General features: G+C 45.1%; 5 protein-coding genes and 1 long non-coding RNA gene across 20 annotated transcripts; 3 read left to right on the top strand and 3 right to left on the bottom strand.

Moving 5' to 3' along the window:
- Positions 1–5294: 5294 nt before the first annotated feature.
- Positions 5295–7656, top strand: LOC141949697 (thymosin beta-12-like). Of its 2 annotated transcripts, XM_074883584.1 has the most exons (3): positions 5295–5324; positions 6229–6336; positions 7325–7656. In XM_074883584.1, the coding sequence occupies exons 2-3, from the start codon at positions 6237–6239 to the stop codon at positions 7360–7362; spliced, it is 138 nt and encodes a 45-aa protein (XP_074739685.1). In that variant the 5' UTR covers positions 5295–5324; positions 6229–6236; the 3' UTR covers positions 7363–7656. The 2 variants fall into 2 exon arrangements, with proteins under 2 accessions (XP_074739685.1, XP_074739683.1); XM_074883582.1 differs by lacking the exon at positions 5295–5324 and having other exon boundaries at positions 6168–6336.
- A 14617-nt stretch (positions 7657–22273) lies between these two features.
- WNT8A (Wnt family member 8A) lies at positions 22274–25779 on the top strand. Its single transcript, XM_074883778.1, has 6 exons — positions 22274–22344; positions 22436–22469; positions 22683–22821; positions 23785–23910; positions 24034–24176; positions 25213–25779. Exons 1-6 carry the CDS (start codon positions 22274–22276, stop codon positions 25777–25779), a joined length of 1080 nt encoding a protein of 359 aa, XP_074739879.1.
- Positions 25780–35672: 9893 nt separating this feature from the next.
- Positions 35673–56046, bottom strand: NME5 (NME/NM23 family member 5). Of its 4 annotated transcripts, XM_074883431.1 has the most exons (7): positions 55965–56046; positions 53861–54029; positions 51674–51879; positions 51183–51283; positions 50043–50161; positions 39034–39142; positions 35673–36354 (listed from the first exon to the last, which is right to left on the bottom strand). In XM_074883431.1, the coding sequence occupies exons 2-6, from the start codon at positions 53987–53989 to the stop codon at positions 39050–39052; spliced, it is 648 nt and encodes a 215-aa protein (XP_074739532.1). In that variant the 5' UTR covers positions 53990–54029; positions 55965–56046; the 3' UTR covers positions 35673–36354; positions 39034–39049. The 4 variants fall into 4 exon arrangements, with proteins under 4 accessions (XP_074739532.1, XP_074739533.1, XP_074739531.1 ...); XM_074883432.1 differs by lacking the exons at positions 35673–36354; positions 39034–39142 and adding an exon at positions 45244–46973; XM_074883430.1 differs by lacking the exons at positions 35673–36354; positions 39034–39142 and adding an exon at positions 46995–47680.
- A 365-nt stretch (positions 56047–56411) lies between these two features.
- LOC141949606 (uncharacterized) lies at positions 56412–64912 on the bottom strand. Of its 3 annotated transcripts, XR_012630816.1 has the most exons (4): positions 63591–64912; positions 60454–62390; positions 59814–59947; positions 56412–57196 (listed from the first exon to the last, which is right to left on the bottom strand). It is a non-coding gene; the product is annotated as an uncharacterized LOC141949606 (long non-coding RNA). The 3 variants fall into 3 exon arrangements; XR_012630815.1 differs by having other exon boundaries at positions 56412–59947; XR_012630817.1 differs by having other exon boundaries at positions 56412–59947; positions 64442–64912.
- A 130-nt stretch (positions 64913–65042) lies between these two features.
- HNRNPAB (heterogeneous nuclear ribonucleoprotein A/B) lies at positions 65043–95693 on the top strand. Of its 8 annotated transcripts, none has more exons than XM_074883425.1 (9): positions 65043–65232; positions 65363–65663; positions 68775–68943; positions 69028–69186; positions 69601–69732; positions 71535–71643; positions 71737–71889; positions 71968–72052; positions 95243–95693. In XM_074883425.1, exons 2-8 carry the CDS (start codon positions 65401–65403, stop codon positions 72036–72038), a joined length of 1056 nt encoding a protein of 351 aa, XP_074739526.1. In that variant the 5' UTR covers positions 65043–65232; positions 65363–65400; the 3' UTR covers positions 72039–72052; positions 95243–95693. The 8 variants fall into 8 exon arrangements, with proteins under 8 accessions (XP_074739526.1, XP_074739524.1, XP_074739525.1 ...); XM_074883423.1 differs by lacking the exon at positions 95243–95693 and adding an exon at positions 90836–91545; XM_074883424.1 differs by lacking the exon at positions 95243–95693 and adding an exon at positions 72308–72632.
- PHYKPL (5-phosphohydroxy-L-lysine phospho-lyase) lies at positions 74697–83819 on the bottom strand. Of its 2 annotated transcripts, none has more exons than XM_074883420.1 (13): positions 83689–83819; positions 81802–81920; positions 80783–80942; positions 80107–80181; positions 79165–79273; positions 78957–79073; positions 78654–78736; positions 78122–78347; positions 77698–77852; positions 77113–77202; positions 76765–76895; positions 76286–76342; positions 74697–74881 (listed from the first exon to the last, which is right to left on the bottom strand). In XM_074883420.1, the coding sequence occupies exons 1-12, from the start codon at positions 83745–83747 to the stop codon at positions 76317–76319; spliced, it is 1350 nt and encodes a 449-aa protein (XP_074739521.1). In that variant the 5' UTR covers positions 83748–83819; the 3' UTR covers positions 74697–74881; positions 76286–76316. The 2 variants fall into 2 exon arrangements, with proteins under 2 accessions (XP_074739521.1, XP_074739522.1); XM_074883421.1 differs by having other exon boundaries at positions 79165–79252.
- Positions 95694–131017: the final 35324 nt, after the last annotated feature.

Below are 131017 nucleotides of genomic sequence, written 5' to 3'. Positions count from 1 at the left end.
AAAAGAAAATCTGAAATTAATATCAAGTTAGTAGATCTCTGGATTTTATTATCTTATCTTGGATTATCTATTTGCTGCACGCTGGGTGCCACAATTTAATCTTCATAAGGAATGGTGATTTTCCTTTTGTTTAAAGCAAAAAGAGTGAGAAATCCAACAGTGGGTTGTTTAATTCCAGAGCAGCCAGCTGCGCTGAGAAGAGCCACATTTGAGCACACTCCCAACATTCACCCAAGACTTCTCTGTCTTACTCTTTCTCTAAGAGCTGCTGATTGCAAGAGATGCTCTGTCCAGAGACAGAAAGGAGAGAGCTAGAAAAAAGACTGTTAGTAAAGACTGGAAGTCATGCTAAACTAGTGTTTCTAGACCAGCATTCATCATGAACTGTCATGTGCTCTATAGCATAATAACTAATGTGACTAATACATCACACGCTTCTTTCCCCACCCTGTCTTTGGGAGAGAAGCATGGGCATGGACATTTTTTATTAATTTTTTTTTCCTTTAATAATGCATGCATGTGTCGCTGCATTTTGCTAGAAAAGGCCAGGCCGAAGCCAAGCACTTTATGCTGGAAGACACACTTTTGGGTCAGTCCTCAAGAAAGTTTTGTTGCAAGAATCTCCATCTGGTTAAACTTTTCAAAATTCACCCCCATACCAAGTTTTATAAAACCAAAAAAGAGGGAGAGAGGAAATCTCCACTCCCACTAGCTTATGTTTTCTCTTTTTGCTCTTTGCTGCGATGGGACTCCTGGTATAGTCTGTCTAAACTTCAGAGCAATTTGGAAAACATGGTGGTGGAAAAAATAGCCCAAGCAGAAGGACTGTCTAGAACTAGCCTCTCCTCTCCCCTCATCCTCTGTACGCACCTACCCTTCAGGTTCAGTGGTCTCGATAAGGAAAATGGAATACCTTAGGTAATGCTAAAACATACAGTAGAAGACAAGTATCGAGTATTTACACCCTAGCAGTGCAGCATTACAGCAGACACTCTGCCAAAGAGAGATCATTGCCTTCCTTACACCCCCAGGATTCATTGTCTCTTAGCCTGGGAACCTGTCTCCGTTCCCAAACATGGATATTTTTTTTGGCAGCAAGACGGAACAAAAGGCACAAAGAGAACTAAGAAAACCCTTTCAGTGAAGCTGTAGTCTTTTTTTTTTTCTGTTCCCCTAAGGACGGGAAACCTTCTAAGGATAGCTTACAACACACCCAATCCTGCCACCTTACTGGAAGGTGCTCAATGCTCATAGGGACCTAAAGGAATTGGGGTGCTTGCAGATTCCAGCCCAGCTTTTGACCTTGAAAAATTAATCCTCTACCTTTAGCACCAAAAATACCACAACATTTTGAAAATGAAATCACTGTTATATTTGAGTGGGTGTGTTATTTCGAGACAGCACTAATGTGATTATAAAATCAGTTGTGTCAGCTTATTGGCTCGGCTACAGACACTGATCTGCTCGAGCGTCTGTTCCTCTAACCGGCTGCTCGCGTTAGGGTGCTTTGTCCCTCCTCAGCTCCGTATAGAAATAGATGCAATCTGATTCCCACTGTTGCACCAAAGAAACCCCTTCTTCTTCCAGTTGCCCACTAGTCGCCATGAAACTTGGCATTTCCAGAGCACCTCTTGTGCCAAACACGAGCACAGCATCCCCCCGGCCCGTGAAAGGCTGTAGCCCTTATAGATATCTGTATGTCCCTGCAGCCCCAGCCCCGCGCAGGCTGGGCTCGCTGCTTCCAAGTGACAACAGCCAAGGGAAAAAAACGAGCGGCAGCAGGCTTCAAACCTCCCAGCCTCACTCTTCAGACTCCCCTCCAAATTTTTCTTTGCACTTGAGCTCCCTATAAACATTTCCTCTCACCTATTACTGCATCCTGGTAGCAAGTATTTGTTTTCTCCTGTTTCTCTGTGGGTGTCTTGACAGACACTCGGTCGCTTGCGCTGCCAGGCACGGTTTAATGCTGTCAGTGGCGGGTGACTCACTGGTATCAGAGGTGTCAGTCCTGGCAGGTTTGACTCAGCCCTTCATCCTTTGGCAGCAGACTGGAAGAAAAAATGCAATTTCCATTGTATCTGAGGCAGCTTTTCAGACACAGCCATAGCAAAATGGCTTTACATGCTCTATGTGTATAGGATCTGTTAAGATGCTATAGCTTGCTTGCTCTACTGCCTTGCTGGTTTTTCTCACTTCTGTATGCTGGATCACCCAGCTGCCTCTCTGCACCCCACAGACCGCTGTGATTCATTGCTACCACAGTCATCCCAAGGCCAGGCAAATGCCATGTTCTCCTTACTGAAGGTGGTGACTCTGAAATGCTGCCATTAAAAACCTGTCAAATAACTGCTTTGCTGCTCATATAGCAAGAATATTTCAGTTCCCAGAGAAAGTAAAAGGCATCTGAGTAAAATACTACCTACCCATCTTTCCGTCCCATGACCAGCCTCAACGCACTGTGCAATGCCCTCAGGCCAAACTCCAAACTTTCCATATGAAAACTACCTATGGCTCTCTGTCCTGCACACAGTATGTAAACATGAGCCTTGAATCCAACATGAGCTGTGTTTGACCACAGTACTGTACTTACAGGCTACAGAAACTTGACAGGCCCTTTATGCAATTGTCAAGATGTTCATTATGGAGATGAGTATCTACTGATTTCAACTTTCTCATCGTTATGTTACATGGACTAACACTATTGCACCTTCCTCAGAAACCCTACCCAATATTAACCTGGTCATCTTCAGCCTAAAAATCTAAACAATGTATCCCAAACTGTTTTTAATACTAGGTCTGCCAATAAATCAGGCAATTAAAAAACAAAGTTTGCCCACCCTGTCTTAGCGTGTTTAGAAAAGCCTGAGCTCTGCTGTGGATGGTAGGGTCTGAGCTTGTGACTCTACACAGAAAGCCAGGAGAGAGATTCTTCTGCTTTGCTGTCCTGAACACTTCATTTACTCACTACATCTGAGAGAATTAAACTTAAACTTAAAAGTTTAAGAGGTTTTGCCCTTGTAATCTCTCTTCATAATAAGAATTTCAATTGTTACTTGTAAAAATGGACAAATATTTAAAAAACTGAAACTCATGAACTGCCTGAATTCATGAATCATTCATATTGTGTTTTAAAGTCTTTTCTGATCTTCTAAATCTGGTGTCCAGCCTAACAAGAAGTGGTTAATGTTCTCTCTTTAAACAGACACTGAGACTGTTCAGTGCCAAACCTGAGCTGCGGCTTACATCGAATATTCACCCAGTGGCCGCCTTCCTGTTTATTCCCAGGGGGTTTTTGGTCAAGAACACAGCTTTCTATTTTTGACAATTGATTGGACTAATGGGATGGAAGCAAGGGAACCGAGTCCTGACGCTAAATATGACTGGTATGCACACACACTGATTTTGCATGGACAGTCAGTGCAGACGCAGAGGTAACAGAGCCAGCCTGCACAAGTCAACTGAGCTTTTAGCATAACAAAACTGGAGCTATATTGCTGCCAGGACAATCTTAGGTCCAGAAGCAGCAGAGCCAGGTTTACACAGGGCTGAGCTCAGTGGGACCCAGACCATCTCTTTGGAGCTCCAGCTGAGCAACATTATGCAGGTTTTTCCACCACGACGGTACTCCATTCTCTTTTACTTCAAACACCGCAGACATGGGTACAGAGAAAAAGTGCTCTTAGACTGGTGTTTGCCAGGGCATGCAGCAACCCCTGCAATCTCTGAAGATACAGAAAACAGGAGGGATAAAGGAAAGAATCACTGAGTGGAAAGGAACCACTGTTTATGAATGCTGATGAGGAAAAATAATCATTTTTTCTGAATTTCACAGAATCTTTTAGGTTGGAAAAGACCTTTAATATCATCTAGTCCAACTGCAAGCCTCTTCATTATTTTAATTTAAACAATCATGGGAAGAAGAGGTCCTTAAAACACATTTAAACACATTAAAACCATTTTCTCCATGCACACATACCAGACTCAAACCCTCTCTACCTAAGCCTATTATGCCAACAGAAGGATCCACAGCACCTTCCCAGGGCTCTCAATCAGCTGTGAGAAATCTCTGTCTCCCTGAGCTCGCTGTCCAGGATCCCTTATAGCCAGCAGAGAAACCCAGATGCTCCTAGGGCACAATTAATTTATCCCAAGTTAGTTGCCTCCGTATTGACTATCATGGAGTCTAGACAAGTAATTCAGATGGAGACATCCAAAGTTACACAAGAGGAAATTCACGCCAGCATGTAGGAGGATGCGCACAGCCCTTCCCTCCCAAATTCAAGGGCTTTGAAAAAAGATTCCCCAAGGAATTTTGTGCTGCACAGCTGGAACCATGTCACAGCCATAGGGATGTCCACAGCTCTCAACAGCAGCAGCTCTATGAGGTGGCTATAGGTAGTGCCCACATCTAATACAAAATGTGTCTTGCAAATACAGGCACGGGCTAATAGCCATTTTAAAAGTCTTTCTGAATTCCATCACTTGGCACCTACAGTGCATTCTCCCTTCGCTGCAACTGAAGAGGTTCCCTGCGAGCCCAGCGTGGTCCAGGCCATCAGGATGGGCGAGTGCGGGGAACGGCCACGCGAGCGGGATGGGCAAACGCAGCTTCTTGCAGAGTGAAGCAGGAAGGTCGGCTGTGGGCAGCTGCCCGGGCAGGCTGGCAGAGCCAAGCACCGTCAGGCTGAGGGAGGCATCAGCAAGTGGGTCTGTAGCCACCAAAATGGGAACGAATGAAATATATGTTGCTCTTCCTTTCAGGACACATTCCTGGATGCCAGCACGGTGCTCAGGCCATGCCTATCTCAGATTTGGCCCTCGATTGCGGCAGTCGTACCACGGCTGTGCTTAGAGCCCCCCTGAGCACGTGCTTCTGCCAGCCTGGGCGGGTGGCGGATGATCCCCAGGAACATTGCTGATTTCGCCTAAAAACTCCCCACAAACTGCAGCACCAGCCCTTAAATGAACTTCAAACCTCACCATAACTCCAAACCTCAGCATTGTAAAAGAAGGGCAGGAAGGGAAACTTAAATATTATTGTCTTGGTAAGCGAGGAGAAAAAAAAAAAAAGGAAAAAAAATCAAGATGTATTTTGGCAGTTTTCCCTGTCAGTTTTCCCATTTCCCTCCCTCGTGCACTTTTTGCAACAGCAATCTGTCCTTTCCCTAAACACTGAGCAATCCCAGCACTAAACTAATCAATATTAATAGCGATGGGCTCGGGCGGGGGGAGGAGAGGAGAGGAGAGGAGGGATTACCCTGACCTTTTTCAACTCACACTGCCTCAGACGGCCACCAAGCAGCTGAGGAGAGAGCAGCCAGACGGTAATGCCATGTGGTTTTAGTAGCTTTTCATTTTTTAATTTTTTTTCCTGTGAATATTTACTTCTGTTGTCTCAGTGCAGATAGCAATGAAATTTGTTTGTCTTCAGGAAGGAAAAAATTGAATTATATCAGCCATCTCCGGGCCAAACCTTGCCTTGATGGGGAACTCCACTGAAATCAGGGGAATAACACCCAGGCTGGATTTTAACTTGAATTTCTATTAAAAACAGTAATTGGATTAGGGAAGTTTTGACAGGTGAAGTGTTGAATGCTGGTGTGCTTTGTGGATTTCTCTTATAATAGAGTATAATCAAACCCATTGAGCCTGTGACTGGGATATTGAGTGTGAGAGCAAACAAAGGGCTGGGTGAACCGGTCCTCTATTGTTAAGCACAAGTGTCCACAGCAGCTCATCCAGATACAGGGGTATGTATGCTCTCAGGACAGGATGCTCAGAATTAAAGACAAACTCTATTAATTAAAACAAAATCATAATTTAAGCTCTTTGTTCATATTGGATTTGGGGTTTATTGTAGACTTTCTGGTTAGCAGCATTTCTTAAAAGAGAGGTTTACGTTAGGAGGCACCATGGATTACTGGCAATTAATGCATTGTCTTTTCTTTACTGAGATATTCTCATTTCCATGTGCAAAATATGATTTTTAGAAATTCCGTCTGAGAAATCTAGATAAAATTCTATTTATGCCTTTCCTCTTTTGCTCTGAAAGAGCCAAGCCACGGGGAGAGGTCCCAGATTGAGGTGTTAGATTTGTGGGGGCTTTTTGAATAAACGTTTTTATGGTATTTTCATATTTTTTCTTCCGAGCAGAAAGTGCTTTGCAGATGGCTGATATCACAGCACTAGCTAATGAAACCACGGGTGTGTTTTTCCTTTCTTTGTCAGGACCCATCATGTCCGACAAACCAGATTTTGCAGAAATTGAAACATTTGACAAGACCAAGCTGAAGAAGACAGAAACCAGAGAGAAAAATCCATTGCCCACTAAAGAAAGTAAGTGTTTATGAGGCTATCTGAACTACGAGTAGCAAGGACACAATCTGTATTGCAGTTCATATGCAAAATGAATACTAATCATAGGATTACAGGCTCAAACTCATCCCTGACTTTAACTGGGGATAATACTAAGACTCCTACTCCATGCTGGGCTTCCGAGCACATGAGCAGTTATAATTGATGGTGCATTTTGTCTGAAAAATCCTTTCTGATGGGATTGCTCTTGCTTCTGCTAAAAGCAAGACCAGTTTTTCTGCTGGTTGCAGGTAACAAGATCAAAGTGTTTGTAATTACCACGTTACCAGCCTCTTTGGAGGCACAGACCCACGGGGGAACCCTTGCACATCTCTGGCAGGCCTGGCAGCATCCCCCCAAGGTGCCTGAGCTCTGGATTTAATGTTACCAGGCAGATGAGCTGCTGCCCCCCACTGTTACCTGCTGTCAGCCCTGGCCAGGAGAGCTCCAGGCACCTTCTCTGGGAATAAAGCTGTGAGAGGAACCCATCATCATCCTCATCTAACAGTCAATCTTCCTCATGCATGGTTTCACACACACACGCTGTGCACAGGCGGCCAGGTGAGGGTTATGATTCACATTCAACTTCAGATGTGAAAAAGGCTTTTTCTCTTCATTTGAACCAGAAATTGTGAGTGGTTTCCTTCAGAAGAATATCACTAACCGCTTTTGATATGTCAGTACTGATAGCCACGGACACGCACTGTCCCTCGATGTAAGATACCTGTTTTTTCCGTTTTATCATCCCTACTGATGCTAAAGCTGTAAAACAAGAGGAGGTTGGCACATCATGAACTGCACCCTACTAGCTATGCAGGTGTGGGAACAGGTTGACATTTCAAGGGTGGCCAAAGAAAGCAAGTGGGGACTTGTCATTTAAGGCTTTAAGAATGATGGTAGAAATCTGTATCCTGCAGAATCGTTATAATGTTTATTGATGATGTTTTTGTTTCCTCTGTTTTTCTGGCAGCTATCGAACAGGAAAAGCAAAGTGAAAGTACAGCCTGAGCATAAAATTGAAGATGTGACTGCTGCTTCTTCAGTGGGGTTTTGGCTTCTGAGTTGGGTTGGTTTTTTTGTCCCCCCATCCCGTGTCTGTTGCCTATTTATTTCAGCAAACATTTGCTCATTTAATGTTCCCTGGGGAAGAAGTTTGTTTTGTGTTTGTCAAACAAGATACTATGTATTTGTGTTTTTAAAACTGTAATTCCAAGTTCTGTATCAACCCCATTACTTGCCAAAAAAAAGCAATTTGCATTAAAATTGTTTTTCTAAACCTCACAATAAACAGGTTTCTTCTGATCAGCTGTCGTTGAGCCTTGCAGAAATAGGGTTTACACTGCAACTCTTACTAGCATCCCTCTCACTTTGGTTGCATTGCCATTTACACTGTGCTGGAGAGAACAGCCAGGTTGGGGAGAGTCATCCCAGGCACCCACAGGTCCCCCAGACTGGCACACAGCCCTGCAGACTCCCAGAGCCCCAGACACCCCCCTCCTCCTTTTGCAGCAGCCTGGAGACTTCAACTCCCTTTCCCTGTGTCACTCAAAAGAGCGTTTCAGGGGAACTCTGAGAGGCAAATTTTGTACACTAGTAGCTCCTAAGCTTTTAAACCCTCAGCTTGGCAGCAGGCATGAATAAGAGGGGAAGCTGCTGGCCTGCTTCAGTCCTGTCCAACAGTAGATTAGAGGTCTCAGAGGCAAGTACCCACTTACAAATTCCATGAAAAATTGATGGTTGGGCTGAGGAAATACTCAAATTAGCATCCCAGATGGGAGAAGGGCTGCAGCACCCCCTTCACAGCTTTTTTCTCTCTTTAGCCTGCCAAGATCCAATCACCCTTGGGACAACTGCAGCACATGTAGCCTTTAGCCCATCTAATATCAAGCAATATAGGAATGAGGGAAGGTGGGAGAAGGAAAGAAAATTTATTATTGCACTGCTTTTCTGGGATGAGAGAGAGACCTTCAGCAGCACAGGGGCGTAGGACACAAACCTTCAAAGCAATCAAGGACTCCCTAAATCTTCATTACTGGTGGTGCAATAACATCCTCACGGATCTGCGGAGAGCTCGGCAAAAATACTCTGGTACCAGCTCAGGGGACTCTCAATTACATGGTATCACGCTATCTCTGGAATTAATTTGCAATCATATTAGAAAAACAAGTGCTTACTCTGGGAAGATAAACTGCTGTCCCCGGAGCTTCTGTTTGATCCTACTTGCACTGTGAAATAAGAATAATTCTGTGTACTTCAGCAGGGTTACTCTGGGTTTATACCTGCATAAGGTGAGGCAGAAACTGTCCTACAGGCTTCAGAAAACAGAAATGAATGGTTGGGGTGGTGTTTAGAAAGCTCTCATTTACTTAAGGGCTGTTTGACACTTGACATCTAATGTAAATAGTCGGAACTGCAATTAAACAATAGCAGCATAGCCACAAAACGGGTGACTTTCAGTGGCAACAAAAAGCAAACAGAGATGGCAAAGAGATCAAGGGAAAACACATGGCATGCAGGACTAGTGACTTCAGTGAGAGCCTCATTAATGTCAGTGGTATTCAAAGGGCCAAGACTGCTGTTTCAACCACTACTCATCAGTTCAACATTGCTGCTGTTTTCATGACCGAGTGTTCTTGCACATTCTCCTTTGAGGACCTCATTCCCCTTGGCACCTGACTCTGAGGGGGGTTTTCAGGGTCTGCTGTATTTATTAATACGCATTTTTATTTAAAAGGTGAAGAATATGAAAGGTTGAGCAACAAGGAAAACAGTATTTTCTTTGTGACTCATGCCCTCCCCTCACCCCCACACGCTTCAGGGTCAAAGAGCCTTTGACATTATTTAAATATCTGCTTTGATGATGATTCCTTCATGGAGAAAGCATTCAGAGATAGCACTTAGAGCAACAACACCTACTGGAAACTCATATAATTAATACCGTTCAACCAGGTTACCCATCACTTTTCCAGAGGATGATTTTTAAGCACCGTATTGCACTCAGCGGGTAACCCCACAGACAAGACTTTCTCCTTGTTTTTGCCAGGAGACAGTGTTTTGTTCCACATGACGATGTCCCTCCTTCTCTGCCAGTTCAGAGCATCTGCCAACTCGCTCAGCACAATACACTGTAAATCACCAAAAACCTCTTTGGCATGACTGAGCCGGAGGCCGGTGTCTGTGCCTCCAAGTTCTCCCAGAAACTCAAGGTCTGGGCTGCGTCCTCAAGTCTGCACTTTGCAGGAGGAAGGGAAGGAAGGTCTGGCCAGACCAAAAAAATAACAGAGAGATTCTCCCCTCATGTTTGCACAGATACAAAGGATTAGCAGTGTGGCTCTAAGGAGTGATGTGAGAGATCAGAACATTGCCTACCAGATTTGTTCAAGCAGTTGGCTCGGGGCTGCTCCTGGTGCCACTGCAGGGCTCACTCTGTCCCCATGAAACCTCCTCCCAATTTAGCCACTTGAATTTAAAGCCTGACACCATAAACCCAAAGTCTCAGGGCTTTTATTCATGTCTCACCCCACTGGAAAAGCGATGTAGACAAGAAACACTTGAATCTAGTTCCCCACCCTTGGATCTGACTGCAAAAGCTATGCTACAGCAGAGTACACAGCAGATTCACACCAGGAAAAACTCCTGAGGGTCAAAGGCCAGAACTTCCCACCCTTCACCCACCTGCCCCAGGTGCAACAGACTTTAGGGCAGGGTGTGGAGATTGTTTCTTTCATCATTAGCAGTGAAGAGAGGCTTAAAGCTAAAGACATGTAGTTACAGTACCCCAATTTGAGAAGCGTCCCTCTCTGCTGCTGTGTGAAACCTCTTCAGCCAGGAACTGGATCATGGGATTAAAATTTGTCAAGAGCAGGGACAGGTCTGGCTCCATGTTATCTTAACCAAAGAGCATTACAGCCCTTATCTGTGGGGCAAGCTGGGAACACAGACCAGGAAGCTGCTCATCATTTAAGGCTGAGACAGTGAATTTTCATCATTCCAGTGATTATACTAAGGAAATATTTGTTCCTGCCATTGGAAGGGAGCTACAAGACAAGCCAAACCAAACACCTTGCCCACACCTAGGAAACACCTTCTGACTGTTAACCTGCTCCTGACCTTCACTCCCTGGCAGAGCATCCTCCAGCGCTGAGGCTCACTGACAGCCACCCACTCCAGGAGCTATGATCCTTCCCCAGCCTCTGTGCTGGTGGGCACCTGAGCTGCAGACAACTTCATCAGCAAACCCAACCAGCTCCAGGTGGGAAGCTTAAATATTTTTGCCAATTATCAACAGCCCTTTGCTGTTTGGATCCCTTACATAATGAGACGTTACCTTGCAACTCCTCCAAAGGAAAAACACCTTCCATGCTAATCCAGCTACAGAAAAAAAATCATTATATGCAAATAAACACCCGCTTTCTTGGCATCACCATGAAGCCAACCTTGCACCCTGCATCCCGGGGACAGGGCCAGCCCTCCTGGGATCCTGGCCAATTCCACCTGCCCCTGTGAGTCACCTCTAATTGCTCTGCACAGTCACAGCAAGCCCTGGCTAAGCAGAAGAAATCTGCATTCCTGTCATTATTATACAGAAGTTCGTTGATTTAATAAATCTTGTTAGGCAGGCATTTGATAACAGTGAAAGCCAGGGAGGACAAACCTAAACCTAGCTCTCCTAAGAAAAAGGCACGTGTGTGCTGGGTGTCAGTTGGAGTCCAGCTAAAACCCCATGGAGATCCTGCTGATCCCACAGGCCAAGTCCCAGAGCACATGTGGGGGTTTTTTCCAACTCTATCTGTGTGTTCTCTCTTATTTGGGTCATTAGCCCCATGGTTACTGAGGCATCTCACAACAAATGTTTAGGTTTGGTTCTGCAGCAATGAGGGCAATTGGCTTTGGCCAGGTTTACCACAACGAAAGCTGAGATGCCCACGCAAGGCCAAGGCTAGAGAAGTCTTGGCTTTGGAGAAACACCTTTGTGTGTTTCTGCTCTGCTGTTGGTGGTGCTCCTGACACAGCAGAGACCTCTCCTACCAAGCAAAGAACAGGGAAAGAAACAAGGGGGAGACGTGAGAGAACACAAGCTCAGCGGGATCAGGGATCTGAGCTGCAGTTGCGTGGGAAGGAGGAGGTTGGGGGGACGGGAGCACAGCCAGGGAGGTGCCCACAGCAGCAGAAACTCGAGGCAGAAGAAGCCAGGATGGGTTTCATGCCCCTGCCCAGCTCCCCCCTTGTTTTTCCAAAAACACAGGGTGAAAACAATAGTCTTTTAAAGAGCACTAACCTTCTGGTGCCAAGCTGGGGGAGCCTCCCACACCGCACACAGGCAAACAAAGCCGCTGTGTCCTCCCGGAGCCTGGGCACGGGCAGCCAGCCCCGGCTGCTCCACCTGCTCCCACCCAGCAGGTCCTTGGGCCCCGGCGAGCTCTGGCCGTCCCAACCTGATCCTGGGCACCGAGACGTGTCCCGGCAGTAAAACCTGCTCAGCCTTGAACGTGAAACGCAGCGCGGGGATGGTTGGGGCTGAGCCAGAGTATGTGGGAGCAGGTGTGTGCATGTGCGGGGGTGTTTCTCCAGCTCAAACCCAACGCCGCTCAAACTGACAGCAGGGTAAGCTCTCGTTTCATCTTCTGTGGCGGGTATCTGTGCCGGGAAAGGCGGCTCCGTGTGCTTTCTGTCTTGTCAGAAGAGCTGGCTTGGGAAGGAACAGTTGCTGGGGATGGTTCACGCACATCTTGTATGCTGTGCTGACAACAGCTCTTGACAACTCCTACCATCAATTGCAAATCTCCCAATGCTTCGTTTTTGCTTCAAGGCCCGGCTCCAGAACTCATTCAATCGATGGGGAATCAAGAAAATAGGGAGAAAAAGGGGGTTTCTAGCCAGTGTGGTCAGACACATGAAAATGGGGTCTTTTAGGGCTCCAGCAGTAAGCAGTGAACGAAAAAATGAGATTTTTCAAAATAAAACAACAATCTCGGGAATTTTAAGCTGGTCTTGTGAATTTAGAGGCCAACTTGGTATCGAAATTTTTGGATTTGGCAAAGATGCAACAAGCAGAGAGGAAAAAAATGATGTGTGACTCCAAGTGGGTGTTTTCAAACAGCATCTTGTTTGGGGAAAATAATCCCTCTTGGTCTGCTTTGTTTTCTCGTGATGCTGGAAATAATTCTCCTCTTCAGAGAGAAGAATTGGATTTTTCTTTTTCTGTCTCATCATGGGAGTTACTCCAGGTCATGCCTGACCATGGCTGCTCCCCCCATCCCTTCTAGCACTGGAGCCACCACCTCAAAGTGTTAAAGAAACACATGTGTGGGTCCTATATCACACATTTTGTTTAGAAATAAAGAAATCAGCCATGAGATGCCTTGGCTGAAGGCATACCCTCATGGGACTGAGCCCCAGGGCAGGGGATGGAGGCCGCAGGGATGCCCAGGGCAGCAGCATCGCTCCTGTGACCCTTCTCTCCAGAGAGCAGGAGTAGCAATAGCTAATAGTGCTGTAATAGCTCCATAATAGCTTTATAATAGCTCCAGCCTCCCCGTCACTCCTCCTGACTTGTACCATTTTATTTCTGTCCTGTCCAGGCTCCTATTTCAGTGGGAGCTGGGTAACCCGAGCCCATGGCGCTGCTTTGTGCCATCTCCAGCCATCACCCGCCACACATCAGCTCCATCACGGACCCCACCTGGTACCGGCAAGGGTGGTGAGGAGTGAGGGCATTCGGAGGGACAAGGTGTCAAACAACTTCTGTGCCAGCTGCAGTTCTCCCACGTTGGCAGACATCCCCATTAGCGTTAATGACTTTAGCAGCATTAGTCCAGATTGAGATGGGGGCAGCTAAAATGATATTAGCCTGGGTGCGGGAAGGCTGCGGGCGGCACTGGAGAACTGCTCTTGCCCACCCAACGCTCCCCACATCTTAGTCATGTAGCAAAGGGAGGTGTTTGCTCTATGGAGGGCTTCAGAGTGGGGAAAACCTGGAGGAAACTGCTCCCAGCGTGAGTGAGTAGGGATTTGCCATGACCGAACGGTAAACACGGTTCTGCCCAGACATACCCCAGCCCCGGGGCAGCCCCAGGGCAGCCCAGCATGGTGTGAAATGGCATGGCATAGTATGGCACAGCATGGCATGGTGCTCCCTCCCAGGGGTGTGCCACCCTGCTTGGGTCTGCACCTGGCATCACCTAACACACCCAGCTGAAAATCGGTTTTAATATACATCTGGCACCATTTTATTATCATGCTGCTTTAACATCCCAAGCGCAACGCACGCAGCCAGGGCTCCAATTTAATTTTACTTCTCTTTTAATGTGTTTTATGAATACCCAGGGAATTGGAAATGTCAGGACACCAGCGTGGCTGTATCGGCCGTGGGAATCTGCCTCCCTGTTCACAATAGATAATTGAAGACTATTTCAAATGGGAGCTGCCTCAACGTGAGCGTTGGCTCCTCACAGCTCTGACCCTGGCTGTACAAAGGACTAATAAAGCTTTAACTTACCTGCTTTTATAAACTTTAGTTCTGAAGCATTCAGTGGTGCACGGCTGAGGAGGAAATAAGAGAGTTTAACCTAAAATAGCACTCAGTATTCAGAACAGGCTAAAAAGTATAAATCCCAGAGCCGTGCTCAAATGGCAGGGATGCTATTTCTCTCTATAACACCAAGATAAATGCACCAACCAGCAATACCTGACGATGACTTTGGTCTCTGCTTCAGTGTGCACCAAATCCCTGAGGAGGGGTCCTGCTTAGGGGGACGGTGCCACACTCAGACCCCTCGGAAACTCAATTTGTTGAGCCTTGAGATTAACCCCCTGGCAACTGTTAACTTCTGCATAAACCAAGTAGGAACCAGAACACGGGTGGGAGCAGGGCTGGGTTTTCTCCCTGGCAGCGGGTGCCTCCAGCCAGACCTGCTGGTGTTCAGGACAGGCAGCACCCAGCTTACCCTGCGGTTAATATATATTAACAACGCCAACTGCGCCGAGGGGGATTTAAGGGAGGTGGGCTGCCAGTGAGGTGAATTGGATGGGATTTAGGGAACCTGTGCTCCAGGTCTCTCCCCTTGAGCAAGTCTTGTCATCTCATTACACTTCGGTTTCACCATGTGTGAATCAGGAGCGGTGATACCAACCACCTTTGTGCGCAAGAGAGGCCTGGGCAGCCTCCCTCCCATTCACACAGGCAGCAGAAGTCTGGTGCAATGCCGAGTCCCTGAGTATGGTCTCTGTTATTCCACAATTGTTGTGTGCAAACAAGCCTTCCTGTCCCTGAAAGAGCATTTTGCTAAAATACAACTCCTCCTCGCACCAAGCGCAGCCAGATGAACCACAGAGCCATGATATAGATATTTTTTATCATCCATACAGCCTGAAATCCCCAGGGATGGGCCAGCCAACCTGAGCAATGAGCACTGAAAAATCACTGGAGGTTGTTCCAGCAGGTGGGATCGTTGGGCAGCTTTTACCCCAGTTGCTGCTTGAGCTACTCAGATGGGAGGGGGCTTTGCAAGCCTGTCCCATCCATATGTGTCCACCGGCCACCCAAGTGCCACTGGACGGCTGGGACAGGCTGGGACGGGTGTGCGGTGCGGGGACATCCCACAGGGGGGAGCCTCGTCACCAGCCTGCAGGGGACACTGCCGGGGCGGGGGGACATCACCCAGGGGACATCACCCAGGCATCCCCGCCGGCCGCTGCACCCTCTGCTCATGCTGCGCTGCACTGTTGTGTTTGAGGCCAGCACTGTAGGTTTTGCTCCATTTCCACCCTCTCTGAAGTAATGGATGCAAAACGTTCTGTTTTCATCCTTTCATCCATCCAAAAATACCACAGTTCAGGTTTTCAGGGTGGAATACGATCAAGGAAATCTGTCTTCAAAGGGTGTCAGCCTACGGAGGGTCCTAACCAGTCTCCATGCCTGGAGGATGCTGACAAGCTGGACTGGTGAGGCAGATCCCCACCTTACACCTTCCCATCAGGTCAACTTTAAACCAAACAGTAAAGGCTTAAAACTGGTTTAATAAAGCCAGAGACCTTGCCACGAGTTGTCACCTCACTCTGAACTCAGGTAACACTGGATAAGTCTCCTCCCACATCAGAGATTAATAAATGCATGGCACTGCCTTCACCCGCAAACTGATTAAAGCGTATATATGAACATGACATCAATGCCCCACTATATTAAGAAATGGAAATATGCAGCTCGATGCCTGTGAAAAGACAGGCAAGGCAAGCAGAGCTTCCTTGGGGGGAGAACAGCAAAGTGCTGGAGCCACAGTGGGCACCATGGGGGGAGTGAGCCCCCGAGCAGCACAGGTTCCCCACTGCCTTTGTGGGCAAAGCAGGTGCCAGAAGCAAGTTTTGTCCTCACTTTGTTTTTCCCAGCAAGACTCAAAGTGGTTTTAAAGTTACTCTTTTGCCCAGGATCCTCCAGAGGAAGCCTCAGCTTTGTGCATTCAGAATCACCTCTGTCCAAAGAAATACAGATGAGTTGTAAGAAAATATTCATAGCTCAAATCACCATTTTCTTCTGCAAGTCTCAAAACCTCCCACACTTGGTGTGCCAGACACAGCCAGCACCGTCACATGTATCCTCCAGCTCAGAAGTTAAGATCTTTGGGTTTAATCTGTTCTCTGTGACATGAAGTGGATGTGGGCCAGGAGGGGTGACAGAACCAATACCACAAAGGGACAGCATGAGGACCCATGCTGGGAAAGGCTGGGGAGCACCACATGAGCCAGGTTGTAATCAGTTAATTTAACTTGAGTTTGGCCAGGAATGATTAAGAAGGAGGTGATAATTTTCCTCTGTATCAAGTGCCCAATCTCTTCCTGGACAGGCTTTTATCTGCTGAGGTGACACATTGCCAGGACAGAGATCTGTTCCTCTCACACAGATGCCCAGGCAGTAACCTATCTGCTGCACTAACACCGTTTTGCATGACACTTCCTTTAAAGAAGGAGAGAAAAACAAAACACTTATCCCTACTTTATAATGCTGCTGTGTAAACAGCCCTGTAGGCTTTGAAAGACACACCTAAAGGAGGCAGGTGAGGTGGGGCTGATCAGGTCACGGAGCTGCTTCTCCAGGGCCAACCGGCAGCCGAGTCCTCTCGGGAGTCGCCAAGATATGAAGGTTGATCTAAACATGGGTGTTTTATTCTGCCCCGCTTTTTGGGGCAGCTCAAGATGTAGCAGGACCAAGTTTAGACACGTCATTGCCCCAAAATAGCTTTGCATCGTTTTTGGATGCTGTGGAGACAGACGCATGGAGTAGCCACTGGGATTTAGGAAACTCAGCCAGGGCAGATCATCAGCCCCACAACGGCCCTTTTCCAGGGGGTAGACGCTCAGCAAGGAAAAGTTTTGCTCCACTAGAAGGGCCGGGAGAGTTTGGGGCAGGAGATGTCACCTCCCTCCGCAGTGCAGAGGGGATGCTGCTGCCCCCGCAGAGGGACGTGCTGGAGCTTTTACATAGACATTTGACTCTGCAGCTCATCTGCTCATTGCCCCCATACTGGGAGGGGAAGGGAGCTGCCTTTGGGAGTCTGGAAATGGGTGAGGAGGGGAGTGGGGAAGTCACTGGAGTGAGAAGGTAGAGGAAAAGTACAGCTTTGAAACACACCATGCAGAACCAGGGGAAAGGAAGGGGAAGAAATGCCCTTTATCTGCTTGCAAGTTCTTCCTATGGGCAACATCCCAGCTTGGCTCCTGGGCTGAGGTTGCCATCTCAGACACTCATGCGAGCTTCTGCTTCAGCAGCTGTGCAGCTCGCCCGCGCCTCCAGCGCGGCAGCTCCCGCAGCCTCCCCCAGACATCTTGGCCAGGGGTTGCAGCCTTCCTGGCTCGCCCCACGCCGACAAGCGGCCGTCCCGGCCTGACGAGCCGCTCAGCTCCATGCCCGGGTGCCAGGGAATGGCCGCCGGGATCCAGGGCTGGCAGCGCTGCATGGGAATCCAGAGATCAACAAGCAACTTTCCCCAGGGAAAGGGGCACTGCTGCTCGCAGGGAGAACACCCCCCTCTAGCCGCTGCCCCCACAAGCGGAGGAGCTGTTAGTTGGGGTGGAGCTGCCCCAACCCGCGACCCAGCCTGTCCCCCCCCAGCCGTGGCAGGGACATGCTCGTCCGTCTCATTCCTGACACATGATGGGCCCGCAGCAAATGAAAACTCCCCCTCGAGCCCCTTGTTCTGCCTCTTGCTGATGGAAAAAAAGAGGTTTTTCCTCCCTCGTTTGCTCCATCTTCTCATTCCTAGCATAAACCCAACATCCTGGGCACACAGGCCCAGGGCCATTTCTATGACCCCCATCAGGACATTACACTCTTCCCAAATCACCTTGAGAGCCATTTGCTGGGAAGCGTCCATGTTCCCAGCCGGCTTGTGGCTGATACAACCAGAATTTAGTTCTGAAACCAAATATTTTGCTTCCTGAAACCAAGACATAAAGGCCAAACTGCAACACAGAACCTCCTGTGATCCTGCTTTCAGCATCCTGATGGTCCTGTATTCTACTCCAGGATGTGTCTCCTTCAGTAGCAGAGCCTCTTACCTCGGACTTGCTCGTTCCTGGCCTCTCTGATGAAGTTCACTGCTCACCCCATCACGCTGCACATGAGGCCGTGTTGGGAATCAGGATTAAAAGTAAGAGAGAAACTGGTTGCACTGGTACAACTGAGGGGGGGACAAAGTGCTGAGGGCAGACAGGAGACCAAAACTTCTCAGGATGATTTTTTCACTAGAAAAGCACACCCTAAGCTGGCACCGCTGGACATTTTAACCTTTTTTTTTCAGTAAACGTTGGGCCACTTCTAACTATGTGCCAAAATAGGAATGAAGAGGACTAAGCCTGTGGGACAGGCGTGGCATAAAACCTGATTTCAGTTTCACCTCCATCCTCAATTACCATTCATTAATCAAAACATATTCATCATACAGTCAAAACTCCCACCAGCATTGCCAGGTCCAGGCTCGGGTCCTGCCGGTGTTTGCTCCTGCTGGGAACAGCAGCAGTCCACAAGGGACCGTGCAGCAGGCAGAGCAACGGGGGTGTATTCTCCCCAAATCGAGAAAGTTGGGAAGACTGGAAAAAAAAGCAATTCTTGCATAGAGCTGAGCATGCAGGAGGACTGTCCTGTAGCCTCAGCCCTCTGCGATTTTGAAGCAGAGGGACACGTCCCCTTTGCTGAGCAGCTGGCTGTGTACAGACCAAGGACGTGGCATCACCCACCAGGGGCTCGGGCGGCTTCCCGGGGCGAGCGGTGTGAGAGAGCACCATAAAACATCCTCCACCTCACCAGCGAGGGGGTGGCTTTCTAATTACCCAGGTGGATTTTTATTGTAATGAAGCCAGCAATGCAGGATTTGACGCTAGGGGTCTGAATGTGTCACCTGCCGAGGGCAATTTAGCAAGTGGTCTGTGCTTTATTTTCCTGTTGTCCACAGCCATGGGGCTCGCTGTCCCGACAAGCCGAGAGCCCGTCACTGCAGGACCTGCCACCTGGCAGAGCGTGTGGCACTTACATAAACCGATTTATCTCGTGTCTGCCTTCCCTTAAAACACATAGTCTGATGTGAAGAGGGTTTTATGGGTGCATGGGGCTGTATATACTATTACTGTCTCTTGACTGGGGGCAGATACCGAAATATTTTAGGATTTTGATCATCCTGTTTGGTCACGTAGCAAGAAAATAAGAAACAAAGCATCAACATTTTATCAGCAAAGCCAAGGGGTCTAGCTGACACTCAGGACACCGCTTTCCAAACAGCCTGCCCTGCAACACCGCGCGGAGCCAATGCAACCTCCAGTGGTGCCACCGCGCCGGGCAGCTGACGGTTGACTTTGAGGTCCGAGGCTGCCCAGAACGACTAACACCTCATTTTCTGCATAACCAGGTAAATTCAACAGAATTTTCCTTTCAGACTTTTTTTTCTGAAAGACCAAACCTAAAGCAAGTTTCTAGGCAGTGGGAAAACCAAAGAGAAACTCCTTCAGCATCATTTCACAGATGGCACCTATGGCTCAGGCGACCCAGGCTGCGACCAGCGGGCTTTTCGCACGGGTGGTGGGGGAGCACCCAGCCCTGCAGCCCTCCAGAGCCCGGCCAGGCTTCGCCCACACGTGCCCGGTGATGCACAGAGCAAAGCACCGAAATCAGCTTCCAAACAGCTACACCCAGTCCAGCTCTGCCACCGATTTGCCCTGAGATCTCAAGACCACCCGTCTCTGTGCCTCAGTTTACCCAACTGCCAACAGAGCACCTATATTTAATCTCTTTACTGCAAGGACATTGCATGAAGACCTCTATAAGTGTAAAATTTATTAACACAACAAGACCAAAGTCTGCTTTTGCCTAAGGTGGGAAGGTCCAGCAGCGATACGACTGGGATTGTTGCGGTCCCATCGGTCTGCCGGGCTGGATGACCCCGCAGAAGTGCTGGCTCCTGCTCGCCAGGACTGAGCTGTAAATGCAGAAAAAAACTGTGGCAGCACAGGAAGGCTTGTCCCAGCACGCTGCTTTGTTTGCTGACAACTAGCGTAAGTGACAATGTTACAAGTGACTTCTAAGATCCCTGTGACTTTAACTGGAAAGGACATTTTCAATAGCCCAGGCAAATAGCTGTGTGATCCTGCCAACTGCCGGGCTGCTCGCGGCAGAGCTTCACGCCCAGAGACGCTGTTATTCTTCTGGCGTGTGATAGGAATATCATGTGTGAACTGACATAGCAGACATGCCAACATTTTTTTAGCTGTACGAGCTCCCTCAGACAAGAAAAAAAAAAAAATCAATATGCCCCCAGGGACAGCCAGACACAAACCCCCAAATTACCTGTGTGCATATAGAAAATGCACGGCAGATTTCCAAACCGTATGCAAGGACTTTAATCAATGAACTTCACTGATACATGGGAAACACTTTATTCCCAGTAATTGTCCTTTGACAGCTCTAACAAGTAGGATCTGTTCGGGATGGTAATGATTAAAATGCTGACTCACAGAGGGTTTTGCCATGTTGGCGGGACTACACCAGCTTTGTGCTCACTTGGAAGGTATTTTGCATCCTTGCTTTTCAACCAATCTGCAATTTTAATCCTCTGGCTGCAAACAGTTTTTTGCGGCTTTGCCCAACTGACTCCAGGTTTCGCTTCTGCAGGGTCTGGAGGGAGAGGGCTCTCCTCTCGCTCACTAACGTGCTGACAGAGAGCAGGTCAGGGAGAATCCCCGTGCTTTCTGCAGCCAGAGGTGCTCATATGCCTACTCCTCTCCCTCCTTCCCAGGAGCAACAGCCCCCCGGCCGCCCCGGACCTGAGCCGATAGACCTGAGCATCAGACACCCGGTGCTGCAGCGCGTACAACCACAGGGCAGGTTGCTGCCTTTGCAACGCTCTCACATGTTTCATGGCAAGACAGCAAAGTCCTTCACAAATGTGTTTAAGGTGCAACTCCTGCCTGGCCATAGTGCTGCTGGCTGCAGCTGCTCGCCCAGGGGGGCAAAGATAGGGTTTATCCCTGTGTGGCCCCTTTTGCTGGTGGCACAGCCCCCTCGGTGCCATGTGCAGTGCAGCCCCGTTCCCTTGAACCTCACATTTGCAGCCCCTTCAGGAGTCCCCTTGCAGTAACACCAGGAGAGGGGTGTACCCTGGGGTCAGCCAGGGAGCTGAGCGGAGGAGGAGGGAGGCAGCGCTGCCCTGCCGTCGAGCCAGATGCTGCACCCGCGTGCTGGGAGGCTGCTTGGCACTGCTGACACGGCACAGCACAGCGCTGCTTTCAGGCTAAGCACCCACACTGCCCACTCAGCAGGCAGGATCCCTGCCCAGGGTGAGCCAGCCCCCAGTTGGGACCGTTCAGCCACAAGAAAACAGACCAAGAAGTTTCCACAGACACCATCGCGCTGTTGCTCTGTCCACAGCATTACAGCCCTTAATGACATTGGCCATAACTATTAAGAGGCTTTTTTGGGTTTCCTCTGATAAGGATTTTCCTTTCCTGAGCACAGCCGATGGCTCGGCAGTGGCGGAGGCCCCTCGCTCTGCTCGGGGGGTGCGGGCAGTGCTCCTGCCTGCAGAGCCAGCGAGCAGCCGTGCTTCTGCTGCGGCAGCCTTCACCGTAGGGAAATTACTAACCCCAGAAAACTGTTCCCCTAATTACAGCGTTGGAGCATGGAGCAAACCACATAAATGATTCACACAGTGTTCCCAAGCTGCAGCCGCGTAAATTAGAGAGATTTCCAAACACTCCCGAGTCGTGCACGCTGTTATCAGGATGGAAATGCAGAAACTTTCATCATAAAGAGGCAAGGACGGTAAAAAGCCCCGCCGTTAAATGCATCTCTTCAAATCAAGAAGGCCTGGGAGGTCTATCCCCTATAGATCTTTACAGAACGGTTGTTAAAACCCCTCAGGGAGTTCTCGTAGGAGGGAGCAGGCAGATAGCAGGGGAACTATAGAAATGCATCAGCTTGTTATTTCAGAGGGACGCAGGGACTGAGCCTCTGCTGGCAAGCAGAGGATGAAAAGGAGAAAGCAAGCGGACTCGAGGCCAAGAGAAAGGGATGGCTGGTGGTGGGGAAGAGAGTTAAAAGTTTCCCATTGTTAGGGAAGTTTGCTCTCCTTCAGACCATCCCGCTCCCAGGGACACCGCGCCGCCTTTTGAAGTGCAACCTTAGGCGGTTCCTTGTCACCCATTGGAGCAGGAGCTTTTTTACCACATTAAGTCATTGGGTAGCAAATGAATGGGGGGTTTTGACTATTCACAACTTCACCTTATAAATATCAGGGTTGTAGGTTCCTGCAGCTTTCCTCCATCCTGATAGCTCACCTTGGGAAGGAGCGGAGGGAGGTGGCCCTGCTCGCTCGGGGACCTGTGGTGCAGAGAGCTCCGGATCAGCGAAAGGGATCCAACCCTGCTCCTTGTGACAGCCATGAAGAGAAGCACCTTCCTCATCCTCTCCATCGCAGGGGTCTATGGTGCCGTTCTTCACGCAGCAGCATGGTAGGGTCCAACTCAGCGGAAAGGATATTTTTCAGCAATGCTCTTCAGCCTGTGGTAAACTGTGCGATTCATTTTCTTTTCTTTGTTTCAGGTCTGTGAATAACTTTCTGATGACAGGACCTAAGGTAATTAACATACAGTCTATCAGGAATTTAAATAGAGCAATTTTGTTTTGCAAACGGGAAATAAGACTTTTCCAAGGAACCCAATTTCCCAGAGCATATTGGCTCCAAATCCTGCAGAGTAACGAGGGAAAGGACTCGCAAACCATTTATGTCTGTTTTCATTGATCAATGGTAAAGCGCGGTGGGTTTTAACCCCGCTGTTTCCCGTGCCAGGCTTACCTGACATACTCGAGCAGCGTGGCGGCTGGGGCGCACAGCGGGATGGAGGAGTGCAAGTTCCAGTTCGGGTGGGAGCGCTGGAACTGCCCCGAGAGCGCCCTGCAGCTCTCCACCCACAACCGGCTCCGCAGCGGTGAGTGCGCCTTTACCTGCCAGCACCAGCATCCTCCTCCCGGGATGCCTTCGGGTACGAGCTGGGATGCGCTCTGGAAAGAGCTGGTGCTGCTAATGAAACCAACATTTTGGGCTTTGGTATCCCAAAAATCAGGGTTGTTTTTCTCTATCTGTATTAATTAATGTAATAAATAGCACTAACATTTTTTTTAGGAATGCCGGGCTCTCTCTGGGTCTCTATCCATGCTAGGCTAGAGCTCGGTCCTTCCCACAGCGCTGCTCCGTGGGCTCGGTCCTACCACATTCTGTGCAGCATCCCAGGGAGCGCAGTGCGAGAGGCACCCGAGCTTGCAATGGGGAAAAGAAGTGCAGGAGAGAGGAAGGGAGAAACCAGAGACATGCACAGAGAAACTGTCTTCATAAAGTTGTGGATATATTTCAATACTTTCTACTTCAACAAGCAGAAATCTTTTTTCTCAGAGCAGCATCTCTGGTTGAATCTGTTAGGAAAGCCAAAGAAGAAACTAAATTAGAAGTGTGAGTGCAGACAACTGTTAGCACAGGTTCAACCACCGACTAAAACAAGATCAATGACAATTTTCCCCAGCAGGCAAGATCAAAGCAGGAACATACCCCCAAGCAGGAAAGGACAGAGACGAACTGAGTGCTGGGTGAAGGGAGTGACAACTAACCTTGGCCAGAGCAGGACTGAGGCATTGCCTTCAGAGCCTACTCTTGCCAAGAACCACCATCCCGTGTGTGGACACCTGCATAATATTATGCCAAATTGCTGAAATCCTTGATGCTGAAGCCTGAAAAGACTCCGGTCATGAGCACCTAATTTCTGTAGCACTTTACCTTTAGCACAAACTGTTGGGGTTTTTTTCCTTCTTGCACCTTTGCAGCACATAAGAGCTTCATTCCCAGTAAACCAGGACTGATGTCTATGTTTGCATGTGACAGCTTCTCCCCTCTCCCCCAGCTACCCGGGAAACATCCTTTGTACACGCCATCAGCTCGGCCGGTGTCATGTACACCCTCACCAGGAACTGCAGCATGGGTGACTTCGAGAGCTGCGGCTGCGACGACTCCAGGAACGGCCGCGTCGGTGAGCTGCCGTCTCAAGACAGGCTGACATCACCTCTCCGTCCCCGCACGCAACCCCCGGGATTTCAGGGCAGAATTTGGCCCAAGGGGGCGGTTCTGCACTTAGCATGTGTCTGTCTTGCAGGTGGCCGAGGCTGGGTCTGGGGAGGATGCAGCGACAACGTGGATTTTGGGGAGAGGATTTCCAAGCTCTTTGTGGATGCTTTGGAAACAGGACACGATACCCGCGCGCTGATTAACCTGCACAACAATGAAGTCGGGAGACTTGTGAGTCAAATATATTATAATGATAATAATGTTTATATTGAAAACAAAATCCGAGAGTCTGGTAGGCTGTTCAGGTCCCCGTCTCCAGCTCTCTGTGACAATCTAGGCCCTGTAGTGTTGCATGGGGAAAAAAAATACACCCAGAATCTGTCCCTAAACCTGAACTCAAGGAACTGTAGAGTTGTTCAACAGTAAGAGTTGTTCCCACTCCCAGCTGCTGCAGCTGTGTGTAATGCATTAAATGTAACTACTAGCACGCACCACTCATTCAGAAATGCACAGGTTTTATACTCACCTTGTGCTTCTCTGGTCTGTAAAACAAAGCAAGAACCACCTTATTTTCTTGCAATATGCATTTCCAAGCTATTTGGCCGGGGAAACCAGGTGTGAGCCAGCCCCACTTGCAAGCTGGCTGCCAGACTCACCCCCCACTCCCTGCCTGGGCCAGCAGAGGCTCTCAGCATCTTGCCAAACCTCCTTGTCTGTAAAAACAAGGATGGCAACACTTAACATACCTATCTCATAGGGTGTGTCGAGGCTTAATCTCACATAGATACCAGTGATTGGGACCTTATAAATACCAGAGAGAGATAGGTAGATAATATCTGTGAAGTGCTTGGCCTGGAGGAGATGCAGAGAGGCTGGGTATGATTATTCCGAAGCAGTTTCACACATTTTGAATGAAACCTCTGAGAGGGATGATGCGTCGATGCTGCAATGAGCGAGGTGAGCTGCGTGAGAAGGGCATGACCCGACAAAGGCACTTTTTTCCTGGCCTGGAGAAACAGCACCTGCAAGGAGACAGTAGTTTGTGCCCACTCATTATCTCTGTTCTTTAAATTAGTGAAGAAGGACAGATGTTTTCCAGGAACTGAAATAAGAGCATTAGCTTGTGGCTTGGAAGGACCTGAAGTGATGCCAAGCACGAGCCACTTTTGACCCACTGCCCCCTGAATTAGAAGTGCCATAGAGCCTGATTTTGAGATTTAAATTATGATGCTCTGCTGCTCCTAATTTCTCCACCTTTTCCACTAAGGCTGTGAAAGCCACGATGAAACGAGCCTGCAAGTGCCATGGGGTGTCAGGCAGCTGCAGCATCCAGACCTGCTGGCTCCAGCTAGCTGAGTTCCGTGAGATTGGGAACTACCTGAAGATAAAATACGACCAAGCCCACAAACTGGAGATGGACAAGAGGCGGATGAGAGCCGGCAACAGTGCTGACAGCCGCGGGGCCACGGCGGAGACCTTCCACCACGTCCACGCCACGGAGCTCGTCTTCCTGGAGGACTCTCCCGACTACTGCACGAGGAACGCCAGCCTGGGCCACCACGGCACCGAGGGCCGCGAGTGCCTGCAGACCGGCAAGAACCTCTCGCAGTGGGAGAAGAGGAGCTGCCGGCGGCTGTGCACCGAGTGCGGTCTCCGGGTAGAGGAGAGGAGGACGGAGGTGGTGGCCAGCTGCAACTGCAAGTTCCACTGGTGCTGCACGGTGCGGTGCGAGCAGTGCCGGCAGCTGGTGGCCAAGCACTTCTGCGCCCGCCGCGACACCACCGCTGCCGCCCCCAACCACATCAAGCGGAGGAACAAGGGCCATAAGAGATAGAGGACAGCCGTGGTGCCCGAGGAGGACGCTTTGGTGTCCCCACGCTCGGCAGCTGCCAGTGGAGCTGGGTGGGAAGGAGCGTCCCCGGGGTCCGGAGGGCTGAGCGGGCACCACATGAGGCGATGGGGCCTCCTGCGGATGGATGCTGTGAGATGAGGAAGCACAAGGCGCAGGCACTGAGGGACCACGGTCCTTCTTGCTTCCATGGTTTATCCTCCAACATTTACCAGTAGCTTCTTTCTTGTTGGGAGCCACTTTATCTGTGTATCGGACAGAGGGAAGAATTTCACTTTTTAGGTGGGTTCAACCCCTTGTGTCACCACCAGCAGTGGGGCTCCAGCCCCACGACAAGTGAGGTGGGGACAGACGCTGTGGCCAAAAGCGGGTCCTGCTGGGGGGCTCCATCCCAGCAGCCCCAGGGACCACAGCTGGGGCCGTTCATGCACAGTGGCTGCTCGGCAGCATTTCTAGTGGAAAACTTATGCACTTTCTGATGGGAGAGGAGGTTTTGCAGTGTCGTGGTGTGTATTACAAAGACTGCAGCCTTTTGAGGGCTTTGATAAGTTTACGGCCAGTGTTTACAGATTTCATTTTATTTTTTCCCCCCTCCTTTTTAAATTTTGTATTTTGGTACCAGAACCCCTGCCCCCAATAGACAGTAACTTCATGTACTTGTACTGGATGAAAGCAAGCAGTTTATAATTCCTATGCTTTTTTCATTTTTAATTAGCAGGTAAGAATTCAGAATTCTTTATGCCTAATGTTGTTATTAATAAGTTGTATTATTGCTTAGCACAACCTGTTCTCTCCATATATTTTGAAGGTATCCCTAAAGAATTCGATTTTGGACTGTATTTTACAATAAACACCACAATGAAAAGGATTGGCTTTTTCCTTTCTGGCTTCCTAGCAGTACGACTTAGGTGCAAAATTGTCCCTTTCTGTGTAAAACTCAGCACTTCCAAGATTTCTCATCATTAATCCAAAAGCCAGCGAGAAGTTTTTTTCCTAGACCTCAATAAAAGTTGGCTCCAGCCTTCAGTCCCCAGAGGGTTTGCTTTAATACCTATCACTGTAATATCTAACCTTTTTCAAGTGCTGAGTATGCAGGCACTGCCTGGCTAAAGGTGATTTTGAAGCTCCCAGTGCCTCTTTAATTTGCCTAGGCCCGACATCCCCCAGACAATGCAAGGCTGCCCAGCTTTGATGTGGAAAGCATCGGCACTCACTGCAAAATTCTTGGAGGCACGAGAGAAGCCCTTTGAACTAGGGGCAGGAGAGAAAACTTGGGGACAGTTGTGAATGTGTCTGCTGGTTCCCTGCTGCTCCTGGTGCAAACAGCCCCACACCACGGCAGGGAGGGCAGGAGGGAACAGGAGCAGGAGGGGTCCTGCTCTTTTCCTGGCCTCCCCAGGGCTGTACTTCAGCCCAGATTCTGCTCTGGAGGGAGCCAGGGCTGTGCCACCACCCGCACCCATGATATGGGAGCAAAGGATGCTCTACCAGGTTTGCTTTCCAGCCAGGGGAGGAGGAGGAGAGACAAGTCAAAAAAAAAAAAAAAACCCACCACCTTACAGCTCTGCCAGCATATTGCGCCCACATTACAAATGCTTTGATGCTATTTTATCTGGGTATCCCTATGGCTCCCAGTGCAAACACAGCCTTGACACACGCTCAAGCCAAATCGGGAAGCTCAAGGTGTAAAACACAAAAGCTGGGAAGCACAACTGAGTTCCAAGCATTTATTTTTGCAAAGAGTGGTTTCATTAAAGCTGGAAGGGCTACGCCAGCAGGCCATCATTTTGGGAGGCTTTCTTGCTGCCTTGGGAGCACATATTTCTAAAATTTCCGTAACTAACACGCCAAAGCAAAAAACCCCAAGATTTTTGCACAGTGTTGCCACAACAGCATTTGCAACCCACCAAAATTTAGGCCAAACTGGAAATGATAAAAACAGACAAACAAAACCCCCTTCCTGCATCTTGTGCACGGGCTGGCTTGTCTGCACAAAAAAACAGGCTTTACTTTTGTATTATCCACTGTGGTTGCCTGAACTGCTGCTGTCCCAGGCCAGTGCTCAGCAGCACCAGCCCCATGCCTGGGCAGCCCTGGGAGCTGCGGAGCACAGGGTGCTGCCAAAATCCCATGGAGCCATAAAATGAGGTTACACAGAGCACAGGACAGTCATTGCTGATGTGCACTCAGAGTATTTCACTAGGGTAACTCCCAAGCACACATAAAAACCAGTTTGCTGTATACCAGTAGCAGGGTTAATAAACTGCACAGGTAGATACCAGGAGCTGAGGACTCCCTGTGAGCAGGCATGGTCAGGACATGCTGTGTATCATTTTACATGTCTCTCCGCAGCATCTTTTCAAACTAACGATACTGCAGAAAATAAGAAGTGACAGGTTTGCAGGTGCCCATAGCACCAGACCAGATCTCTGCCTCCCCCCATCCTGGGGAATTGGGGCTGCAGAGAGGAGCAGAGATACTGGGGCTGAACCCTCCCATTCCCACAGACACACAGCCAGGGGCTTGCCGAGCCAGCGCTCGTATCCACTCCATTGCATTTAAATGCTGGAGATGAACTGTTCTTCCTTGAATTTGTCTAATTGCTTTTTTTAATCCATTTACATTTTTGGCACCCAGACTACCTAAGGCAACAAGCGTATCCCATGCAAAAGCCAGAGACCAAATGCAAATTGAAGCAAACTCAAGACAAAGTTATGTACCATCCCATGATACAAATTGCCATTCTCTTCTTGTAGCTTGCAGAGATAATACCAAGTCTGAACAAATACAAAAAACAACTCGATAGCTTCAAGCTGCACCTTGCCAGAGATATTACAGTCCTGGAAAAGCTGAAGCTCTCTCATCCTCCCCCTTGTTGCTTGGATACAACAGTCATCAATTCTCACTACATTCACTACAAACAATAGAAATACAGGATCATCTTAATCCATCACAGCACTGTCAGGGAGCCCCTACACCCCTGCCCACTAGTACTGTTTCTGTAATAACATACACAGAAATGCCACGTGCACAGGGTAGCATAGGGTAACAAACTCTGAGACTGCCTGCAGGACACGATCCATCAGGCTGGTTTCATCATTCCAGTAGTGATTTTACCTGGGCAGCAAACTCCCACGTAGCAGTTTTCAAAATAAATAGCACCACACATAGTAGAGCAAAGTCCTATCATCTGCTCATTTGTAAAGGCTCATTCTCTAACCCCAGCCAAAGAGCATTTGAAGGGACTGATGATGTCTTCACACCTGAATGTTTTTACCCATGATTGCCCAAAGTCAACTCCAATTTGGGACATTGATCCTGACCACCTGTAACTCACTGCATGCTTGGAGGAAGGGATGGACAGGCCCTATAAAACCTCGAGGAGAAACCTGAATGCTGTTCCGCAGTAATAGCAAATAGAAAAAGTGAAAATCTTAATCTGGGCCAGGTGCTGTATGAACTCAAACCAAAATCCTGCCACCTGCCCCCAAAGAGCTGTGGGCACTGCTTCTGCCTGTCGAGGCCAAAGGCTCCTCACAGCACTGGGGCACTGGAAGGGGTGTTGGGGATGCCCCGGAGCAGGCACACCCCACCAGGCACCCCAAAGAGACACTCTGGGCAGGGTTGTGGAGCTGCTTGGACACTCCTGGAGTAGCACCTTCACGTTTGAACTGGCTTTGCCGAAGCTGCTGTTTGCAGGGCACTGCCACGGCCAGAGTAACCTGTGTGATAAGAAACCTGCGAGACAGCAGTCGAATTGGCCTGAAATCACCATTGCCTTTGTGGAGGTTTACCACCACTGTCCCAGCAGCATATTTGTGCCTTTATTGTGGGAAAGGACATGTTTCTATTTCATTTTTAATGAGAAAGAGAAACACAGTCTAAATGAAGAAATAATACAGTCCAGCTATAGCGTTACCACAGACCAGGGCAGGTTTATGTCAGAGGTCCCTGCTCAGCTAATGGTGTTTCAGAAAACCAGTGTTGGGATATTTGTAACATAATAATAGCCCAGGCTAAGCAAGCAAGCTTTCCCAGTCCTTCCCACCTAACCAGGATCATCACTGCCACTGTTTCACCTGTTGCCTCTTGGCTGGGCTGTGCTGCCGTCCAGGCACCCATCCCAGCACCCTCACCGGGAGCAGTAGCCACCAGCTTTTCTTCTTGTTTCCTCTTCCCAGAGATAACGTGGCCAGCAGGGACAGGGAAGGGATCTTACCCCTGTGCTCGGCACTGGTGAGGCCGCACCTCGATGAGTGGGTTCAGTTTTGGGCCCCTCACTCCAAAAAGGCCATTGAATGACTTGAGTGTGTCCAGAGAAGGGCAACGGAGCTGGTGCAGGGTCTGGAGCACAGGTCTGATGGGGAGCGGTGAAGGGAACTGGGGGGGTTTCATCTGGAGAAGAGGAGGCTGAGAGGAGACCTCATCACCCTCTCCCTGAAAGGAGGGTGCAGAGAACTGGGGATGAGTCTCTTGAACCAAGGAACAAGCACCAGGACAAGAGGGAATGGCCTCAAGCTGCGCCAGGGCAGGGTCAGACTGGCTCTTAGGAAGGATTTCTTTGCAGAAGGGGTTGTTGGGCGTTGGAATGGGCTGCCCAGGGCAGGGGGGGAGTCCCCATCCCTGGAGGGGTTGAAGAGTCAAGTTGACCGAGCGCTGAGGGATCTGGTGGAGTTGGGAACGGTCGGTGTGAGGTGAATGGTTGGACTGGAGGAGCTACAAGGGTTTTTCCAACCGAGATGATTCTGTGATTCTGCAAGTGGAAATGCCCCCGCAGCCTGATTCCCCTTCAGGCAGCACCACGGGCACGACTCCACGCCCGGTGCTGGTCAGGGTCGCCTCCATCGCTGCGTGGACGAAAGGTGAAGTTCAGGCGTGGGCCATGCCAGGCTGCTATTGACAGGGACGGCCTGGAGGTCCTCAGGGCAGCCCCAGCACACCAAGGCAGGATGGTGTTTGCGTTTGTCTGGGCCGCAGCAGCACAGACCCACAGACCCAACATGTTGGGGATATCCCCCACCACAGGAATTGGATCCATGCCGCTGCTTTGGGTCCCTCTCCCAGAAGAGAGCGCAGGGACGGCTCCGATGGAGCACTCACACTGTCATCATTGGCCGTGGGCCTCACCAGCCTCTCCCCACCAGCTGCAGGGCCGTTGGTGCTCAGAGGCTGAGATACCACGGCGAGCAACACCTGCCCCCGTCCCCCTCCCCTTGACAGGTCCTGTCACTGTACAGCGACCATCAGCAAGCTGAGAATTGAGTTTATTTCATTCACAAAGCGCAGGCTCGGCAGATGGTCTTTGCAAAGCAGTTTGGAGATGGCCAGATTTTGGCCCAGAGCTGCTCCTTCCCGTCCCGCTCCCACCCCAGCTGAGGGCTGCTCTCTCCCCCGATGCCCCACAGCAGCCCCCACCGCAGGGGCAGGGCTGTATCCCTCCCTCAGCCCTCCTTTACCCCTGCCTGCTGTGCTTCAGCTGTTAAACTCCTTGTCTGGTGGATTACCTTTAATTTACGCTGCCAGTGCCCTTTCATGGATTATAATTCTGTATGAGATGTTCGTGCTGTATCCTCCCCCCATATTAAAGTGTCAGGAGTATATCCCCAGGCCATCCATCTTCAACACTTCCGCATGGGCTTGGCAATTCTCTGACATGAATATTATGGCTCTCAATGCAGAGTCTCCATCACTCAAGCTGACAAGTGTTAGAATCTCTTCTCTTGAACAGGGTAAGTGACCTTTTCATATGCAGCGTAGATTCCCGGTCACACTGCATCTGGTGCAGTGAACCCAGGGAGTGCCAGCAATTCCCTAAAGTCTTAAAAAACAAGTCACAGGTCCTTTTCGACTTGCAAAACCAACTCTTAGCATGACAAAGTTAAAGGGCCTTAATCAGCCCCTGGTTAGCCCCTGCTAGTGCCAGTCCCATAGAGAAGGACGAAAAAGCATCTGTGCGATGCCTTCTACAGGATTTATTGACAGGGATTTTCAGGGAAAGATGGGGGATTTGGGTGTCTGGCTTGCTGGAGTGTATAGGAAAGTTTTTTGTGACCAGTTAGTGACTTTAGTGACTTCGAAACCTCAACTCTAATTGTAAGCAACATCTTTTTAAATGAGGTGCTTAAAGTTAGATCCCTAAACCCCGTCAGCCTGATTTTCAAAGCTGCTAAGCACCTGGGCTTCCCACAGTGCCTACCAGGAGCTTCTCCTCTACCTGTGCCTTGAGAGAAGCAGAGGGAGAAAACGACCCTTAAAACCCCTTCCAGCTCAGATCTTCCCAGCTGTGCTGCTGTGGGGATGCTCCAGTCCACACTACTCAACAGAAAGTGAATCCCCTGGAACTGAACTGCATGGTTAAATCCCTCCTACAAACTTCACACCTTACCCCAAGTCTTTGGCTAAACTGGCACCTTATTTTTTTTTTTTTTCTTCTCTAGAGAGCAAAGGTACTTTCATAGCAACTTTGCCACCTTCCCCCTAAGCAGCACCTTGTGGTGGCTCATCGCCAGCACAGTGCAACAGAAACTTGTTAACACCTTTTCAGCTCCCTCTTAATAAAGTCAAGGCAATTAACAGCTTCACTATTTACAAAACAAATCTTCTTTGCAACACCTGAGAAAGAGAGTTACAAGTGTTTCCCAAACATTTCTCAGTTGGGGAGAACACCTACAATAACTGCCTACCAGGATGCTTACATCTGCTCTCCCTGGCTGGAGAGGACAAGTCCAGATTCTCCATGAGTTCACACCGCGCTTCCACCCGAGAGGCCTGATCAGCAAGCACAGGTCTGCTGGGAAAGTTTCTTATCCAAAGGTTACTCCAAGGAGAAAGAGGTGTACAGGGAGCCAGGGTGTGAATTTATTGCTGATCCTTCCTCACTTCTGGCACGGCCACACGTGACGGTGTACGAGAGGTGTGGATAAGGTAGGTTATTCCCCTCCAAAGATGCCCCCACGGGTGGCTGGGGGGGACTGGGTAACGTTCGGCAGATTTACACCTCTGCAGAGGGATTCACGAACACCCCCACCTCTTTTTCTGGTTCCTTGCTCTCTCCTAGGATACATTTCATGCCCCCCACTTTGCAAATCACTGCCCAGGCTTACAGTGCAGTAAATTCCCCCTTTTCAAACAAGCCCCAAGGAGATGAGCAATATAACAGAAGATTGATGGATTAGAGAAAATCAAATAAGTGTAACTTGCAATGTACTTTCAAAATTAATTCCTTCCTCCTCTTTTCTTTTCCCATCCCACTTTCCCTTCATCCAAACACACACAACGGCCCCTAACTAAACTATTATTTAGGCACAGAGGTGACTTCTGGGACAACCTCCCACAAGAGCACTTCCAGCCAAAGTGGACTCAGTCCAAACACTTCTGGAGTTCAGAAAAGACCCTATATTAGGTCTTAGGCCCGAACTCATCCCTTCCAGAGGGCTGAAATGCAGAGAGGAAAGGAGGAGGAGTTGGTGGTAACTCCAAGTGCAGTAAGGAGCAGACTGATGACCACGGCTAGGAAATGTTCACCAAATGCAGTTAGGATGCAAATAAGAGTAGCAACCATGTGGGACAGGGCCAGAAAATAAAAGAGAATGTCTAAATCTGTTGTAGAAAGGGGTGTAGAGGTTTACAAGGAGAAGGACATGGTGGGAAATAAAGAGGGAGATCCTGAGCAGTATTTTAGCTTTTATTTTCTTCCTCTCTCTAGTCTTTCTTCAGTGTCCTATGCAACATCAATGGAAGTCACTTGTGGGCACAGCCAGGAGAGAATAGCTCGTCGGGGGACATACGACCACAGAGCCTGGACAGTATACGGCCCTTAATTTCCTCCTCTGATGCTTTCAATAGCTCATGGGATGCCATAAAAGATGATAATGACGAGGTTAGTGGAAAGACTGTAAAACAGTGGGGAGAGGCACAAGCGTTACCTCACTCGGGCTCAAACTCGGGCCATGTGTGGACCGAGTTTGCTGGTTGCAAACTCTTCTGCTTGGGACGGCGGCTGCACTCCACGTGCCACCACACAGCCTGGCTGCCAGTGCTCCAAACTGCGCCGCAACGAGTTCCGTGGTCTGAAATGTTGGGTTGTGAAGTCAGCGGGACTCTTGTTATTGACTTAGATCAAGCCTGACAGTTCAGTCGGACACAAGCAAGGGCAAGGACAACGGTTCTCACGTTTCTTCCCAGTTCCACAGACTTTTCTAACTCACAACACTATGGCTCCTGGCCTGACGCTTCCAGGAGATCACTCATCAAGACTATAGATGGCAGCTTTAAACACAATAATTTTTATTTCTCTCTCTTTCGCCCAGTGCCTTGAAGCTAAACCTACTCTGGCCCAGCTCTCCACTCCCACTTCTGCCAGGCAGAGGCTTCTGCTGGCCAGCTGCCATCAACTGTGATAGGGACAAGGCACCTCCTCCCTATCACTAAGTGGATTTTGAAGGCAATAAGCAAGAGAATAATTAAATTAACTCAGTCCCGAATACCTCCCGAGGTGCCGAGCATTCCCAGCATTGCAGCAGCACCGCAGGTGTCTGGAGAGCAGGTAATTCCAGTCGGTGGCAGGCTGCAAACGTGGCTCCGGGGGACATCTCTGCTGGCGCGGGAGCAGTGGCGGCCGATCCTGGACAGGAGCGCTGGGAAGAGACTCTCAGAATGGCTTTGCTGGAGCCAGCTTGGGTCCACGAGTAAAACAGCTACATTTATGCTTTGATGTGCTTAAGTTAATGAGACTTATCCCAGGGCAAACACAGTTGTACTTCATGATTTGGACTATTTTATCCTTCTGGTTCTTTCTTGTCCCATGGCCTTTCCCCCTGCGGGGTGCCGGGGCTGTCATCTCAGGTAGCAGTCTCAGCCTCTGTTTCACCAGACAGCCTACTATTTAAATTCCCTGTGAAACATCTATATGCTTTTGACAGCAGCACATTCTCTTTTTTTGGTTTTTTTTCCCCTCCATCTACTACAGGCTGCAAGACTTGAATCCAGATTTGAGACAGCCCACGATTTGGGAGTGATCAGGTCAGAGCCTTCACTCCGCTCCAGCTCCAAGGTGTGCACGGGGAGCCTAGGCCAGCTCTGGCCAGGATGCATGGCAGGGCAGAGGACATCCCCACTGCAGAGCTTTATCTCACCGATCACCAGAGAGGTCACAAATCACCGTCCGGTCCCTTTCAAGCAGTTGGGAGCACTAAATTGTACCTCTTGTATCCAGACACCATCCAATCTCCCAGGGCCAGGCCAGGTACATTGATAAGGAGATAGCGTAAATAGTCAAACAGGATGGAGCCCAAAGTTCACAATTTCCTGTGCTTTAACCTAGCAAGTGCCATATCTGTGGGAGAATCTTATTTAGGTCATTTTAGATTATCTCACTTTCCAAAGTGGGCTGCTCTGGCCAAGGATTTGCCACCATTCTGCTTCAGTGAAGAGGATCTCACATTTCACATGAGACTAAGCAGGGGGTGCTTTGTACATTTTCAGCACAAATTTAATTACAGCTATGATCCAATAAATATTTGGGAAGAGTAACAAATAGTGCTATGAAGAGAACTGAGAGTGGCAATCAGCACCTTCCAGCAGGAAGCCAAGCAGTTTTAAACCCAGCTGGTCTTTGGGGTGCTTCTACTCTCTCTGTTCTGTGAAGATGATGTAATTAATTTCCACATCACTGTGATTTGTTCAGTATCATATTAACCATCCTGCCTTGTAACCAAGCTAACCACTGACAAAAACCCTTCAACTCATTCCGTTGAAGTTCAGCTGTAAGCGGACACTGACCTCACCCCAGGGAACTATTTTCCTGGAGACTTTTTCTAGCTCTAAAAACACAGTTACATTGTGGTAGGTTATTAAATCCACATGTGAAAATAAACTCATATCATCTTGTGCATGCAGTTTAGTTTCCTTTTAAGGAGATATAAACGCATTAGAGCATCCCATTAAAGCAATTTACATATCGTGCTTTATTTTCCCAGACAGGCCATTTCTTCCTTGGAGATTACTGACTTTTGGGAAAACGTATCAACTAAGGAGTCATGGAATAACAGACTTGTCCTTCAGGTGCTGCTCCCTGGAACAAATGCCACCCTGGCCTGTGTTTTGAATGATGGGCAGCATTTCACACAGACATCTCCACCCCTGAGACACTTTTTCACAGCCACACAGCAATGGGAAAAAAAAAAAAAAAAGGCCCAAAGGCTGGAAAAATGAAAACAGAAAGCAGTGAAGCACTGCTGAGACAAGCAGATCAGTGCTTACAGGGTACAAGGAGACTTGCTGGAAAAACGTTCACCGCAGGAGCTACGTTCACAGCAGCAGCTTGTCACCGGGGTCGCAGATGTCTGGGAAGCGAAGGGGGAAGAGCCGCAGTGGCAGGTCCGCTCCCGGGGTTTAGCCCAGCATTGTCCTCTGCTCTGTCGAGTGAAGGTCCATCAATCATCGTTCGGTGGCTGTCTGATGATCGAGTGCTTCTCCACAAGTGCTCGGCTGCAGAGATGGGCAGCAAGCAACGGGACATGAAATCTCCAGCTCGCCCATCTCACCAGTGTGTAGCTGTTTCTGTGATGGATCAAAGGCAGATTCTTATTTTTTGAGATACCAGAGAAGACACACACACTTCTCTGCTTGCTGAAAGACATGGGTTCTCAAGACAGCTACATAAATTAAACCAGAAAAGGTCTGATGGTAAAAACCAACAAAAATCCTTAAAAAAAAGGTTTGGCTGTGCTAGCCTTTCTTCTTAATTCCAACTGTGTCCCTACCACCATGGACATATTGGCTTTCAGTCTGTTCCTCAGAGGTTTGACTGCTAATCCACCACCAGGCCCTGAGGAAGAACCACTCTGGAGATTTCATCTGGGTTAGAAATAGTCCTCACTTCCTAACGACAGCCCAGCTGATAAGACAGCACTTTATGGTCCCAACTGCTGCTGCTATGTCGCGCTTTCCATCGCAAGCCACACTGTGACAAATTACAAAGTGTTCTTTCGCTGAAATGCCCTCAGTACTATCTATATTTAAGAAAAACTCCAGGTTGCACAGCTAAGGTAGCTGATGATGTGCAGTTTTTACATTTCAAGTTTTTTTAATTTATTTTTTTCTAAACATCCAGCATTTCTTAGCACCTGTCAATATTTTTTCAAACTTTTTTGTAAAAGAGGTAACTGTTTCCAGCAGAAAGCTATTTCTAACTTCACCACAGGCCTGCAGTGCATGACATGCAAATAATACCAATGCAAATATGCAAACAGCTGGGGAAAAGGTGAGTAATGCAGTCGCTTGGCAAAGAATCACAGCAGCCTGTATTCTCACTTAGAAATTTTAGAACGCACTCGCTGTGATGCAAGAAGTGATGACAGGAGGCCAAAGGCCTGGAGCCACCCCACTCTGGCTTCTCAGTCCTCTGCCCCACCAGCAATAGGGCTTTGGGAACACTGAGAGGTCACCTGGAAACACCTCCAGGCTGTGGATAAGTTGGACGGCCTCCTCACAACCATGATTTTGTTCTTTTTAGGATGTCAGAAGACTCCCAACGTCCTCAGATCTTGCCTCAATTTCTTATTATCTCAAAACATCCCTGCATCTCAGGGACATCTCAGCAACAACCTGGCTGATGGTCCAGAGGAGCAGGCACTCTGCTTCCCAGGCTCTGTCACACGGTATGACAGAGAAAAACAGATGTAATCCATTTTGGCAGTGGTATACGTTTTCATATTACTTTGCTGCTATGTTTATCTCCACTGATTTTTTTAAAAGTACTTGTTCAAGTTCCTACACATACCCACTATACTTAAAAACACTCCTTCCACATTAATTATGTAAGAGGAACAAAATATTTTGTGCCAACATACTGATACTTGTCCTGGAGAGCCCTTTTTCCTAGAGAGTAGTGCACTCCATGTCACAGGATACCCGGATGAAGCCCGTTGGTGTGTCAGAGCAAAATAATCAAAGATCGTTACATCAGGCTTGGACATCTCAGGGAAGGACTTACAAGAGAAGGTTGTAAGAAAGGGAGCAAATTTATGCTCCTGGTAATGACAAAGACAAATGTATTGATGGGGCCTGAAGGGATGTAAGAAAAAAAGACTTACTTTTTGCAGAACAAACCATTAGAGCCAAGAAGCCTAAACCAGAAGCAGAACCTATCAGTAAGCAATGACTCAATTTAATTCATAAACCAAGTTTAACTACTTTAGCAGAAAAAAAACCCCAAACAAACAACAACAAAAAAACTAACCCAGACACGGAATCAGTTTTCGAAGGGTTTCAGACAGGGAAAAAAGCCATATGCACTGCAGTGGGCAGTCAAATAAACTTAGGGTGCAGCTGGCACATCAGATAGCTGGTACAGAAGTCAGGAAAAGTCAAGCCTAGAATAAAACATGCCATCAGCTCTTCACACAGGCACAGTCCCATTTATGTGGGGGGCACCACATGTCCTCCAAAGTGAGGGTCTAGATACCTTCTCAGGACATTTGTCTGTACTTTCAGTCATTCAGGAAAGCAATAGCTCTTTGAAACTAGGGAGCAATGCCAAAAAAAAAAAAAAAAAAAAATCTTGACTTCCACAAAGGAAAGTCAGGTATAACAGCACTGATGGCAAGGACAGGACTGCCCAGTCCATACAGAGAGTTAGACTACCCCAAAGCAGCCTCCCCCCACTGCAACTTTGTTTAATAGACTCCCCATCTCTTCTTTCATCTCCCAGAGCCTTACTAATTTAGCTGAATGGGTTAATTGTGACTCATCTTATTAATTCTTCCAAAGAAAAGATCCAGAAAGTTACCACATTCCCCTTAGGTGTCTGCACCCCCTGCTGTGGCCTGAACTTAAGACACCAGAGGAGCTGCAATATTAGCTGCACTGGAATGTTTTGGTTTTCCCTTGCAAAACAGGCCCATCTCTCCAAGTGTGAATGTGCTTCAGTTACCTAAACATACTTCAGAGGGAGAAAAAAGGAAATTTCCATTTTTTGTATTTAACTAAAGAATTCCCATTTCTGTTGAAAGCAAACAGAAAATAGCATGCCTCAACATGTTCCCCTTGCACTATATACCAAGGTAAGAAGAAACTTTTAGAAGATAAATATTTCCTCTACAGACTAAACTAATTCCCATCAGCAATCTGTCACCTCTGGACCAGTGTGCAAATCCTACAACCTCCATGAGCAGAAACAATGTAATGTTACACATATGTGCATATAATAAAAGCATATTATATTTCTGGAAAACCCACCTGGCACCAGGTACTGCTATTTCACAGGCACAGGTGGGTTGGCACATACGAACGGCGACTTCTGAAAATTCTTCTGTGTTGAAACTTTCTCGACCATAAGGAAGAAAACCTGTAGGAGAACTGCAAATTAATACTAGGTGACAATGAAACAGTTAATTTTCATTGGAACTGGATAGATAAATAGAGATCCAATTTCTTGTCAGTACAAGGGAGTGAAAATTAAAAGCTGCCAGTTTATACTGTCAGGACATTATGTTCTCAGGTCATACCCAAGTTGACATAACAGCATTCACCTCAGTAGAATTACACCAGATTATAGTACCTAAGGACGTGGCTCAACATCATCTTCCACAGTAAATCTATGAAAGCACGTATAAAACTGTTCATTTAAAAATATACTTTGCCTTATACCTTTTCCCTCACGTCAGCTCATGAAGGTCACACCAACTGTACCCAGAAAAAAAGCAGTTAGAGGGGAAAAAAAATAGCTAGAAAATTTAATTGTCTGTCAGTCTTTGCTCTCTCTGTCCAGGTCAGTCCTGCCTACACATCCCTGTGATCGTCACTGAGCTGAGCAGAGTTCAGTAGGAATATTTGCAAGGTGGAGGCATAGGGAAACATATTATTGCAGTGTTGTAGGACCAGAGGAAGACACAGGCAGCGAAAGCTGAGTTTGCAGAGAAGAGGAACACGCCCGTCCTCATTTGGCCCTTTCTCTACCTGTTCTCTTTGTTTCACAGCTCCAAAAGACGACGTAAGTGGACACACTGCCTGGTTTCCTCCTGGATCATTGCCTTTAGTGGCTGTAGACAGCAACACAGAACAGAAAACAAAACAGTTGGAGATGCTGCTAGAGCAGAGAAACATGGATCCTCCCAGTCTCAGACTCATCTGTATTGCTGGAGCTGAATTACTCCAGCCTCGGAGCTGCGCTCCAAACCTGCCAGTTCAATACAGACACGACACCAGAACTACACCAGCTCTGCTCGTTTTCACTTGCACCAATGAAACATGACTTCTCCCTCGCCATTACAGCTCCCCACCTTCCCTCTCCCACAGCTGTGTTATGTAAAAGTTTTCTTATGACTATTTTCAGTTGAAATGTTGTTTTGGCTTCAATTTATTCCCACTAAACTGAATTTACAAGTAACTGTTACTGCAATGCCCTAGCAAGAAACATGCTAAAATACCACCTTTTCCTTAAGACATTCTTATAAGATCAACTGATTCTTTAAGGTTATTCTGCAATCTTTGTTATTTTTAAAAATAAGCTTTGGCTGGACTTAAAGAAAACTGGCCACTAATTTCTGATCACTGATTTAGGAAGTCCAGAAGTCATTAACAGACTTGTAACAGGCATTACTACAGTGATAGCAGCTTGCTTCATTAAAACACCATACCACACACAGAGAAATTCTCTACACATTCAGGTAACAGTCACTGTCTCCAAAGAAACATTTCAAAACATGATGTGCCAAATGAACCAAGCACCAAACGACTGGCAAACCTTGAGAACACAGGTGTTAAACTCCCCGTTCCTACATACAAGTAGGTATTGAAACGTGCAGATCCCAGCAGTGCATATGCAGTAACCATCTGCTTGTGCAATTACCCATACTTCCACTCCAAAATCTAGTGCAGGCAAGAGGTGTGTGAGCACTAATGCTCCAAGAAACGGTCTGCTCAGCCTAGCAGTCCATGAGGTACTGGATGATTAGGTGAATCTTTGCCCATGTTCAGATGGGAAAATTGAGAGGTTGGGCACACAGAAGACTGGTGGACAAGCCTGAATTAAGAGTCCAGGAGCCTTGACTTGTGTTCTGTTCCAAAAAAAGACAGTGAAGATAATTCCTCCATGTTAACTCAGAGGACATTAGATTGGGCTACTGATCCAGCACACGACGCCAAATCTCCTTAACTACAAGCAGGCGTTTTTGTACTGAAGAGATATACTGACATACTGCTCAGCTGATATGACACAAAGCTGGAACTAAAGAGAGATGGGTTTTATTCTTGATCCTGCTGCTGCTCCAAAGGAGGACATGAGAGGAGTCATTTCCCTTCTCTGTCCCTGACCTTCACACTTGCACCGTTTGTGTACTGCTAGTTCCTTTGCAGAGCACTGCCTCATCTACTGAGGAGAGATGCTACAAAGAAACTACATATCGTTATTGAAACTATGTTTATGGATTACTTAAAATCGTTCATCCCAGGAATCACAGGTAGTCTTAAAAATGAACGTTTTGCAGAGAGAATGAGCAACTGGTAAAGATACATGATGGCTGCTTTGCAGTGTGGTGAAATTCTTTGCCGTAGGTAACAATAAACTAATAGCAATTATTAAGTTTGGAGAATGCTTCAACACTGAGTCAGTGCTCAGGTGAGGCAATGTTTTATTGCAGTTCATTTAAAAAAAAAAAAAAAAGCAATAAAAGGCTTAAGAACCATCACGGATCCTAACTACATGAAGCTAATAATCAGTATGATAAACTATCACTTACATGAATAGGAAATTGAATGGACGTTTCATTTCCTACGCCTTTGTGGGTCCCATTCAATTGCACTGGTGGTGCTATTCAGGGAAGCCAGCATGGTGCCTGTTTACTAGAGAACTTTGCAAAACAAAGACAGTCACGGTCAAAACTTTGCTGGTCAATTCAGTATATTTACATGGAAGACCTCTAAAGAAAAAAAAAAAAATATTCTGCAATAGCCTCATGGGAGAGTTCGGTTGGAAGTGGTAAGTAGCAGGGAACAATCTCACGGCCATCTAGATGTGTGGCAGCCACAGAAAAAAGCATCTGGTTTTCAAACAGAGGCTTGATCAAACTTTCATTGCCCAGGCAAAAATATCATTGCACAACTCCCTGAGCAAAATGGCAAACAACAAAGCGTTCTGCGTGCAGAAAACAGTATTGTCCAAGTCTGGCTCCAGAGAAATCTGGCACAAACTCATTGCTTTCAATAGGAGCAGAGAATGTGCCACGCCAACATCTGACAACCCATTTCAGACGTATGCACAACATACCATCTGAGAAGCCCCCAGAAATGATCCGATTCTCCTTCTTTCTTTTAACTAAGAGAATGGAATTGTTCCGGATTTATAACGAAGCAAACTGAAGGCACAGTTGGAACCACTGTTTTTAAGGAGACCTTGCTGTGCCATAACTTTTCATGGTCCAGTTGCTTAATTACACATTATAAAAATAAGTGCAATTGAGAGACTGTGTTAATCTCAGAAGTTTAAACATCGCCCTGTAATGACCACTTTATATTGGCCCGTAGTAAAGTACTTTATGGGGTATGCAGGAGATTTATCCACACGCGTACGTTAAATACTCCTGGGAATTTTCTCACATAGAGAGACAAGGCCTGACACAAAACTAAATACGTACAACACATTGCCGTCATTCACACTGCGACAGGAATGCCACCCAGTAAGAAAAAACTTTACAACACCTAAAAGAGATAAGAACCGATAGCCAGCATAGCAATAAGAAGTTGCTTTTGGAAGTGCAGGATTTCCTAACCCGAGAGTGAGTGCAGATTCTGGAAACATAACAAAAAAACAACTGTTCCCTTGCAAGGAAATGAGAGCTTAGGTGTTGACTATAAGTAGGTTATAAAGAAGCACCGGTGGTTTGCAGAGTAGTTTAGTAAAGTTCAGAGTATTTAGAACCAGGTTAGGTTCTTGCACACAAAAATTCCCTGGAATTTCGTCTGAGTTCATATGTGATTCCTCACCCAGGCAGTCTGGGGCTGACAGACTGCACCCAACTGCCTTTTGCAATCTCTCTAGTAATACAGAAGATCCATCCAAGCTGACTCAGAGATCCCAGGTGAGAAGATTTTTAAATAAATACAATGGTAAAGAAGTTTCAAATATGGTACCAGTGTTGTTGTTTGTTTTCTTTTTAAATAATCATGCTTCAGAATAGTACCACAGCTAAGCAAGAAAGAGTCAGTCAGGTGTTCTCAGGGGACAAAATACGATGCCATACAAGATGAATGTAAGCATACCCAGCAAGGCACTACATGAAGTACTTCATATGAAAGCCTCACCTCCCTCAGCTGTAAAACACTCACAAGCAGTAAACTGAAGAGAATTCTTAATCCTTCAGTGTTATCATTATTAGAGTATCATTCACCCACTTGTCTGCAAGCTGCCTTCTTCTGCCAGCAACTGCTTCGTCTTATAACAATGCCTCATTTCTGGCTCTGAAGACCAACAATAGGCTCTCCCCTGAGCTTATGGCAGCATCTCCACGATCACTTGGCAGGAGGCAGCATAACAATAATTTGACAGGCATCCTCCCAAGGAGACTCAACACATCAGTCATGCTGCTGACACACTCCACACCCAGAGGAGCTCATCCAGACTACGGAAGATTTCTAGGTACAGGCAGCTGCTCTTGACTGACCATCCAAAAGATAGCAGATTTTTCCGTTTCACTAACATCAGAACAAGAAAGGGCCCGTTTCCTGCAATGGTCCTTGCAATATTGCCATGCTGGTTTGAGCTACATCTGCTTGAGTCAAGTAAAGCAGCAGGTAACCAGTAGAGAGGACTGAAGTCCTATTTCTAGTCCAAGAATAAATCTACTGTCTGGCTTCTAAAAGGTAACAGTCCTGCAGAACCAATTGCAAGTTACATTTTTATGACGTGCAGAGTCTCTCTTTCCAACGAAATAAAAATAATTACTCTTCAGATTTTTTTTAAAAAGGAAATTGAAAAACTGTAGTATTTTCAGAGGATGCACTGTTGTTGGGTAGCACCAAACCAACCAACATTTACTGTCCAGAATAACATGAATTATCTTGATCTGACTGCTCCAATTTAACAAATTAACTATGACCCTTGTGTCTTTAAATAGAATCTGTCATTCTAATATGACACTGAAAAAAGTTTGAGTCACTCCTTCCTTTCATATATAGTGCCATGAGACAAACATCCACCAGTTTATCACCAATAAACTGTTGTTTAAAGGACAAGATTAATAGCTTGAACAAAAGAAGAGATAAATTCTCACACAGGAAAAGAAGAGAGGAAGATGAGGGTTTGCAGATCTCTATGTAACACTTTTTTTTTTTTTGCTTGAAGTTGCTGAATGGAAGTCCTAAGCTCTGAACAGCAATTCATTTCTGAAGCTCAGCATGCTGGAATGCTCTGACTTCTGCAGGCAATGGGGAACTGGCTTTGATTGAGGTTTCTGCCATCTTTAAAGTATGTGCAAGGTTCCTGGCAGTTTAACTGCTCTGAAAGATAATAAATCCCTTATGACACAGGAAGGCTGAACAATCATATACTTCAGACTAGCTCAATCTGTATAGTTCCAAGAATAACTTCCAGTGCAGGTGATAGCAAGCATATGATAAGCAAAGTTCCAGGAGAAAGTCCGTTGAAAAAACAGAATTATGGGAAACAGACTGAACTGCTGGTTTTATGGACATAGCTCTATTCCAGCAGTCAGGCAGTAAAACTAAAATGAACTTCCTCAAAGTTAAAAATACCCAATAAAACTCAATAGGCAAGGTAATTATTTTGACTCGACAGAGGGAAGACAGGTCACTCGTTCCCACAGAGAGTAGCTTACCTTGCTGACACCAAATAGTAAGACGTCTTTCAGCTTTTCCAAAGCTACGTTTTCTGTGATATGGATTTATAACACTGGCCAAGCCTATACCACTCTGGGCCAAATAAAAACCTAAAGACCAACAGAAATTAAACAGCATGTTCCAACAGCCTCTCCTGTGGTGTCACAGCTCCCCCAGGGGACCAGGCTGTTGTCCAATCTGCATTCCCAGGACTGACCTTCTGCCCACATCCTACTTATTAATGCAGGTTCCTCAAGAACTCAGCTGTGAGATTTGCTCATCAATACCTGTCCTAGGTCACAGATACAGTGAGTCAGGGTGGCACCCAAGGGATGAAGGTATCTTCTCTCTACTTCTCCCTTAGAAAAATGGAAGCGAACACCAGTCAGCAATGGAAGGTGTTTGCTCTAATAATAGAGAATAAATCCATGATAGACATACACTTGAATGACTGAAATTTTATATTGCATGGGTTATAAAGGTAAATATGCAACATCAGCTGCTTTTGCCCTTCCTCCTGGTAAGGACTCACATACTCTTTGTGGAAGTTATTATCTTCTATAGGTACAATATAACACAGGTCTGTCACAAAAGCAAAACTGAAAACTCCAGCAGTGACACAAAGGACGTATTTATTGTCAAGCAGTATCACATCAAAATAAGTAAGCAAATGCCATAGTAACTAACAGAATACAGGACAATGTCTTGTGAATTCACTGGATTTTAGTTTCTGACATCTTCAAAAAAGAAATTTTTGGTTTGGCTGACAGGAAACCACAAAGCACAACTATCCTGTAATTGGAGCAATCAGACACGTATGGGGACAATAATTATAGGCAAAGTAAATTAGTTGTAAACAGAACTGTTTACTGTATTTCTAGCCACCTCATATTTTTTTCTTCATATTTGAGGGCTTGGGCTTGCTTTTTTTTTTTCTTTTCTTTTCTTCTCTTAAAAGTCTGGAGATTTTTATCTCAGTACTGTAGGGACCAGTTTTCTAAATGTTTATTCTCTGGGCTGGCAGTAGTGGTTTATTCCAGTGAGATGATAAACAATTAACTTAAACAAAGTTTAATGTTACAGACAAATGACTTATGTTTCTAGTAATTACTCAAGTTGGGAGAGCAAGTTTTTTCACGAAACAAATTATGAAATTGCTTGTTTGTTTAGTATTAGTCAAGCATACTAATATTTCAGCGTTGTGAAAATGAGATTGTTTTCTCCACTCTTGCCAGTCAAACCATAAGATGCAAAGCTTCAAGTGAACAGTGCAAGTACAGCTCTTAAGAAAATTAAAAAATCCTATGCCCCCCTCCCCCCCCCCCAAACCAGTTCAGTTACTTTAGGAAAGGTAATTGTGCAGGATTAACCCATTGCCTGTTGAATAGCATGGCCCCTAACCCATTGTCTTGAAATTCTCGAGTAGAACACATCAAAGTTCAAGGGAAAACAACAATACAAGGAAAACAACAGAAATCAACATAACTTTTAAGAGCAGGAGAACACAGAAGACACCCTTAAGGTGAGCTGTTCCCATTAAGCACCTTTCTTTCAAACAAATGTTGAAAGACAGCATTAGTCCTTGACTAAAATACACCTTCTTGTGACTTCTAATGAAAATCAAAGACTGATTTATAATCACTGTGCCTTTCGCTACTGAGATGGGAAAGTTACATTCAACGTGCCTTCAAATAAATCCTTCAGATTACATTCTTTCAAAATACATCAGGCTCAATCAAGTGAATCATCTTCAAGAGTGACCTCAGTTCGGTGATACAATCAGCAATTAAAATTCTGAAGTTGCTAATATGCCTCCAGTAACTGTTTTCTAAGTTACATCCAGGTACCTCCCTTCATAATGGAAATTGTGTCCTCTTAAAAAATGCTGAAACACAGCTCTCAGCTGTATGCCATTTGAGAATCTGCACTGGTGTAAATAATTTCGTTCTCCCCAGAGAGCCAAACCAAGATAAATGGAGAAAATAGCAGTTAAGTTACACCTGATGGGAATTTTGTCTTTTTCTAGTCACCTTACACCATAAATTTATCATGTAATTCTACATTCACTCTGTCAATAGAAAAGCTACTAGAACTATTAAATCCTGGTTAAGTGTAAGGTTATTTATCCCATGAAGACACAGGCAGTTATGACAATAACATTTACTTCAGATAATATTGATTACATAGCCAAGGGATACACTGAAAAGGATAATATATATCTGTAACTTAGAATGCTTGAGATGGTTTCCACTGAGCTCTCACCCCTGATGCTCTTCTTCAGTGATCTGATGTTGTACCCTAGGTTTATTAGGATTGTGTTCAATCAACCAGTCAGCAAGCCAAATCTGTGGAACAAAAAACCCAAACATTTTCAGTTTTCTGTTGTTTTCCATTAAGTGTATGGGAGAATATTAAAAGCATTATTTGAAACCTCTGATACATTCTCTCCTACTGTGCTGCGAAACTAAGACCTTTCAGAAAAAATGGACATACAAATAACCTGTTTTTTCTAAATGTTCCTTTAAATCTTCACAGCTTATACTGCTTTTGAACAATTCACAATGACCTTTAGAAGACAACTTTTCCCAGCAACGTCTATCTTTGTGTATGTGTAAGAACATTTAAGCCATACTTCAAATAATCCAGAAAACTCTGTTTTGGAATGAGGCTGTACAATATGCATGAAACTGCTTAATGAGATATTACTCCTGACTACACTTATAGATACTTTATCCAGTAATCATTCATTAAAAGTGCCAGTCTTCTGCACTGAAATCACCTTACGGTACCTAAAACTTAAAACCAAAACATGGTTACTTTTTGAAATTAATCTTGTAAGTTTTCCAGCAAATTGTACTTAAATAAGAATGTGGGAGGTATGCCTTGAGTCCTAACTTCTTCTGCCAATGCCTTGGCCTGGCCTTAGGCAAATTAACCCTTCACCTGGATTTCTCCACTTGTAAAGAGAAGTTTTTGACACATCCTTATTTACTTCACAAGGCTGTTGACGATCAGTTTCTGGAATGCTAAGTACAACAAACTTCATACCATACTGTGAAGTGAAAGAAAAGATAGAATAGTAGATCAGAAAGGTAAGCAACACTCTCCTTTTATTACCAGGTACAAAAGGTTGGTTTGCAAAGAAAGAGACAACACGCAGAGCACTACAACAATCCTCACAGGTTAGTCAGCAATAGCAGAACAGTAAGTACTCAAGACAGAAGTGGAAAGCAAACAAACAACACCCCCCACCCCCCCAAAAAAAAAAAACCCCAAACCCAAACACAAAAGCCCCTGGAAAGTTCACTTGGGAAAATGAGAAATTTTTAAATCATTTAAGCCTGATAAAATTTATCCTGTGTTACTTAGGGAACTGGCTAAGACAACCTTTGTGCTGCTAGTATTTCTGAGTGAACAGATAGTTTCTGATGCCATCTTCAGAAAGGAAAAAAAAAAAATGAGAAAGAAAAAAAAAAACCCACAGAGCCAAATCAGCCCAACTTTAGGTCTTCTGCTCCTGGAAGGATACTAGAAAAAAATCATTTCATTCCATCAGTCTCCCTGTAAGTCACCTAGCAGATAACAAATTGAAAAGCAATAGCCAACACATATTTCTGAAAAAAAGTTGTATCAAATCAACATTATTTTCCTTCTGTTACAAGGTCACAGACGTTATGGACAGGGAAGAAGCAGCAAATACCATGTTTTCATTTTCATTTCATTTTCATTTCACACTGCTTCATATAGCTTTATAGCTTTCTTACAAGCAAAGAAGGAAAGTATGGTCTCGAAGTTACTATTAGTTACCACATCACTGGCTAGAAAATTGTGCTTAGAATGCAGATATTAACTGGAAGCAAAAACAAACAATGAGTTAGAGAAATGCGACTTATAAGGTAAGAGCTAAAAAAGACAGTTTTTAATATAGTGAAGAGATGACTGAAGGGAAAAAAGATGGTAATGCTCTTCAAATATGCAATATGTTGCTGAAAAAGAGAGACGTTACATTGTCTCCAATGTCCTCTGGGGATAGTAAAAAGAAAAAAACAAGTAATGGGCTAGAAATTGGAGTACAGGAGATTTAGGCTAACTTTTAGGGAAAGCTTTTCAACTAAGTGTAATTAAGCAGTGAAACAGATTGCCTACGGAGACTGTAGATTCTCCATCATGTGGAGTGCTAAAGAACAGTCCAGACAAACATTTGTTAGGAATGGGCAGATACAATTGGTCTGGCCCTGGGCAAAGGGATGGATGAAAAGACTTCTTCATCTCTGTTTTCTAGATTTCTATGGTAACAGTACCAGACATACAGATAAAGTGGACAGGTTATAAAGCTGGAACAATCACAGTACATTTAATCTGACCCCATGTATACCACATAGCTCATAGAAACACCTCTGAATTATTTTGTAGGCTTTTTTTCTGAAATGTATCTTTTAGAAAAATGCAATGTTGATTGAAAACCTGATAATGATGTAGAATCCACCACAACTGCCAGTAAATTGTCACACTGATAATTTTCTGCATTCTTAAAGTACTAGTGCGAACAACTTTGAGCTTTAAGAATACAAAAAACATTTACCATATTTTTCCAGATGAAAGAAAGCTCATTTTGTTTAGGGACTGAAAAAGCCCACCACCACAAAAACCAACAGGAAATTAACTCTAGTCTTTCCACAAAGAACTGTGATTTGAATGACATCCATGGTTAAAAGGAATAATATCTGAGAGAAGGGCAAGATGCATCAGCTTGATAACTAGAAAGGAGTCACAAGACAGAAGGATTTTCTGTAGGTCAGTTTGACTATTCAGGATAGGTTTCACTCAAAATAATCATTTTCCTGGTGAACTGTGGAACAACCCATGTAAATGCTAATCAGTGCCACACAGTCAAAAGAATAGCTTATCCTAAAGATTTATAATATTAATTTAAATAAACATAACAATGAAAAAATACAGACAGCCTTACACTAAGACTGTATTTTACTCAACTATGTAACTACTGCCCGTGTGATTAGCAACTAATTTCACTTAGTATCTATTGTATGAGAGCTATTTCATCTCAAACTCACCTCAGAAACAGTAAAAACTAATATTTAACATTATATGATAGTACCCATTTACCTTTCCGACCATCTGTAACAACTATGTGTTAGAAAGAGTTTTACAGAAGTCACCTAAAAAACCTGTCATTTCATCAAGGCTGATTTCATTTAGTCCTGGCCCTCATTTCATCTGCTAACAAACCAATCAACGCCTCAAAAGGCAAATGCTATCTGATTAGTTCATTAGCTGATAGCTAAAACAGCACAGCTCTTTAACAAAAGAGTAGTTTTCCTATATACAGGGACTTTACTAATATGAAGTAAATGTACCACAAAACATACAACACAATACGGATATACTGTACGTACCATTGGATCTGCTGGCTTCTCTTTACAGAGCGCAGTGAGCCCTGCTAGTAACGTTGGCTTTACATAAAGGTTCAAGTAATCCCTAGCTCTTTGTCCAGCTGGAATTGGCTCCAAAATCACTGTAAAGAATAACCACAGGTGATGGAAAGCAGCTTGTGATTAAAAAAAGCACTATTTCAAACGTTGTTTATACATGAGCTGCTGTTTTCCTTAATAAGTTAATAATACATAATGGTTTTCATAGCTTCTCCCACAACAAACTGCAAAGAAACTACCTAAACCCCTTTACAACATCCCTGAGGTAATCTTACTAATTATAGCCAATTATGAAAGGGGAGGAAATCAGATCATCTGGGGAAAACCTATATCCTTGAAGATGCACTGGGGGCAGGACAAAAACAATATATCCCATGTTTAGTACTTTCTTCTTGCAGTGCAAAGGTGATTTCTGAAGATCCTAAAAATCTCACCTTGAGTCCTGCTTTGTCATTAGGGTGAGGAGAAGAGACATGGTTTACAATGGGTAGGGTTTGTAGGGTAGTGCAATACCTTTTATTAAATGAACTGATATGGTTGACAAAACCAGACAGTTTTTTCTAGCAGTTTCCCTTGCATCTTTCTGTCAAAGGGCAAAGCCATCTTTCAACTGCTACATCACAAACAGGAAATCCTCTCCCAGTCTTTCCAGGTTCTATGGCCCATTTCTCTGGCACTTAACTTTGGAATTGCACTCTTATGTGAGCATCCAGCTGCTGTCGAACAGGAATTACTCAACCTGAGCCCAAGAGAGTGAATCTTCTCATACCAACAGGGGCTGACAGTGCCAGAAGGACAGGCTGGAGTGTAATAGTTTTGTATTTCCTCTCATTTACCAGCTTTGTCTGCTCCAATTCCCAGACCACAGAGTTTAAAAAGTAGAAGCAATCCCTGTAACTATAATGGCTCTCCAGATACATTTTGGTATGCCTTTCATACCAGAAAATATCAGCTTATACATAAAAAGACTCACATTCTCATAAAGCCAACAAACCCAACCCTTTCTAAATCCAATTGTATCTAGAGTCTGGACAGAGACAAGTAATAACAGGGAACGACACTATCCTCCCAAAAATTGGCAATGTATTATTTGCATCATTTTACCTTCTGGAAACATGAATCGAATTTCTCTTTCTGCTGAGAAAATGCTGACACTGCCATGAAGCGCATTCCTCAGGTCATCAGTCCCATAGATTGCTCTTAAGCTAAGAACAAGAGAAAAAAACTGCTTGGTAGGCAACTGCAAATCCCTTCCAAGTCTCTACAGTCTGAGACCATATAAAAGCAGTATATATGGACTAATTAATAAGGCATTGGCTTGATTTTGGTTTTTTAAAAAATACGTAGCTACCTAAAATTTGTGTTCATGCACTCAGCATTCTCCACAAAATGGGTGAACTTTACATAGTAAAAAAAAAAAAACCAAGGTGAAAAGCCATGTTACACAAAATTGAAGAGATAACAGGCCACTCCAAATCTGTATTTCTATTGTAAAAGAAGAAACAAACAAACAAAAAAAAAGGAGATAAATTCTGGTCTCAATTAAGAGAAAGACAAAATCCTACTGACTTCACCAAGGCCAATCAGTGAGTTACCTGTGAGGGTGAGTTCTCCTAGCTTTTATGCTGTTTGATGGTCCAAGTAATTCCTTCCAGTAGGAGACTGCACAATGTCTGGCAAGAACCATAGCAACTAAAGGTCCAGAACTCATATAGGCTGTTAAATTAGGAAAAAACACTTTTCCATATTGGTCTGCATAAAAGTTGCTGCATTGCTCTGGGCTTAACTGGAGCTTCCGTTTCTATAAAGTGTAAAAGAAGAAAAAAAAAATAAAAAGAATGAAAAAAAGCTTGCTAAATTAAGATAGCTTGCTACCTCAGATAGGATACAGTCCTCTGCAGCAGTCTATCTTCAAGCTCAGAAGTGGCACGGACTAACTTCCCAGACTAATCTGATTCTCCCAGCTCTGATCCTCTTTGAGATACAGAGTAACAAAGAGCAAGAGTTTTCTCAGTTAATTAAGCAGACAAACAGGCCATTTGAGTGAGATGTGATTTTAGCCTATGCACCTACAGCATTTTAGAACTGCTGGATGACTTTCTGTTCAGACAGGGCGCTGTACGGAAAAAAAGAGAAGAGCATTACAAGGGCAGGATTTAATTACTCAGCTGCTGTAGCATGATGTTCTACTTTTAAACAATTTTCTCTTCAGCCCACACCGTTAATTATGCAATTGTTCTATTTTTCATTCAGTACTTACGCTTTATGACTCTCACAATAGCTGCCTAGCCTGCAGGTGACCAGCGTTAGGACAAGTTTGGGAGGTTATCAGAAGGCATAGGGCAGTCAAGAAAAGAAAAGAAAAAAAATAGTTGAAGTGCATTCTTTGGGCCCAAACTTATGTAACACAAGAGTACCACAAAGTCACATTCCTAATAACTTTGGTGCCAAGTTGGAGACATCAGAAGACGTTATAAACATCTTGTCATTAAAAAATAATTTAAAAAATAATCTAATTGATGCCATTTTCTGATAGATTTTGTATAAATAAAACAACCAGAAAGGTAAGGGAGGAAATTAAAAAAGAACACATGGAAAAGAGGTATTTACAAGAATAAGAAAAAATATTACATTTCCGGGGGAAAAAAAACACAAAAAACACTTAAAATTGTATGTACAAGGGCAATCATCGCTCGCTCAGTGTCACAGAGCCAGCTACCAAGGCCAAGGGCGCTGCCGCGGGGCCGGGAGGAGGCGGAGGCGGAGGAGGAGGAGGAGGAGGAGGAGGAGGAGGAAGGGGAGGAGGAGGAGGAGAGGAGGCCCCGGCCGCGCGCCGCCGCCACGGACAGGCGCGAGTGCACAGCGCCCCCCAGCGGCCGCCGCGAGGCGCCGCCCCGCCGGTTCCCGCCGGGGAAGGGCGGGGAGCTGCCCCGGGCCGGGCCGGGTGGAACGGCGGCCATGAGCGAAGAAACCCGCCCGGCCGGGCCCGCGGCGAACAGCCCGGCCTACCCCTCGCTCCCAGCGCGCCTCCACTTTTATTTCCCAAATTCATTTACCGTAATAATTTTTTTTTCAGATGCTCTTCTGGAGCAAGTGTCTAAAGAGCCCCAGAAGAGAACTGAGCGAAGACGTTTCTTATTAGCTAACAGCAAATTTTCTCTTAACGCAATCTCTGCTGAAAGCACAGTCTAGAGCCTCTCCCAGACAGGGTCTGACATGGGTGCTGAAGGCAACATTCACATGGCCACCATGTCAGCTCCAAAATGTAAAAGCCCAAGCTCAGTCAGGCCTATTTAAATTAAATATTTGTAATACATTTAAATATCCATAAAGTCCATCTACATTAAAAACAGTGGAAACAAAAAATAAGTCAAACCACAACTAGCCAGCTATCCAATTCAATTAATTCTCCAAGTATCCACTTGGCAAATGCATGTCCTGTGAAATGCTGCGATGCCAGAACAATGCACTTCCCAGCTCTCCAAAGAGTTACCGCGGAGAGTCCACATATCTGCTACATATGTTTGCTAAATCCGAGTTTATTAACAAAGTCTGTGTTTTCCTGTGGTCAGCAGAATAGTCGGTCTGTTCTGTTCCATCCCATGCACCAACAAAATGTATCCCTACAGTATCTGGCAGCGGTGGTTGATGACATATGAAAAATATAAATTGCTTTTTTGGATGCACTAGCTTTTAGTTACTGGCTTGACTGCTGAAAGTTAAGATAAATATTGTTCTGACTTATAAACTGCAGTTACTTTCTCTGGAGCACAGCCTGTTACCTGAACAATCAGGAATCCCGATCGAAGAATGAGATCCTCTATTTCTTCTTCTTTGTCAACAATATCTGGTTTGATGAGGGCCAGAGTTCTTTCCACAAAAATCTGAGGTTCAGGCATTAACATCTGCATCTTGGCTTCTTAAATTAGGAATTCACATGCCCCTTCCATACTGCAATGACACAAGTTCATGATATTTGGAGTTTGTCTACGGCACAGTCACGTACAGTGAAATCTACCGTGTACTCTAGGAATGGAGAGGGTCACCCCCACTTCACAAAATCCACCTGAGATTTTCTCCAGACTAGTAGTCTGTAGTTCACACTCCCATTTCCAGTGCAGTAACATTTTGTGGAAAATAAGCCCAAAATTAAATCATAGAATCATAGAATGATTTGGGTTGGGAGGGACCTTAAAGAACATCCAGTTCCAACCCCCTGCCATGGGCAGGGACACCTTCCACTAGCCCAGGTTGCCCAATGCCCCGTCCAACCTGGCCTTGAACCCTTCCAGGGAGGGGGCAGCCACAGCTTCTCTGGGCAACCTGTGCCAGTGTCTCACCACCCTCACAGCAAAGAATTTCTTCCTTACACCTAATTTCAATCTCACCTCTTCCGGTTTAAAACCATTACCCCTCATCCTATCCCTACACCCCCTGATACAGAGTCCCTCCCCACCCTTCCTGTAGCCCCTTTAAGTACTGGAAGGCTGCTCTAAGGTCTCCCCGGAGCCTTCTCTTCTCCAGCTGAACCCCCCCAACTCTCTCAGCCTGTCCTCACAGGGGAGGTGCTCCAGCCCCCGATCATCTTCGTGGCCTCCTCTGGACCCGCTCGAGCAGGTCCATGTCCTTCTGATGTTGGTGCCCCCAGAGCTGGACACAGCACTGCAGGTGGGGTCTCACGAGAGCAGAGTAGAGGGGGAGAATCCCCTCCCTCGACCTGCTGGCCACACTGCTCTTGATGCAGCCCAGGACATGGTTGGCTTTCTGGGCTGCGAGTGCACATTGCTGGCTCACAGTCAGTTTTCCATCCACCACTACCCCCAAGTCCTTCTCCATCGGGCTGCTCTCAATTCACTCATCGCCCAGCCTGCATGTTGTTAGTCATTCATAAAATGTAAACTATTCTATTTCTAATATTTCGCTCATTAACTCATTGTATGAGAGAAAGAGAAGCATTATCATCCACTTTGCTATGAGCAAGAGCAAGCCAGGCTCACTGCACTCCCACATCCTCCATCCACCAACCCTCTGTTCCATCAAACCCAAAATCTGTATTCTCATGCATGAAGAATGTGGTGCGGGACTTATTACTTGGATCTATCCCACCTGTAAGCCTCACGGTATTTCTCAATTGTTAGTTAATTCTTATATTTATGGACTCAAGCCAAAGTGACAGTTTTCTAACTGAGCGGATCAGGCCATTAGCAAGCTGTTAGGATACAGAATTGTTCTGTGAGTAGCGGAACTACTGCAGGTGGGTTTCCGACAGACTTGTGACCACTTGTGACCTTTTTTTCCCCCTTTTCTCTCTGCCTCCACACTCACAGCCCAAGGTGTTTCTCCATCTGTAGTAGACAAGGCACAGGTAGGCAGCCGACTGACCAGCTCGCTGCTAAAAACCCCGTGTATAATTGATGAGTTACACCTGCCTTCTTGGTTGGGATGATCTTTTCTGCACCTGTAACTTTGAGACTCCTCGTTGGCTTTCAAATTTCGTTTGGCCTCCATCAAGGCAGCTGCCACCGCCCGCAGGGGCAGAAAGACGGAAAGGACGGCCGGGGCTGCCTTTGCCTCGGAGCCAGGCTGAACGTGCACACACCCGGGCGCTCGGAGCAGCCGGCCCGGAGCCGGAGCACCCTGCCACGGGCACCGGCGGCCCGAGGGGCCCAGGACTCGGCAGAGAGCGGAGGAAGCGGCTCCCCCGCTCTCCACAGACCGCTCCCCACCGCCCGACCCGGAGACGGGCTGAGCCCCGCCTGCCCTGAGGGACCCGCCGCCACACCACCAGCAGCTCCCCTGCTCTGTCCCCACCGCGGCTGCGGCAGCTCCCCCCGCCCGGCCCGGCCCGGCCCGGCCCGTTCCCGCCGGCGGCGCCATGCCACTCACCGTCCCGCTCCGCCGCCGTTGCTAGGCGACGGCGGGCCCGGCTGGCCGGGCGGAGCGGCCACAAGATGGCCTCCGCGGCCCTCGGCTGTGTGCGGAGCCGGGGGGGGAGCGAAGATGGCGGCTGGGGAGCGGCGGGGCGCTGGCAGCGGGAGGCCGCTGCCCTCGGAGAGCGCTTCGCAGCCCGGGACAGCCGCGGTCTCGGAGCAAATACCTGAGGGCCACATCTGCCTGTGTACGCGCACCTCCTGTGGTACGAGGATAAGGAAGGGAGCAGTGTGATCTGGAGGGCAGCTATCAGAAACCTCACTTCTCTGTGACAATAAAAGCTCTCTGTTGGTTTTACCTCACACTCAGGACTGCTGAGGGAGGCATCATCTCACAGCAAACGTTCATAAACCGAGGTAATGCTATTTATTGGGGGGGAAAAAAAAAAAAGCCCAGAAGCTCTTCTTCAGGTTATTTAAATAGCAATGTTTATTGTGGGAGCATGCACGAGGCTTCATGTTTACATCCCTGATCAACATCAGCAGGATCAGGAGCTTACAGTACACAGCCTTCTAGCACACATGTACTAACCTGAATCTACTGCCCTCTAATATTGTTTTTCAGCATTTTTTATTGCATTACAGTGTCCATCCAATGCTACTTAACTTTTATCACAAAAACAAACATGTAATGAGTAAGAAACAGTCACTGTTTTCCAAGTTAAACCATAATGAGGTGAGCCGTAAACAGAGCTGGGGAAGCCACGTTCCCTGGGGATATTTACCACATTTTACCACCATCGTGTCAATACTCTCGCTCTCTGCAGGCTCCCGATTTCCCTGGCTCTCCAGGGCCGCTCCCGCTTGGAGCGATGACAGTACAGCCATCATCCATCCAACGCGATCTTCCATGCCACAGCCCAGCCCGTGACCTGAAAGCCGAAGCGCTGGGTGCCCCGGTATCGCCTCCCCGTCTGCCCCGTTGACCCCGGGCAGGGCTGCGCATGCCGCGGGTGGCTCTCGGGGCTGAACGCCGGCCAGCTGGCCCGGCACTATCGGGGTGTGGACCGGTGAGCGGTGCTGATAACTACTGAGCTCGCTCTGCAGCCATGCTCCTCTCCTTTGGGCTTCGTCCCCTCTTATTACCGATTTCTCAAAAATTGTGGGATCCAAGGCGCTCTTAAGACCTCTGGCCTGCTGGCAAATTCAGCTGAAACTGGCCATTGCGTTTGAGTCCTTGAGGTGACACTGACAAAGGGACAAAGAGAAAACACAGCTATATAGGCTTCAATTTGTTAATGAAATCAGACTGGAAGTAGATGCAAAGGAGAAAAGACAAAAAACCCAACACTTTAAGACCCATAGATGCTGACCCTGTGTACCCTGGTTAGCAGAGGAAATAGCAGATGTACTGCAAAAGCTGGTTTTAGTGTAAGAAAAATACACTTTGCCTTAATCTTTTTCATGAGTAATGTAAATAATATAAAAATAGAAATGAGAAGCAAAACTATGCGTTTATTTCCTTGTAGCCAGTTTGAAATATGTTTAAAAATCAAAGACTGACATTTTTATTCACATACCTTAAAAAATAAAGGTTCCAAGCGCACAAGACTGAGTAATTCAGATACAAGCTTTCCTTCACTGACACAGGCACATGGTGTTTGTTTCTTTAACAGAAATACCTTATCCAATATTTAATTTGAAGACATTGTAAACACAGGAACTACACAGAGATAATGGATAAACATGTCTGTCTTAAAAAAAAAAAAAAGCCGATAGGAATAGTTCACCAGTTTTTTTAGTTTAGTTCAGAGTTAATTCAGCAAGAGTTGCTTCTTTTCAAAGTCAATGAGCACAAGTCTGACAGCCCTAGCTTAGATTCAGCAGTTCAAAGGCTTTCTCAGCCTGGATGAATACTTCAGAATTATTATTACATAAGAAATGTTGAATTTAATATCCGTGTAAAACACTGCTAACATTAATCGCTTGAATTTCTTTATTGTGTGCATTTTTTTTTCCAGCTAACCAAGTTTAAAAAAAATAGTATCTTTCTGTGCATCCCTATGCACTGCAGTTTCGCTGGGAGCAGGGTGCTGTGCACTTCAACTCCCCACCACCGGCCCTCGGTCTGTGTCAGAATTTCTCCTCCTGGCTGTTTCCAGAAGCATTTCTGGAGGGTGGAGATTGTCTAATTTTAGTACCTCAGAGAATCCTCCGCTCTCCAATGAGCAGGCAGCTGCATCTGGAGCTGCAGCCAATTACCCCGGTTTCCTCCTGCTACGCTTCCCACGGTGGTTTAATAATGCAGACTTACAAATTTAAAGTGGCCCCACATCTTAAGAGAAAATAACGTTATGTGTTCCCTATCAAAGACATATCTATTCACAGTAGTAGGATCTCAAAGGTTTCTTCTAAAGCCTTGGATTCTATAAATCTGACTTGACAACCCTGTGTTAATATCATTATCTTATGTATATTACCTTTACAGTGCTTGAAATACATATTTCTGATAACTAAAAGGCTGGTCTGAAGCACTTTCCCTAAATTCTGTAGGCCAGGGATGTGACTTTAAGAAAGAAACAAGTAAAATTATGATTATCATGTAATGAACCGTTGCAGTTCTGACTCCTTCTCTGGGCATAGCTTTGCTGCTGTATCTTATCTGTTAAGCGGTTTAACAAGCCTTAGGTGTCTCACTTATTTTTAGCTGGCATGGAATACAACAACACTGGAAGATTGTGGCTGCAGGTGCATTTGCATTCTAGTAACAACAGAAAAGTAACTTTTTAAGGAAAAATATTATTTTAGAGCTTTGTACCCCAATACTGCAAGAAGGTGGAGAAACTAATGTCTTGGAGACAAAAAAAAAAAAAAAGAAAAACAGAATGGTGAAAATCAGAGTGAAGAAAAGCTAAAGAAATAATACCAACTAGTTGCACTGATTAAAAATGAAGCTTGCACTTCTTTTAGCTTTATTTGCATTTGGACGTTAAGCACAGAAACATGTATTTGCTTTAGTAGTAATTCACTAGCTATATGTTAAGCACACACACAACTTTCATCCACCACTGACTTGTTTTTGCTTCTGTCTCTTATGGTAAACTGTTATACTCACTCACAGTACCAGCTTGCCTTCAGCACTTGCTTCATCCAGGCTTGCTTTTGCAGTGCAAAGTGTCTCTGACGGAAATCCTGTCATCAGGCTAACTTCCTCTCCTGCAAGCCTGCTCTCGCCTCCATTTCTGCCTTCTTAGAGCTAAACAATTCTACTTCTGCAGCTTATCTGCACGCCTGTAATCCTAGCTAGCTTTTCATTGCTGCTGACTAACCCTTGTCAAGCCTTCCTTTCTGCTTTCCTCTACTTGCTATCTCACCATTTTCTTCTTAGAAGATAAAATTAACAAAATATACTCTTGATGCTTCCCCTTTCTACAAGTCTCTAAGTGGCAATAACAAAAATCTTATCTACGTGTCTTCTGTAACTCCATCACTTGCCCTATTAACCTCACCCTATTTAATTTCCTGATCTTTCTCACATCCACTCTTTCATTTGTTCACAGCTTTAGTCATTCAGTCTGCTCTGACCCCCCAGCACCCACACAGAGATACTTGTCTCTTTTACATTAAAAAAAAAAAAAAACAAAACCGCCTTTGGTAGAAGTGCTACTTGTGATCTCACTTTTACAAGTCTCCCAATCGCATCTCTTGTCCTGTTCTACCCTAAATCCCCTGCAAAGTTGGTTTTGCTTCCTCTTATCCTCTGAAAGCTTCTCAGCCCATCTTAAACCAACCCCTGCTTTGGCCTTCAGTCACGTTTAGCGTAGCTAGCCAGTTGTCCTAACTTAGCTTTTGCAATTATTCTCACCTCTCGCTGCTTCTCCAGCCGCTGTTTCGGCTGGGCTTGCCGGTACCTGGCGGTTCTTTCCTTTCTCTGCAAAGGCAGTGGCGAGCGCTGGTCTCGACTCTCCTCCGCTCCCTTCCAGCTCACAGCTCAGCACCCTAATGGGCACACACAGATGGGATTGCCCCTCATTACTGTCTCCTTTCAAACTTCAGGTGTCTCCATTGTAATTTAAAGTTCTGGTAATGAGTGTGTGTTAGGCAAACTGCCTGAAAACCAACCGCTTTTCTGCCGAGTTATTTTACAGCCAACAGTGCAATGCAGTGGGTGGAACCTTACAGCCAGGAACGTGGGCTTGGGCTCAGATTGGTGTAAACTGCTGTGGAGATGTCAACCAAGACACGATCTCTGGTATTTACGGATATGGCTGGGAATCTTGCTCAAGCTCTCCTCACCTCAGTTATTGTTGACATCCTTTTCTCTGGCCTCAACACATAAAAATAATCCGCTTCCATTCAGGAAGCTCCGCAACACCATTTTTTTAGTTCATCAGTTTAACTATATTAGCTCTCCACATCTCTCCAAAGAGAGTCTCCTCTATCACCCACAAACCAGTTACTCTTCAATTGCAAGCCCATTCACACACTGATCTGGTGCTGCGTACCTTTTGTTTGACACTGAAATGGTATCATCTCCTGTTTCCTGCCAGCCCGTACAACTCACTTCCACCACGGCCCTTTCAAATAAAGACCTTCCCGCTTTATCCCAAGGCGTTGCTCGGGATGAGCTCCTGTCGAACACCTGTAGAGGTTGGCATTGACAATTTATTTTCTATAAAGTCCCTCCTCATTTGTATATAAACATTGTGTATAGGTACTGCAGATAGATATAAGGCTTTTACGCAGCCTTTTGGAGCAGAAACACTTGCACGCGTTTGCTCTTTCATTGTGCTACATAATGTTTAACATAATACTGGCTTGGATTATCCCTGAGGCCACTAAGCTCAGAGATAAGTATTCAGTGTGATACTATCCACAATGAATAAATGAATGTATGAATAAACCAATAAAATCTTTTATTTGGCACATTACAAGAGGCAATCAGTTAAATCAGGCTTTTTTTTTTTAAGTTATATTGTCAATGCTTCCTTAAATGCAACTTCTCTTCATCTTAATTCCACGGAGCATAAGGCATCCTTTTTGTGATTCTTGAGCACTTACTTTCAGATGTACCATTAAAATCAGTGGGATTACTTGCATAGTTATTATTAAATTTATTCATTTATACTGTGCCTAAAGACTAAATCAGGCAGAAGCTTCCTATAGCATGGTATTTTGTATATAGTAGGCAGCCTGTGACCTGAGACACTTACAATCAATTTAGACAAGACATAGAATGAGGGAAGGGGATAAATTACATCAACAGTTTTAAGGCAGTGAATGATATGTTGGTTCTCTTTTTTTTGTTGGTTTTTTTTTGAGAAGAGGGGAACTCGAAAAATCAACACAATGGAAATAACAAGGAAATAGGATAAAGAAGGAAGGGAAGGAGGCAATGAAGACAGGTATGGCACAACAGCAAGTTTGATAGAACAACAGAATTAGGCTTGAGGTCCTAAAGTCCATACACAAGTAAAAGTCAGTTAAGTTTCAGTCAACACCATGAATAATCATAGTAATTACAGGATTTTAAAAAATCGCAAACAGAATTACAGTTTTTTTCTCAGCAGTAAACGTGTCATAAGAACTACCACCCAAGAAGGCATGTGTGTATTTTTCTTTGATTAACCCCAGGCTTTGAGTGGGAAGTGAAATGGAGGACCAAAACCCAAGTCACAATCCAAAGGAATTCTTTAAAATTACCCCTGCCATGATGGGGCCTGGTGAGAAAAATGATAATCATAACAACCCATATTCTCAAGTTTCTCGGTCTTCGATGTCTAGATATGTAAAGAGTGACTTAGTCACGCCAGTGCCAGTTTTCAAACCAGGCTGCTTAGTCAGTCTACAACCACATGGTTATCCTGCTGTTGGATACGGGACACACAGGGCATCAAACAGCGATTAAAGTGGGGCAACTGGGAACCACAGAGAGTTGGGAACTGCCAAGATGAGAGATTGAGGTGGAGCTGACCAGGAGAAAAGGGCAGTTGGAAAAGAGTACAGCTTCAAAGAAAGCACTGTTAAGCAGGAAAAGGGTAACAAAAGTTAAGCAGGGAAAAGGTGCCAAAGTACCAGTGCAAGGGCTTAGGAAAGGAAAGACAAGACAGGTTCGGCAAAGCAAGAAAAGAGAACTGGAAAAGAAAAGAAAGAAAAGGGAAACATATGGAGAAGTCCAAATGAAACGACATTCAAGTCCTTAGCAAGGCTTGATGAAATACAAAGGAGCTGTTTGGGGCAGTGAATCTTGCAAGGAAATTAAGTAATAAATATATCATCAAAAGCACTCAGGTTACATTCATCAGCTGAGCCTAAACTTATGTGACAGACTCATATAAACTGCTGCCAAGTTCAGTTTACTCCCAGGTGCTGGTCTATAAACTTGTAACTTCAACACAGCTGTCTTTCTGCAGTCAGCTGCCACAGCTTCATGCATAAAAACCTGCAAAAAGAAGGTGGACAGGGCATAAGGGTGGCAGCATTTACCACTTCAGCTATCCCAGTTAGAGCAACCTGCAAGTATCAGCTGGCCTTAGTCTCTCATAGTAACTTAAGCAAATATGTATTTTCCAACTGAAGCAGGCTAACAGCACGGTATAAATGAAAGCAGCCAGCTGACAGACAGTGGCTTAGTTGTTTTTAATCGCAAACCATATCTTTTTAGTACAGACCTGATTGATAGGTTTATAATCTAAGCCAAAGCTGCCTAAAAAAAATCTCAAGAAGTTCTTTTGCTAGATGTGGGGTAAGTTCCTCTGAGATGGTATAAATTAGGATAAAGAATATTTTATGAAAAATTTCTTTGCTTCTAACATTTTATTTAAAGTTCAATATAAAAAAAAACAATTTAAAAATAGATTCTCATAAAGATGAGTATCTTTATCAGATAATGTATGCAACCTGTCCTGCGGACATGACAATTTTCAAGTGTCCTGCTTGGGTACTCTTTGTACTGTCTTCACTAGACCTGACCTCATATAACATTGTTTCACAAACTTTAGCCTGAAGAGCTGGTTGCAGAGCTTGTCCATAGCATACCCTACTGTCAGCAGACTAAGTTGAGATAAACATCTCTAAAGATAAAAATTCTGAGCTATTGTGGCTTGGGCTGGAAGTGTGGCAGAATACTTACAAATTAATATCCTGCACGGGTAGAGCACCTGGCTGACAAATCACACATATTACACTGTGCTCGTGTGTTCTTGAAATTACTCACAGTGGGCACATTTTTAGATCGCTTTAATACTTTTCCATTTGTAAGCAGTGAAAATGTGAGGGGCAGGGGGAGGTTTACAAAAGTAAATAGCCACTGTGGCTGAGGATTTAAAATCCAGAAATTTTAAGAAAATCACTTGCAATTCCTGTAACAAATATGATGCAGTCTTGCTGCACGTGCACACGGGTATCAAAGCAGAAAGCTCAGCTTGGACCAGTTAAAGTGGTGCTTGTGGCAAGTACAACAAGCACCAAAGCAAGGCAGAGGCTTGAAATTCCTGGCTGTAACGAGGAGCTATTTTTCATACAATCTCCCAATACTACACACAATTTTTTTTTTTTCTCCTCTTCCCCTTTAGAGGTCTGTCTTACAGAATGTTTTTATTGGGGGTAAAAGAAAAAAAAAAAAGGCTTATCAGGCTCTTACCCTCAACATACCACATTGATTTTATGGTGTGTTCATCTTCAATGCTTTGCTTGTTGTACTGCTACAAAGCTTACAAAGCCAAAACCTAATGTCTTCTGTTTTACCAAGTTTCTACTTGAGAAAATGAATCCTGCAGAGGATAAGTGCTCTAAAAGCAGTTCACTGAAGGACAGCCTGGATCCTAGACCAGATTACTTAACAACAAAATGTATCACCATAATTTGTTTTTATTCACAAGTAGCTATGTGCACTCTTTCTGAATTGTAATAGCAGATGAAAATATGCAAGTTGAGCCAGAGAAGATATTTGACAAAGGGTGGAGCAAGCAAGGAATAAGGTATGCATTCATTACTACAGAAAGTTAGGTAATAATTGTTACTTTTTGCCCACAAGCAAAGGGCTTTTTTTTTTTTTTTTTTAAGATGTGGCACTAAGCTTTGGCTGTCTGTCCACAAGCCAAACTCTGTCCCTTTGATGCAGACATATGGGATATTAGGAATGGCATACTGTACAAGAATTTGAAGTATGATTACAGGGAACAGTTGTCTTCTGCACTTTTCACACACAACTTTGTCAACATGGTTGATATATCCTCAGGCAAAAGGAATTAAGGCCTAGGCACATGCTCAGGGCTCCTGCTCCCAGTTATGTAATATCCAAATCTTAGTTTCCATTAAAAACAACAAATTCTGGCCCTCTCGGTTGCAAAACCAGCAGAGCTGGAAACATTCAGTAAACCTCTCGTACTGGAGTAACTGACTCAGTGTACATACCACACCTTAAGTTAAGCCACTGCAACACTGTTAAGTAAATACTGCGCTCAAGTCACAGACTGGTTTCCGTAACTTTACCGTGCGGGACCCGAGGGCCTGGGCTACCACAGCAGGGCTCTGGCGGGGCCGGCCTGCCCGGGGCGGCGGGAAGGGCTCTTCGCCGCGCTTCGGGTCCCGCCGCGCCTGAACAACGGAAGAGCGTTAGGAGGGCGCCGACCCTGACTACCTCGCCCGGGCCCTGCGCCCTCAGGGGTTGGGTTTCCTCCCTGTCACGCCTGTGATTTTCCTGAAGCGCCTCGCCAGGACGATGAGGCTGCCGCCAGAGCGGACCCTTCCCCGCCCGCCACACGGGGGACAAGGCGCCGGATCCGCGGGGCCCCGAAGGCGGGCGGTGCTCCCCGGGCGCCCCGCACCTCCCGGGCTGCCCTGGCGCTAACGGCCCCGCGGCCGCCCTCCTCCCCCCGAGCGGGCGGGCCGGGGAAGAGCCGCCCTCAGCGCTGAGGCGAGCGGCGCGAGGCCTCCGCGCGCCTCGCCTTCCCTCCCAGCCCCGTCCCGCGGGCCGCCATTCGCCTCACCCCGCCCAGCCCCCCGCGGCAGCACCAACAGGAAGCGCGGAACGGCGTAAATGACAGGCAGCGGTGGCCAACGAGGAAGCGCCTTATTGCCGTGTGGCTGAGGCTCCGGCGGTATAAAGGCGGCCACGCGTTAAGGCTCCGGGCCGGAGAGTACGTGTCTCAGGGGGAGGAGAAGGTGGCGGCGGGGCCGGTGCGGAGCAGCCGAGCGCCGCGGGGAGGGGTGTCAGCTCCAGCGCGTGGGGGATTTTAATCCGATTCCGGCCGGCCCGGATTTTATTGGGAGCGGGTTTTAAAGTGAGTATGAGCGGGATGGCGACGGCGGAAAAGGGGGGAGGGGCGGGACCGGACCGGATCAGACCGGCCCGGCGGGGGGGGGGGGGGGAGCCGCCTCGCCTGACCCGCGGGCCGCGCTCGTCTCTTGCAGGCGTCTGTCGTCCCTCTCGCCTCAGCGGACGGGGCAGCATGTCCGAAGCGGAGCAGCAGTTGGCGGCCGCCGCCGGCGCCACCCAGAACGGGCACGAAGCGGCCGAGAGCGCCGGAGAGCAGCAGGCCGAAACCGGCGGGGCTCCGGCGGCGGCGGGCGCAGCGGCGGCGGTGGCGACGGCGGGAACAGCGGCGGCGGCGGCGGGAGCCGGACCGGCGGCGGGAACAGCGGGGACAGCCGCCAGCCAGAATGGAGCCGAAGGCGACCAGATCAACGCCAGCAAGAACGAGGAGGACGCGGGGTAAGCGCCGCGCCTCTCTCGGCGGGCTGAGGCGGGAGCAGGCCGCGGGCCCCCCCCACACCCCCGGGCGCCATGTGCGGCGGCGGAGCCCGGCCTCTAGGCCCCGGCGCGGCCCTTCGGCGGGAGCGGAAGCGAGGCGGGAGGCTGGCGCGCTCCGCCGCCCTGGGCTCCGCTCCGCCCGGCGGGGGAGGGCGGCGGGCGGCCCCGCTGCGGAGGGATCGGGCGGGCGGTGAGCCGGCGGCCCTGCAGCACCAGCGCTTCCTTTGTTCTGGAGCTGCCTTTTGTTGGCGCCATGTGGTGGCTGGGGGAGGGGCGGGGAGCGGGTTTGTTGCCGTCTCACGCTGTAAAATGGAAGGGGATTTACCTCGGCTCGCTTCGCAGCCCGCGTTTCCCTCATCCTTTCCCTTTTTAACGAAAGGAGAGGAAGGAAGAAGTTGCTCTCTATCGGGGGGTGGGCTGGTGCAAACTTTCTGGGGATTGCATGACCGATCGCCGCCGGCGTCGGTGTAAATGCGAACATGTTTTGTGTAACGCGTATAAAATAATCCCGGCTTTGGGAGCTAGTCGGGGTAAGCTAAGTATTTTTGGAGGGAGTAAAGGAAAAACAGCACGATTGAGGCGATGTGCGGTGCGTTTAAACTAGCAAGAGCGGTTTTGGTGTACTTCTTTGCAGCATTGTCAGAAAACGGCTTATCTCTTGCGAGTGATTTCTGGAGGAGTCGGTGTAGTTTCGCTGTATTTTGATAGTGGCATCCTTGTATAGAAGGGAGTCATTTATTACCATAGTTGGTCTGTTTATGAATATACATGCCTGACTTGAAAATTACCTTCCTGTTTCTCGAGTGGGTCTTTGTGATTCAAGCTACCCCGTGTATTTAATTGGAACTCTCTTTGTTATCCCTGAGCCAGAGGGTCGTTTCCCTCGGGTTGAACAGAGGGCTGAAGCCACAGCAGCCTAACAGATTTTGGCTTTAAGGGAAGGAGTAAGAGTTTCACAGGTTTCCTATAAGCTAGGGCTGGACGTACCTTTTGCAGACACTAGAAGGATTGAGAACCAGGCCTTTTAGATATGTGCGATTTTTCTTTTTACTTTTTTAGTATTCTGCCCTGGAATGTGGGTGATACTCTTTCCCTTTCTTGGATAGGAGGTGACAAGTTTCAGCCCCAAATCTGTGTGAAATGAAACTTCGAAGAAAAGCAGTTATTTAGAAGGATTGACTTGTGTGGAAAATTGAGCTCTGTGCTAAAACGAGAGCTGTCCAAGGCAGAGTTCAGGGTGCTGACATTAGAGGATTTTGTTAAGAGTTGAAACATGCTTTGATTTAGCTGCACAAATACACTCAGGAGGGAGAAAAAAAAAGACTACATGTTAAAGAGTGCAATTGTCCAGTTTTTGTGGCCTCTGAAGGCAAAGCCAAATACTAGGAATTTGGTCTTAATTTCAAAGGACCTATATTGTGTTTTTTAAACATATGTAAGTATCAATCACTCCAAAACAAAGGGCTGTAAATTACAAAGTGTAATATCTGTGGCTGTGGTAAGAGGTGAATTTAGCATGTGGCAATATCTGTGTGCGTCCCACAGCCCCATCCCAATAGCATAAAGCAGCTAAAGCTGCCTCCAGACAAATTCCTGTCATCCCCCAATCATTGAATCTCTCTTGATCATTCTGTAAGTGCAGACAATGATGGCAGGGTATGCTATGGGAAACCACTGTTGGTCTGTACAGATTATAGCAGTCATGCTTGGTCAGTAAGCTGTTGTGATGAGAAGGAAACCATCAAGTTACCTTTCCTTCACCTCATATTGAAAGGCTTAGTAAACTTTGTAAGGCCTTTTCTGTAAGGCTCTGTTGTAATGGCTGCAAGAAGCACACAGACTTTACTTGGACTCTGTGTCACGCTGCACTTGTCAGTTAAGAGTACACAGCTTGATCTCCTGAAAAAATAAGGGTTTAGCCTGCAGAGGATATAGTTTCATCCAGTTTAAGGGGAAAAAAAAAATACTATAGCACCTACAGTTTCTTTTTCCTCACATTACCTTTTGAACATAAATGGATACTGGTTTTAGCAAAAAAGCCAAAGTTACACAAACACCAAAAGCCAATTTTACTTAAACATAGTCTAGTTTCCAAAGTGCTGCTAGCTTTAGTGCAAAATCTAGGTTGCCTTTAAACAGAGTAATGACAACTTAAACTGCTTTAGTCTATAGTTAGATAAAAAGTCTCAAATGCTTTTAAAAGCTTCGTTTGTTACCTTGGAAACTCTGAAAATAGAAAATACAGCCATGTTATTAATGTTTTCATTTGAAGTGAGGCATTTGAAAACTGCCTTACTGACATCATCTAAGTTTTGTTAGCTTCACTTCTGCATTGTGCTTCACTAGTATTTAGTTCTTTGAGATGCTTCAGAGGATATTTTGTGTGGGAAAGTGGGCAGGGAAGTACTGTATTGGCCTTTCATGAGAGTAAAGACCAATAGTGGAGATACTCCTGTAGTACTGATGAAGATAGAACTAGATTCAGTAACTAAGCAGGAAGAAGTGCACAACGTAGTAATGAAGGCAGGTCCAAAGTCCCATCTGTTGTATGTGACTGTTCTTGGAGGTCATAGATACCTGGTTTAAATTTTGCAGATTGTTCTTAGGACTAAAATTTTTATAGCCATTTGTCCAGATCCTAAAAGAGCTCAAGTGTTTTGCTTTTGTTGCCTGATTCTATCCTGAATGCTTTCAAAGCAGCAGGAATGATGCTAGGTTCTTTTGAAAATGGAGCTGACAGTACTTGATATAATCGATACTGTTTTGTCGCAAATAACAGAATACTGCTGAAAGAATGTAGGAAATATTTTAGGCAGTTTTTACTGTTTCTTATAGCCTGTAATAAACTTCAGGGTGCCTTGTGTCATTCCCTAAAAAAGGGGGGAAACCTACCCTTGTACACTCCTATAGTATCACTAGCTTTTCACAAGATGCAGAAGTGTGTAACTTTGAACAGTTGGTTTTGTTTCTGACAATGCTGCTGGGGTGTGTACCACTGTGAGCATCTTGCTGCATGTGCTTTTCTGTAGTATTTCCTGAATCTAAATAGCTTTTATCTCTTTGAAATTTCAGGAAGATGTTCGTTGGTGGCCTCAGCTGGGATACCAGCAAAAAAGACTTGAAAGATTACTTCACCAAATTTGGTGAGGTAACTGACTGTACGATAAAGATGGACCCCAACACAGGAAGATCCAGAGGCTTTGGATTTATTCTCTTCAAAGAACCTGGGAGTGTTGAAAAGGTGAATTTAAGCTTCATATTTCAGATGCTTAACTTCCAGGGGAAACTTTTCTGCTTGAGTTAATCATATCAAACTATGTTTCAGGTTCTGGAACAGAAAGAACACAGGCTAGATGGACGACTAATTGACCCCAAGAAGGCCATGGCAATGAAAAAGGATCCAGTGAAGAAAATATTTGTTGGTGGACTAAACCCAGAAGCCACAGAAGAGAAAATCAGGGAATACTTCGGAGAGTTTGGGGAGGTGTGTAATATTACCTTAGTAAACATTGAAACATAGTCTCCAGTTGCTGTTTAGTTTACTAATAATTTTCAAGTTGCAAATTAAATTGACTTCAGATGGGTCAAGCCTTCTGTAACTGATCCAGAGGTTTCCCATCTTGAGAGCAAGAAAGGAACATACTGCATCAGATGCTTCCATTGCTAGTTAGATATCCTTGCCTTTAACTCAAACCTTTTTGACTTATGTTAAAATTATTTTTAGGAGTTGTAAAACTGAAACCTCTGTTCTGAAATCCAATGTTAGTACAGGAAGAACATTGCAACTTTGGTGTTGCATAATATACATAGATAGGAAACTTAAAAGTTTCACTGTCCCAAATGCTATGCAATTAACTGATCTCCTAAAATACAAGTCTTTTCAATTTAATGTCTTCAGATTGAAGCAATCGAACTTCCAATGGATCCGAAGACCAACAAAAGGAGGGGGTTTGTGTTCATCACTTTCAAGGAAGAAGATCCGGTGAAGAAGGTTTTGGAGAAGAAATTCCACAACGTCAGTGGAAGCAAGGTAGAAACTCTGACTTGTAAATTTTTGTCCAAGTTCTTTAGCATAATACCACTGCATCTACAACCTGAAAAGGATTTTGTAGACCTCTGATCTCAAGGTACCAAAGTTACAATGAGGACAGCTTGCAGTTTACCATGGGCGTGTTTTACCATAAGTTCAGTCACAGAGGCTACCAAGGGTCTTTGCCAATACTTGTGGCTTTAATACTTGCTATATTCTAGGGGCTTTTTCATGTACAGTATATAATTGCATTCATTAAATGCACATGGTAAAACTGGCTTATTTATGGATTGGTCTAGCAATATAAGCCATTTCATCAGATATATAACTATTTTCAGCATAGAGCACTTGCATAAATTCAAGGCTTACAGGTGCTACCTTTGTAAGCAGCTGGCTGAGCCTGGCTCTGCTGATGTGGGGGCAGCTTCTGGTGTCTCCTCTCAGAAGCCTCCCCTGCAGTCCCCCCGCTACCAAGACCTTGTCAGGTATAAACCCAAGACAAGGATCCACAGAGTAAACATATGCTTGTGGCAACTTGTACCTGGTCAGCTGAACTACTGTAAAAGTGGTGTGAGATGCCCTGAACAGCTGACTGCTCATCTGTGGGAGTAGCTAATAAATAAAGGCTCATGTGTTAAGCTAATGAGAAGAGGACTGGAGGCAAATGATGTGTGCTGGCTGGAGGTTACCCTCTTCCCTTGCTCTGTGGCCAGTGCTGACTGTATGCTCACTTCAAAGCCCTATTAGATCTGGTCATATTGAGTGACACAGTAGTTTTTGTCTGCACTGAGTTTAAGACTGGTCTTGACACAGCACAGAATAAACTTTGGCAAACCTAATGTGCTGGTAGTTGTCAAGACACTGTAGTTACCAGTAAAGCTTGTTTTCAGGAGAGATGAACACTTACATGCCAAGGGAGCTGAGAAATCATACCTGTATCTCATAACTATGGCTTGTTTTTATGTCATAGTGATAATAAAAAGAGCAGGTTACCTTAAAGCTCCTGTGGTGAAGAATTCCAAGCCAGGCTTGCTCAGGTGCTGCTGTCACAGGGAGTTGTTCTTTCACAGCAGCAGTAGCTTTTGTCTCAGACAGTGCACAGATTCAGGAACTAGGAAAGCTGGCTGACAGCTTGAACTGCAGCTTGGGAACCTGTCTTGGAAATGTCCATTCTGGTTGTTCTTAGCTGTTGCTAGTATTTGATAAGTGATGATTTCAAGCGTTGGTAGGTGCACTGTACAGTCCAACACAGATGGGGTGTACGAAGGCTGCCAGGAAAACTTGTTGTGGTGCATTTCTCAGATGCTTGTTCATCCAGTGCAGCTCAGGTGAAGTGGTCCCATAGCAACAGCCTCCTCTTGGAGGTTGTGCCAGGACCAGGGGCAGCCTCGGGGCTCCTACAGGAGCGGTGGCTATGCTGAGGTGGCCTCAGCACCTCTTCCATGGGCGAGTTGATGGTAGAGAATAAGGCAGTATGAAAATACTCAGAAAGCAGTGGCCTGCTTTGAATGGCCAGTAATGACTAACCTTTGTCTTCCATGGGGAAGTTGGTGGTAGGGAGTAGGTGGTCTAAAATACTCAGCAGTGGCCTGCTTTGAATGTCTGACAGTGACTTACCTTTGTCCAGGTGGCACAATAAATCAGATGCTTCTGGATATGCACTAGTCCTGCTCATGTGCCAGGGAGCAGAGCACGGATACCTCCTTTGCCTCTAGAGTAACCTCTGGCTTTTCTAGGTGGTTAGGCTGGGCGCTGCTGCTATAAGACAGTATACACACTCTTCCTTCTTTTTTTATTTTCAGTGCGAGATTAAGGTAGCACAGCCAAAAGAAGTATACCAGCAGCAACAGTTCAGTAGTGGTGGAGGAAGAGGTAGCTATGGAGGAAGAGGCAGAGGTGGAAGAGGCGGCGGTAAGTACTACACGCACTACTTTAGTATGGACACATTCTAAATAAGTTGTGTGTACTAAAATGGGATTTTGTGGATGGTTTTCCCTTCTATAGCTCAAAGTCAAAATTGGAATCAAGGTTATGGCAATTACTGGAACCAGGGTTATGGGAATCAAGGATACGGCTATCAGCAAGGTTATGGTGGCTATGGAGGCTATGATTATTCAGGATATGGGTATTATGGATATGGACCAGGCTATGATTACAGTAAGTAAAGAGAACTGTATTGGGTATAAGCAAGCGTAACTAATTAGCAGTTTAATGCATTTGTTCTCTTGTTCATAGGTCAAGGCAGTGCAAATTATGGGAAGACACCAAGACGTGGTGGTCATCAGAATAACTACAAGCCATATTGATCAAACTTATTCAGGTATGCAGTGGCATGGTCTCTTTTGGAAAATGACTGCATAGGTTTTGTATACAATGCTGTAGATGGATATTTCAGTTCTGTACCAAATTTAACTTTACAATAAATTTCTATGGCCTGTTAAATGTGCATCTTACTTGGAAGAGCTCCCTGGAAATGTTTTACATGTTTAATACTTACAGATAACTAGTTGTCTAGACAGTGTGGTGTGTAAATTTCAGCCTTGCTGAAGATATTAATTAATGATTTTATTAATAGGTTAAACTGAAACTGATTTTGAGGGTCTGCTTAAAGCTGCAGCTCTGCATCTAGGGACTGCCTCTTGGAGTTAACTATGGACTCTGCATTACTCCAGTTGTACAGAATGAGATGCATCTTAGGGAACCAGTGTCACTTTCCACCTTTTTATTTTGTATTGTTTTTGTGTCATACATTTCCTGTAATGGAAGTGTTAATTTTACTGTACTTTTTGGTACCTTTTTGGAATCTAATGTATTGTAAGGTATTTTACATGTGTTCTGATTCACCATGACATGGATATTGAAGCTATCCTAGCTTTTGAAATAAAAAAGGCGTAATCTAGTGTCTTGTGCCATTCTTCAGCTTATGTATTAGTAAAACGCCAGTATACTGTTCCCAGAACTTAGTTAATGGCAGTACCTTGATAGATGAAGAGTTGTGCTTAAATGTTTTTAATCTTAAAACTAGAAGGCTGTATTGGTAGTTGTGCTCACTTGCAGTTAAGTGGCAGCTAAAAACTGCAGTCACTTCTGCCTGGAGGTTATGGAAGAGAACGCAGGTGGAAAGCCCCAGCTGTTGTGGAGGCTGTGCTGGTGGTTGGTGTTCTAGAGGAGCACAGAGGCTCAGCGTAACTGTGTTGGTGTCTGCGTTGTAGGGCTCTGCTAGGAGGAGCCGGAGGTTTCAGGTACAGCTTGGGAGTCTAGACAGTGCTGCAGGAGGAAGCTAAGAGGTGTGCAAGCAGCTAGCTGCCCTTCCTTCATGTTTTACTGCCTTGAGTCTGAGACTTTTCTACAAGTTCTTAATAGTATGTTACGCCTGCCTTGCAAGGCAGGTTAGACAGGCATTAAATTACCAATGCAAAGTCTGAATTATTGCAGCCTTTTTGTGTATCATAAAAGGCTAAAACAACTTCTGCTAAAGTTGTGGGTGGAAAAACAACAAAACATCTCTCTCTAGAGATGAGTGACCAGCTAGAAATACACTCCCCTTTTTGGACTAGTTTACCACTATATTAAGGCAGTAACTACCATGTGATTTGCCTGTCTTGCTGCAGCACAGTCCCAATCTTAGATGTATAAATAAGTAGCAAGTGCTGCTGCACAAAGTAAACTTCTAATTTTTGTTGCAGTAATCAATTCTATTTTTACTTTCCTTTTAAAGCTAAAATATGACAATTTTTTTCTTGTAATAAATTCTATTTGAACAAATGAACCAGAAGTGGAACGAAACCAAGTAACTAAGACAAGACATAAACAGATGTTACTAGTGACCTTTTCAGTTTTTTTAACAAGGAATGCAGCTATTCCTGCAGGGACTATATTATGCTGCTCCCTGCTGGCTGTCCTTGAAAAGAAAAACTTCTGTAAAATCAGAAGTCTATAAGACTCTCTGGGGTTAAGTGGAACTCCTGAGTATATAAAAAAGATGAATCGGATTTTAAATCTGATAGTTGACATGACAGCTTTACAGCTGGAGAATGTATACTAATGCCCTACTTGCAAATAAAAAAAATTGCAGACCACTGAAACAAATGAGCACAGTATTTAAAACTACTACTGTCTCAGGATTTAAAATTGACATGCTTTACTCTTGCATACTTGTACTTGTTTTCTTACGAAATAAGCGGTAGTGGAATATTTCTCTAGCAAACAGTTTGCCTTCCAGCAGGGAATTTGCATAGTATCAGGATCATACTGCTGCAGTACTTCTGGCTGGTGTATTAGCAATGGTTTGTCAGCTGGCTGTTCCTTTGGGGTTTTTTTAGAAGTAGGTTCTTGGGTAATGCTTCCTCGACAGGTGATGTGGCCTTAAGCAGAAATTGAGGATACTGGTAATTAAATGCAGAGCTGGCTTTTCCTTTCTTCTTTGCATGAAAAGTCTGTGATACAAAGAACTTATAATTGCCTGGTGAAAGTGAGGGCTTGTACACAAGGTTGTTGCTTATGGCTGTAATGTACTCTTAATTTACTAATCCTACTTGGATATTTCTTGAGGACAGAATATTTTGTAAGAACTGGTTTGGGAGCCATGGCCTCAGCTGTCTGTTTCTCATGCATATGATGTTATGAATTTGGGACTGAAGGTTTTGACTTAATCTGGTCACTGAGACAGTTTGTTGACTATAGGACTGCTAGGGACCTTGTTATGAAACTGGCTGCTGAGAGTGGTCAGAGGAGCCTGGGCAGGACTGGGTGTACTGGTAGCTAGAATGGTGCTTGCATTAGTAGCAGCAGATTTAAAAAAAAAAAAAAAAAAGATAACCCATTGGCTCATCTTAATTTGCAAAAGTCAATCTTGAAAGAGCATGAATTTAGAAAATGTAGTTTATAGTAGCTACTAGAAATATATTCCTTTATAATCAGTTTTAGATATGCTGTTTTAAATAAAAGCCAATTCCACACTCTGGCAGAGTTGAAACAAGCTCTTGTAAAATTTATTTCTCCTAAAGCTTTTACTAATAACAAGATAACCGAAAGTAAGAAAATCAAGGGTAACTTATCTGGTCTAAGACATGCTAGGATGAAGATTAAATGTGCATTATTATAGTAGAATAATGTTTCTTAGCAGTAGATCTTGAACATTGTTTGAAACCTATGGAAAGAAAATAATGTTACTTTTTTTGTGAAAGCATCATTAAAAGCAATCTACTTCACTGCCTCATTTTCGCTTACATTATATGTAAGTGTCATACTAGTACTGTGTTTAGTAAGAGGCTTTTTGCATTCTTGATTTTCTGTAGAAAATAAAGGCATTTTTCTTGCTTAGTTGAGATTGCAGACAAGCACATTAAGTCATTAGGTCTCTAAGTTAAACTGGCACTGTTGAGTAATCTTTCTGTTCTCAAGAATAAGTAGTACAAACAGTTGTATGTCTTTCCATTAACTTGCTAAATAAAATATTAACACATTTTTCTTGTGCCTGCTATACTAATATTGCACTGAACTAAAAGCACATTTCTCCTTAGCTCAGAGCCATAGTGCTGTGAATCCACTATGGTGGTTGAGGCCACCAATGATTACATCGATTACAGTAGGTACATTCCTGTCCAGGTACCTAGAGTTTTACTGGGTACTTGGTTTATAAACACTTGGTTGTCTTTTAGTCAGAGTAGGTTGAAGAAGTGTACTAAGTGTACCAAAAGGTGCTGTCACTGAGGTGTTAACTGTTAAGTGTACACTGTGCTCATGAGTGTGTGGCAAAATGAGTTGGAGCTAGGATGCTCTCTGTAAGCGAGCCACAGAGGGACCTCAACAGATACTAACGTTTACAAGGCTTGGAAGAATTAACAGGACTCAGTCTTACTGATGCCCACAAACTTCTGAGTATAGGGATAAGATGCTTAAACATAACAGCCATGAGCCTGAAATGATCCTACAGAGTAGTAGTCCAAAATGCTCAAGAGAACAGAAGTCATTACTATTTAAAAGTCAGATATTAAGTAAAATAGGAGCTTTAGTAGTAAAAGTATTGTTTATAGCCCTTCATAAAGCTGTTGGTGTAAGTGGAGGTTCCCGGATTGTGGCAGGCAGAATGTACAGTGCTGCTGCCCTTAAGGGCAGTTGAGGCAACAGCCGGAACAGCTTCTGTCTAGAGACTTAAGGCACTGAGCAGCTAGCATAAAAACTATGTTTTTGTCTTGATGTGCATGTCATTTGCATGCCAAGGGTTAAACTTGGTCACTCTTAAAGCTTCCCAGCCAAGCATAGTATGCTCTAGTGGTAGGCATTTCTGGGACCTGTTGGACCTAGCTTGCAAACAAATGAATACATACAGTGTTACTACAAGTGTCAGGCTCTGATAGAAGGTAGTTTGGAATGCCAGATGTACACAAGTCTGGCCCATGCTTCTAGATTGCCAAAAATTCCTGCAAACTAACTTCAAGTAAAAGCATCTCTGAGGAAGTGTGGTCCTGCTCTCCTGCCAGTGACAATGCTTGTGAAGTTATGTTTAGGAACCCTGGCTTTTAAATAGTAAAGGGTGACTATAGATACATACCTGCTCAGGTGGAACAAGTGGATGTTCTCTTTTAGTTCAGACATTCTTTTTCCATATCTGGAGAGAGAATAAGCAACAATTTAGCAAACTTGTGACTTTGAGACAAGTTTTTGCACTAACTTGGTTAATGCTGAGCATGCAGAAGTTGTAGAAAAAGCAAAGTGGCAAATGCACACAGGTTATGGCATTTAAGAATGAAGCTTGGACAGATTTTACCAGTTGCCATTGATCAGATCAGTAAACACTTATTGTTAACACAAGGCATATGCATTTGTGCAGTAAATAGTTTTGTTAGAGAACTTTAAAACAGAATAATTTAGAAGTGAAGGTGCAACTTGCATTGACAAAGACTAATTTTGTTATATGTTCAGCATCCACCATCTTGGCTTTGTTTTTGCACTTCTAAAAAAACAGACTCAGCACTGACTTTAAGGCAGGCCAACAGCAACCCTCTATAAGGTAGTTTTGATCTGTACTACCTGTTAGTAGTTTGTCAATAGTGTCCACAACAAATTTTGCATCCTCCATACTGAAGCACATTGGGGGCTTGAATTTAAGCACATTTCTTCCTGGCCCGTCTGTACTCAGTAGAATATATTCTTCCTTAAGTCTGGAAAGAGAATAACAAAGAATTATGTTCATCTTTGCAAGCAGTTAGAAAAACTTATATGCATCAGCATGCAGGCTGTCCAGACAATGCCTTTCTGCACTCACTGGTTTCTTTTTCTGCCAGTTGGCTGTGTTTTAACAACTACCGAGTGGCAAGGTTACCCTGTAACTGTGTGCTTGCCTCACACATTGAGGAACTACGTGACTGTCCCTTGTACCTTGTTACTAGATGCTCTGCTTCTGCTGTGGCTGGGGTCCTTTCTGCTTGATCCTTGATTAAGTCTACTCCAATGAATAAGCCAGAACCCCTTTAAAAGAAATAAAAATAGTCAATCTGTGTCGGAGGAAGGAACTGCAAGTGAACTAAAAAATGGAGAAAGGTTTTTGTGAGACCAAACCTTTACTGTATGAGAATTAACTGATGTTTGGCTAGTGATAGAAAAGGTATTGCTGTTTTCAAGAAATGTAGTAATACAGTACAGACTCTTATCTGCTCAGAATGGCAGCACAGGACATGATGTTAAACATATTTTCCATCCAGCTCTTTAATTCTGTTCTTTGCACACTTGAAGTAAGAGTTCAAACAGGAAAGTGAATTCTTTCAGCAACTAATAAATCAATAAAGCGGTACTGGCCCAGAGTGGCAAAGTATATCATACTTTTGATAAGATCAAGTTTGTTTTAATCTAATGTACAGCAGCCTGTTAATTTTTGCTGAAAACACAGATTTAATGAATTTCTTCAAACTACCTCAGTTTGAACCAAAGAAAAAGCAGCTAGAAATGTAAATAAGGCACTGATACCTGACATCACCAATGATGGGATGCTTGATTTTCTGCTCCTTAAATAGCTTCATCAAGAAGTTGCCTACTTCTGTGGCATGAGCCTGAAGGTGTTCCTTCTCAATCACATCTAACACAGCTAACCCAATCGCACATGAAACAGGGTTTCCTCCAAACTGAGCTCAGGAAAGGAACATGCATAGCCATAGAAAGGGAAGAAAGATGCAATTGTGTCACTTGAAAGTGTAGCCTCAGTGATATAATGAGCATACTGTCATTTTCAGGAGATGGAGCCAGTAAATAGAATGTTATATACTGGAAAGATACAAACAATATAAACAGTACCTGTGTGAGTCATAAAGATTAATAAAAACACTGCATGATGATCTAATCTTAATACTTAGACTCCCGTAGAGATGGAGAGTTTGGGCAACTTTTTACTTACTGTATTAAAATATTCTACTCCTGTGGCTCCAAACGCTTCTGCAATTTCTTTTGTTGTTGCTACACAGGCAATAGGGTGCCCATTTCCTATTGGTTTTCCCATAGTGACAATATCAGGTATAAAATCTTCTCCCTGGAGCTGGAATGCCCAAAAGTGCTTGCCAACCCTGCCAAAGCCAACTTGAATTTCGTCAGCAATAAATACACCTCCTGCCTTGTGTACATGCCTGTAACATAACAGATTTGATTTATCTCTTAAGAGGAAACAGAAGTTAATACTTAAATGTTTAAGAACATGCAGAAAGCATTACTTTGCAAACTTTGAGGAAAGAAACTTGTCTAGGCCTATATTCTACATCATGTGTTTAAAAGCAGGTTTTTGCCATGCAAAGTTTACATTCTAACATGAAGGGACAGGCCATTTCCTGCCTATCAAGCTATATGCTACAGCAGGCAGAGAAGTTCTCTATCATCTATATTTAGCAAGTATGTTAAACTTACTTGAAAAGTTAAAATAATGAATGACCACTTACTCTGCAACCTTCTGAAAATAGCCTGCTGGTGGAATGATTTGACCACCCACGCTCGGCAGAGATTCAACAAAAAATGCAGCAATCTGAAACATATGTAGCATGTAATGTTTGAACACAATACAGAAGGTTGTGGAAATTGTGTTAACAATTAGCAAGCTCTTTGTCATTAGATGCTTCTTGCATAATTATGTGATCTTTTCTTTTTGACAAGCCCCTACAGCTTAGCTCAGTAATCCTGAACAACACTTGACAGCTGTGCTCATTTTTAAGGCAAGACAAATGGTTAAGGAAATTGCTTTTTACCTTTCTGCCTCTCTTATGTGCTTGTTCAATAATATTTTTCACTTCATTAGCATAGGCTGTTACTGAATCTTCATGGTCTTCTCTATAAAGTCCTCTGTATGTGTCTGGAACAGGAGCCTATGCAAAGGAACAGTATCCTATATTCAGTATATTGTAAATAAGAATTAATTAATGAATTTAGTTGATAGTTATAGGCTGAAGTACATACCACGTGGACCCATTCCTTTTGTCCTTCTAGATTTCTGAATTTATATGGGCTTATGTCAATCAAGGATGTCAGATGTCCATGGTAAGCACTTAAAAAACAATTAGCAGAACTAAACAGTAATTTCCTCAGTATCAAGAGTTCTTTAGGGTTAGCATTACTGATAGCTAAAGAGTAGCTAGGCTCTGCCACCTGGTGGGAATACAGCACTTAATCTGAGAACAGCTCTGCAATTTCTATCAATAAGCTCAGTACTATTTGCATTTTTTTGCGTATCTGAACATAGGGGATGCAGGAGGACAGTGCTCCTTGTTGCTAGTTTTCATGGTCACAACCAGTGACTAGAACCACAGCAGTGTAAGTCCTGAGCTGTATGACAACACTGCAGAACAACTGGAAGGGACATGTCTGACCTACTTCTGAATATCCTCCAGTGATGGAGTTTCCAGTCTCCCTGGGCATCCTGTTCTAATATTTGACCCCCTTCATGGTAAAAGAGTTCTTCTGTGTGTCTCATGAGAATTTCCTCAGGTTTTAACTTCATGTCTGTTGTCTCTTTCCTGTTACCATACATCTTCAGGCCTGGCTCCATCTTTCCTGCTCCTTGCCACTAGACAGTTGCAGTAGGATCCCCCTCTAGCTGTCTATTACAGGCGAACAAATCCAATTTTCTTAACCTCTCAAGCCTGTGGCTCTCTACCCACTGTGACAGGCCGCTGCTGGCCTCCTCCCAGTATATCACCAGCTGTCCTGTATTGGAGAGCCCAACCTGGACACGCTTCTCTGGGCTCGTCTCACAAATACTGAACCAGGGAAAAATTACTTCCTTCAACCTCCTAGTCTTTCTGTTGTGTTCCTACTACAACAGGTTTTCAGAAATGCTCTGACCACAGACCAAAACTGAGCCTTGTACCCCGCAGGAGATAAAATAGCCAGTATACTTACTGGTCTAAAACGATAACGTCCTCATGTTTTGTATACTGTCGTGCCAATCTCAGGGCAAGATCGTTCGCTTCAGATCTACAATTGAAAAATTCAGTAAGTGTTTCATAGTGGATGTCTTGAGTTTTTGAAATTCTAACCTCCCTTGCAATGCTGTTTGTGTCTGCAAAGGACAGAACTTTGTAATCAGCACTTGTTAGGTAGGACTGTTCACCAGAACAGAATCCATCTGAAAAAGCTGGAGTACAGAAACTACTTTGGAAACAAGTTTGCCTGGGATACGCCCCACCCCTGCAGAAATATGCATTTTTATATTTAATTTTGATAACAGAAGTAATTCCCAGTTCAGAAGACAAGTCAGACCAGAAATAAATACAGTAAATATTTACATTAATGTTTTGTAGTCCAAGGCCTGACAAATAAAGCCCTTCTTAAATAAAGCACCAGTTTAGTTTCCTGGTAGCTTGCTAAATGTGAACTTCTGTGTCACTGAAGTTCTAAAAAGAATCAGTTTCTTGAAAAACAAAAAACCACAGTTTCTTGAAAAACAAAAACCCCAAACCATGTTTTTTGTCAATATTTAGTCATCCACACCAGATCATGCAATTGGCTGTTGATCAGAAAGTATTATACTTGTGTGTGAAAACAGCATCCGTTCTAGTATACCTGACTGACTTACCCAGAATTCAAAAAATAAAAGGTGCATAACTTCTCAGGTAGTGTTTTTGAAAGTCTCTCTGCATAATCAACCAAGTTGTCATGAAGATAACGAGAATTTGTATTTAACAATTGGTTTTGCTCGTGGGCTGCTTTTACTATATCGGGGTGACAATGTCCAACTGCAAGAGAGGGTGGAGAGTGGTTTGAGAGTTCTTCCATATTACCCGTGGTGTTCATTCACATACTAACGTAAGGCTTAAATTTCTCTTAATAGTACAGAGATATTATCACTGATGATTGTATTTCATCAGCGGAGCATTAATGACATTGTCAGCAGAAGACAATGTCAGTACACCTTGTAACCTTCCTCTAAGAACTTTCTTTCCTTTCAAAAAGTTTGAAGTTGCCTGCTACTGTACTTTAAGGTTTGTAGTTAATACTGGAAATATTGACATGCTAGAACAAATAGTGTCTAATTTGACATTTGGATTTAGATGCTTACATAATTGAGGGGTTTGAGAATGTGCAGGTAGGCTTTATCATCAAAGAGTTATTAGCCCTGCTAGCGTGTTTGTGACAGCACTGACCAGGTAGAGAGATTTCAAATACTGTAAGAAAGCAGCTACTTCGTAATACACAATTAATTAAGGCACCACACCGAGCAGTGGTCATGTGACTGTAAAAGCAGCAGTAATATTTACAAACACAACAAAATATCAAGCCATTTCTTAGTTTCAGTTAGGTGCTTTACTTGAAGCTTTCATGGAAAAAAAAAAACCACTGTAAATTTTAAACAAGTATGTTTTTAGGAAGACAGAACAGGAAACAAGTCTGGAAAGCACACTGACACAGAGAAATTAAAACGTGAACTGTAATTTCCTAAACTGTAGACTCCAGAAAGAAGCCTGTATAATTTTCCTATATAATTTTCCAATTAAACAACCCCTCCCCCAACACAATGCAACAGTGGTAAAAGTACTGATTGTTCCTTGTTCTGCTAGAAAAACACGGTATCAAATAACACAACTTTTAACTTACCATGAGCAACATTGTTTATGCAGTCAAGGTATTGTCTTCCATTCTCATCATACATATACTGGCCTTTAGCCTTTATGATCTTCACCGGATCATTAGAAAAAAACAGCTTGCAAGAAGAGCTGTGGCAAGCATCAGAAAGTACAATTAATCTTAGTGAATTCTAAAAGTCACACAGTTTATTCTGCTGGTAATATTTTTGGTTTGGTAGGTTAATCAAAAGAAAGACGTTTCCCCAGTTTGCAGGCACATGCTGTCATCCTCCTCCTGGCCCCTAAAACAAAGCTTGGGAAGAGGAACAGGCCTTGTGCCCTAAATCGGGTCAAGTTTTGTTAAATTTTGTTTTGAAAAGTCTTCACTAGGAAGCTAGCCACAGCACAGAGATAGGATTTACCTCTGTAGTTTCATCCAGTCTTAACCATGGTTCCTTACTCTCTCCGCCGTCTTCCCTTTGTGTTTTGAAATCCTCTTTGTGATAGTTTTTATTATATTCTTGCCATTCTTGCTAAGGTCCTGATTTTCCAGGTAGTATGGTGCGGGTGGTTGTTACATCTGTATAAAGCTTCACTAACTTCAGCTGAAACCTTAAGTGATTTTATAAGGCTGAGTCTACTTAAATGCATTTGTTTTGTTTCACTTTTTACTTGTTTAGCAATTTATTTAAAACTGAAACACATGTCTGCCTAAGTAGGAGTTGCAGAGATTTGACTCTCAAGGGCAATACCAAACTTTCATACTTCATTTAGTAAAAGATTGCTTATACAAAAATAAAATAATTTGATCATAAATACAAAATCATTGTCAAATGAATGATAAAAGACAATGATAACATGAGAAACTGCTTCACTATCCCTCCCCTGCAGAAATCCTGGGCTTCTGTGTGAGCTAGCAGTAGAATGATAAAACAGTTGGGTTTTTTGTAAGCTTATCTGGACTGTTGAACAGATACTAGGAGAGCAGTTGTGCAGGGGCTGGGTCTTTGTTCCCAGTGGCAGGGAATTACAAAAACATTAAATACAAGGAATGGTATTCTTCAGGTTTGTGTAACAGGCAAAATACTAATTCCAGCATTTACTTTAGCCCAACTTCTAGATTCATAAAACATATGAACATTAAAGTAGCCTTATTTTTTAATAAATACAAGGCACAATACTGAAAGCATTCCCACAGTGAACTGTAACCGTTCAGCTGCCGTTCCTGGTAGCAGCCTACAGAACTAAGAATTTTTTAGGTCAGGTGAAGCAACACAACTAACTGAAAGTTTGGAACTGAGTCTTGTACTTAATTCTGTTAAACTGGGCAGACATATGTTGTTCATTCTGTCACGTTTTTGGTGCAATAAAAAGTTTTCTGAAAGACAGGCTCTAGGCCAGCCAGAACCTCTGCCTAGCTGGCATCCCCCGGCAGCCCCGCTCCGAGCCTCCCGCCGTTCTGCAGGTGGGTTTAGTTCAGTTCCACGTCGAGCTCTCGGCTGGGCTGCCAGGAAATGCTTTCTAAGCAGTTTAAAGTTTAAACAGCCACGCTAGATAGCGTACGGCTTTTACACTTCAGTTTCGTAACCCTCCCTCCTTAAGAAAGGCGAGTTCCTCTGAGTGACACCAGTAAAACCAGCCGTTGTTGCCCGCGAACCGCACCGACTGTCCCCGCGGCCTTGCCGGTTCAAACCCCCGGTTCTGGCCAGGCGGGAGCGGGGCTACTGCAGCCCCGGCCGCGGTGTCGGTGTCCGAGGGGCCGGGCTCGGAGTCGCCGACCCGGGGGGACGCGAGGTCCCGCCCCGCCCGGGGCCTCGGCCCTGCAGCCCCCTCGGGCGGGGCGGCAGCCGCGCTCTCCCGGCCCGAGGGGCGGCGGCGGCGGCTCTTCCCCCCCCCCCCGCCCCCCCTTCCCGCTTACCCGATCAGCTGCCGCCGCAGCTCCAGGGTCTCCAGCCGGGAGCGCCGCGCCGGCCTCATGGCCGCTCTCGCCGCCTCGGAAGGGCCCGGGGAGGAGCCGCCTCCCTCGGAGGGCGGCCCGGGCCGGGCCGGGGAGGGGCCTGCGGCGGGAGAACCGGCCCGGCCGGGGCATGTGGCAGAAGCTGAGCAAGGACAGAGGCACCGGCACAAGTATCCGCGCCGGCAGAGCCCAGCCCTTGAGCTGAGCAGCTCCAGACCAGCTCAGGACAAAGCTGGTGGCACAAGGGGTATTACAGTAACTCACCAGTGCGTGCCGCTCCTCCGGCGGCGGGGCTGGGCCGGGCTCTGCACCCCCGCGGTCCCGCACGGAGCACGGGTCGGGGGGTCCTGCAAGGCTGCTGGCAGCTCCTAGGGACACTGCACCTCATGGGGTTCCACCGCGGGATCAGCATTACAGCTTTATCATAACGCTCCCTTACTTACATGTCAAGGAAGCTTCTTTCACCATGGAAAATAGTTTGAGGTGGTAGCCTAGGCATTACAACTGTATTAATTGTTCAACACATACTTAACTACTTAAACAAAAGTAAAAACAAACCGTTTATATTGTTATACTCTTGTGTTTGGTCAGTGACAAATAGGTAGACCTGACTGAGTATTTAGGAGCCAATCCTAGAATAGGCAAGAGTTAGGATTAAAAGAGGAAATGTGCTCATCAGATTAGAATGGTCATTCCTCTGTTCCTGTTTGATTTGAATTACTTAAAGAAAAATAGGAAGATAAAGAACCAGAAAGGATGTTCTGGGATGGGTCCTCTGCCACAGCGGGTGTTGTATCCCATAACTGAGTTCATAAACTTACCAAGCTTCAGTCTAAAAGGTACCAGATTTTTTTTCCTTCCAGGTACATGTTCATTCTTTTGTTTTAAACCGACAACATCTGCTAAGACGACTAGAAAATGGAGCAGACTCTTTTAAAACTACACACTTGGCTACTAGATATAGGCACCAATAATAATCTCGAGTTGCAGTTCTTTGATAAACACAGGAGCAACTTAAATTTTGTGTAATATAGAGAACCCAAATTGCACTTAAAGTTAGATTGAATTTAGGAAGTCAAACACAGTTGTTGCATAAAAGTCAGGTTTTAAGTAACAAAAGACAGTGGAGGAAAAGCTAATAATGGCTGTTAATCTTTATTTGAACTCTTGTCTGGTTAAGATACTTAGTAGCTATTTATAATAACAACCTGAACATTTACAATTTGGAAAGTTTATTCTTGGTTACAAATGCAGAGTTCATTATACATATTCACACAATTGTAAAAGCATTCTGTACAGAGAGACCATTTTTAAAAATCTAGCCTTTGCTTTTATTACAGAAAGCACAAGAAAGAATATTTTTGGAGGTCTCAAGCTAATGTACTGTCCATTACAGATTTAAACTAGAAATACATGATGCAGTACTAATTAATACCATTTTAACATGTTAAAACAATGGATAAGAAATACTGTTATTAATGCCTTCATTTTTAAAGTAGTTGTTCCCCAAAGAAATGAGTAAATAGAATACTTTTTATGGCACATACACATGATTAAGAATCACAAAGAGTTTGCAAAGTTACGTACATTTTCTGTATTTTTAATATCTCTATATATTTCTTTTTAAAGGTGATACATTTTACAGAGGTTTAGTCAGCTTTGTATAAAATACCATGTAAAATACATTCAAAACAAAACTAATTTTCACGAGGTGTCCAAACTGCACACACACGCAAATAGCCTTTTCTCCTCTGAACAGCCTTTCCAGAGTGATGCAACAACTCACATAAATAAGGGACACTTGCATAACATGGTAGAGGATTAAGCCCTATCAGCATAATTTCAAAACAAATACGGACAGATTAAGCACACATTGCATGTATTTTTCTAAACTGTATACAAATAAGTGAGATTTTAATTTAGATTTTAAATCTAGCAGGTATAGTTTCTCAAATTATGTTGTTTCAGAAATGCTAGTGTACATGTCAGTTTTAAAATATTTCTATGTCCAAAGTAATTTAATACAACAGATGGTGGCTTTCAGTTTTGACTGGGGTATTTTCCGCTGAACATTCATCATACTGAATATTTTTGATTGTTTTTTAAGATACCAGAAAAAAGAACCCTAAACAGTAGCACAAAAGGTTGCTACTAATTGCCTATAAAACTACACTCCGTCCATGAAACTAACTGGCAAACACAACAGAACTCCAACTGTTATTCTAACTGATGGCAATTTATTACCTCTTCTGCTTGATTTGGAAATTCAGTGGGTAATGTGGGTGCTTTTGTTTTGTAAAACCAGGTCCTAATTTTTTTATGTAATTGCAGAGATGCAAGTTTGATATGCACCCACTTAATAACATCACGTAGAAGGCACTTTTCAAAGTTCAGCATACAACGCAGTGTTTAACAGCATATAAAAAAGCAGCAAGTGGTATTAGTGTTGTTTACAGATACTTGGGGCATCTCCATTTTACGTTTCTGTTCGTTAATATCTACATTATATAAGAAACCACACACAGACACACAAGTGAGCTGACTATTCCGTGAAACTGCACAGCTATGAGGCAACTTCTACCAGAACTTAGCGAGCAGGGATTGATTGTTGTCCTAAGACACAGGAAAACCACAAATGTTAATAATGTCTGTCTTGTTCCACTCTGTTGTCAATAATGCCACTTCTTATGCTTTGAAAACTCATGTTTCCCAGCTTTCCTGTGGTTTTCCCCCAGGCTCTCTATAGTAGTATAGTGTCATACAATCTATTAAGTCCTTCTTCTATTCATTTCTAAGTGACAGGTTTTAGGCACGCACTTTAGCTGCAGATTGCACAATAGTTAGACATCCCTTCCATATGTACACAAGGATATAGAAAAGTTCACCTGGGGACACCAAAATACTAGAAGTAATTTTTGGCCTACAAATGTAGATGATAAGGAAAACAAAATTCAGGAAATGGATTTTTTTACTCACTAGTTCGCTTCAGTCTGCAATAGATTCCCCAGAGTGGAGCTGTGAAGTATTTCAAACTCTACTAATTACAGTCAGGTTCACTGCAGTGCCAGGAACACAGTGAAATGTGTCTCCAGTAAATAACAGTGAGACTGGACTAACTAGAGTGACCAGATGTTTCCTCCCCCCCCCCTTTAAAAATTTTTTAAATCACTATTGCAAAAGGATCCAAGAAATAGTTTTACATAATGCTGTCCTGTGAGGTTGCCAAGGTCAGTATATGCCACAGTGATTGCTTTGGCCAGCTAAAGTGTCTTAGGCCTCTTGAAATCTAAACAGTTCAACCTCTCACTTGAAAAATCTTCCTGGTTAAACAACTGGAAGGCTGGCTGTGCTACTAAGCACATCAGCAGATACTTAACAGGTGAAACTTAGGAGCTTCAAATGAAATAAAGCAGTACTGAGGTTTTACTCCACCCTTGGACACCTACTGAGGATGCTCCTAGCTATGCTAGTGCAAGTTAGAACCAAACTCACTGATCTGAATTCAGCCAGATACCCACAGTATCTGTCCAGAATAAGTGGTTTAGGGACATCTACATTTTTACATTTTTATCGTTTGTTGTTTCTAATATTTTTGCATATCTTAAATATAAATCTGTTGTCTGTAAAGAAAATAATTCAAAGCTTCTGTGCTCTAAAATTTTAAAAAGGCAACTTGACAGGTAACCTACTACAGATAGATTTTATTTGTATAACGCTTTGTATTGTCCGGGCAACAATGGGACTAAAACCAAAAGAAGTGAGAATATGATGGCGTTTCCCAAGAAAAAAATACCAGATTTGGAAAAAAGATTAAAGTTTCTATCTGTGTGCTCCTGTTTTACAAATATCTATTCAAACCATATAGTTATGCAAAAGGTCTGCCCATCCCTATGTGTGCTGTCAATTAAGGGACAGTGTCAAAGCATAAAACTCGTCCCAGCATAAAATTTGTTTCTCTCTATTGAAATCTCCTCTAGAGGGCAGCATTAAATCAGGATTTAATGAGCAGGAAACCTAAGCTCTAATACTCCTTTATAACACATACTAAATTTACAGGTTAATAAGGCACAGTTATATTGGCCAAGGATGGTTATTTACCATTTCAACAAAGCTGGAAATTTCTAGCATCTTAGTATTTTATTGCATTACACATGGGTGAGTTCTTTCATTCTGGCCCAAGTCCACTATATTTGGCTGATTGCAAAACCATGTGCCACGTATAAAAATTCACAGATTCATTCTGAGCTGTGGGCTGGTGAGATAGTAAACACTGCAGACTGAAATCTTTGCTGGTGTAATGTAGTTCAGCACTGTCACAGCCAACACAGTTGTCCTCAGTTACAGCAGCTGAAATGGGACACAGCTTGTATGTGGGGAGGGAGAGAAGAAAGCAGCCAAACTAGAACTCAGGCTTTCAGGCATGAAAGCCTTGGTCATCCCAAACGTGCTTCCTGGGTAGTGGGTTACTGTGACAATATTAAAACCACGGGTAATGACCTGTGTCATTCTCCATGGATTACTTTTCATCATTGCATAGAATGTCTTGAACTGCTGAAACCTTACATGCGTTTTGCTGGTTTGCTTAAGGATTTCAAATGCTGAATTTATGGAATTACAAAAGACAAAAAGCTCACCTAAATGTTTCATCTATTGGTTTCCTACAAAGAAAACACATCAGAAAGTGTCTTATCATTAGAAGAAACATTCTTATTTTTAAATACACAGGAGAAAAATCCATACGGAAATAAATTTATCACCATTATATATACAGCAAGTGTTAGAAGCAGTGTATACAAGAAAGGCAACTCTCTCCCCCTCCCCATGAGAATAAAACAAAGCATGTGGCAATCTCTTGATTTAAAAAAAACCCCAAAACTAAAATCCCAGAGCATTAAGGCTTGGAAACAGTTTCAGTCTGGAGCCAGACTGGGTTTTCTCTGCCACCTGTTTCATAACCCAGAGGAATATTCCTTAACTCACTGGCCAAGCCACTGATTCAGCTGCAAAACTAATTAATCTCACCTGCATCCATCAGCATAGGCCAAATCATTGGGTCCACACTCTGACAAGGGGCCTCTCGAGCTGCCAGTGTGCTTTCAGCACTGGAGTTAGGTGTGGGGGTTAGTTGGCTATGTTCCCTTCACCCCAAAATCCTTCCCCCCCAGAAGCTTAGGGAGTGCTCCCCACGCTTACAGGTGGGTGCAGCATCCTGGAGCATGAGGGGCCAGGACCAACACAACCACAGCGAGCAGCAGCTCCAGCGTGAGTCACGTAACACGTTTGCCATCTCTGGTGGGCAGGCAGGCCTGTGGCACAGCTCTGCGGCTGAAAAACGCTTCAGGGGTTTCAAGTGACTTCTTGTGCCCTTAGGACTCAGTTTGGGAACTTTGCTTCCAAAATTGGTTAGGCTACTGTATGTTGCAGAGAGGATGGTGGTAGTAACTGGAAAGATGGTCTTTAGCTACAATTTTAAATAGAACAAGCCTTAAAGACTGCTGCTTGTCCTCTGCTCCTGGGCAGCAGGCAGATATGGTTATCTTTAACAATGGAAATGCTTTCACGGTCAGTTAAGTTAGACTAAGAAATTTTGTTTTTTAAACTAGAAAACAAAACATAAATTTGGCTGGGCTTCAGCTTCCCCCAAGATCAGTAAATTAAGTGTGTTACCCAGAATGTCTACTGATGAATCCACGAGGCTAACACACTAAATATTTCAGTGGTCAAGATAAATCAATTGCTCAGTCTCAGGCTGACCTACATTTAATAAGCATTAGCAGGCTCCCTGTTAATCATCTTTATTGCTGCTGACATCTAGTGGTAACACTTAGCTGCATTTTTGAATTCCTGTAAAAAAACCTTACATTCTCTCAAACCAGAGGGAAAAAAAAAGAGAAAGGTTTCCTGGGGAAAAAATGCACTACGCTTTGTGAGAGGCTGAGATAATTACTGAGTTTAGAGTGAGGCTGCCAGTACTACCTTAAAGTAAAATTTATCTTCGTGAACTATTTGCAAACTCAAAAGTATTCAAAAAGACCCACATAAACATTTTCATATGGAAGGAGAAAATAATAAACTGATCTGGCATGAATTTGCTGAGCAAAGCACATCTTTTTTTAACTCTTCCCAATAAGATCATGACTGCTCTGAAACAATTTATCATTTAACAACCTAGTCTTCTAAATATGTGTATGTGTGGAAAGCACATGGCAGTCTAAACAGATTTCCTCTTAGACTCTCTGCAATCGATACAAAAATCAGCAGTTCCTCTAATACAGTCTGTCGATCTGCATGTTACGATCGATAAGGAACACCGAGTTCAGAATATAAAGGCTAAATGCACCAATCTCAGCTGAGGACCAGGAAGGACGTCAAGTGCAGATCAGAACCGCAGTCCCTGCAGCAGCCTCACCCGGGGGTCTGTACCTCGCTCTGTTCCCGGGAGCTCTGCTTTCCACAGGTCTCGGCTGCTTTGGCCACAGAAGGGGTTGGTAGAGTAGACGTACCCCCGGCAGATCCTCGGAGATCTACCGGTTAGTTCCTCGTAGCTGAAGTGGCAGTAGGTGCTGTGTACAGCGGGATCCGGCCCTGCCAGTGTTTCCAAGGGAAATGACAGCGGCAGAAATCCAGAGAAGCTCCCGCACGCAGGCTGCCGATCGTACCGAACAGACCAGCCTTGCTGCGGGTGCACAGATGGATCTCCTCTGTACATGCAGGACTCATGGTATTTGGGATGCAGAACAAACCAATCCAGAGAGAGCATTTGCCTGGGAATTTTCAATGATCACTAAACGGTTTGGCAGCTGAGGTGGTAGCACTGATGGGCATGGATACCAGCCGCAGTCCTGTGCTAGGAAGATGATTCTAGCCTTCCTCCTTGACTGGCATGGAAACGCCGTGAGTGGTCAGGCTGTGCCTCGGGGACGGGGAAGAACAACCCCGGTTAAGAGGTTTAGTTGATTCAAACTGAGCTCTCTTCTTCCGTTACAAACAAATGTCTTGGGTTCTGTGACAGCAGAGGCTCTGTGTTGGGAGGGGGACGGCTGCCATGCAGAGCAATTAGAGCAATAGGTAAAGCACTATTCTGGTATTCTGTATCAATGTTTTGCAGGCCTGGCAGTGGTCACAGTTGATGCCTACAAGCACTGGATATTCCACAAGTTGAAGACGGAATACTGACTTGTTTACCTGAAGATAATAGGACTTCGGGGTATTTCCTCAGAGAAAATATAAATTTTAATATAATTTCATAAGCTTTGGAGGTTAGCTTGTCTTGTAGCTTCAGTGATATCAAACTTCTTCAAGTAGGAGCTAGATAGAAAGCTGTTTAGTTTTTGCCAGCGTATGTAAAACAAGACTTTTCTATCTGCATTGTAGATTGTTTGTGGACACTTCCAGATTCTTGTGCTTTCTGCAGTCATTCTGGGGACTGAACTCTCATTGATATCGATAAGAGGTTCCATGAACAGGACACGTGCAGGAATTTGAGTGTAGAAGCCCACAGTGTGGTTTGGAGTAGTGAATTGCTTTTAGTTTGGAGATGACTGGGGTAGATGGGAAGAGCAACTGTACATTAAGGGAACAATTACAGATTTTCTTCCCAGTGACATCAATGAGAGATTTGCCTTCAACCTTCCACAGAAGAAGATTTTTAGCTTTAATTTGGGGCAGTAAAGGGGTTTTTCAAAAGCACTAAAAGCCAGTGGGAGCTTGTTCAACTGCTCCTTATGCCTTTAAAAACCCCTACACCAAAAGTGATAGCTAACAACGTGAAATGGAAGTAAATAAAATGCATTTTCATTGCTGTTTTGAGTTACATAATTCTTGTTTCTTGATTTGTTAGTTGATATGAATTTACATGGATTTAATCTGTATGGTGACCAAGAAAATGGTCAGTAACTGGTAAAGATGCAAAGTATAGCCACAAAGCAAGCAATGTGTAGGTGTAGACCCTAAGCAGCTAACAAAGACAGGTAACAAAAGTTCACTGCCTACAGCCATAAGTCTTTTGTGTCCACATCTACCAAGCTAGATGGCCATTCCTGCATTTACCTGCAGATGACAGATGCTTTCAGCTGACTAAAAGGATAAGCTCAAGGACACCTAGGACCCTGTCACAGATAAGAACCCACAGACATAGTGGTCACACATCACCCTGCCTGCGTGGAGCACAGAGCATGGTCCTACTGTTCTTCAGAATATCAGAGCAAGAACTACCTTAGCGCTAGGTCAGCTTGTGCAGGGCAGATTGCCCCTGGACAGTCACATCCTTCTCTCAGGTCCCCTCTGGCAGTAGCTGCTGTAAGAGATGCAGTAGAACAAGGATCTAGCAGAGGGTTCAGACCGACTCAGTGCACCAAAAAAGACTCCCTTCTGTATTCTCTAAGACCAAGGCCACAAACAGCCTGATACCATCTGGTTTGATATTGTGGTCAGGTTCTTAATTTTACTTAAGACTCCTACACAGAGCCTAGCAACTTGTATTGGGCTAAAGTATTTCCTCCAGAAATGATCTGTTAAAACAAAAAGGCATTAAAATGATGTGGATTACATCACTGGTCTGGTTAGGATTAACCAGTCTCACCATTAAAAATCCATAGCTTGCTTTATTTGATTTTGTGTATCTTCAGCTTTTACCCATTGGATGGATATTTGTACATTTTCTCTGTTCAGTTTTAAGAACTTGTTAATATAAAGTATCTCCTCCCTGTAAAGGAATCTTTGCCTCTTGATCTTCATTGTAAGCTGAACAGACTCAGCTGTAAGCCATTTTCTTCCTCCCTGAAATAATTTTTTATGGCTCTTTGTGGCACAATCACTATTTTTTTTTCCAACATATTTAAAAATGTGAAAAGTTTGCAAATTTTTAATTGATCTCACTTAATGTCGTATACAGATATCAAAATTGTAGTCCGTCTTTTATTCATTACCCTGCTCTGCATGGGATGTGCCTGAGATGAGGTAATTTAAAGAAAGAGACCAAAAAAGGGGAGAGAAAGAAGAGGACAAGAGGAGTGTGCAGAGTTACAGAGTTTACAATTAAAACCACGTAAACCAAGAAAAATCAAATGCAAGTGAACCCTACAAACCAAGACAATTAAATACTCCAAACTCCCAAGTTTTGGGAACCTTAACAGCAACATGATGTGCTCTGTTGTTTAAGAAAAGACTACAGCAGAGCCCTCCCTGTCCCACAACTCTCTACACTGAAAGTATTACTAGGTTTTTGTGTTTTGAAATTCTGCAGTGGAGGTTTCTGGGGGAATTTGGGTTCCACAGTAACAAAGCGCTTGCGTATCTTCAGCCACAGACCCCAGAACAGCACCCAGAGGTGCTTCCTCTTGAGAAAAAAAAAAACTTTTCTTGATAGTAGTGGAAATAACCACAGGTAGTCAAGGTTCTTCTGTTTAGCCAAAGAACTGCTATTTCCATTGTATCAACAGCAGGTAGCAATGAATGGAGCTTGGCTTTTGTTTCCTCTGCAAGTTGCAAGTCCTTCTCTTGTTTGACCAATGGTAATACAGCAGCTTCTTTCAGTTCTAGGGCTGCATCCTTTTTTTCTTCTTTGTTTTCAGCCAGTTTTTTTCACCCTTTTAATGTGCATGTGCAATGCAAATACAGAGTTGAGAGCTAAATTAGGGTAGGGATTTCTCCCTCCTTCATGCAATAAGGCACACTAGGCAACACGTTGTCTCAGTACTGTTAGTTCACGCAGCAACATTAGCAGTGAATACTGTTCATTCCCAGTTACTGTCATTGGTACCTTTATCAAATCCTGATGTTATCATGTGTATCTTACGGGTTTGGGTGCTTTACAGTATTTTCAAAGTCCATAAATGACAGAATCCAGTATAAAAAAAGGTCAATATATTACTGTTGAAAGTTTTTTTTTTTTCCTTTTTTTATACAAAACTTAAAAAGATCAAAATATATCACATTATTTACATACTGTGCTTCATGCTTAGAGATCACTGAAAAAGAACACACAGACAAACATTTCAATCAAAGAAGATGCTCCATTCATTACTCTTACTAATCTTATTGTTAATATTATAAGGATTGGCATTCAGATTTCTTTTAATATTAACAGTACATCAAAACAACTTACCACAGAATTAAAAACTTCTATATGCTAAGGGCATGCATGCTCACACTCTAACCGAGGGTTTGCAACCAGTTAGTAACATGCTTGCTATTAACTCAAACTGTGTCCACATACCACATGTTTGAAACTGGGTTAGTAATTGCACTCAGCTTCTCCGACAAGGGTATGACACTGAAAGAGGTTACAGCTTCCTCCTACAAGTCCGGATCAAATCCAGACTGGGGACACATTTCTTCTCATTCTCCTGAGCTGCCTTTAGCACTTACAACCCCTTGCTGTTGTGGGTGCGTGAGACAGTACAAATTACCTGGCTGGTTTGAGCACTGAAGCAGCATAGTGGTTGTGCATTATAATTACAATGGCAGAGAAGTCTTTGGAAATAAATGTTTTGTAACTCTGTGACAAAGAGGTAACCGGCTGTAAAAGTCTCAGCTAGAGGGTATGGCCGAGTAAGTCACACGAGCACATTTTGCAGAGTGGTGCAGTCTTTGCGTGAGTGGTTCCTAAACTGCCTGGGCCATAATAAAAGCCTAGCCTGAGCAAGCCTGAAAAAAGGCTTTGCTACTGACAATATTAATGAGAATGATTTTTCATGCTTAGCCAGTTTTTGGAGCGGTGTTCCTAGTACCAGTCTACAACTGTGGGGAACAAGACATGAAGCTACATGGAACCTGCTCTCCCAAGGCATGACATTAGGTCTGCCAGGCATAACCTGTTGCTTAAAGGATGCGCAGCAGTGCAAACAATCACCATGCAGCAAACAAAATCACGACCTGCTCACGGATATACAATTATTATTATTACTGTACCTTATGCCAACATCCTGCTACTGGCAGTCCATCTGGTCCCTGCAAAATTGAATTTACAGATTTAATTTCTGTTGGCGGTGACTTAAATGTCAGACCCAAAACCCCGACGCTCAGTCTTTGCAACCATGAAAGGTTTAGTAGCACCGTTAATTACCATGCAAACCCCATTTACTGTATATGCACAAAAATAAAGATGCAGGCAAAGTAATCCGTGTGTCACACAACACAAAATGGAATACACGCCAGGGTAAAAAAAAAAAATCTATACTTTCTTTTTTCATTTAAACAAAAAAGAAAATGTGAACAAATATAAAAATTTGGAACCACGGTTAATTAACTTCATGATCTGCTTTATAAGGTAGAGTTTTTTGCAATCAGACATATATATGGAAAGCATGATGTGGAAATGTATTTTTTGTTAATATGCGCTTTTCAGTTTGGGGGCAGTGATGTAATTTTTTTTTTCCTGGATGATATCCTAATTGTGTTAAATTCAATCCTGCAGTACTTAGTTTAAGAAATCTTGAGTTGCTGAACTGATTGAAATAGGATGAGTTGTGGACTATGCAAAGGGAGTGAAAATCTTTGTCTTTTTCTGATGGAGATACAAGAAACATACAGAAATCAGAAGAGCTTACTTACCAGGAGGAAAGCACTGAAAAGGAAGGAGCCCCTTAGAAGAGGAGTGGACTATGTATGACCAACTCTTTCAAGATACTTTAGAAGAAATAGCTGACTTCAGCTGCCTTTTCTGATGCTGGATTTTTTTAAGGCTCTTGGCTCTCTGATTCCATGAATTTCTGCATGTAGAGCTACAGAGAGCACACATGCACTGACCATTCCCTCAGAGCCACCTCCAAATTAACTAGGGGTGGGAAGCCACGAGGATGTGTATGCAGCGGAGATAACTGCTAGTGCAAATATAGGTCAAAATGCATTTTTACATTTTTTACTGTAAATGTCAGTCATCACATTTTTTGTATTCTGTATTGATTTTATATGTAAAATAGCCTATGCCCAATAAAACAGATGCAGTGAAGTAAGGTCACCAGGTACTCATAGTGTAACAGCTCAAGTTATTTTCACACGCTTTCCTATCTATAACATTAGTTAGAAAACATACACATTTTTCTGCTGGTGCCAGTCAATACTTTGGTCCATAACTATTCATAAAAAAAAAGTGCAACTTGTATGTTTGCCAGAGTTGTCTGGGGACGAAGGGTAAAGGGGACAAGGTGCAGAGCAGTTGTTTGACCTAGAAAGGTCCTGACCTGCTGTTAAAGCACATCCACAGTCACAGGGCTGATTTCTGCCCTGGGCTTTTTTGCCTTCCTGAGCACTCCAAATACTTATTTTGGCCATCATAAAACTCCCAGCCTTTCTACCATGTTTCACTCAAGTGATTCCAAAATGACTTGTCAACTTAAAAAGAGCTTTGCAACCTGCGAGTAAGGCTCACGCTCATGCTCCTGGACTGAAAGTCATCGCTGAGAACCCAGCAAGCCTCCACCACACAGTGGGCTGGAGCACAAAGACAGCACTCCCAGCCAGCATGCAACTAACCCTCAGATACATAAGCGGGAAGATGTGCAAGTGCTTTACTAACTAGTCATGTAGTAGTGACATACTGGAGAAATCACCTACTGCAGTTTACAATGCCTTCGATACATACAGGTCTTGTGCTTTCTATACAGTTAAGATGGGAGATGCTTGGTAAATATAACAACTCTGAGGAGTAAACATGAAGAGTTGAAGCAGGCCTGCTGCTAGTAATTGGTTTCTTAGACACATATGAAAGTAATTTAACTTTCTGAAAGAAAGACAGCTTACTGCCCTTTTGTTTCTCTGAAGACAACTGCAAATCATCTAACATGCAGCATTTTCTATGGTTAAAAAAATGAAAATAAAACAATGATCTGTTTTAGCTAGTCGTGGAGAGCCCTTTTGGGGAGCAGAGCACAAACCTTCCTGCATAACCGCTGGACTTCAACCTGAGCTCCGTGGGGCAAAGCTACGTGCTGACACAGCAAATGTCCTTCTAACACCCAGAGTGCTGGTGACCCCTGCTCTGCAGAATTGGCCGATCATTTGGGTAAAGCTTTTCAAAACCCAGCTGGGAATTGGACTCACAGGGCTGCCGGGGCACAGGCATGAAGGGAACCAAACTGGGTGATAGGTGCTGAGAGAAACCAGAACTAATTTTTAGCATCTGTTGTTGTAAAGAAAGGGTCAGGCATCCCCTAACGTGATCTCCCGTTGCTTACACTCCTTATCTAGTCATTTTAGCTGGGAGGAAGAAGGCACAACACGTTGGCATCCTTCCCCGAATGCCAAAGTGAAACATCTTGTTCCAGCTCTGCTGCCTTGTGTCCTTCCTTTCCCTGGAGGGATTTGCTCCTCGGGACGGGGCGTGACCACAGCAGAAACACACACAAGCCATGCAAGAAAGAAAGAGAGCAGATACTGTACCAAAGGGCAGGGCACGCTCACCCCGTCCAGGCCTGGTAAACCTGGGTCCCTTTTGCTGCCTGCAATGCTACAATCTCCCTGTTTGAAAAAATAACTGCTTGTTGAGAATGATAAAGGACACGGGAGTTACTCGAACAGACACCCGTGTGTCACCGGAGGAGGAGGAGGACGGCTCCAGAACTTTACACCTCCATTCCTGATGACACAGCAAGTCAGCAGAGTGGTTTTATGGTAGGGAATTCACAGACACGTAGAGTCTGTCATCTGGGAAAGATCTTCTTATACACAAACCAGAGATTCACATTTGTAACAGCGCAGCGAAAAAGATCGTCAGCATGTTGAGGGAGAAAGAGTGATCTATCGGGAATGGAAAAACTAACTGTAGTTCACATTCACAATCTCCAAGCAAAATAAAGCATATTGACTGAGGGAGCTTTTTGCTGGTGTGGTGGAGCTATACAACAGCTTTGATTGCCATAGCTGTGCTGGCAGGGTGAGAAAGACTCACACACTTAGACAAGAAATGGGTTGGAGCAGGTACGTGGCACTACCAGTTAGGTGCCTCTGAACTAAGGTCTAAGCTACATTTAAGTAGCTTTTAAGTACATTTCAGTTCAATAGTTGATACAAATCACTCTCTTCATCCTGCAGGCTCAAAGCATTTTAGGGAAGGCTTCTCTCACGTTTTAGTCATTATATGAAAAATACTAATGAGAAGGAGGTAAATTTTACCAGGCCAAATAACTTCTTACAAACCACTATAGATTTTTTTTTTTCTTGGCCCCATCAAAGGAATGAGAGATTCTGGAGGCAGACTTGGGAGATCCACCTTCCTCAGGCTCAAACACCCAGGAGGTTTCCTGGAAGGCCTTTTTGTGTACACGCTGCACAGCGGTGGCCCGGGGTGTGTCTGAGACGGGGCAGATCTGAGCTGCGAGCTGCTGGCTCAGGCAGAGAAACACAGAGAGGTCTCTTCTCCCAGAGGCGTTTCTTGGCAGCCTGGGGAGCTCCAGCTCATACCTCGCTTATCTTTGGCAGTACTAAGATGCTATCAACTCTGACCTGTTTCCCCATGCGGGAGAGCTAGAGCCAGGCTCATCCCTCGCTCGGTTTGCAGAGGTGAAGGGATGGAGCTGACCTTGTTTTCAAATCGCCTCCCATCCTCTGCATTGAGTTACTCCCTGATTTCAAATGTACTCAAAAGCCAGGCCGGCAGCTTCACCAGGGCACACTATCTCCCAAAGAGTGTTACTGAAGCCCATTGTTCCCAACTACAATAAGAAGGTCTTTACACAAAGATTTTTTTATTTTTACTGCTGTGGCTTGCTCCCATCTGGCCACTGAGGAGCCCTTACAGCGAGCAGTGAACTTCCAGCAGTGCAGATAAAACAAACCATTAAGAAAAGTGAGAAAACAATAACCATCTGCTCTGATTTACTGCAAAATAAAGAACTACCAAATCCTCCCTCCCTTTCCCTGGCTGCAAAACTACGTCTCCTTTTCAGTCCCGACAACGCGCGCTTAGATGAGTGAAATAAGAGACATACCACGGGACAAGGCTGATCCAGTCCGGGAGGGCCTGGTTCCCCCTTCTGCCCTTTGGCTCCTTTTCTCCCCGGTATTCCTCGCTCACCCTGGCGGCACAACAAGAAAATATCAGGAACAGGAATGGAAACATCTCGGCTTTGAATCACAGAGCATTAGCAGAGTCCCACACCTCACCCAGCGTAGGGACATTTGCACTAGTGTAACCTCAACTGAGTAATTAAATCACTGTGAAAAATCTTCAGTTAAAGCTAGGTAGAGATATTTTAATAGATAATTTTATAACAGAGTAACTAAATGACTGGTTTCTGCTAGAAACCAGGCTGGTATCTGACAGTAAGTGGGAATACCAGCTTCCAGCCACTGCCCTGTGCTCGGCTGGGCTCCTGCCTCCGGCTGGGCACCCTCCTCCTTTATTTAAGGATCCTGGTAATAAAACTTTTGACTTGGATCCATTTTCAAGGTCTATAAACCAAAACCAGCAATTCTTTACAACCTGGAGGTGTCAGGCTGCTCCATTTTCCCACAATGGTTGTGCTGGTGGGGGACAGGCTTGCAGAAAGCACTTCCAAGTGAGTTGGAATTTACTGCATGTCCTGCCTACACTGAGACCATGCAAATACTTGTGCCCCAGAAAAGGCCTTAACAGCAGTGACCTGAGAAACACTGCCAGGCTGGAGAGGGATGCACCCAGGGCATCGCTGCCTGCCAAAAAAGAGCATCTGTACAGCCATTAGCCCACTCACCTTCTCGCCTCTTTCACTTCTCTCTCCTTTCTCTCCTCTAAGACCTGGGAAACCCTATCATGAGAATTTGGGATGGCGGGGGGGAACAAAGGAGGTTTTTAAGTTTAGTGTGCAAACATCCCGGCATCTCAGTTCAACATAAGCAAATACCAGCAATCAACCCGTCCTCCCATGAAGAATATGACATTTTCTTCCTGTTGACTTGGTATGTCAGCAATTCTTGGGAAAGCTAGTGCTTTACCATACCCCATTAACGTTACAGCTATGAGGAATACTCGTTTCACTGAATCCAATACAAATATTCCCAATTGGAAAGGAAAACTCCCACGGCATCTTTAGCTGAGCAGTCACTGCTGTGCAGTGGAAGTAGTCCGGCAACTGGTCTGAATTAAGCCCTCTCCTACAGACATCATTCCACAGGCTCCATGTTTAAGGGAAAGTAGTCTATACAGTGTTAGCTACATATTTTTCTGACAATCTGGAGCAATTTGATGGCCTTTACATGCGTGTTGTTCATGTTTCTACATATCAATTCATGTTTTCCATACTCACATCCAATCCTGGCTCCCCTGGCTTTCCCTGCAGTTGTAAAAATAAAAATTAAGACATGCCATATTGAGTTTGGTGTTGCAGGCAAACTTATACCCAGTTGGTGAAATACAGTGGTGACTGCACAGGTTCACCCAACAGCCCTTGGGGCTTGAGGTGAGCTCCTCGCCCCGCGTCAGGATAGTGCTGGTAAGCCCAGCTCTGCAGTTCTGTCTGGACCCACCATGGCAGGATTTTACAGCCCTTATTTTAGGATTACACGACATCATCAACACTCCTTTCCCACACTGATGATTACCTTCTCTCCTTTGGTACCGGGTAAACCGATGAGCCCTGGAGCACCCGGGAGACCCTTAAAGAAAAAATCAAACAAGGCATTGGGACAGTTGCTGTAAGGCAGGTTTCTGTCAACGGCCAGAAATGAGACATAGGAAAACAACTCACAACGGGTCCGGCATCGCCGTGGTCCCCCTTCTCACCGCTGTCACCTTTTTCTCCCTTTGCACCGTCCAAGCCCTGCATAAATGAAATGGCATCAACCGAGAAGACCTGGCTGCTCTGCCCAGGACAGCCACCTTGCACATCCATCGCCTCCTTCCACATCTCTGGGATGCTTATACCCGTGCTGCTGTTAAGGTTTTCCTCTTGACCGGACCATATATGAAAATAGTTGAAAATAGAGGTTTAACCCTGCGCGTTTGGAAACCCTGCATGTGCCGCTGGCCCTCAGGACTCCGTGCTGGAGGAGGATTTAAAAGTTGTAAATATGTTTGGAAGGAAAAATGGCTTGTTTTCCAAAACGCCAACTGCTGAACAGCACAACCAAGGGACGTGTTGTCACAAACAGTGACAAAAAAATCAGTCCCCAGAGCCAACAGGCCTTTGTGAGCCTGTAAATAATGCACTGGCAGCCTGGAAACAGTGGGTGACATTTAATTTATTGACTTACTTTAGGCCCCTGGATTCCTGGAGGACCCTGCAGGAAAGACAATGGTGCATTTGAAAAAACAGAATTTAAAAACAAACCCCGAAGTTCGCTTCCCAAAACATTTCTTGCTCAAATTATGGGCTGACAATGGCCAAGTATTTCTTTTCAAGACAGGTGGCAGTTTATTTGGTTCTCCGACGTCAAGTCAGGGGGGAGAGGAACTGAAAAAGGACTGCTTTGCGTAACTGGCAACAATAAAGCTCTGCAACACAAGCCTTGGGGAGCGAGCGCTGCAGGAGCTTTGCTGAAGCAAGTGACAGCCAGCTCTGGAGGGCAGCACCCTGCCACCACGGCCCTCCGAGCCCAGGCAGGGCCGGGGACGCTTCTCGGGTTAGAAACGCTGCCTGGAAAGCCACCTGGTTTTGAAGTGCAGTCTCTCAAGATGCACCTTAGACACATCAGAGGCATCCAGACCTTCCTGATGCCCTTGACAGCTCCTCAGCCTTTTGGAACATCGTAAGTACCAAACACCTTAGAGATCTGCATCAAAAATGCTCGGCCTGCTCATCACCACCCACTTCCTTTCCTGCTGCAATTGATGGCAAAAACTTACCAACTTGGGCAAATTTGTGGGAATACAGGCACCATTACAGGGGAAACAGGTTTTCCCATCCCATAAGATTTTATCTTTTCGTCACTCCAGGGACCAACTTGGATATTTGCAAAACATGCCACAAACGTGGACACTTTCCTAGATCAGGTGCATCCATCTCTCCAAAGACAGCACCCAACACTGTAGCTCTTCCCTGAATTCTTCTGCAGATTCACAGCAGCCCACAACGATTAAGCAGAGCAAACCACCCTCATCCTTAACTAATCCCATGTGATAACAAATCTGCAGCACAAGCTGCTTTCCAGAGTCCTACCATAGGGCCAGGTAATCCGGGGGGTCCGGGCTCAGGTATGATCTGCAGAAGGGAATTAAACACCACATTAACGGGGCTGAGCACAGAGAGAAGACAGAATGGAAACCTCACATGGCCCAGAATCATGATTTGATGCTCTCTGATTTAATGGCTTTAATCAAAATATCTGCTAATTAAAGAGTTGCTTGTAGAATTTATAAATAAATGAATCTTAATAAGTAGACGAATCTAGCTTAGCCTCTGAAATGAGAGGTGTGACCCATGCTACTCAGTGCACTTGCTAGTTGCAAAATGAATGTAACGGAAAATAACGTAATTTTCTGCACAGACTGGAGGAAACCAGTCTTTTTGATTTAAAAAAAAATCAACAAAAAACCCCAACAGATTAGACCTCTCACATCATTAATAAAAAACTATAAAAACCCACCACTTTTTTTTTTTTTTTAAGCAAAAGGCATGAATAAGGAAAAAAGGATGCAGAAATCCTATAAAACTGCAAGGAGCTTGATATGTTTTTAGAACAATCTGTAATTGTAACAGCAGCATCCAATACCTCAACCATAAATGCAAAATCTAAAGTAACTTTGTGGTGCCAGGTGTGCAACGTGTTCTGCCCTAACGAATAAACCTCATTCAGACGCATCTGAAAGTTCTTGCAGGAAACAGTTGGGTTTTGCTCCCCTCTGCCACACCGATGGATACGGAACCAGCGGCTCCAGTCTGCACACCCCGATTTTGCCTGATCCTGAATCGTGGAAGAGGCTTTACGTTGCCAAGATCTTACGTGATTATTCTGCAAACACGGTGACCCGGTGTCTCCTTTTTCTCCTTTGTCTCCTTTCGGCCCTTCTGCTCCCTAAAAGATAAAAACGTAACGCTGATGTGGTGCATCTTCCAGGAAGGCGAAAACAAGCGAAAAAACACATTTGTCTTTCTCTAAACTCCAGCCTTGGATCAAGCAAAGCTCATGTTCATCCCCAGGGGAATCTGAGAAAAGATGTTCTCCTCCTTACTACCAGCTTAGATAGCCTTCTGAATAAGCTGTTAACATCATTAGCAAAGAAAATTCAAAGCTCCCGCATCCTCCAGCTCCACAGTAACACGGTGTGGACAGGCCATTGCTTAAATCAGCAAACCTGGCCACATTCTGACCATCTGCAGAAACCGATACATTAAAAGAACGCAGCAGCAGACATACAAAGGCAGGAAGAGGGACGTACCGGTGGACCCGTTAAGCCCATTTCTCCTGTCTCTCCTTTCTGTCCTGTGATCCCTGTGCTGCCCTGGTCACCCTTTGCTCCTTTGGGACCCTGGAATTTTACAGAAGACAACTCGCTTAAGAGAAAACTGTTAAATCACTCCCGCACAACAGCTATTTCTGCCTTTCCACTGTTCCTCCCCATATCGCAGCACGAGCTCACGAAAACATGTTTTAACATAAAAATTTACACATGCCAATTTTGCGGGCGCAGCAGAATTTGGCTGGGCCATAGCAGGGATTGCAGTCATTTAGGGTTGGGAAGGTTTACGACAAAATTTGAGACCGTGTCTGACGAACCACTTGTAAAAGGAGTCCCCTTAACGCAGCAGATGTGGCCGCGAGCAGCATCTGCATGCTCCTGGCTGAGCTTGGGGCCACAGGCAAAGGGCAATTAATTCAAGGAGATGCAGCTGAACATTACAGCAGAGCTTGCTCCTGGCAGGCCGAGATTTGCTTTTCATGGTGACAGCTCTCACAGACACACAAGTAAACTCCTTTTTAACTCAGCTCCTACAAGGTCTCGCTCGATCCAGCCATGCCCCACGCACCTTTTCACCATCTAGTCCAGGTGGACCCGGCAAGCCCAGCTCTCCCTGAAGCAACATAAAGAAAGGGGAGCCCATGGTAAATTAAATCAGGAAATCATCTCAAAACCACATTTTTCAAGGAAATGAGTTATTTATGTGTATCAGCTGTTGTTGTTACGGGTTTACCATTGCCAGGCTCAGGAGCAGCAGCAAAGAGGTTTCAGTGATGTGCCAGCATTACCGGCTCATCTGAATTTGGGTGACACGGAGACCTCGAGAGGCACCAAAATCCCGCCACATTCTGTTCTTCTAAGAGACACTTTTCTGTAGGCTGAATTCTTCTCTTATAGAAACGACAGGCTGACCTGTAGGTTACTGGCTATTACCTGTGAAGCAGGAGGACAGAGCAGTCCTGCTCGGACGGGGTGCTGGGGCAGCACACGGGGAGGGCAGGATGGAGGGTGGCTTGGGCACAGCGTTTGGGACTGCCGGCCCCTCCTCACAACTGCTGCTCCCATTTACTTCTGCCTCTTACCACGTGCAATGAGGACATCTGGGAGGGGCTGGGATTTCACGTGTCGGGTGTGGGATTGGGAGTGGATTTGTTTCTGGGACAGCATCCTCCAGAAGAGGCTGGAGACCAGAGACGGGTTAACAAAACGTTGACTTTTGTGTGAAAATCTCCCTTTTCAGCCTGAGAAAGTGTTAAATAGCATTTCCTTTGCCACATGTAATAGTCTCAAGCCCCACAGCTAGCATCGCCTGCCTTATTCTGGCTTGGGAAACACTTGCTACATGGAGAGCTGCTAATGACCACGTTGCTCTCTAGGAAATGCCGTCTACAGGACATAGGCCGGGCTCACCTTGGGACCTGGAGCACCTTGGGGGCCTGGTGGCCCTGGGGGACCCGGCGAACCCTGAAACACAGCAAACAGACCAGACACGAGCATGATTAATGCAAATGTGGCACACAACCCTCGTGCTGTTGGGCATGAGCTGGGAGCAGCTCTCCACTGTGATCTACAACAGCCACTGGTGTTGCCCAAACACTACGATGAGCTCAGCTGACACAAAGTGACCCAAGGGCCCCTCTGGCACAGGGGATGTTCATGCAAAAGAAAACAGCTGGTGCTAGCTGGGTGTACAGGTGCAGCAGTACGGGTGTTGTGAGGCAAAATGCCTTTAGCCAGAGGCGTGACCCCAAATCTGGTGATCTCTTTTTGCATTCTCTCCCCTCCAACAATCTGGCCTGGGGAAAAGCATCCTGCTAAAACCAGCAACAACCAGCTGGGGAGGTGCAATTAAAGAGGGGAAATGAAGGGGTTTGTGTGAGCACTAACAGCAGGAAAACCTTGCACGCTTAAATAAACTATTTTTCCTGGGCACTGCTGGGTGCAGAGACAATGAACTGCCTTGAGAGGAACAAATATTTTGCAACTTGCAAATTATCTCAAACAGCAAAACTCATGGTCTCACAAAGCTGAAAACCAAAACTGTATCATATTCTCAAGCACCTTTTTCCATGAGTGCATGCTCAAATACCGTTACATTTAATCACGCTGGAGGCTGTGTGAAGCCAAAGCTCTGTCCATTAGACAGGTTCAGTGTGCAAACACTGAAAACAGCTAACAAGCAGGAAAATGGCAAAGTTAGTGAGGTTCAGTGACATGTCCCTTGGCAGTCTGCATGCAGCACACAGGACAAGGTCTGGGCCCAGCAGATGAAGTCTCCAGACCTTTGGCAGAGCCTCTCCACCACCACACTCCACAAAGCTGCATGCCGTGCAGACGTCTAGCAAACAGCAATTACCACCACTTTGTGTATCCCTGCAGCCTGTTATAAAACAATTAGGATGGTTCTCAAATGTGTCTGTAATTAAGTATTTATTCTATTTGGCTTCTTTCATCACAACAAAAATGACAGGGCACTGCTCGGTTGGGCAGGTTAGGGCTCGGGCACCATTTCCCTTCCTCCTGCATCCTGACCGCTGCTTGCGGAGAAAACCACCCCAGAGGATGCGCAGGAACACCTCAGCTCTGCCCCACGCCATGGGAATAACACCCCACAGCCGGAAGTGTTTAAGATGTAATTTGGCTGCTCACACTCATTGCATCAGCTTTTCATATGTCATGGGCTGCGTCGGGTTGCTTTTACCTGCAGAATATTAACTCACACGCCACAGCTGGATCCCACAAGACTGAGCCTGAGTTTCCAGCCTCATGTTTTGCCACTGTTTTTGCTGGTTCTTCCCAAATATCCTCAGCCCACAGATGCAATAAGCAATTCCCTCCCGGCCAGCTTTGTGCTGAGACCGAGATCTTGGGAAGAAGTAGGAAAGGGACAGACAGGGTGCCACAACATCACCGTGGCAGAGCTCAGCAGTTTTTCAGGCCTTCCCCATTAACCCACAGGAACTGACGTGGCCTTGGTGCGGGGCTTACCTTGAGCGCATCCAGGATTCGGCCGTCATAGTCGATCACTACGGTGTCACCCTGTTCCCCTTTCAGGCCGGGGGGACCCTGCAACCGGGGACAAATCCTATGTAGTTTTTGCAGCATCTGAGAAGCATGTGGTATGAAAGCAAAGACCTGACACTCAGGTGTTGGGGGATTATCACTTTACAAACACCATTGATGTAATCAATTCCTAGTCTGACAGCTGTAACTGTTATCCAACCAAACCTCAAAAGGGCATAAATTTGCGTAACAGAGAAGTGCATAGAAATCCTCACTTGGTTACGCCTATTCACAGCTTCCTTCTTGGGAAAAAAAAAAAAAAAAAGGGGTCACAGGATGGTCATATTGATAAGAAAATTGGACTTGACTGCATTTCCCAGAGCCATCTCCTGTGACAGCAATCGGTACCTACATAATGCTTTGTTTAAATACGCACCATCTCTATTTTCTAGCACTGAACTGATTCTGAAGCAATTCAACCACATACTATGCAGAAAGAGCTGGTGGGGAACAGCTCAGGTCGAGGCAAATACGTGACTCCAAACTGAAAAAGCAAAACCCTGAACATCCATACCCGGGGTCCGATGGAGCCAATTCCTCCCTTCTCACCAGGTTCACCCTGAAAATCAAAATCACATTTTTGGTTGAAAGAGACCAAGGAAAATATAGAATATTTATCTTAAAAATACCGTAACTACATGAGATGCCAAGGTATGTTTTAGATTAAGGTAAAGTATGGCACCAACAAGGAACTGCTTTTCCTAGTGAAAACATAGATTTGACTTCAGATCAAATATATTTTGCAAAAAATAATGTTGGTGTGAGCTAGCTGACAGTAAGAAAACATCCCATCGCAGAGGGAGCAGAGCGGCCCGCTCGGGGCTGAGCTCCCCGTAACGGCGATGTGCCGTGCCGCTCTCCGGCTCCATGCTCCACCCCGAGCGTGCCAAGCTCCATCTCTTTGTGCTGAAGTTTCACATGTCTCTCTCTTTGCTTTAGGCTGAATTCTGTGCGTGGAAAATTTCAGCCGACACATTTAAACCATTTTTGAGGACGAGTTTATGGAAAAGGGCCATGCCAAATTTCCTCCCCCCCCCCCCCCCCCCCCCCCCCCTTTTTTTTTTTTTGAAAGTTGGAAAGTTTTGGAAAGCTCTAGTACACTCACAGCAGTGACCTGAAATTCAGTTCAGGATTCAAAAATGTACCTTTTGCCATACCCATAGAAATCCATTTGCTGGCCAAATTAAAGCCCTCCAAAAATAAAAAATGGTATAAACACAAAGACTGTCCATAGGAAAACTCAATTCAGCAGATCCCAGGGGAAAGAGCCAGCACTGCTACTACGGTTTTAGAAAAAAAAAAAAATGGCTAAGGGTCACCTGAGCCCACATTTCTTCATCATATACAGTTTCTTGCCCAACAAGAAGCCATGGCTGTTTGATATAGAAAACACAACTGGATACAGATCCTACTAAATAAGAAGCAGCTGAGGGGAGAAATAACAGCCACGAACGCTGTCCGGTTCTCGTCATCACCACTTAACATATCAAGACTGTCTTATTGCATTTCTTGGCAGTTATGAAGGTCACTGGAACCGGATGGCACGTAAGTGCTCTGGGCTTTGAAGCAATACCACAGCCATCAATGCATCAGATCAAAATGTGATCAGAGGTTTAGCTCTCTTGGGGAGAAAGAGGCAATTCAATGAAAACCATGCAAGGAGACTATTCTAAAAACTCTTATGCTGATCTCTGCTGGAATCCAGCTTTCATTAAATCGCCAGGAAAAGGTAAAATACTTCTTAACATCCCCCTGTTTTGTTTCAATTCGGGCATTTTATGAGCCTTTTAGAAGGCAAAGGCCTAAAACACCTGCTCAGCTGAAACCCTGTTCCTCAGCAGCGCTGTGCCCAGCCTCCTGCCTAATGGACTTTCATTTACCTTGGGTCCTGGCAAGCCATCTGTGCCATTCTCTCCCTTGGGACCCGCGCTTCCTTTTTCTCCCTGAAAACATGACAATTTAGACAAATGCTATACAGGTAGGATGGAAAACATGTTTCTTCAGGTTAGAAGTTTCTTGCTTTATCTTTACTTTTACACACATGAGTGAGCAAAGCTCTGCTTTTAGCCTTAACTATGTCATGTTGCCTAAGTGCAAAAAGGGAGTTTTAAGATAAAAATGAAGATTTCAGGCTTACCACTTTGGCTGCAGGTGGTGTGTTCAGCCATAAAATTAGCCCCAAAACCACAGGAGAGCCTGCTGCACCCTGATCTGGGCAGTGCAAACCCACATCCTGAACCCCAGCCCTGGGCCACCCCCAGCAACACTCCCCAATTTACTTCTGCAAGAGGAGCCTCTACGTGGCAATTCTCTGCCACAGTCAACAAGTTGGGTTTGCAAATGTCTTCTGGGTAGAGCTACCGTGGCAGAGGGGTGGGTTATGCTTCTCTTTCTCATTTTTTTTTGTTCGTTTCCATGTCAGGAGAGAAATGTGCTTCTCAACCTGCCCCAACTGTGATACTGTGCCAAGAAACCAGATAGCAAAAGATGCCACCAAGCACATACACCAGATGGGCACAGAGCAGAACATACCTTAGGGCCCATAAGTCCTGGTTCCCCAGGGATCCCATCATCACCCTGATGAAATAAAATACAAAAAGCAAAATACAAAGAGCTTGCGCACACTTATCATTAGGATCCAACACATTACTGGACCCCACTGAGTGTTACACAGACCTCAGACCCACTTGGGTTTGCAGGAGGCCGGGAGAAAGCTGCAGCCAGGAGCCCAGGAGGCTCCAGCGTGGCCCCCTGCTCCCACCCAGCTCTGTCACTGCCTCCCACGCTTCTGGGGAGGTGGATGGGCATCTCCCAGAATTTGCTTACAGCATGCCCTGGGAAACGTCTTCTCTCACCTCTACCAGAAATTAAACATTTAATCCATTTAAGCTTTTTGGGTCCCTCCTGCAAGCTGCCACCCATTCTCATGGCCTACATTGCAAGTCACCAGTGTGCCCATCTGCCAGGAGGAGATTTTTCTTGTTTCATTTGTCATGCTTTGTTGTTCTCCTGAAGAGGGCAACTTTAGTGCCCAGTTACGGAATTTTTTAAGCCAAATTCTAGCCTGAAAAACATCCGTGGCCACGTCTGTTTGGGGGCAAAACAGTAAGAGGGAAAGGCTGGGCCCTGTCAGCACTTTGGCTCCAGCTAAAGGCAGTGATTTATCCGCTACTTGATGGCACCACCAGAAGAAGATGTGGAGAGCTTGGACACATGAATCTTCCGCAGTCTTCAATGCCCGACCCAAGCAGTGTGCCTGTCTTTAAGAGAGTGGGCAGTCCCCATGAGATCGAGGTGCTGTGCAGCGATGCCCATCCCAGGAACCTCAAATCCATCCCGGGGCTCCTGGGCAGACAATAGCCTCCAGGCACTTCTCAGTTCAGCTTGAATTATTGGAGCGAAAGGGCTCAAGACCTACTGCTTTGTTTGGCATTTGCTATTTTATTCTTTGTCTATTGGGCAGATGTGATTGCAGCTTCTGGCTTGCTTGTTGTAATGAAAACCAGGCTGCAGGCACAGCTGTGTCCATGCTTTGGGGTCACATGGGCGAGAAACCCCAGGGAACACAAGGAAGGGCTCAGGATGGACAGCCTTGACCATGGCTTCTCCATCAGTCTCTGGCAATAGTTTCCCTAGTCAAGCACCAAGCAAAGCAATTAAAAAAAATTTTTTTTCACACTTTTACCTTTTTCCCTTGGATGCCAGTCTCGCCCTTCAACAGCAACACACACAGAGAAGGAAGACGTTTAGGGACATAAAAAATAAGACCAATTCTATGGATAGTCAAAATTAATTGTAAAATTAAAATATTTGGCTTGTGTTGATCATCTTTATCCCCACCAAAATGCAAGAAAGCACATACCCACAGCACACCAGCTTCCAGCTCCCCGTGGCTCCTTCCACCCCCATTTCAAGGTATCAACACAGGCAGCGGTTGTAATATTGTATAGACAATTCAGACATTTCCAGCTCCAAGTCAATGGCTAACGCGATACCTTAGAAACGTATCTAATATATATATATAGATGAAAGTCCAGTGCAAAATATGTATATTCATCTCCACTCCCCTTATGCAGCAGTATTTCAAGAATTCATGTTAAAATTAGACAGATAAGAAATTACTTATTACCTACCTTTGGTCCTGGAGGTCCCCTGGCACCCTGTTGAATGTAAGAGTAGTTGGTGTACTTGTTTGACAATAGAGTATAACAGGATAAAAGCATTTCCAAGAGTACTTTTAATTCCCATGAAAAAAAAAAATGACACAGATGCCAACTTCTCATCTTCCCTTACAAATACAGCCATAAGTTCTCTGTGCTCCCAAGTAAGTAATAAATATTCTTCTACAGCTTACATATTTTATGTATAATAATCACCTTTTTATCCAACCTAGACCTTAGTAGATTGGAGTTACAATGCCAGGAAGCTTCAGAGGCACAGAAGTGGGGACACAAGAGCAGCACGTCCCTCCAGAGGAACCAAGGGGACAAAGACTGGCTTCTCTTCTCCCCAGGGCACAGGTAGCCCTGGACAAACATCCATTTTAGGGCATCTGTAATTTCCCATGAGGTTTTTTTGGCCTCCATAGGCAATGACACAAAATCACTTGCTGCAGTGAGCTGAAAGGTGATGTAAAGTGAGGGGGGCACGGATGCTGCTGGGCAATACTAACCACGAGGCCGTCCTCTCCTGGCTCGCCTTTGAAACCCTGCAAAAATAAAAAGGCCAACATTGAAACTATTACCCCTCATTCTTCAAAATGTTCAGCAATAATCAGAATGTTCAGCAACGTTGCATTTTAGCCTATTTTTTATTAAATAAATTGCCAGTAATCTGGATATTTGCAACAGGTCATCTGAAGGCTACAGATCAGGGAAGAGATCTCCTCTGGGCTCTCTGAGTTACAACCAGCACCTACAAATAGATGCTCCAGGTCCAGCTCTTTGCTCTAAAACTGAAGATGGAAGGTCCCCTCCTGCTCCCCTGGCCCCATGCCCCAAAACTTTGCTGTATGAGCAGCCATCAGGGCCCAACCGCTGGCTCAGGCTGGGGACCCAGCAGTTGGGTGGCAGCACCAGGGAAGGGGACACCCCCTTCACCCTCCTCTCTCTCACTGGGTGGGAACTGCCTGGCATGTGCTCGCTGTGCATCTCCCATCCTTACAGGGGGGCCTGAAGGTCCTCTTGGGCCATCTTTTCCCGTGTCACCAGGAGGCCCCCGGGCACCTGGGGGTCCTGGCGGACCAGGGGGGCCAGTGGCTCCATCTCGACCTTGATCGCCCTGGAAGAAGTTCACACAGACATGGTGAGATGAAGTGGCATTGGCAAGCGGTGGCGGCGGGATGCCTGCAGCACATGCACGGCATCCCTGTGCCATCAGCACCCTGGCCTTCGCTGTCCTGGAAAAATTTAATTACAGCTGCCAGTTGGGAAGGCTGGGAGCTCATGGCTGCTTCACACCCTTTGGGTCTGGTTCCTTCACCATGATTTTGCTCAGTGCCTTCCAACGAGGTTTTATATCATTAAGTCCTTGCTCAGTGACTGTCTGCATGGGAAACACCAATTCGACAGTACCCAGAAATAACTCAGACCCAACAACATGCTGGCACAGAGCATGCACACACTTCCATAGCTTAGTGACCACAACAAAAAACCCACACGCACAAAAAAAAGTAGCACTTAGTAGTATCGTTTAAATACAGCCAAGGTCATACATTAACATCCAGCATAGCTCACACTGGACATTGCTTGGATGCAAAGAAAAAAGCAGCAGCTGTAGCTCCGTGTGATTGTGAAGGTTTGGTAGGTGCCCAGTCGGGGGCGGGGGGGGGGGGGGGGGGGGGGGGGGCGGGGCGGAGAGCACCCCGCAGGGCTCCACCACCCAGTTATCAGCTCCCGACCCCCCCGCTGGCCACCACCGCCCAGCCCCGGGGCTGCGGCCGGGCACATCCATGCACAATGGAAAGCTTCACGGAAAGGCCATCTCGTAAATCTTTTAGCAACATCTGGAAGGGTTACCACCGAGGCAGTACGAGGACTGTATTTAATATGTGGTCCACCCTCAAATCGGGGACAAGTGTGGGATTTTTCAGAAGTCCTTAAGTGACTTAGCAGTACAAATCCCACGGCCTTTCAACAAGATCTGTGCTCCTAAATCACTTGCATAGTTTTTAAAAAAGTCCTATTGCAAATGCTGAACACTGCATCCAATTATGTCAAGAGTCTCCCACTGAATTTTGCCTAATTAAAACATCACGTTTAGTGTACATGGATTTAGACAACTCTAGTTTTAATGCATTTTATTTTACAATACCAGCACTGTTCATATGAACATTTATAGGACTTTGCGCTTGATGCCCCCTTCCTACAATCCTAAAAATTCCCACAATCCTAAAACCCATCAATTTTATGTCTCCTTTGAAAAAACTCCCCCTAATTTCCAATGGGGTTTCACTCAAGCGTGCTCCCAACAAGCACCTCTGAACGTAGCCACGGTAGTGACAACTCAAAATAGCAATAGTGCGCTATCAGCCAGAAAGAAGAAACAAAAGCAACTCAAAGAATCACAGCAAACCAGAAGCAGCAGATCTGATACATCTACCTTGAGCACTCGTCGGCTAAAGACAAGCTGATCGTTAGCCAGAAATCCATGATTGAGCTGGGGAAAAACCATCTAGCCAGGTAAAGTGGGAGGCAGAGGAGGAAAGAGCAAGAATTTAAGATGAAAGCACAGCAGAAGAATGAGTTTTAAAGGCTGTATCAATATATAACAATTTTAATTTGATAATTGATGCACGAGGAGGAAATAACCTAGGTAGCCAACAGTGGTTGTTCTAATATTCTGGATACACTGGAGCTTGGCAAGCAGTAAACAGACAAAGGGAAAACAAGTATCTTTTCATTAGTTTACTGCACAATAGGACATTCAAAGCAGCTGGGGTACAGAGGATTCCCCTACTGCAGGGCTTTCTGCAGAATAAAGAGCATTAATTCCAGTAAACCCCACAGGGTATATATCCCAGTATTTCTCCTGAGACCAAATATTATATTTTTTTTTCAGAGGCTAAAACGAACACTGATGTATTCCCCAGCCTGCAAAGTGCAGATAAATCTCTCAGATTTATACGATGCAAAAACAATGTATTCAGACCATGTCAGTAGTCATTGCTATTGTCTTTTAGCCTTGCCACTTATCTATCTCGGGAGAAGCAGTAAGACATTTCCTTTCTCAGGACACTGCTTGCGTCTCCCTTTCCCCATCCATCCCTGCATGCATCCGTAGAAGGACCAAAGGGATGGAGCGAAGCCATGAGAAGCCCCGCGGGAACACACAGCACATCCTCCATGAGGGTTTTGGAGGGTTTCTAAGGAACAAACCCCTTTTCCAAATTGCCCAGGAAGCTTTTAAACCTTTCACACAAGTAACAGATAACCCCGAAACTCAATTTTGGGGTAAATATTGCATAGGTAAGCCCACCTCCTGCCCACCCTCTCAGGACAGGCTTAGCAGCAGGCACATCAAGCACTGATGTTTTAACACAGTCATCTCAAAGGGAGGGGAAAACCAAAATCAGATAGAAAAAACTAGTCAACCCTGGAAAATAAACCCCTCCCAAGGATTTTTTTCAAGCTGTAGAGAGAGGCTTTAGCTCAGCCCTCACCTAAATACAAGCATTCTGGGGAGGAACAATGCTGAAATCCTGAGATTTCAAAAGGCCAAGATGATGCCACAGTGAAATGAATGGGGACACAGAGCCCTTGCACTTGGCCAGGCCATCCAGATACTACAGAAACCACCAAAAAGGCTCTACTGAGAACAAAGAGTTCTGTGGCAGTCCCAAAGGACCTAGTTTTATGGCTTCTTATGTGCATGAAGATACACAAGAGCATTAAGTGGGATTTTCAGTAAAGACCAAGGAACCAGACAAGAACTGAAACTTTTTTCTTATCCCTCAGATTGCTGAGCACCATACAAGTAAACACCGTCCAAGCCCAGCCCTATCTGTTTTAATGTGAAATGACAATTTGCATTTTTTCCAAGGTCAAACACACCATATCCCACCAAATCCAGTCATCGTATATTTAATTTTAAACAATCCCTGTTACAGATGGGCCCGTGAAACCTGAATAGCCCTGAGGGCTATAAATACAGAGATACCATCTCTGGCCCAAGAAATGTCCGGGCCATAGATAACCAGGCTCCAGAAAAGCAACTGTGTGATGGAGTTACACGTTCCTGCTCCATGTTTACACTCTCCCAGTGCATCTGGTCACAGGGCACTGGGCTAACTGGCCGTTGGGTCTGATTCTGTGTAGCAATCCAGTCTTAGATCACAGAAACCTTGAATACTGGCAACTTCCATCTTTAGAGTACTCAATTTAGCCATTTCAACATAATGTTCCAAAACAAGCAAGTAAATAAAATAAAATAAAAAAAGAAGTATCCATAGATGTCTCTGTTGACTGTCAATGTGAGCTCTGCAGAACCCTTTCTGTGCTGAGTTTTTATCTACAGCGTGAGCTTAGCAAGCACTTATATTTTTGCAGAAAGTGAGAGAGAAAAAGCTACTTTCCCATCTGCCCTTAAACTCCAACCTGTCCCTATAGAGCCAGTTCAGCCACACCACTGTTTAGTCCCACAGCAGCTCAGGATACAGCTACAGATGTTACTGGTGCCTCCTCCATCAGTGCTGGCCATCGAGCAGGAGCACGCTGCACGGGCCATTGGAGACAAGAGCATTTCTCTCACAAGGTGAAACCCCTCTTCTCCCTCCCGAGAGCAAACCCGGCGCTGCTGCCACACACGCTGTGCATCCGCTAGCCCAGATGTGCAAAGATTCATCAATCCCATCATTTGTCTAAACATCTGAACTGTCAGTAAGAACAAGATCACCCAAGCTAAGGTAATAAATCCAGAGTGGTCATCCCGGTGCTGGTTCAGGAAGCGAGTCTGGCTTATAAAAACCAGTCCTTTTCAGAGGTATAGCGATATATTTGATTTTAAGAGAGAAGTACAGGCACAAATATCAGGGCACAGCAGTCCCACCCTTGGGAGCATTCTGCTTCGACTCCCTCTTTCCTCTCCAGAGCAGAGGGAATCTGTTCTTGGTTTCTCCCTGTGAATACACCTATAAGTATTTTGTCAATTTATTTGCTTGTGTTTATTCCCTATCCTGGTTAGATGAGGCTGCACAACAGTCTCCCTAATGCCATGTGCAAGAACTACCATTCAGTGCCTAAGACAACCCGATGTGAACTCCTTCCTCAGCTCCCCAAAATCACCCTCCAACATCTGCATTAGGCACACTCAGATGTGCAATAATCTCTTTTTTGTCCACGCTGGTGGCAGGTGTTTATTAGAGACAAAGAGAAGCAGCACGCACAAACTTACTCAATAGCTAATCCCCAATTGCCTTCATCTCACTTCCCCTGCAGACAGTCCCTCCAAAGCCACCCCAAGCATTATTCTCGTTTAATCTATATTCCTAATGGTAATATTTTTGCGCTCACTGACACACACTAACCCCACTCCACTGCCCATAGACACACACGTTTATAATGGAGGCAGCACTGGATATATTCCTAGTTATTTGTTCTCCCACTGATGCGATGACTTGCTGCGACACATCTTTCAAAATCAGCTAAACAAAGCCACCACTGAAACTTGAGGAAGAAGAGAGATTAAACTAGGAAATAAAAAAATCATCTGGGCCAGATGGTATTAAGAAGTTTCGTATCCAATCCACAACCCCGAGTGTCTGAAGACATAAAGGAAGATATTTTCAAAGCCAGGCACCAGTTGTTAGAACTGCTTGTGCATGGCTCTGCCAGGCTTGTTTCTCCCCCTTTCCTCTCAAATTGTTTCTGAGCCTTCTTCTTACTCTTGTGCAAAAAGACATAAATAAAAGTAAAGCAAAAGCTGGACAAATGCAGATGAGTTGAAAAAAAAGCATGTATTTTTATCGGTAGATTAAAATGTAGGACAAGTGTTACCTTGGGAACTGGCACCCATCCCTGTGAGTCCAGATAGAGCTCAACCCCAGAGCATCTCCTGCAGCGCAAAGAGGAGCCACGGCAGGAGGTGGGTTCTGTGTTATTCGGCAGCACAGACCGCAGGGGCTTTGGAGCCCCAGCAGCATCTCCTCCGCCATCGCCTGAGTCACCAGCCAGCAGTCATTCACAGCCCTGGGCAAGGAGCGAAAACTCACGCCCATGTGCTGCTGAATCACCTCTTAAAGCCTTTTCTGATTACGTGGGCGGGCACTTAGACAAAGTTGAGACCTTCCGCCGAGCCCCTCCTTAGCCACACAGGGCATAAATCTATCAGAGAAATTTTAGGGGCTCTCAGAGCCCAAGAGTGACATTTTTGAAGGCACCCAAGGTGGTTGGGAGCTGCTTCAGAAAATGACACCAACTTCAAAAACTGACTTAACAGCCTCTAGGGGGAAAAAGAAAAATCACTCCAAGGCATCTCTGCCCAATGTTAACCACTGAGGTCCTGGCTACATTTCCAGCAACTGCATCTAAACCGACCAGCCAACTCTCAGATGCCAGCTCTGAATCTGCCCCAATGCCAGCAGCCCAGCACATCCTCACCGTGGGGTTTCCAGCAGGTGCCCATAATCCATGGTCAACCACACCTCCGTTACCGCGATGGAGCCCACCTCCAAAACGCCCCACACCTCATGGCAAGCCCTCCCATCTCACCCGCAACACGGGAGACTTTATGTTCCTGCTGCCATTGCCAGCACCGCAGTGGGGACCGTGGGACAGCCACGTCCCCCTTGTGCCCTGTGGGGACCTATCCTGATGCACTGCAGTAAATCTCGACTTCATGCAGCCCCATGAAAGCCACTTCCACAAAACTCCATTACTTTCTGTATGTTATAGCCAAAACAGTTTCCCCTCATCATACAGTTACTTTAAACCCTTTATTTTCAAAGGCAGCCTAGATATTGCCTGCATGCCACCACACTTCCAGGTGGGTAGCTCAGCAAGAGAGGAGGAACTTTCCATCCTACATGACAGGGACACCAGGTCTTCCCACCACATACTGGTGCTCTAATGCCAACAAATAAGAAGCAGAGCTTCAAGACAAACATGGAGTCTGCCTCTGACACTGGAAAAGGGAACCAGGCATAGGAAAGTCCAGTAAAAGTACCTGAAGGTCTTCAACTCTTACTTCCTCACAGTCAAAGTTAGGAAAACCACCACCATGAAAAGCTCCAATGGCAAAATTAAGCATTTTGAGAACTGTTAACCGTACCTCATTTTGCAACAAAGCTACATGAAACCTTATTTTGTGCAGTGGCTAAACCCAACCTGATTTTAGAATAAATCAATTTGCCGTGTCACTACTTACCCTCGGGCCGATGTCCCCTGCTTCACCCTGCGCATCAGGCAAAACAGCAAGGGTCAGCTATTAGAGTTCAAATTTCAACCACAAAGGACCAAACGTAGGGTCAGCTGGACGTGGGAACGGCACAGAAGGGAAGTGGCAAGAGTCCTATTGCTTAACGTATTCAAAACCAGGGAGGAGAAGGACTCAAGACAACACAATAGGGAATGATTCTGCCCTGGCAGGCAATGAAACAGATAATAAATCAGAAATAGCGGATTGTTTCCAACTCTTAAGGCTCCCCTAGCAACTGCTTATGTCCTACACATGCGAGGATTAACATCACTTTCAATGCAGTAATGACCTTCATTAGTTGCTCTAATTTCATGGGAGGATGTCATGCAAACACAGAGCAATGGAGCCCACAGCCCTGCTCTTGGAGCAAGGCAAGAAGAGAGTTGTATGCCACTCTCCTAAACCTGAATGGGTTACCAGGAACCCTACAGCATGGATGAGCTTTAAGGCCATCACATTTATTCCTCCTACATTTTTGCAAGTTTTTTCTGCCCTCCCCTTCCCAGGGCTTTTCCAAGAGCAACCTGAGAACCTGCTGTCACTGCTCCACGTCCCGCCAAAACCCAGCGGTAATGTCATGCTGGCATATTGGGATAACCTGAACTGAGAGAATTGCAGCAGGAAGAGGACATACAGCTGCTTCCCCAAAAGCCACATGTTAATGCAGTCTTTACCTTTTCCCCTTTTGGTCCTGGAGGTCCCTGGAAATACATAAGAAGGATCTAAGTTAAACAGCAGAATCATCAATGCACACAACATCAAAATCAAGGAGATTGCATTCATCAATTCATGTTTGCTATTATTTTAAGTCATACATACTATTATTTCAAGTTATACACTGCTTCACACGAGCAGCACGCTACCAAAAAGCACCGAGATCCTGCCTGCTCTTGCCAGGACAGAGGACCGGAGAAGGACCGGGGCAGGGCAGGCAGCGTGACAGCCACTCGCAAACATGTGACTAAATAGATGCAAGAGATTTCTTGAAGTATTAAATCACTTCTGGAAAAACACATGCTCAGCATATCATTACAACAATTATACATCTGTTTGAAATAAACAAGGAGGATGGGCTGCTTTCTTTGGCCTATTTGCTGAAGACATAAGTCATCTTCTCTCTAAGCAGCTTTCTATAAGACAGGCAGGCAGAGACAAGCTGCAGCCCCAAAGAGAAGCGACAGAGCAACGCTTTGATGTGCCTGCTCTACATCCTTCTTCCAGCACAGAAAAATACTTGGGGTTCAGCCTAATTCACGGTATTTGCTGAAGCAGGACCTGGCGGGTTGCAGTGGGGGAAGGTCAACAGAGTGGCCAAAAGCGGCAGCATCTGCATCTCTGCGCCACATCCCTCCGGCTGTTAATTTGGCTCTAAGCAAGGCTGCTGGCCCCTTGCTCTCATGGAAGAGATCGTGAACAGTCTGGTTTGAGTTTGGCCATTTGATAAATTTGCTTTTTCGTTGAGATTTTCCCTGCCTCTCACTCAGAGGTCTCGCTCCCGCCCGGTGCACACACACAACTCGCAGCCATTCGCATCCACGTGCCTGCCAAGGGCAGTGGGCACAGGAGTGTGCTGCTGGGCTTTATGCTGCTCTTCCATCACGGGATTTTGTTAATTCAAAGCCAAGCCCTGAGCACAGGATGCGAGCTGGCCTTCTGTTTTTCTTTTCCAACCCTCTGTTTCTAGATTTCTCTTTGCTCACATTTGTCATCTTCAGCCGTAGGAGAAAAACCAACCGCAGCAATGTACAGCTACAATAAAACACTCCCCAACTGGCTAGAAATAAGTACCTGGAGTAACTTTTTGACTGCAAAGGCTGAATGACTTCTGCCCACTTTGAAAAATCACAATTGGTTTAGGACCAGAGCTTGAAAAGATTTCAAATGGTGCCCTCTAGTGAACGTGGTGGGAGAAAGTTGGATTTCGACACAAAATACAGAGCTGTGACCTCCTGTAGCAACCATCCAGCTAAAGGAATAGAATCTGGCTAGTGTTCAGCTAGCATAAAAATAAAGAAGTCTGTGTTTGCATAAAATAAGAGTGGAGCACCTGAGTATCCAAAGGGCTTCCAAGCAAAAATGAAGTCAAGAAATCAGCTCATAAAATGAAGTCCAGGCTGTTCCACAAAGTATCGCATGGACACCAGGCTGTCTCAAGCAGTTCCCACCTGGGCTTCTTTGGAGACAAGTGAACCCAGTTTGGGAACAATTATTTTTATGATAGCACTTTGTAGTGCCAGGAGCATGCAACCGAGATTACTGACTTTGCTTCTTCTGAGGTGATACTGGAGTTTATTTCTCAAATTTGGCCTGATGCCCATCTGCAAAGTCTCCGCTAGCCGAGCTAGCGCAGGAGGGGGCAAAGCAGCTGAGATGAGCTGACAGGTAAAGAAAAGCTCACCTCTAGCTGTGCCAGCCAGTTCTGGCTCAGAATTTAAACCTGCATGAGTTACAGACCACAGGATCATTTTCCTAAATACAATTTTGTCTCCTAACCAGTTATATATGTAGTAATGCGTGAGTAATAGTTGAGATTCTGCCTATCTATTGCCGAGCAGTGTGAATAAAGACACGTTACATTTGGCACTCGGTGCTACTTACTGGTTTGCCATCCAAACCAAGAGGCCCCTGAAAAGGGAAGGAAAAGACAGTATTATTAAAAAAAAAAATCAATTTACAAACATAGCAATATCAGTCATGCTCTGAAAGAGGCTCTACTTATGTATAGTACAGTCTTTGGCTATGTTACTTATATTCCTAATCCTTCATCCATGCAATCCAGCAGGAAGGTTTCACAGAAGTACGGTAAGAGGCAGCAAACAATTTGCAGAGTATGAAGGAGCGTGAAAGGAAGCGACAGGATTAGTGACAGGGATAAGGTGACACTGCTCTGGCACAGCGCTTGGGACTCCTTGAGGTTTTTAAAGACTAAAAGAGCAGCAGTAAAACATGCCTGATTTGGTTAAACTGAGCAGATCCCGGGAGTGATTCACATCAACCTCAGATCTGAACCATTTATTTTTGCAAAAGGACTTGCTAAAACTCTACCATTTTACCCAAGATGTGGGAATCAGCTATCACCCTCAGTCCATAAAGGTGAATCTCAGTGATGAGGAAGGGTGTCTTGCTGTGGAGGAAGAAAGGGTGCATCTGCCCTGCAGGCTGATACCTACACGTGCTGCTCATCTGCATCGATACAAAGCTGGGAACGCGCTTGTATTTGCATGATCAAGCACTTGGCCACCCCAGTTCTTCCCCAGGTCTCCCCTTTCTAGGCTTGCTCCAGGAGCGCATGGTAAATCAACACGATAAATGGTTATTTCCCCATTGTCTTTGGCATGCAGCCCTTAACTAATGTGAAGCCACTAAACATGTTGGACCATAGGAAACCTTGCTTTTGAGAAAGGATGCACGTGGGGAGAGGAAGCACGGGTGCTCTAAGGCCCACGGACAAAGCCAAAGCTGCCCCTGCTGTCAGCCGGAGCTGGCACACAGGAACTTTGGGATGAAAAGAAGAGTTCAAAACCCAACAGCTTCAGTACATCCCAGAACAGCATTTCCACTGATCCATGACCAGCTGCCCAAGAACTGAAACCCTTTCCTCATTTAAACCCAAAGAAGGCTCAGCCCTGCAAAGCATTCCTGAAGAGGCATAGCGCAATGGCTGTGAGTCAGCAAAGCCCGTGGACACCTGATTCATTCCCAGATTTCCAGCACGTGCTCACATGCTTCGCTGGGTGAGGATCTACTCTGGAGGGAGCCGTGGGCTGTGTGGACACTACATCCCTGCCCTGTCCCTGCAGCAAAGCCTGACTGAGTGCTGCAGCACAGCTGACTGCTGCTGTGATCTCAAACCCAACCCAGCCTTGCTCTCGTTACCGCCTACTGCAAATTCAAGGGCTACAATTGCAAAATGGTACCTTGGGATCAGCACCTGCTCCCTCCTATGCCTGCCCTGCACGGCCACACGTGCGTGACACACACGCATCTTCCCGGCTCCTTCTGCAGACACACTAGGCTGAAACATCTTGCATTACAGCCCTGTAAACTGGGAGGACCTACTGAAGCAAACGCAGTCTGCACTATGGTATAACACAATGATAAAGCACCGAAGTTTTCTGCGTTTCTTAGGGAACTGATTAGGGTGAATCTTTTTTAAGTTCAGCTTCAATATGTGATGGTGAAATTGAACAAAAAAAGAGAAAGGTGTGTAAGAGAAGCCTAAGGGCTGTGTTAAAAATAGCATCCTTCCAGCTCACAGCTCTGGCCATCGATAAGGAATAGATCAGTCTGCAGTGCCTGTGGTGACGGGGCTTGGAATATAAAACAACACAGCTCTGTTAGGAAAAAGAGGTAAATCCAGGCAGCTGAACCCTGGGCAGGGCACCTCTACCTCTGTGTGTTATAAGGACTGGGGGAGCTGTACGCACCATGTTCACCCGACAATAAATGAGGATCTCTTTACACGTGAGATTTCTGAAGTGACCAAACATCAGTTATATTGTTCACACGACGTGTAGTGTTTCTCGTAAGGAACTACCAGCACACAACTGCTATGTAGCGGTAATGAAAAATACAAATGAATGCAGTTGCATCTGTTAATGCAAAGGCTTGTCAGTCACAACCAAATCACTACTTCTTCCCTTAACACCCCTTCCATACTCTATCTCACCTTGATTCCTTATGTTATAACACCTGGAAAAGGCATCAGATCCATGGAGCTTCTTTCCTCAAACTATGATTGTTTGAGGTGATTCATCTGAAGCTCCTGATGCAACTCTCTGACCTCCAGAGGACAAGATGTGGGACCCAAGCAGAGAACTTGCAGCACATTCAACTTCTCAAAGGAGTAGAAGTACCAGAAATCTTTTTTTTTTTTTTTTTAAATTTACAATACCAATTCATCAGCTTTTAGCTATTCTTGTATCAGTCCACAAAGGGACAACCAGAAGGAAAAACAATGGCCTATTCAAAGGATGTTTGTTTGAGGGAAAGCATTTAATGCTTGAGAGAAACAATATCCACTGGGCTTTCAAAGCAGCTCTCGGCCAGCTGCACCGCTGAATGGACAAGACTAACGCAGACTTTTAAATGTTTTGTTAGTCTGGGCTGGAGATTTAATTGACTCTGCTCTACCTGCCCAGCCAAACGTCTGTGTGAGCACAGGCAGGGTTTCCGAGAGCAGCCAGGGCATCGAATGTACAAAGTAGGAGAGAGCATCTGAAATCTGGGCTTGGTTACTTGACTGCAACTTTCAGGAGCACCCACGTCTTGAGATCATTACTTTCTTTTATTTGAATTCTGCTCCATATCATTTTAATTAAAGACGAAGTGATCTTTAGTGTATTTGATAACTAAGGAACAGGAAAACAACAAGTAACTCCCTAATTCCACCAGTCAAAAACCACCTCTATAGAAGTTTTCACTCTGGAGGGACAAAAATAACTTCTACTTAAACAACCAGCACAAAGCATAAGAAAAAGGTGAGTTTTCTGGACACCCCATTACAGGACCCAAGTAAGAGACAGCGTTGCAGTGGCTTCATGCTGTGCTTTTTGCCTAGGGATAAATTTCATTCATGCCTTTGCCCACTTTCAATTACAAGCCTTTCATTCTGAATCACACGCAGAGCGATCACACTTTACGTAACCAAATGCTCACTACATCGAGAGGGGATGAACTTTCTGCCTAGGACAAACCTGATGCTTTAAGACAAAGTAGAGAGAAAATTCAATCAACTTCCCCCAAAACATGGTTCTGACCAAAACCACCACTGCACCAGCCAAGCGGGACAAAACCCATCGATGCCAGTTGCTTCGAGGAAGAGGAGACTGATGTGGTCCCAGCAGACACCGTTTGGTGGATGTCAGAGCCCACTCCTAGCTGATAACCAGCTCAGATCTCATTTTCTAACCACGCACCAGTAAGGAGTTTGGCGCTGGGCCAACGCAGCTCTGAGGGGCATCCTCCACATTTGAAGAGAAAAGAGGAAACATTGCTGTCAGTTTGATAAAGAAAATCTACCTGGAACATCTGGCTGGAACCCTCAGGTTGCCAGGGTGGGAGGAGCTGGGTTAGCCAGGAGAGCTGTGACAGGGAGCAGGCGTGAGTGATAATTGCAATTACACAAACAGTAACGTAGGCACATGGTGTTCCTGCAGGCATAATGACCCAAACCATGGTGCAACCCCTCTGCCACCACCCGGGTGAGAACATTATTTATATAATGATATGTATTTTATGGTATACATTAATGATATATTATTTAATGATATCTCTTTATACAATGATGCTGAGAATGCAGACGCAGGTCAGATAAGATGTTGGAGCTTGAGCAGAGCTTGTTACATCATGCGCTCTTGCTGCACGCCTTGGTTTGGCCATGCAACATTTCAACTTCAGAGGAAGGGGCTACATTCAGGTATGTTCTAAACCAAATTCTGGTTATTTTTTGTTTTGTTTCACAGTAGAATCTCAGAAGTCTTGAGACACAGCACCGAAGTGTCACCTCTCATTGAAAAAAAGAGATTCACCCAACGCTGAGATCAGCTGAAGGCTTGGGAACAGTTTTGAGTTCGATAAAAAGGAAAGATGTGGAGCTTGCACGCTCTGATTCACATGCAAAAGCTCTTCCAATAACATCCTTTACCCCTGCTCAGAGTAAGCCTAGGTGCCAGCCTGGCTAACTGACCCTCTGCCTTCCTCCTCCAGTGCCATTACTGCTGCTGGCAGGGATGTGCTTGCTCTAGCAGCGTTACAGGAATTTTAAGGGGGGAAAAGATCTAGTGAAAATGAAGCCAGAGATTATTGAGAGGACAATCCTTCTGAGTTAGGAAATCTTCTCTCATGGTTATTTTTAATGTTTCCTGCTCTGCTAAAAATTAGCACAGGGGTCGGAAGGAACCCTGCAGTCAAACTTTAACAAATTCAAAGGGCTGCCTTCAATCTGTCTCTGTGGTTTCAAAAAATGGTAAAATCTTACATTGGAAAAGGAGGAAAGCGTCAGAACAAAAGAGCACAACAATATTTTAGTATCCCCGCGAAGGGCCCTAGGTCATTAGGCAGCACGGTCTGCAGCACAGCCAGGGAGCAGGGACCATCCTTTCCTATAGGCTACGCTGTAAATCTTCGCAAGCAGGACAGCGTCTGCTAGCGATGCGGTTCCTCAGCACATTTTTGTATGAGTAGAAAACTCTGGCAAAAGCTGCGGCCAAGCACACCCTGCCAGACCTGTCACAAGGAAAGTGGAAAAAGGCAGCCAGGTTGCTGTGGCTCCTCTGAGCTTCCCAGCTGAAGGAAAAGGAGAGAAGAGGGACTGAGAAGTGAAATGTGAGTCCTCTAAATAGCAGCTGAGAACCACTGGTGCTAACTGTGAATGAATCGAGTACAAGAGACATGCTCTTTTACTGCTACCCCTGCCTTCCTCCTTAAAGTCCTCAGTGCAGGAGAATCAGAAGCCCTGATAGAAAACCAAGTTTCTACTCCATCCAATACCACCTCTACTACAGTAATCATTTGCCCTTCCAAATAACAGCATTTAAATATCTGTGAAAAGATAGACTGTACGTATGAAATTGGTCATACAAGGAATTATCCTGCACACACACCAACTGCAATGGCTGTGAGCCTGGAGAAGCCCTGGGTGGGAAGTTCCTCCTGCACTCCCCCCCCACCCCGACCTCTGGGGTCACCAGTGTGAGACCCCAAAATCGTGTCAGCCTGCAGCACGACACAGCACTGAAAACGTTCCTACTAGGAGCTGTCGTATTTAAGCATTAAGATAATTAAAATCGTGATAGCTTCATGTTTAATGCTATATAGCGTGGATGATCTCCCTAGAATGGGATGGGATTGGTGCACAGGGGAACAGCCCTGCACTTAAATAAATAAAAATTTTTCAGCATGAACATGATTATTAACAATCCTTTGTTAATAATTTTCTCTGTTTCTTTGTTTGAAAAAAGCCATTTCAGGACTGTCCAACACAAAATCCCCTTTGGTCCACGACTGCATGCAAACCCGAAAACCAGTTTTTCTTTGCTAGGTGATAGTTTTCATTTAAAAAAAAAAAATCAAATAGCTTCTACAGTTCTTATAAGCACAAAACAGCAATGCTGATGAGGCGTGATTATTCTTTAATGTTTGTGAGACTAAGTGTTTTAATTTGGAAAATGATTTACACTTGTTATTCCGCACATCAGTATATTTGTTTAAAAAATAGAAGCAAAAAATATTTGAGATGAGGGAAGTTTAACTAGCTTGGCTGGCCCACAAGGGATACAGGTCTTTTAAACATGTTTTCAGGGTAAATCAATAAAATGCCCTTTTTTTTTTTTTTTCCTCATTTTCAAAACCACAAAAAAAGTGCAGAGCTCCAAAGCAAGTCCTGATAAATACCCTGTTGCTAGATTTAACAAGGAAACCATTTACACATGACATTCACTGAGGTCCCAGTTTTGCATGAGTTAAGCTTTAAATACATCCAACCTTTGCGATTTAGCTAACACTTTTTTGTAAACAAAAGCACCTCTGGCAGGGCAGGTCCCCCCAAGGCCAGGGTGGCAGGTAGCCCAAGGGCTGCTCTAACCTCCCCCCAAATCAGCTTTGCCAGCACCTGCACCCTAACCAAGGCTGGCAGCGAGGCACTGAGACCACAGCTTTCTGCATGCAAGTATCAGCTGGTTTAGAGTCTTCTCCAAGGAGGTGGCCATTTATTTCCCATTATGTTGAATTCCTGGATCAAAACCTACTTTAAATGTCAGGCTTCACTAGCACATTTATCATGAGAGCATCAGGTAAGAGAAATTACTATCACTGGTGTGGCAGCTCCCATTTGGGACAGCTCTGGATTTAAAGAACAGCAGGAGGCACTTGTGTAACAAAAGATGTTGCACAGAGTTTTCATTTGGCTTCCCTGGATAGACCAAACCCTACACATGGTGTAGCACAAAGAGGCATGGCCACTTCTGCCTATATATGAGTATTACCCCATATCTGGAAACAGCTGGGTGTACAAATATTTGGGGGACAATTCACTGTTTTTGAGAGTTTAATGAGAAACCATCTTCTGGTTTGGTTCTCTCCCCCCTCTATTGCATTTGCTGCCACCATCCTGCATGGCCTCAGAGCTAGGCTCTTCCTTGTTCAGCCAGAAAACCCTATTTCATTTTACAGGGGAAAGCAATAGGGGTTCCCCAAAATCCATCTCCCTGCAAACCACGGCCCTGCGTGTAACATCCGAGCCCAGTCTTGGGGGGGATCCCAGTGGGGCTGCTCTGGACAGTGGGGTGAGCTGAGCACCCCTCGCCCATAGAGTCCCCCTAGCTGTGGCAGCTCTTGCCCCTCTCAAAATTCTTTCAAAGAAGGTCACCTGAGCACACCCCAGGCACTGCCCACAGCATCTGGTGGGGCTCAGCCTCACCAAACCCCTAAAGGCTCCTCTGAAACATTTCTTCAGGGGGAAATGTGTCCCACGGTCTGAGCTGACAGCAATAAATCCCCCAAGAGAGGTGTCAGGCAAACGATGCAGAGCAGAATTCTGATAAGAGCCAAGCGTGCGTTAACAAACCAACCAAAAAACCAGAAATCTGTGCTCTATTCCAAAAAAAAAAAAAAAAAAAAAAAATCTGTCCTCAGACTGCTGGGCAGCCTCTGCCCATTCTTTGATGGAAACGGAGCAGAAAAGAGCAGTAATTTGCTAAAAGCTTCATCCATAATGCAAACCAGACTGCGGGGGCTCTGCAAGGGAGCAGCCACCTCGGAGGCTGGGCTGGTCCACGCCAGGCATTCAGCGGCCATGCACAGCCAGCCTCTACAACCAGAACCCAGCTCCCTTCCACAGGGCACGAACACTTGCAACCGTTTCTGAAATCCTTGGGAAACAAAACCAGAACAAAAATCCCAGAAAAAAAAAAAATCCTAAACCCTATCCTGAGAATGTTTTTGGGGCAGCTCTGGGCCATGCCCACTGTGCAGCCCCTCCTTTACATTGCCAGCATGGGCTCACCGGAGCATTTTAGTTCCCAGCTCTCTTCTCAGACATATCAACCACGTTCATCAGGGCTTTGCTGTGGAGATAAGGCACCCTTTCTCCTCTTCCTTAAACACCAGATGCACCTCCTTCCATCTGTTCGCAGAGCTCCCTCCTTGTTTTACTGGATGTCTTCGCAAAGATGCTCAAGAAAAACACCTGGAAGCAAATCTAACACTCACAGGTCCAAAGGGGTGGAAAGCAAATACTGGGCTGGAACTGCACAGGACACTGCTTGGGTTTGTGAGCAAGATTACTTGGATAAAATGCAAAGAAATGCCACAGCAGAGCCGGTTCATTCACCCCTCCTGACGCAAAGGGAAGGGAAGGAGCCACTGCAGGCAACTGCCTCAATTCCTGAGCCAGCAGTGCTCTGCAAGGAGCGCCCCAGCATGTCAGATCAGCTTATCTGCTGCTCAGCATCATTTCAGAAGCAAGAGCTCACTCATCTGTGCATCACATTGCACCAGTTTTCTTCCAAAACAACAAAGTGCTTTTATGGGAGAAAGAGTCCCCTGACTTCCCCCAAATTTCTGAGGCTTAAATGAGTTCCATGTGTTCTGTGCAACTGCTTGTTTCAAGCATTTGGTGCCCAATTGGGTTTTGGATTTTTTTTTTTTCTAATGTCCAACTATGAGAGAGAAGATGGCCTCTGTGGTGGGAATGCAATTTTGAAGCCAGTAAGCAATTGTTTTGGAAGAATATTGACATTTCAAGCAAACACTTCACCCTCTTAGTGCCTTTATATTCTTTCCCCACCAGTACCATCCCTGGTTGACAGCTGCTGTTTGGATTACCTCTCTTGCGGTTAATAAGCAAACTTCTTGGTTTTTCTCAGTTTTCCTCTGCCTACAAGCCAAGCCTTGGTACCATGTGCCTGTGCCCAAATGCACTGGAAACAGATGCAGATCTACCAGCTGCACTCACACTCGAAGCAGGGAATCAGCAGAAAAGCAGCACGAGAAGCCAGAAAACAAATCCCTGCTTCGATCAGACGTTGGGTGGTGAAGGACCTTTTCCACCACCTATCCTCATCACAGCCATCCTCATCACCAAGCCTCCCCTTGCACAAACCAGCTCAGGATAAGGTGGCCAGCTGTGTCCAAGCCATCACCTGAAAAGCTGCTCATGCCCCATATCCAAAATCAGCCTGGGCAATTTGGGCAGAAAAGTTCTCCTTGCCGTTGTCGTCGGCACCTTCACCAGACCCTCTCCTCTCCCTGGCCAGAAACGCTGGAAGAGCAGAAAATAAACAAATACATCTGCAATTTCTCTACTGGGTGGGATATAAGACAACTTTTTATTTTCCCTGTGGAAGAATTACCTCTAAATCAAAAGAAAAATAAACTGCTGCCATGTGAGCTGGTCTTTACAAAATCATTGTTGTCTCCACATCAGAGAGCCAGTAAACGGATGTAGGAGGAAAATACAGTGGATCTGCTTTCCCTGCTTAAAGAGGTTTTCCCCTCTAGGCAAATAATTACGTGAATTGGCCACAAAACTGATATTAAAATAAAATGAAAAAGACTAGAACTACAAAGTTTGCCTTTTAAAATGAATATTTGTTACTTCTGTCTTTTGGGCTCTTACTGGGAGAAGTATGCGTGCAAATTACTTCATTCACAGGAGATGCTCCTTGAAGTCTGAATATTTATGAGCGAAGATACTCACCAGAACAAACACAGGACCGAACCCTACGTTACAGTTATGACCTTGATGAACCTAGCTAAGAAAACCAAATAGGCAGCTTACCAACAGAAGCCTTCATTTTGGGAATGGATGCCAATCACATGACACAGTATTTGAAAATATTTTAAGTCTAGCGATGCCAGATGTTAAATATGAAATTTTTAAATTCTGTGCATGCACAACCAACCCAAACACCCATGCAATGTACAAGCACTCCGTGTCCATGCATGAGCTACCACCCAGGGTCTGGAAAGCATCCGCCTACTGTGAAAAAACAGGAAAAGTCTGAGATCCACACGCTCTTCCTGACAGCCCATGAGATCTGACCACATACTGTGGTCTCCCATATCTCACATGGGATTTCTGGCAGCCCTCCTGAAGAGTTAAACCACTGCCTGTTGCTCTGGTTTGGGCACGGAACAATCCTGAGCTACATACGGCTCCTTCTGTGACTCTCCCAGGCTGCACCCTGAGCGTGCCCAAGCAAGACTTGGAGATAATTGCATAGATGGAGACAAATCATCAAGTCATCAGGCAGCCCAAATCCAAGTTACGTCCACAGTTCTCCTGTAAAAACAGTTTATTATTAATGTCACATCTGGTTTTCTGGTGTTGCCGTTTCCAAAACGCCTGGTTAAGCACATGTCTTGTAGCTTTCTGGTCAACTCTGAGGCACCACAACAGGACAGAGGAACTGCCACCAGGAATGGGCTTGGGCACGTGTTCCTCATTTCCCACACATCAGCCTGTCTGCATTCATAATACATTTATGGGTCACACACAAACAGCTTGCACAGACTTTCCCTTGCTAAGTTATACTTAATTAAGTATATGAAATACTTAATTGCTGAGTGTTGGTTATGGCCAAGGTCTAGAGCTGCCACCAAAGCCCCTGTCATGCTGCTCCACTGCACTGGGGTCGTGCAAGTCAAGGAACCAACTTCCTTCCATATTACATGTGCTCCTCCAAACCCTCTCCCAGACATCAGCTCAGAAAAAGCATTTGGCTTCACTTTATGTTTTGAAAATTAATTAAAAACAGAGTTTATCATCCTTACAGTTGATTTCTGGCTACAGGATTACAGCTGACTTCAGTGGATAACTCTGGATTTACACCACTGTAGCCAAAGAAAGGTACTAGCTCACTGTGCAGGGCTCCCAAAATAAAGTTTCTGAAGATGCTGAACTGCTTTTCTCCAACAGCTTCTTAGGGTGAGGTGAACTTTAAAACCATGAGAATGGCCTGTACAAGAATATTTCAATTTTGACTGTGCAATTATTCCCCAAAAGGTGTGCCAGCATTGAGCAATGCCTGTGTTATCTCCTTTACCATTAAGTCCTTTAATTGATTATATTGGTGTAGTTACCTGTCATTAGAAAATGATGCTACTACTCAATATTGAATTTTTTTGGAGTAACAACCTGCATTACTTTTAAGCAGGCAGAACTTGAAGCCCTTTACTCCCCGCCTTCCCAAAGAGTTCCCACTGTTGAGACAGACAGGCAGGACAATGCCTGGACTCTTTCAGGCAACATGAGTGATTTACAAAATTCAGAAGGCAAACGTTATATGCCAGAGAAATGAAATGAAATTAGTAACACGCTGCTCAACTAAAAATAGATGCTAATATTCGAAGGAAAATGTATAAAATAGAGGAGAACTGTTTCATATCATACTTTTTTTCTGCAAAGCCTCTTCCCTGCTCTGCTTTTTATTAATGAAGACATGCACATGAAGTAATTCCCCTCATTAATCAACTTCATTCTTTTGGTTTCTTCCCACT

This window comes from Strix uralensis, chromosome 14 (genome assembly GCF_047716275.1).
Source record: "Strix uralensis isolate ZFMK-TIS-50842 chromosome 14, bStrUra1, whole genome shotgun sequence".
NCBI lineage: Eukaryota > Metazoa > Chordata > Aves > Strigiformes > Strigidae > Strix > Strix uralensis.
This window is presented reverse-complemented; position numbering and strand designations above follow the sequence as displayed.

Coding starts and splice junctions, on each gene's coding strand:
- LOC141949697 (XM_074883582.1), top strand. CDS start 6,168: ATGGCTGATATCACAGCACTAGCTAATGAAACCACGGGTGTGTTTTTC. Junction 6,337..7,324: donor TCCATTGCCCACTAAAGAAA/GTAAGTGTTTAT, acceptor TTTTTCTGGCAG/CTATCGAACAGGAAAAGCAA.
- WNT8A (XM_074883778.1), top strand. CDS start 22,274: ATGAAGAGAAGCACCTTCCTCATCCTCTCCATCGCAGGGGTCTATGGT. Junction 22,822..23,784: donor CCACAACCGGCTCCGCAGCG/GTGAGTGCGCCT, acceptor CCTCTCCCCCAG/CTACCCGGGAAACATCCTTT. Junction 23,911..24,033: donor CTCCAGGAACGGCCGCGTCG/GTGAGCTGCCGT, acceptor TCTGTCTTGCAG/GTGGCCGAGGCTGGGTCTGG.
- NME5 (XM_074883430.1), bottom strand. CDS start 53,989: ATGCAGATGTTAATGCCTGAACCTCAGATTTTTGTGGAAAGAACTCTG. Junction 51,880..53,860: donor CGGGATTCCTGATTGTTCAG/GTAACAGGCTGT, acceptor TACACTTTATAG/AAACGGAAGCTCCAGTTAAG. Junction 51,284..51,673: donor AGGAGAACTCACCCTCACAG/GTAACTCACTGA, acceptor TCTTGTTCTTAG/CTTAAGAGCAATCTATGGGA.
- HNRNPAB (XM_074883425.1), top strand. CDS start 65,401: ATGTCCGAAGCGGAGCAGCAGTTGGCGGCCGCCGCCGGCGCCACCCAG. Junction 68,944..69,027: donor AACCTGGGAGTGTTGAAAAG/GTGAATTTAAGC, acceptor ACTATGTTTCAG/GTTCTGGAACAGAAAGAACA. Junction 71,890..71,967: donor TGGACCAGGCTATGATTACA/GTAAGTAAAGAG, acceptor TCTTGTTCATAG/GTCAAGGCAGTGCAAATTAT.
- PHYKPL (XM_074883420.1), bottom strand. CDS start 83,747: ATGAGGCCGGCGCGGCGCTCCCGGCTGGAGACCCTGGAGCTGCGGCGG. Junction 78,737..78,956: donor CACATAAGAGAGGCAGAAAG/GTAAAAAGCAAT, acceptor CATATGTTTCAG/ATTGCTGCATTTTTTGTTGA. Junction 77,203..77,697: donor CCCATCATTGGTGATGTCAG/GTATCAGTGCCT, acceptor TTTCTTTTAAAG/GGGTTCTGGCTTATTCATTG.